Consider the following 144,179-nt stretch of genomic DNA (forward strand, 5'->3'; position numbering starts at 1 on the left):
CGTCGCAATTCGCCGCTTCTGCGCATGACATCATTTTGAGGGTCTGTGCATGCGGCGAAACCCGCAAGTAACGTGCTCCGTTACTTCTGGGTCACTGCGGAGCGCAACCCAAAAATATTCATCCTGAAGCATATTTAACCCGAGATAGGACTGTATTGTCTAAATTTACAGGGGTGCCCAAATTTTCCCAAAGAGGGCCAGATTTGACATGAGGGCGGGGCAAATTTGTTGAGCTGTTTTAGGATTTAACCCCAAGGTTGTTGAGCTCTTTTTAGGATTGAAGTTGTTGAGCATTTGGGGGGGGGGTTGCCCCAGTAAGTAAACCAGGTTACGCTCCCCGGCCACACGCTGGACATGTGTGGTCTAAAAAAAAATGTTGGGAAAATTTAAATTCTTTGGCAGGTGTGGATTGACAAAGTGTAGCACCCTGCTTGTGGTTAACGCTTAGCTGGAATGAAATATTCAACGCAGCAATAGAGAAATTAAAATAATTATTTATTTGTCAGACAAATAAATGAGAGGCACAGTGGTATATGGTTACCAAGCTCTGGCCTGGCCTCCTGCCATTATGGCCAGCCCTTATATTCCCTTAATCCAGCCCCCTTTGCTCCTCCTGTGGCTGCCTCTGTCCAATCAGCCTGGTTGAATTTCCTATTGGCTGATTGCTAGAACCAATCACAAAAAGATACACCCATATCCTCCTGTCCTTATATGGAACACAAAGAGCTATATATTGTTACATCTATAAATGACAAATAAGTAGTAATATATCTTACATGTGTCTCAACAAGGAATCTTAATTACCAGCTCACCTCTTGCCCTCCTTGCCCTATTGCCTTCTAAAACAAATGGTTAATCTTAAATTTTTATCTTAAACATATGTCAAGGATCTTGAGTTTCACATCAACATTGAAAGATCTCCTTCATTTGAAGGTTTCTAAACAAATGTCTGACAGCCATATATCAGGACAGCTTGGATGGCGTCTTCCTGTCTGGCAAGAGGGCTAGGCTGCTGGCTGACTTAATTCCAGGATAAAATACAACTCTTTACAACTATATGAAATAAGAATCTAGCATTTCTAAATCCTTTGCATAATTATATTTAAGACAATATATTTAATACACAACACAAGTAGCCTCTTAAAAGGAATAAGGCCTTTTCAAAGTAGAGAGAGAAAGAAAAAAAGAACTCAGTTTAAAACAGTTTCAGAAGAAGCCTCTTCAGTTTACATCCCCCCCTTCAGCAAGCTGCTTTTCCCATTATCTCTTTGCCCTCAAACTCTCTGTCAGCTTAAGAAAGAAACAGCTTTAAAAGACTTCCCAAAAATGCTCTCTTTCTGCCAGCTAGATGCTTCTCCATTGCTCTTTAACCTTAGAAAGAAGATCTGGCTCATTTTACTGGGAGGCACATTGGTATTATTTTTCTATTTACCAACTATTAATTATGTTTATCTCTGCCTTTTTTATCTTCTATAACATGTAGGGTCAGTGTCCTTACTCAGTCTGTAATTTCAGCTTTTACGACTTTGAGAATTGTCTTCTGCTATCAATCAAAAGGGGCCCCTTGTCTAGGAGGAAAAACATTGCCAGTGTTTTCTTAAGCAGCTAGCCTTCTTGCCTGGCATGAAACTTTTGAAAATCTAAGCTCTCTCTTTAATATACAAGTCCTGATCAAACATTAATAAAATGCAGGCTTATGCCTGATGCCTCAAAAGGACAGCAGGAAATATGACAAAACCAATGCATTTTGAGATCTAGGAGAGACGAGCAAAAGGGCGCCATCGGAAATGTGACGTAGGGGTGATTGGAAGTCACAATGAGATTTTTGGGTGTGGAACTCCACCATACTTTCCGTCTATATAAGCCACCCTCTATTTGGGGGGGCTCAAATTTAAGAAAATGAGCCATTCACCCACCCAATCACCCGTATAAGACCTCCCCCCCCATTTTTATTTCAAAGTAAAAATAGCAATTTTTTCATTTTCCTTTTAAAAAAATTATTTACAAACAAACACATAGACACAAAACAAAATTCGTATTACCCTACCACCCAAAATTTCAGACATTAAAACCACCCTTGTGGCTTCCCTCCACCGCCCCTCACCCTCCTATATAATATTTCACATTGCCATTTTTATTTCCCCCTATTTATTTATTTATTTATTTTTGATTTCATTTTACATGCTAGTTGCCGTACATTTTCAACACTATACATTACATATATGGATTCCCCACATCTAACCCTATACACAACTCAGCATTTACCCAAATACCCACGTGACTTCCTTCACTCACATTCACATTGCAATTTTTATCTAAATTTATATTTCTTAACTCTTTTAACTTACTATTTATTTTTATTATAAACCAGATTTACAAACATTAAACCAAACATATCAACATGTTAGTTTTTGAGCAGTACTTGAACACATAATCTTCAAACCATTTCCATTATATTTTTATTTTCCAGTTTGATTGGTACCTTATTACTGCACTTGACCTTGCCAGTTCTATAAATTCAATTAGTTTCTTTATCCAGTCATCCTTTGTGGGTATATATTTCCTGTTCCAGTTTTGTGCAAGGAGTAGCCTTGCTGCAGCTGTCGCGTATAAGAATAATATCTTCCCATCTTGTGGTATTTCTTTACCTCTTATACTCAGTAAATATGCCTCTGGTTTTCCCCTCTAAATTAATTCTGATCATCTTTTTTATTTCCTCATGAATTTTTTAACGTTTCTGTAGCCCCACCATAAACGTATCGGCGTGCCCTCTGCCTCCTCAGACTTCCAGCATAAATTCCAATTCTCCCCTTTTTCTTTTTGTGCCCCATCTCGGTTTGGGACGGCTTTTGCCAGTTGTTTTCCTTTTGTAAAAACTAAGATTCCCCTGCTGCCCCCCCCCAGTTGTTTTTTTTAAAAATAGATTTAGCAGAGACACAAAGCTTACCTTATGGGTGGAAGCGAGGTTGCTGTGGGCATCGGCAAACGCAGGATTTATCTGGATTGCTCTTGTGTAGCATTGCAGAGCTCCCTGGACGTCTTGCATTTCCTTCAAGGTGTTCCCCATGTTGGAATAGGCGTCTGCAAAAGTGGGACTGATTCTGACATGGAGGGGGAGAGAAAAAGTGCCATTTTGGTACAAAAATACTCTGAAGTTACGCTGGAAATGTAAGGGTCAAGAAGGCTCTTTCTATCCTATACGGTGGTCTTTAGGGCAGTTCATTAAAAAAACTTTTTTTAAAAATGCCTTCTCCAAAGCCTTCACAAAATAGGAAAACGTCCAAGAAAACAGCTATTTTCATGGAGGGTTGAGATATTAACTGATATGCACAAAATTTCAGATATAGCTATATAATCCCTAGTGTAGTAAGATAAGACCTTGGGAGCAGGCATCTTCAAAAAAGTGTTTTTTATGAACCACCCTAGTGGTCATGTGAGACAGTGAGACCTTGGTTCTCAAATGTTTTTTATACAGGTTTCTTTATACAGAAGGTTTTTTATACAGAAAGGTTCAGCATTGTGGCATCCTCTTCATACGGACAAGCAGCACTTTCCTTTTGGGAAATTCCATGCTCCTCAATTCTGGCAATTATTAATCACTCTCAATTCCACCCTAATAATTGCCACCTGCCCGGATTTTAACTTGTCTGAATTAATTTTTATTTGAATTACTTGATGTCTGCTTTTAGGCTCGTTGTGTTGTTTTTATGATGTTAGCTGCTCTGAGCCCAGCCTTGGCCGGCGAGGGTGGGATACAAACAAAAACAAATTATTATTATTATTATTATTACTACTACTCAAACGCTTTGGTTCCCAAATGCCGAAAACCCAGAAAAAGTGTTCCAGTTTCCAGGCGTTTTTCGGAAGCCAAACATCAAATTTGGCTGTCAGCTATTCTTTCTGGGGCGCCTGCACCAATCAAACAGACTTCGGGAACAGATTAAGTTTGGTGCTTTGGTTTTTGCAATTTATGTGGTGTTTTTGTTTCGGAGGCTTTTTTGGTTCATTTGTTTTTGCGACTGTGCGGATCCCAGTTTAGTTACTGATTGATTGATTGATTGATTGATTGTGTGATTGCAGAAACGGATAGAAGCCCCGGTCCCCATCCGAACAATGACTATCATCAGTGCAGGTGAGGAAAAAAATAATTTTCATTTTTATCATTTACAAGACTGTTGTATTTATTTTAGAGTACAGTACATGGATGACTGCTTTCATTTTAGGGATCAGTGGTCTCGTTAGATAGTAAAATTCATGTTAAATGGCTGTTTTAGGGATTGTTTTTCAAAGTCTGGTACGGATTAATCCGTTTTGCATGACTTTCTATGGGAAAGTGCACCTTGGTTTTGGAACACATTCAGTTTGAGAACCAAGGTACCACTGTATAATTAACTGGGGGGGGGGGAGAGAACATTTGTGTAAAAACCAGAAGCCTTTCTAATAGGTTTAACGGGTGAAGAAATACCAAGAGACCTAAAAAGACAGTGTATTCTATTTATGCCAGAATGTTCTTAGCCCGGATGTGGAAGGAAGAGAAGGTCCCAACAAAAGAAGAGTGGATTATCAAAATGACTGTGAAGATCAGACATCAAGATGATAGGAAATTTAAGCAAAGAAAAAAGTTAAAAGGACAAAATGGGGAAAATAATGAAGATGAAATGTGAAAAAGCATGGTGCAAAAACCTTAAGGATATAACCATCGTTAGTTCAAAGATGGCAAAATTAAGGGAGAATGAGATAGGCAGGAGAAGTAAATATTTAAAAAACCAGAAGAGGGAAGCTGGGGGAGATTGGGATTCATCTATGCTGTCTGCAAGAATGATGTTTGTGTTGAATATAAAATGCTAAAACTTAATAAAAACTATTTATATATATAAAAAAATTAAACAAGAATGGGAAAAATTTATTGAATACCTTAAAGATACATATTTAGAAATAATAATAATAATAATAATAATAATAATAATAATAATAATAATAATAATAATAATTGTATCCCGCCCTCCCTGGCCGAAACCGGTCTTAGGGCAGCTAACATCAAATATATAACATTAGTATAAAATCAAACAATAATTAAATTACCTCCTAAAAACAAATCGGGATCAAATTAAAATCGAATTAGATGGTTTTCCACAGGCAGGATTGATATAACATTGATGAAGCCAAAGTAGCAAATAAGGAAATGGAATAGAACGAATCATTGTAATTACATGCAAGAAAATATGGCAAAATATGGAAACGGGGGGTGGGGGGTGGGGGAGAGTCCAAGGGGTTTGTATAATCCCAGTATTGTATATATTGAAAATGTTTGGAGTGTATGGAAATAAAATGATAAAATAAAAAAACTGAATAATAATAATAATAATAATAATAATAATAATAATAATAATAATAATAATAATAATAATAAAATTATTTATATCCTGCCCTCCCCAGCCGAAGCCGGGCTCAGGGCGGCTAACAACAATCAAAATAGTCCAACATTTTAAAACATTCATTATAAAATTAATTAAATCAAATTAAAATCAAATTAATGGCAACCATCAAGCTGGCACTAATTGCACCCATGCAAGAGATGGGAGTTGCCCCCTCAATCCCATATCGCTCCGTCCCAGCCAGAGGACCTCTGTCTTCGAAGGATTTAACTTCAACCGGCTCCCACGTAACCATCCAGCCACAGCTTCCAGACATCTGGTCAGTGTATCTGGGGCCGAGTAAGGATGGCCATCCATCAACAGATAGAGTTGGGTGTCATCGGCATACTGATGGCAACCCAGCCAAAAACTCCGGACAAGCTGGGCGAGGGGGCGCATAAAGATGTTAAAAAGCATCGGGGAGAGTATCGCACTCTGAGGCACTCCACACACCAAGGAGTGGCGCGATGACAATTCCCCCCCCAAGCGCCACCCTCTGTCCCCGACCGGAGAGAAACGAGCGCAGCCATTGAAGGACTGTGCCCTGGATCCCCACGTCGGCAAGGCGGTGGTCCAGAAGTTCGTGATCGACCATGTCGAAGGCTGCTGACAGGTCTAGAAGAATCAGCAGCCCCGACCCGCCTCGATCCAGCTGCCTGCGGAGATCATCTGTTAGGGCGACCAGAGCCGTCTCGGTCCCATGACCAGCGCGGAAGCCGGACTGGAATGGATCGAGAGCAGATGTTTCATCCAGAAACCTACCAAGCTGTTCAGCAACCGCTCTCTCAATCACCTTACCCAGGAATGGAAGATTCGAAACCGGGCGGTAATTGGATAGATCTAAAGGATCTAATGATGTTTTCTTTAAGAGCAGACACACCACTGCCTCCTTCAGTTCCCCTGGGAATATCCCAGTGCCAAGGGACAAATTGATGATATCCCCCAGGGGGGCCCGCACCTCGTCTGGGCACGCTCTAATCAGCCAGGACGGGCACGGGTCAAGAGGACAGGTGGTGGGCTTTCCAGCTCGGAGGAGTCTGTCCACATCGGCTGGGGATATCCGGTCAAAGTGGTCCAATACTGGACCCGAGGACAGTCGAGGGGCCTCCAGTTCCTTTATTGTATCCAAATTGGCAGGGAGGTCATGGCGGAGCAACAGGACCTTCTCCGCAAAAAAGCTCGCAAATGCCTCGCAGCTGTGTGTCGAATTGTTATTTAAATTTGGCTGTCCTTCAAGGGACAAAAAATAAAATAAAAATAAAAATAAAAAATAAAAAAACCTAAAAGAAAAAGAGAAAGTGCTTTATCCACAAGAGGAGAGCTTTCCCACAGGCACCAGACCAGCGCATGAGGAGTAATAATAATTATTAACAACAGCAACAATAATTTATTATTTATACCCAGCCACTCTGGGCGGCTTCCAGCAAAAGATTAAAATACAGTAAGGAGGAGCTCTTTCAATCTATTTTCCCCATGGCTTTGGAAGCTCACCTGATGGCCTCCTTGTAGTGCATGAGGGCCTCCTGGAGCTTCCCCTGCTGTTGCAAAACACTGGCTAAATTTGAATGTGCAGCTGCAAACTCCGGGAAGACCTGCGGGGAAGAAGCTCACTCTTAGTTTCCCTGAGAAGCATTCTAAAGAGACGGAGGCTGCTCTTTGAGGCTCAAAGGTTGTGGGCGTGAAATAAATCCTCATTTGGATTGACTTGCAAAAATTAAGGAGGAGGAGGAACCTATGGACTGCCTTTTTAGCATGCATAGGAAATACTGTTGGGAGATCAGACTGTCAAATGACCAATGCCATATTTTAAAGAGCCCCTCTTTGATGCTCAAATGTGGCAGGGGCTGGCTGCAAAATAAATCACCGTTTGGAATGATTTGTGGTAATGATAATAATAATAATAATAATAATAATAATAATAATAATAATAATAATAATAATAATAATGGGCCTATGAACTGCCTTTTTCGTACGCATAGGAAATACTGTTAGAAAATAAGACTGTCAGGGGATCAAGCTCAGCCGACACAGAGAACAGCATGTGCCCAGCTTTTATTTCAATTTCTGTACCGTTCCTTAACACCTTGCATTGTTCTTCTGATGAAAAAGCAGATTTTTGGTCATTCCAGGAGGCCTAGGAATATAAAAAGGGGGACAGACCCTCTTCCTTCCAAAAGGGACTTATCGGACCATGCTTTGTCGAGCCTCAAAATGCTACTTCACTTTCACTTCTTCACCATTATTTCCGTTATTGATCAAGAAAAATTTGATCGGCGATTTTTAAAAAGACCCAGACTAGGAGTCCAGGGTACGCATGCCTAACCCTTATATCTCAATTTAATTGTTGTAATTCTCCACGCACGTACCTCAAGAGCTTTCCGGTAGAGGCGGACAGCCTCCTCGATATTCCCTTGTTCTCGCTTGATGTTCGCCAGGTTATTAAGAGAATCCGCGTGAGTCGGACATAAACGGAGAGCTGTATTGTAGCATTCCTCGGCTTCGGCAACCTTCGAAACACAAAACAGAGTTTTTACACGAATATTAGTATGTCTTTCACAGGAGCCCAAAAGGCTGCTCTGTGATGTGATGGCTGGATTGAGGTTTGATACGGCCCCTCAGCTCCTGACGGTAACTTGGTATTAGAGCGGTTCATAAAAAACTCTTTTTTTGAAAATGCCTGCTCCAAAGTTCTTCTCTTACCAACAGTAGAGATTATATAGCTATATCTGGAATGGCATGCATATCAGTTAATATCTTTTATATATATATGCCAGCTGTCCTTTGTCAACAACCAATTGTTGCTGTTTTTTATATTGAATATATGCTATATGGTAACTGTTGCACCTCATAGGTAACTCAAGCCTTCTGCACGTCACAAAAGATGTATTTTATCAAAGTCATTGTTGAACTGAAATACAATTAAGAAGTATATTAATAGTGAAATGCAATTAAGAAGAAGCATATTAACAGTAAAACCCCACAATTGTTGAGCCTTTTTTAAGGATTTGACCCCAGAGGTGCTGACCTTTTTTTAGGATTAAAGTTCTTGAGCTTTTTGGGGGGAAGTTTTGCCCTAGTAAATAAACCGCCACGAGGGCCGGATTAAATCGACCAGAGGGCCAGATTAGGCCCCTGAACTGGACTTTGGACATGCCTGGTCTAAAAGAACATTGGGAAAATTTAAATTCTTTGGCAGGATAGCAGGAAATATGACAAAACCAATGCATTTTGAGATCTAGGAGAGATGGGTGGAAGGCCCCCAAAGTGGACTTTGGACATGCTTGGTTTAGGGGAACATAAATACAAGAGCAGACTAATCCGATTCAAACTCTCTTTCCCGCACACTTACCGTCTTATGCAAGATGTATTTAAGGAAGACAGTAAGGGAAATGGTTTTGGTCATACTAAATCAAAATTAAGAGACAGAGTTGCTAGATAGTAAAAGAAAATCATTGCCAAAAACGTATAAGAATGGCATACAAAGGATGAAGAAGTTAAGTCGGTTATGATTAAATGGGCTCAAGATTTTGGTCATAACATTGAATTAGATAAGTGGGAAAGATTATGGGCAAAAACAATTTATTGAATGTACAGCACTAATTAAAAATTTAATGAAGGTGACGTATAGGTGGTATTTGACGCCGACTAAACTTGCTAAAATATATATAACTCAAGATAATGTAGCACCCTGCTTGTGGTTAACGCTTAGCTGGAATGAAATATTCAACGCAGCAATAGAGAAATTAAAATAATTATTTATTTGTCAGACAAATAAATGAGAGGCACAGTGGTATATGGTTACCAAGCTCTGGCCTGGCCTCCTGCCATTATGGCCAGCACTTATATTCCCTTAATCCAGCCCCCTTTGCTCCTCCTGTGGCTGCCTCTGTCCAATCAGCCTGGTTGGATTTCCTATTGGCTGATTGCTAGAACCAATCACAAAAAGATACACCCATATCCTCCTGTCCTTATATGGAACACAAAGAGCTATATATTGTTACATCTATAAATGACAAATAAGTAGTAATATATCTTACATGTGTCTCAACAAGGAATCTTAATTACCAGCTCACCTCTTGCCCTCCTTGCCCTATTGCCTTCTAAAACAAATGGTTAATCTTAAATTTTTATCTTAAACATATGTCAAGGATCTTGAGTTTCACATCAACATTGAAAGATCTCCTTCATTTGAAGGTTTCCAAACAAATGTCTGACAGCCAATATATCAGGACAGCTTGGATGGCGTCTTCCTGTCTAGCAAGAGGGCTGGGCTGGTGGCTGACTTAATTCCAGGATAAAATACAACTCTTTACAACTATATGAAATCTAGCATTTCTTAAATCCTTTGCATAATTACATCTATGCCAATACACTTAATACACAACACAGGTAGCCTCTTAAAAAGAATAAGGCCTTTGTAAAAAAAGGAACTCAGTTTAAAACAGTTTCAGAAGAAACCTCTTTAGTTTACATTCCCCCCTTTAGCCAGCTGCTTCAGCCAGCTGCTTTTCCCATTATCTCTTCCCAACATTTATTGCCCTTAAACTCTCTCAGTTTAAGAAAGAAACAGCTTTAAAAGACTTCCCAAAATTTCTGCCAGCTAGATGCTTCTCCATTTGGCCTTTAACCTTGGAAAGAAGATCTGGCTCATTTTACTGGGAGGCACATTGGCATTATTTTACTGTTTACTCATTCCTAATTATATTTATCTCTGCCTTTGTTATCTTCTGTAACATGTAGGGTCAGTGTCCTTACTCAGTCTGTAATTTCAGCTTTTACGACTTTGAGAATTGTTTTCTGCTATCAATCAAAAAGGGGCTCCTTGTCTAAGAGGAAAACACTGTCAAGGTTCTCTAAGCAGCAGGTCTTGTGCCTGGCATGAAACTTTTGAAAATCTAAGCCCTCTCTTTAATATACAAGCCCTGATCAAACATTAATAAAATGCAGGCTTATGCCTGATGCCTCAATAAGGCACGCTAGAAATGCAAGGAGAAGGAAGGGAATTTCGTCCATAGGTGGTGGATGTGCACTAAAGTCAAAGTCTACTGGGATATGATTTACAAAGAATTGAAAAAGATCTTTAAATATACTGTTATTAAAAAAACCAGAGGCTAATTTTTGAAAGTGATTTACAAATGCTAAAGTAAATTGTTTTAAGTAGAGTAAGAAGGTAAATAGGGCGATATATGTTCAGGTAGGCAGCTGTGGTGGTCTAACGCAGTTGAAATATATAAAAAATATATAAATTGTCCAGTAGCACATTGCAGACCAACTCAGTTTGGTCTTGGTAGAAGCTTTTGTATCTGAAGAAGTGGACCTGCATACAAAAAATTATACCAAGAAGAAGCCAAGTTTAGCAAGCCCTGTTTAGGGAAGCTTTTAATGTTTGACGGACTATTGTATTTTAATATTTTGTCGCCAAGAGTGGCTGGGGAAACCCAGCCAGATAGGCGGGGTATAAATTTTATTATTATTATTATTATTATTATTATTATTATTATTATTATTATTATTATTATTATTATCATCATCAGGTGCTACTGGACAATTTTTAAAGGGTGATATAGAAATGCTAAGAGGATCGTGACTGCTTAAGAAAGCCAGGGAGTGGGAGCGGGGGAGGGGGGAGGGGAGTCGACGCTTGGTATGAGCAAAGTTGTATGTGACGATATGACAAAGGAAAAAATAAAAGAGGACTTCTTCTAGGTTCTGTACCCCAAATCCCCCCCCCAAAGAGCCCAATTTCGAGGTCACCATCATCCGGAAGGCTTTTTTCAGCAAACCCTCTGACATACAGAAAGCAAAAGGGACCGGTTTCATTTTCTTTTTTTAATTTTTATTTTATTTATAGCATAGTCCACAACAACTCATACATACAAACAGACCCACCACCATTGACTAATTATCAAAATTAAACTCCTATCCCCTTACACAAAGAAAACATAACATAAAAATAAAAGACTTTATTCTGTTAAATGGCCGCCTTATTTACCTCTTGTATACTATTTCTTTTGTATGGGATTATTACAATTTTTCCTAATTATGACTTAAACCACAAAGTCTCCTGTAGAAATTAATTGAAACAAGTCCAAGTGTATATTTTGGGGCACTGTTTGGTAAAGTATTCTCTGCATTTTCCCCATTCCTTTTGGAATTCTTGTCTGGGTTGTGCCCTAATTGTCTCTGTTAATCTGGCCAATTCAGCATGGGGTAAAAGCCTAAGAAAAAGCTAAACAACTTCAATCCTAAAAAAAGTTCAACAATTTAAACCCTAAGAAAAGAGCTCAACAACTTCAATCCTTAAAAAAGTAAACAACTTTGGTCGGCCCTTATGGCCCTTCACTTCATCAAATCTGGCCCTCTTTGAAAAAAGTTTGGACACCACTGCCTAATAGGAAAGTTTCTGTATTTTTTTTTCACAGGCCCACCAGAAATGTATAAGTGTCCCTTCTTCTTTACTGCACCTCCAGCACAGTTTTTTTTGTTTTATACATTTTAGCTATTTTGGCAGGTGTTAAGTACCATCTATAAAACATCTTTTATAGAGATGTTCCCCCCACCCCAAGGCAAAAGGGACCAGTTTCTTACGCTGCCTTTCTCTTTCAGCGCGTTGGCCAGGTTGCAGTAGGCGTCAGGGAAGTGGGGCTGGAGCTCAATGGCCCTCTTGTAGGTATCGATTGCCAGATCGATCAGCCCCTGTTCGTAATACACACATGCCAGGTTGCCGTGGACAACAGCGTGGTTGGGACTCAGGCTCAGGGCCCGTAGGTAGGCTGCAACGGCTCTGAAATGAGATCAAGGACTGGTTCAGTTTCATTGTCACCAGGGTGGATAAAAATCTGTTTTTTAAAAAATAAAATGCTTTGGGAGGACGATTAAGAGGATCGAGGCGGGCCGGGACTGCTGATTCTTTTAGATTTGTTAGCGGCCTTCGACATGGTCGATCACAAACTTTTGGACCACCGCCTTGCCAACGTGGGGATTCAGGGCACAGTCAGACAATGGCTGTGCTCCTTTATCTCAGGTCGGGGACAGAGGGTGGCGCTAGGGAGGGAGTTGTCGCTGCGGCACTCCTTGTTGTGTGGAGTGCCGCAGGGCACAATCCTTTCCCAGATGCTTTTCAATATCTTTATGCGCCCCCTTGCCCAGATTGTCCGGAGTTTAGGGCTGAGTTGTCGTCAATATGCTGATGACACCCAACTTTATCTGTCAATGGACTCGGCCCCAGACACACTGACCAGATGCTTGGAAGCCGTGGCTGGGTGGCTGCGTGGGAGCCAGTTGAAGTTAAATCCTTCGAAGACAGAGGTCCTCTGGCTGGGTCAGGACAACATGGGGTTGGGGGGCCAACTCCCATCTCTTGTGGGGGCGCAATTAGTGCCAGAGCCTTCTGTCAAGAGCTTGGGTGTAACCTTCGATGCCTCTCTTTCCATGGAGGCACAGGTTGCAGCCACAGCAAAGGTGGCATTTTTCCACCTCCGCCGTATTAAGGAATTGGTTCCTTACCTTTCTCGCCCTGATCTGGCCAGTGATCCATGCGATGGTCACCTCCAGGCTTGATTATTTTAACTCGCTCTATGCTTAGACTCACTCTGACACCCTATATGGGATTTGGTATATAAATTTTCCCGTGGCTTTTTTGCTGGCCCATGTAGCACCAGCATGGATAGCTGGCTTGGGTGAATAGCTGATGTTTCCTCCCTTTGTAGTCTTGATGAGGCTGCATTTTAAGCTGTATTTTAATTAACTGGGGTTTTTTTCTATTCTATTTTATTGTAATTTATATTTGGTGTTAGCCGCCCTGAGCCCGGCCCTGGCCAGTGAGAGCGGGGTAGAAATAAATAAATAAATAAATAATTCGGGGAAGAATTATTTGTTTTAAGTTTTTCATGTGTGCGAAAACTCAGTCCAAGTTTTTCTTGGGGAAAAAATGTTTCAGCACATCAGTTAAGCAACATGGATACATATGCTACCATTTTACTGTTTTAGTGAAATAAATTGCTTAAATTGTTATGAAGGAAATGTTTCTTTTCTCCTTCCAATCAAGTACAGCAGAAAAGTTGTTCAAATAAAAAGTGTTCACTTATTAAGACTCACCATCATTTCGTCACAATCGGGCTGTATATAGCAGAACCAAATCATTTTGATATAACTGTAGAAAAGACTCTGAAGTTAGGATTCCAAAAAGGAAACCTGCCTCCGATTGTCAATATTAAGAGGATGCCAGCAAGGCTGAACCTTCCGGTAAAAGGGGGATTTAAATCAAGTCTTATGGATTTGGGATTTAAATCAATTTGCTTTAAATAAAATCAACCCTCTAGGCAACAATGGGAGTTAGGTTGGGTATGGGTGCAACCACTAAACTGAGAATATAAGACGTAATGTGATTATACGCAAAACCAATAAAAAACATTTATATAAAAAAGAGAATATAAGCTCTATGCCTATTTGCTTACCTGTCAAATATACGCGCCTCCTTCAAGACGTTCCCCAGATTAATGTAAGCATCCAGGAAGTTGGGGTCCAGGGTCACCGCCTGAAAATATTTAAGATAATAGATTTTTGTTACTAATACAGTCATACCTCAGGTTGAAGTAGCTGCGGGTTAAGCATTTTCGGGTTGTGCTCCGTGGCGACCTAGAAGTAACAGAGCACATTACTTCCGGGTTCTGCAGCTTGCGCACGTGCAGACACTCAAAATGATGCCACACGCATCTACGGAAGCAGCAAATTGTGACCCGAGCATGTTCGCTTCAGGATGCGAACAGGGCCCCGGAACGGATCCCGTTCGCATCCAGAGGTACCACTGTATAACAGCATGGTTACTTTTAAATAAGTGGGTCAACTTTGACCTAGGCTGCCTCCTACCTACCTTCCTACCTTATCGATCTACCGACTTTATCTTATTATCTATCTACTTGCCTACCTATCTTATCTATCTATCTATCTATCTATCTATCTATCTACCTACCCTATCTATCAAATCTATCTACCTACCTACCATCTAATCCAGGTGTGGCCCAACTTGGCCCTCCAACCCCCATCATCCCTACCTAACAGGACCAGTGGTCAGGGACAATGTGAGTTGTAGTCCCAAAACAGCTGGAGGGCCAGGTTTGGCCATGCCTGAATCTATCTACCTACTCAATCAATCAATCTAACTAATCTATCTATCCATCTACCAACCTTTCTTATATATGTATCTATCTAATCTACCTACCTAATCTATCTATCTAATCTAATCTAATCTAATCTAATCTAATCTAATCTAATCTAATCTAATCTAATCTAACTATCTATCATCTATCTAATCTATCTATGCAAGGAATATCAACTGTACGAGAAATGGTACCAACTAATGGTACTAACAGGACACCGGAGGCCCATTGCAGCTGAAAAAATGCCTCCAGTTTTAATATAAAAAAGAATGGGAAACGTTTATTGCATATTGACAAAAGCAGTGCACACAGGTTAATACATTAGCAGGATTAATTTTTTTAAAAAAACCCACCTGTCATGGTTAAATTTAAAGTAGAATCATAGAATCATACAGCTGGAATAGACCACAAGGGCCATCGAGTCCAACCCTCTGCCAAGCAGGAAACACCATCAGAGCACTCCTGACATATGGTTGTCAAGCCTCTGCTAACTGGGACTTTTCTCTTGCTTTTCTTTTGTGCAAATACCCCCTTCCCCCTGTACCTACCTACCTCTCGACCCTCCCAAGGCCTGCTACCTGAAAGCCATCGAGACCCAACCCAACTTTGCTGTGGCATGGAGTAACCTCGGCTGTGTGTTCAATGTGCAAGGGGAAATCTGGCTGGCGATTCATCACTTTGAGAAGGTAACTGTTACAGAGTTTCTGGGCTCTAGATGGGAAGGCCTGGAAAAATAATGATAATGATAACAATCCAATATAAGCCCCATTAATTGGGCTAGTAGCGTTCTCTCTTCTTCTGTTAAATAATGTTTTATTAATTTTTCATTAATCACAATCCATTAGAAGCCCCATTAATTGGGTTAGTAGCGTTCTCTCTTCTTCTTTTAAAGAATTTATTATTTTCATTCATAGCAATCTGATTTAAGCCCTATTAATTGGGCAAGTGGCATTCTCTTTGTAAATTATTTTTTCATTAATTTTTTCATTAATAACAATCCCATATGAGCCCCATTAATTGGGCTAGTGGCATTCTCTTTTTAAATTATTTTTTATTAATTTTTTCATTAATAACAATCAAATATAAGCCACATTAATTGGGCTAGTAGCATTCTCTCTTCTTTTAAATATTTTTTTATCATTTCTTTCATGAATAACCTGATCTAAGCCCCATTAATTGGGCAAGTAGCATTCTCTTTTGAAATATTTTTTTACTAATTTTTTTCATTCATAACAATCCAATTTAAGCCCCATTGGGCTAGTTGCATTCTTGCTGCCGTCGTTGCAGACATAAGAAGTCTTATACCTAGTGAGAAGGCTTCTGGCTTTTTTGACAAATGTATTTTCAAACATTTTCTTTAAACTCATCATATATTATTTCCCAGAAAGCCTTGACCAATGTCACATAATAACAGATGCATATTAGTATATCGCTGCTTCGCAAGATGTTGCAGGGCTGAATGAAGTGGTTTGTAATAACACTGTCAAAATTGGATGCAATTTTTAAATATATACAGTGGTACCTCGTTTTACATAGACTTCAGGTTATACACTCCGCTAACCCAGAAATCGTGCTTCAGGTTAAGAACTTTGCTTCAGGATGAGAACAGAAATCGTGCTCTGGCGGCTCAATGGTAGCAGGAGGCCCCATTAGCTAAAGTTCAGGTTAAGAACAATTTCAGGTTAGCAAAGAAGGAAAACTACCCAAGACTTTCTTTTCAATGACGAAAAACTGTAATCTAATTGATGTTTGGAGACTTAGACATCCACTGGAGAAACAGTTTACATTTTATTCGGAACCAAATCAGTCAATGTCAAGAATAGATCAAATTTGGGTCTCGAATGAACTAACTCCAAGAATTCGGCAAATTGAAATTCAGCCAAGAGTAATTTCAGACCACAGTCCAATAAAATTGGAAATTAAAGGTTATGAAGAAAGATCATTTAGATGGAGAATTAACGATTACCTCTTGGGTGATCAAAAAATCATACAAGAGGCGCAAAAGAAGTTGATGGAATATTTTATGGACAATGCCAATAAGTCAGGTAAATGGCTCGCGTGGCAAATTAAGAAAAGAAAGGAACAAAACATAATCAACAAAATTATTGTGGATGGAGAAGAGATTGAGAACCCGAAAGGCATTAGAAAAGGATTCTTGGACTTTTATAATCATTTGTACAGCAACAGAGAAAAGAACAATTTGAAGAGAATAGAAAGATATTTAAAAGAAAAAAAGGTGCAAAAGATCCCGACAGAAAAGAAAGACAGACTGAATGCCCCAATTGAGAATGAGGAAATAATAGAGGTCATAAAAGAATTGAAAAAAGGAAAGGCTCCAGGACCAGATGGATTTACAGCCAGTTATTACAAAGAATTGAGGCACACCCTGACGGTACCACTGAAAGAAGTTATGAATAATATTTTGAAGGAAAAAGATATTCTGGAAACTTGGAAAGAAGCCTTCATCATACTTATTCCCAAGCAAGATTCTGATTTAACACACGATCTCATTGTTAAACACAGACTATAAGATTTTTGCTGGAATATTAGCAAAAAGATTAAAAAAGGTATTGAGAGAATTTATTCACGATGATCAAGCAGGGTTTCTTCCAGGCAGGCAGATGAAACATAATGTGAGAAATATAATAAATGTTTTGTAATATCTGTCTGCTAGGAATGAGAAACAAGCTATACTAATGTTTGTAGATGCGGAGAAGGCATTTGATAATACAGTGGTGCCTCGCAAGACGAAATTAATTCATTCCGCAAGTTTTTTCTTCTTGCGAGTTTTTCGTCTTGCGAAGCACCGTTTCCCATAGGAATGCATTGAAAATCAATTAATGCGTTCCTATGGAAACCGCTTTCAAGGCTGGCGGTGCGGAGAAGGGCTTTTCTCCCCACCGCAAGCCTTCAGGACAGATACGGGAACAGAGGGGAAGGGGCGCAGCGCTTCTCCTCTGTTCCCGGGGCTTGCGGTGGGAGGAGGGTTTTTCCTCCCCACCGCCAACATTCAGAACAGCATTCTGAATGTTGGCGGTGGGAAGGAAAACCCTCCTCCCACCGCAAGTCTTCAGGACAGCCACCCGAAGGCTGGCGCGGGGAGAAGGTCTCTCCGCCCCACCGCCAGCCTTCGGAGAGCCTTCCGAAGCCTGGCGGCGGGAGGAGGTCTCTCCGCCCCACCGCCAGGCTTCAGAGCAGCCTTCCGAAGGCTGGCGGTGGGGCGGAGAGACCTCCTCCCGCCGCCAGGCTTCGGAGCAGCCTTCTGAAGGCTGGCGGTGGGGCGGAGAGACCTCCTCCCGCCGCCAGGCTTCGGAGCATCCTTCCGAAGCCTGGCGGCGGGAGGAGGTTTCTCCACCCCACCGCCAGGCTTCAGAGCAGCCTTCCAAAGGCTGGCGGCGGGAGGAGGTCTCCACACCACCGCCAGCCTTCGGAGGAGGTCCGAGGACAGTGGGGAAGACGCGCTGCGCTTCCCCGCTGTCCCGGAGATTTCCCTATGGGCTTTCGTCTTGCGAAGGAAGCCCATAGGGAAATTCGTTTTGCGAAGCGCCTCCAAAACGGAAAACCCTTTCGTCTAGCGGGTTTTCCGTCTTGCGAGGCATTCGTCTTGCGAGGCACCACTGTATATCATGGGAATTTGTGTTAAAAAATTTAGAATTTATGGAAGTGGGGAACGATTTCTATAATGGAATAAGGGCGATTTATACAGAGCAAAGAGCTAAATTGATTGTGAATAATGTAATAACAGAAGAAGTGAAGATATGGAAGGGTATAAGACAGGGTTGTCCTCTCTCGCCACTGTTATTCATAATGGTTCTGGAAGTCCTCTTGAGTGCAATTAGACGAAATGAATTAATAAAAGGGGTGACAGTAGGTCAAAACGAATATAAAGTTAAAGCCTTTGCTGATGACCTGGTAATAACGATAGAAGATCCTTTAAAGAGTTTAAATGTGGAGATGGAATTTGGCAAGGTGGCCGGGTTTATATTAAATGTGGGAACCAGTTGACGGAAACCAGCCGTCATTTTGGGGTGCAAGGCAAAGAAAAAACACACACAAAGGCAAATGTCTCCATGGACGGAGGGCAAAAAAGCTCCTTCCTCTCTCTCCTCCGATTTTATTATCCTTTGTTCTCTCCAGCCGCATGGCAGCATTCCAATGTCTCACGTTACCTCATCCGGTCAAGCTTTAACCCACCCACAAACCATATAGGGTTACAGTGCCCAGAGGGGGGAACCTAACTCCTTATAGGGTCAATACATTCTAATACATTGTAAGCTCAGAGTGCTGGTCACCGAGGTCAGCAAGGCACCAGGTGGCACTACAAGCCTTTTCCATGACTTCCTGGCTCCCACATGCCCTCTTTCTTTATTTATTTAATCAGAGTCATATATGTCAGTACCAATACGGTTATATCGAGCGCGATAGGCGACTCTTGTGAGACCGGAAGCGGGCCGCGGACTGGAGAACCATGCAGTACATACAGAAATTAAAGAAGGAATACATTGTATACAGCAACACAAAATAATGCAAATAACTACTATAATGATCACTAAAATCAATAAATGTCGAAGCCAACTTCCATCCGGAAGCCAAGAATATAACCATGCCCATGGATCAACGGAAGGAGGGGGGGCAAACGGATTGTGGGCTACCATGGTTTCCATATGGTCGATTGTCGCAGATATGCTGACATTATTATCAGGAATAAACATGCAACAGTGAGAATGAACAAGCGCACAAACTCCTCCTTTTGAAGCTAAAATCACATTCAAAGTATAACGATTCTGTAAAACCACTTCTCTCATTGCAGACACCTCCTGGTTGAGTTCCTTCAAAGCTTTTATGGTATCATTGAATAATCCTTCAGTCCAATTTGCTAGCCGATGGAGGTCCCTATAGTTCATTGCTGCACCCACCGAGGGCAGCAAGGCCCGAGAGACCTGGGTACCGATATATTGATTTATGGGTGAATTTACCTCCCGACGATTTCGTAGTCTAAGAGAAGATGGTAACTTATCAACCTTATACAACAACGGAACCACGAGACCCAATGTACATGTGCCTGTGAGGTTTCGAGGAATGGCTTTGTATGCTTTTTCGCCACAAAGCAACCATAACTCTCTTTGGAGTAAATAGCTGATATTACTACTCTGTTGGGACCAATTAAAGGCTTCAGTAAATAAGGAACTGATATGAAATTGCTCATCTGTGGCATTTGCTAAGCCAGGGATAGAAGAATTCAGACTCCAATTTGCATGGTAGGTTTCTTTCCTAGTTTTTAGCCATGCACTGGTATCGCTTCTAAAGCACTGAGATTGGTCACTGTATGTTCCTGTAAGAGAACAAGAGCTATTAAACATGAATTTCAATGTATATTGACAGTTTGGATATATGCCCCATGATTCTTTCCCCTCTTTAATTTGAAAACAAATGGGGGCAGGCTCATGGAGGGTCAATTGTACTGGAGGCCAAAAAGTTTGCTTAGGGGATATAATATCAGTAAATTGAAAAGATCCATTGACAGGCACGCCATGAAGCATTATGCCTGAATGACTGGCAAAGGGCGGCATGTGCATACATAACCAACATTTAGAAGCATGCAATAAACTGGTAAACTTAATCATATCTTGTACAAAAATATTATTCCTCCATATCTTATGATAATTTTCTCCCCTAAAAGTCTTATTCAACAATGTTGTTCTTATAGTTCGAGAGTGGCTGAGCCGTGGATACTGCCAGCCAGAGTAGGATTCAGGCGACAGCTGCTTGCCAGCCGATAAGGTGAAATATGGTGGCTGCAACTGGATTGTGTCGTCTGCTTCTCATCCTTGTATAATGATGCAGCAAAAGATGGCAAGGCAAATGGTTAGGAAGGCACTTCTGTAGTTGAAGGGACTCGCCATGGCCGCACGCATCGAGCTGGAACCCACAAAGGCTTGTCCTCGACGTCCACTGCCGCGTACCCTCGTCCCCACGTGATCAGCGGAACAGGTCCATGCCACGCGGGATCAGGCAAGCGTCGGTACACCACCAAGGGGCGGGGGAGTGCCTCCTCCTTCCTAAAATGCAATTCCGCGGGAGTATGGGTCCTATTATGTGGATATAAAAGATGGTTAAGTACAAAAAGAACTTGGTGAACAGCCGAAGGGATATCTGCCGTTGGTATGCTTCGGCCGCCAAGCTGTTTAAGCAATAGTGTTTTGAACGTCAGGTGTGCTCTTTCCACTATAGCTTGACCTGTGGAGTTAAAGGGTATGCCATGAGTTAATTTCACATTCCACAACATACAAAATTCCGAAAATGTTTTAGAAATATATGCTGGACCATTATCAGTTTTGATACGCGCAGGTTTACCCATGACTGAGAAACAGCGGATAGTGTGCTGAATGACATGCCGAGCTGTTTCCCCCCTCATGGGCGTAGCCCATATGAATCCAGAGTGGGTGTCCACCGTGAGGTGAACCTTGGAGAGTGGAGCCAACACAGGTGTGTGTGTGACATCCATCTGCCAACACGCCAATGCAGACGTGCCCCTAGGATTGACAGCATCAAAAGGAATGGCCAGCTGAGATTTAGAACAAGAAGCACATTGGGAAACTATATCCCTTGCTTGGGCCAAAGGAATAGAAAAATGTTTTGCCAATGCTTTCGCAGGAAGGTGAAAGGTGTTATGACCTAGTATAGGGTCAGAAAAGAGAGAAAAGGTAGAAATGTCCCTCAGAGCCACATCTGCTCTTGCATTGCCCTCTGCTAAATACCCTGGGTGTGATGTGTGGGAGCGAAGATGTGCAACATAATAAGATAACTCTCTGTGCTGAAGTAAGGCCTGCAGGCCAAGAAACAAGGAAAACAAGTCAGAATCCAAGGAAGGAGTTATATAAGATATTGGTAAACTAGCAAAAAGGCGATATACATACTGAGTATCCACAATAAGATTGAAAGGTTGAGTAGGAAAGGATTGAAAGGCAAGAATCACAGCTGCTAGCTCAGCTCACTGGGCAGAAGACTGTGGAGGGGTATATAAACATTTCCATTTTCCTCCCTCCTCCCATGTCACCACCCCCCTACTTCTTGTTCTATCCATGAAGAGGGTTAGTGCAGAGGGGAGAGGTGTGAGAGACAAGGGGGTAGCCAAACATAGGTGACCTGTGTCAGAAATGTCAAACGGTCATCCTTTGGAGGGTTAAAAATGATGACACCTATAAAATCAGCTAAAGCAATTTGCACGTGAACGTCCTTTGATAACAATGTCTGATGTGGATTCAATTACTGAATAAATGTTCTTCGGTGGGGTATGTGGTAGATGTAACCATTCTATAATGCAGATAGTCTTCTTCTTGTTCCGCCTGAGCATATAAAATTCCTGTTGGCAACGATGTAGCAAATACGGCCAGGTGCAGCCCGTGTGCAGCACCTCTAGGTGGCGCATGTGGAAAGGTTTCAATGCTTCACCCACAAAATGTTGACAAAGTGTAGGGGAGTTCCGCATGCCTTGAGGACAATCCACTGATAACGTTGCGAATCGTGATATACTGGCAATGTAAAAGCAAACTGTTCCTTGTCTGCTGGAGCCAGTGGGATGAAGATGGTTCAATGTGGCCGAAAGTCAATTGTTCAGAGATAAGCTGTTCAGAAACAGGATGGTGCCATTGCTGCGGATTTTTCTTTTGGTGGAGGCCACCGTTCTACCCACACTGAGGTATCGGTGATCCTGGTTTGCCACGCTGGAAACGTTGTATCGGTGGCTACAGGCTGGTTTTCATTGAGCGCTGCTGCTAGCAGATGAATCTTGTGGGTGGCTGTATCACCAGACTGACAAATGCGAAGCATGGCTGCTGTGTCTGTGGCAGGATTGTGTATTATCGGTCTTAACGCAACCTTACAATCCTCTTTGGCATATTCAAAGGCCAATCGTTTGATAATTATTTGTTTGGCTTCAGGATTTTCAATTTGTCTACTCACTGCTGTAATCAGCCTGTCCATAAAGGAAGAATATGATTCTCTTGCCTCTTGCCTGATTGAACCCCACCTTGATTGAATACTGGTGGGTTCTGGGATTTTTCTCATTGCTTGTTGAGCAGCAAGAGCAGTATCCCTCAATAAAATCTGCAGCAGTGTGGCTTGTACTGAAGCCTGAGCAAAGGGCCCACGGCCCATCATAGCATCCATCACATCTGCGAGGGTAATATTAGGATTATTCCCTCTTGCTTGTTGCAGTAAGGCAGGAGCATAACCACGACAGGCGATTTCCCATTCATGAGCAAATAATACACCAGCTGATGGAGGTAAAACTGTACGTGCCAAAAGCTTGATGTCATCTGGAACCAACAGCTGGGCTAATGTGGCTTCCAAAAGAGCCTGTGTGAATGGTGCTTGCAGTCCATTTGTCCTGACTGACAATTGGAGCTCTTTCAAGATTTTAAAGTCAAAAGGTTGGTGCTGGGCTTGAGTTCCTGCTGGAGCACCAGCAGGGGGCACAATAACAGGGAATGCCATGGTATCCTGAGATAAGGAACAGGCAAGGGCTGCACGTTGAAAGGGGGTAGCTGGTTCTGCTGCTGAAAGAGCAGGGTCATTTCCAGCCAGACCACGATATTTTTGCAGGATTGGGTCCTCTAGTGAGGAACTATAATCTGGAGGCTTGGGTTCTGGAGCTGCTGGCAGGGCAAGGATTGGAACAAACTCTAACACAGCAGACTGGATTAAAGAAGCTGGAGGTTGTGATGGCAATGCAGCCAGGGAGATATTTTTTGGTGATAAAGAGCCCATAGCGTAATGAACCTTGCACCATGCATTTAAAATCCGAGTACTGATGCTGGGGAGCTCATGAAAATGTTCACCAATCTTGTCCCAAAGTTTCAGTTCCCAAGTCCCATTTGCAATTACACCCAAGTCCCAGGGAGAATGTTCATCAATGGCCAGAATGAGCTGTATCAAATCACCCTCGGGAACTTCCAGTTTGTTGGAGGAGAGGAGAAATTTTAAGTCTTTTAAAAATTTCTGTTGGGGAGTAGTCAAAGAGCTGCCCATTTTTCAAAAATCAATATAATAGAAGGGATCGAACTCACCGGGATCTTTTTTAAAGATGTAGAGCGCTTTGCAATCCTTGCCGGACGTAGTGAGTCGATGATAACCACTGCTTGGATCAAAAATCCTCTCACAGTTTCTTTTAAAATCCTCTTAGTCTGCCTCAGACTGTTTGCTTCCAGTTGCTTCTTTTTTCCCTTTTTAAAACCTCAGCCGTATCCTTTCATTCTGCCTCAGAGAGGGCACCACTTGTGGGAACCAGTTGACGGACTATTGTATTTGGGGTGCAAGGCAAAGAAAAAACACACACAAAGGCAAATGTCTCCATGGACGGAGGGCAAAAAAGCTCCTTCCTCTCTCTCCTCCGATTTTATTATCCTTTGTTCTCTCCAGCCGCATGGCTGCATTCCAATGTCTCACGTTACCTCATCCGGTCAAGCTTTAACCCACCCACAAACCATATAGGGTTACAGTGCCCAGAGGGGGGAACCTAACTCCTTATAGGGTCAATACATTCTAATACATTGTAAGCTCAGAGTGCTGGTCACCGAGGTCAGCAAGGCACCAGGTGGCACTACAAGCCTTTTCCATGACTTCCTGGCTCCCACAATTAAATAAGAAAAAAACCAAAGTAATGATTAAGAATATGGACCAAAGTGCAATAGAAGTAATGCAACGAGAATCAGGGATTGAAGTGGCGAAGAAGGTAAAATATCTGGGAATATGGTTAACTCCAAGAAATATTGATTTATTTCAAAACAACTATATACCGGTGTGGAACAGAATCAAAAAAGTTTTGTAAGTTTGGGGAAGGATGAAACTTTCTTTTTGGGGTAGAATCTCAACGATCAAAATGAGTGTGCTTCCAAAGATGTTATTTTTGTTCCAAATGATTCCTATAATTAGGGGGACAACGACTTTCAAAGAGTGGCAAATTCAAGATATATCTGGCAGGGCAAAAAGCCAAGAATACAATGTAAGTTATTGACAGATGCAAAGGAAAGAGGAGGCTTTGCGCTGCCAGATTTGAAATTATATTATGAAGCGTCTTGTCTCTGCTGGTTAAGGGAATGGATAAAATTAAAAAACAATAAACTGTTAGAGTTAGAAGGATTTGATAATAGATTTGGGTGGCACGTGTATTTGTGGTTGGAGAAGAAGAAAAGTCACAAGGGTTTTGAGAATCACATTTTCAGGAGCTCCATAATAGAAATATGGGATAGGTATAAAAATATATTAGAACCCAAAGTTCCACACTGGTTGTCTCCATTAGAGGTTATGAGTGTAAAGAAAATCAATATGAGAGGGAATTGGATCACTTACGGAGAGCTAATAATTAAAGAAGGGGGGAAATGGAAAATGAAGCCATATGAACAAGTAAAAGAACATGTGTTTGATTGGTTGCATTATTTTCAGGTAAATGAAATGTTTAAAAAGGATTTAAAAGAGTGGATATACGGAAAAAGAATCGAAATTTCAAATAGAGATGATAAACAATGATTATAAGATATTGTCAAAAATGTATAAAATGTTGTTGGATTGGCAAACGATGGACGAGGAGGTAAAGTCGGTTATGATACATTGGGCCAGAGACTTTGGTTATAATATACAATTGGCTGACTGGGAAAAATATTATGAAAATGGAAAAAGGAAAATATTATGAAAATGGTATATAGATGGTACATAACACCGGTTAAGTTAGCAAAAATGTTCAAAACATGTAATAAGTGTTGGAAATGTAAAGAAAAAGAAGGATCTTTTTTCCATATGTGGTGGGAATGTAAGAAGGTAAAGGGTTTCTGGGAAATGATATATAATGAGTTGAAGAAGATGCTTAAATACACATTTGTAAGGAAACCAGAAGCCTTTTTGTTAGGAATAACTGGAAGAGAGATAAATAGAAAGGATTACAAACTTTTCCAATACGCAGTAACAGCGGCAAGAATATTAATGGCCCAAAAATGGAAACAAGAGGAGCTACCGACCCTTGAAGAGTGGAGAATGAAACTTATGGACTATGCAGAACTGGATAAACTGACTGGGAAGATTAGATATCAATGGGATCACAAGTTCATCGAGGACTCGGGAAAGTTTACAGATTATCGGAAAAGCATATGTGACGAACAGACAACGCTAGTGGGATTTAAAGAGGCTTTGTGAAAGTTAAAGATGTATTGTAAAAAAGAAATAGAACTGAAAGGATAATATTAAATGGCAATATAAATTTAGAGAATGCATAAAAATAGAAAATATGGATTGGTGGAAAAGCTTGTGGAAGTCCAAAAAGTTGAAATTTGTGAATACTGTTTGGGATGGCGAATTTGTAAATAGGAAAATTTAATAAAAATTATTATTATTATTTAAAAAAAGAACAATTTCAGGTTAAGAACAGACCTCCGGAACGAATTAAGTACTTAACCCAAGCTACCACTGTATAATATTTTTTTAGTTTTCACAAAAAACCAAATCATTAAATTAAATAATATTTTTTTAAAAAACAACTGTATACACAATCAATGTTAATCCCACATTATGGGATTATTTGACTTGCCTCCCCTGGTTCCTTTGTATTATCATCATTCATTATCATCACTGGAGAGCCAGTGTGGTGTAGTGGTTAAGAGCGGTAGACTCATAATCTGGGGAACCGGGTTCGCGTCTCCACTCCTCCACATGCAGCTGCTGGGTGACCTTGGGCCAGTCACACTTCTCTGACGTCTCTCAGCCCCACTCACCTCACAGAGTGTTTGTTGTGGGGAAGGAAGGGAAAGGAGAATGTTAGCCGCTTTGAGATTCCTTAAAGGGAGTGAAAGGCGGGATATCAAATCCAAACTCTTCTTCTTCTTCAATAAAATCATCATCACTAATTTAAGGTTATCAGATTTTTTTTCAATGAGTCCGGGGATACTTTTCAACTTAAATGGATTTTGTATGGGGACTGATTTGTAAATCCGGGGACTGTCCTTACTCCAGAGGAGGGCAACCAAAATGGTCAAAGGCCTGGAAACGATGCCTTATGAGGAACGGCTAAGGGAGCTGGGCATGTTTAGCCTGGAGAAGAGGAGGTTAAGGGGTGATATGATAGCCATGTTCAAATATAGAAAAGTATGTCACATAGAGGAGGGAGAAAGGTTGTTTTCTGCTGCTCCAGAGAAGCGGACACGGAGCAATGGATCCAAACTACAAGAAAGAAGATTCCACCTAAACATTAGGAAGAACTTCCTGACAGTAAGAGCTGTTTGACAGTGGAATTTGCTGCCAAGGAGTGTGGTGGAGTCTCCTACTTTGGAGGTCTTTAAGCAGAGGCTTGACAACCATATGTCAGGAGTGCTCTGATGGTGTTTCCTGCTTGGCAGGGGGTTGGACTCGATGGCCCTTGTGGTCTATTCCAGCTGTATGATTCTATGATTCTACTTTAAATTTAACCATGACAGGTGGGTTTTTTTAAAAAAATTAATCCTGCTAATGTATTAACCTGTGTGCACTGCTTTTGTCAATATGCAATAAACGTTTCCCATTCTTTTTTATATTAAAACTGGAGGCATTTTTTCAGCTGCAATGGGCCTCCGGTGTCCTGTTAGTACCATTAGTTGGTACCATTTCTCGTACAGTTGATATTCCTTGCATAGATAGATTAGATAGATGATAGATAGTTAGATTAGATTAGATTAGATTAGATAGATAGATTAGGTAGGTAGATTAGATAGATACATATATAAGAAAGGTTGGTAGATGGATAGATAGATTAGTTAGATTGATTGATTGAGTAGGTAGATAGATTCAGGCATGGCCAAACCTGGCCCTCCAGCTGTTTTGGGACTACAACTCACATTGTCCCTGACCACTGGTCCTGTTAGGTAGGGATGATGGGGGTTGGAGGGCCAAGTTGGGCCACACCTGGATTAGATGGTAGGTAGGTAGATAGATTTGATAGATAGGGTAGGTAGATAGATAGATAGATAAGATAGGTAGGCAAGTAGATAGATAATAAGATAAAGTCGGTAGATCGATAAGGTAGGAAGGTAGGTAGGAGGCAGCCTAGGTCAAAGTTGACCCACTTATTTAAAAGTAACCATGCTGTTATACAGTGGTACCTCTGGATGCGAACGGGATCCGTTCCGGGGCCCCGTTCGCATCCTGAAGCAAACATGCTCGGGTCACAATTTGCTGCTTCCGTAGATGCGTGTGGCATCATTTTGAGTGTCTGCACGTGCGCAAGCTGCAGAACCCGGAAGTAACGTGCTCTGTTACTTCTAGGTCGCCACGGAGCACAACCCGAAAATGCTTAACCCGCAGCTACTTCAACCTGAGGTATGACTGTATTAGTAACAAAAATCTATTATCTTAAATATTTTCAGGCGGTGACCCTGGACCCCAACTTCCTGGATGCTTACATTAATCTGGGGAACGTCTTGAAGGAGGCGCGTATATTTGACAGGTAAGCAAATAGGCATAGAGCTTATATTCTCTTTTTTATATAAATGTTTTTTATTGGTTTTGCGTATAATCACATTACGTCTTATATTCTCAGTTTAGTGGTTGCACCCATACCCAAACTAACTCCTATTGTTGCCTAGAGGGTTGATTTTATTTAAAGCAAATTGATTTAAATCCCAAATCCATAAGACTTGATTTAAATCCCCCTTTTACCGGAAGGTTCAGCCTTGCTGGCATCCTCTTAATATTGACAATCGGAGGCAGGTTTCCTTTTTGGAATCCTAACTTCAGAGTCTTTTCTACAGTTATATCAAAATGATTTGGTTCTGCGATATACAGCCCGATTGTGACGAAATGATGGTGAGTTTTAATAAGTGAACACTTTTTATTTGAACAACTTTTCTGCTGCACTTGATTGGAAGGAGAAAAGAAACATTTCCTTCATAACAATTTAAGCAATTTATTTCACTAAAACAGTAACATGGTAGCATATGTATCCATGTTGCTTAACTGATGTGCTGAAACATTTTTTCCCCAAGAAAAACTTGGACTGAGTTTTCGCACACATGAAAAACTTAAAACAAATAATTCTTCCCCGAATTATTTATTTATTTATTTATTTATTTATTTATTTCTACCCCGCTCTCACTGGCCAGGGCCGGGCTCAGGGCGGCTAACACCAAATATAAATTACAATAAAATAGAATAGAAAAAAACCCCAGTTAATTAAAATACAGCTTAAAATGCAGCCTCATCAAGACTACAAAGGGAGGAAACATCAGCTATTCACCCAAGCCAGCTATCCATGCTGGTGCTACATGGGCCAGCAAAAAAAGCCACGGGAAAATTTATATACCAAATCCCATATAGGGTGTCAGAGTGAGTCTAAGCATAGAGCGAGTTAAAATAATCAAGCCTGGAGGTGACTATCGCATGGATCACTGGCCAGATCAGGGCGAGAAAGGCAAGGAACCAATTCCTTAATACGGCGGAGGTGGAAAAATGCCACCTTTGCTGTGGCTGCAACCTGTGCCTCCATGGAAAGAGAGGCATCGAAGGTTACACCCAAGCTCTTGACAGAAGGCTCTGGCACTAATTGCGCCCCCACAAGAGATGGGAGTTGGCCCCCCAACCCCATGTTGTCCTGACCCAGCCAGAGGACCTCTGTCTTCGAAGGATTTAACTTCAACTGGCTCCCACGCAGCCACCCAGCCACGGCTTCCAAGCATCTGGTCAGTGTGTCTGGGGCCGAGTCCATTGACAGATAAAGTTGGGTGTCATCAGCATATTGACGACAACTCAGCCCTAAACTCCGGACAATCTGGGCAAGGGGGCGCATAAAGATATTGAAAAGCATCTGGGAAAGGATTGTGCCCTGCGGCACTCCACACAACAAGGAGTGCCGCAGCGACAACTCCCTCCCTAGCGCCACCCTCTGTCCCCGACCTGAGATAAAGGAGCACAGCCATTGTCTGACTGTGCCCTGAATCCCCACGTTGGCAAGGCGGTGGTCCAAAAGTTTGTGATCGACCATGTCGAAGGCCGCTAACAAATCTAAAAGAATCAGCAGTCCCGGCCCGCCTCGATCCTCTTAATCGTCCTCCCAAAGCATTTTATTTTTTAAAAAACAGATTTTTATCCACCCTGGTGACAATGAAACTGAACCAGTCCTTGATCTCATTTCAGAGCCGTTGCAGCCTACCTACGGGCCCTGAGCCTGAGTCCCAACCACGCTGTTGTCCACGGCAACCTGGCATGTGTGTATTACGAACAGGGGCTGATCGATCTGGCAATCGATACCTACAAGAGGGCCATTGAGCTCCAGCCCCACTTCCCTGACGCCTACTGCAACCTGGCCAACGCGCTGAAAGAGAAAGGCAGCGTAAGAAACTGGTCCCTTTTGCCTTGGGGTGGGGGGAACATCTCTATAAAAGATGTTTTATAGATGGTACTTAACACCTGCCAAAATAGCTAAAATGTATAAAACAAAAAAACTGTGCTGGAGGTGCAGTAAAGAAGAAGGGACACTTATACATTTCTGGTGGGCCTGTGAAAAAAAAATACAGAAACTTTCCTATTAGGCAGTGGTGTCCAAACTTTTTTCAAAGAGGGCCAGATTTGATGAAGTGAAGGGCCATAAGGGCCGACCAAAGTTGTTTACTTTTTTTAAGGACTGAAGTTGTTGAGCTCTTTTCTTAGGGTTTAAATTGTTGAACTTTTTTTAGGATTGAAGTTGTTTAGCTTTTTCTTAGGCTTTTACCCCATGCTGAATTGGCCAGATTAACAGAGACAATTAGGGCACAACCCAGACAAGAATTCCAAAAGGAATGGGGAAAATGCAGAGAATACTTTACCAAACAGTGCCCCAAAATATACACTTGGACTTGTTTCAATTAATTTCTACAGGAGACTTTGTGGTTTAAGTCATAATTAGGAAAAATTGTAATAATCCCATACAAAAGAAATAGTATACAAGAGGTAAATAAGGCGGCCATTTAACAGAATAAAGTCTTTTATTTTTATGTTATGTTTTCTTTGTGTAAGGGGATAGGAGTTTAATTTTGATAATTAGTCAATGGTGGTGGGTCTGTTTGTATGTATGAGTTGTTGTGGACTATGTTATAAATAAAATAAAAATTAAAAAAAGAAAATGAAACCGGTCCCTTTTGCTTTCTGTATGTCAGAGGGTTTGCTGAAAAAAGCCTTCCGGATGATGGTGACCTCGAAATTGGGCTCTTTGGGGGGGGGGATTTGGGGTACAGAACCTAGAAGAAGTCCTCTTTTATTTTTTCCTTTGTCATATCGTCACATACAACTTTGCTCATACCAAGCGTCGACTCCCCTCCCCCCTCCCCCGCTCCCACTCCCTGGCTTTCTTAAGCAGTCACGATCCTCTTAGCATTTCTATATCACCCTTTAAAAATTGTCCAGTAGCACCTGATGATGATGATAATAATAATAATAATAATAATAATAATAATAATAATAAAATTTATACCCCGCCTATCTGGCTGGGTTTCCCCAGCCACTCTTGGCGACAAAATATTAAAATACAATAGTCCGTCAAACATTAAAAGCTTCCCTAAACAGGGCTTGCTAAACTTGGCTTCTTCTTGGTATAATTTTTTGTATGCAGGTCCACTTCTTCAGATACAAAAGCTTCTACCAAGACCAAACTGAGTTGGTCTGCAATGTGCTACTGGACAATTTATATATTTTTTATATATTTCAACTGCGTTAGACCACCACAGCTGCCTACCTGAACATATATCGCCCTATTTACCTTCTTACTCTACTTAAAACAATTTACTTTAGCATTTGTAAATCACTTTCAAAAATTATCATGACAAAATATTTTAAATCAAACCAGCAAACATTCTCAGATGTTCTTTCACATCTTTTATAAATTTACTCCAGTCCTTTTCAAACAGTTTGTCGCGCCGATTTCGGATTTTCACTGCCAGCTTTGCTAGTTCTGCATATTCAATTGTTTTTGTCTGCCATTCTTCCAAAATTGGAAGTTCCTGCCGCTTGCATTTCTGGGCTAAAAATGTCCTTACAGCTATGGTAGCATACATAAGTCTACTTTTGGAATTTCTTCTCCCACAATACCCAATAGAATAGCCTCTGGTTTTTTTAATAACAGTATATTTAAAGATCTTTTTCAATTCTTTGTAAATCATATCCCAGTAGACTTTGACTTTAGTGCACATCCACCACCTATGGACGAAATTCCCTTCCTTCTCCTTGCATTTCTAGCGTGCCTTATCTTGAGTTATATATATTTTAGCAAGTTTAGTCGGCGTCAAATACCACCTATACGTCACCTTCATTAAATTTTTAATTAGTGCTGTACATTCAATAAATTGTTTTTGCCCATAATCTTTCCCACTTATCTAATTCAATGTTATGACCAAAATCTTGAGCCCATTTAATCATAACCGACTTAACTTCTTCATCCTTTGTATGCCATTCTTATACGTTTTTGGCAATGATTTTCTTTTACTATCTAGCAACTCTGTCTCTTAATTTTGATTTAGTATGACCAAAACCATTTCCCTTACTGTCTTCCTTAAATACATCTTGCATAAGACGGTAAGTGTGCGGGAAAGAGAGTTTGAATCGGATTAGTCTGCTCTTGTATTTATGTTCCCCTAAACCAAGCATGTCCAAAGTCCACTTTGGGGGCCTTCCACCCATCTCTCCTAGATCTCAAAATGCATTGGTTTTGTCATATTTCCTGCTATCCTGCCAAAGAATTTAAATTTTCCCAATGTTCTTTTAGACCAGGCATGTCCAAAGTCCAGTTCAGGGGCCTAATCTGGCCCTCTGGTCGATTTAATCCGGCCCTCGTGGCGGTTTATTTACTAGGGCAAAACTTCCCCCCAAAAAGCTCAAGAACTTTAATCCTAAAAAAAGGTCAGCACCTCTGGGGTCAAATCCTTAAAAAAGGCTCAACAATTGTGGGGTTTTACTGTTAATATGCTTCTTCTTAATTGCATTTCACTATTAATATACTTCTTAATTGTATTTCAGTTCAACAATGACTTTGATAAAATACATCTTTTGTGACGTGCAGAAGGCTTGAGTTACCTATGAGGTGCAACAGTTACCATATAGCATATATTCAATATAAAAAACAGCAACAATTGGTTGTTGACAAAGGACAGCTGGCATATATATATAAAAGATATTAACTGATATGCATGCCATTCCAGATATAGCTATATAATCTCTACTGTTGGTAAGAGAAGAACTTTGGAGCAGGCATTTTCAAAAAAAGAGTTTTTTATGAACCGCTCTAATACCAAGTTACCGTCAGGAGCTGAGGGGCCGTATCAAACCTCAATCCAGCCATCACATCACAGAGCAGCCTTTTGGGCTCCTGTGAAAGACATACTAATATTCGTGTAAAAACTCTGTTTTGTGTTTCGAAGGTTGCCGAAGCCGAGGAATGCTACAATACAGCTCTCCGTTTATGTCCGACTCACGCGGATTCTCTTAATAACCTGGCGAACATCAAGCGAGAACAAGGGAATATCGAGGAGGCTGTCCGCCTCTACCGGAAAGCTCTTGAGGTACGTGCGTGGAGAATTACAACAATTAAATTGACATATAAGGGTTAGGCATGCGTACCCTGGACTCCTAGTCTGGGTCTTTTTAAAAATCGCCGATCAAATTTTTCTTGATCAATAACGGAAATAATGGTGAAGAAGTGAAAGTGAAGTAGCATTTTGAGGCTCGACAAAGCATGGTCCGATAAGTCCCTTTTGGAAGGAAGAGGGTCTGTCCCCCTTTTTATATTCCTAGGCCTCCTGGAATGACCAAAAATCTGCTTTTTCATCAGAAGAACAATGCAAGGTGTTAAGGAACGGTACAGAAATTGAAATAAAAGCTGGGCACATGCTGTTCTCTGTCGGCTGAGCTTGATCCCCTGACAGTCTTATTTTCTAACAGTATTTCCTATGCGTACGAAAAAGGCAGTTCATAGGCCCATTATTATTATTATTATTATTATTATTATTATTATTATTATTATTATTATTATTATTATTATCATTACCACAAATCATTCCAAACGGTGATTTATTTTGCAGCCAGCCCCTGCCACATTTGAGCATCAAAGAGGGGCTCTTTAAAATATGGCATTGGTCATTTGACAGTCTGATCTCCCAACAGTATTTCCTATGCATGCTAAAAAGGCAGTCCATAGGTTCCTCCTCCTCCTTAATTTTTGCAAGTCAATCCAAATGAGGATTTATTTCACGCCCACAACCTTTGAGCCTCAAAGAGCAGCCTCCGTCTCTTTAGAATGCTTCTCAGGGAAACTAAGAGTGAGCTTCTTCCCCGCAGGTCTTCCCGGAGTTTGCAGCTGCGCATTCAAATTTAGCCAGTGTTTTGCAACAGCAGGGGAAGCTCCAGGAGGCCCTCATGCACTACAAGGAGGCCATCAGGTGAGCTTCCAAAGCCATGGGGAAAATAGATTGAAAGAGCTCCTCCTTACTGTATTTTAATCTTTTGCTGGAAGCCGCCCAGAGTGGCTGGGTATAAATAATAAATTATTGTTGCTGTTGTTAATAATTATTATTACTCCTCATGCGCTGGTCTGGTGCCTGTGGGAAAGCTCTCCTCTTGTGGATAAAGCACTTTCTCTTTTTCTTTTAGGTTTTTTTATTTTTTATTTTTATTTTTATTTTATTTTTTGTCCCTTGAAGGACAGCCAAATTTAAATAACAATTCGACACACAGCTGCGAGGCATTTGCGAGCTTTTTTGCGGAGAAGGTCCTGTTGCTCCGCCATGACCTCCCTGCCAATTTGGATACAATAAAGGAACTGGAGGCCCCTCGACTGTCCTCGGGTCCAGTATTGGACCACTTTGACCAGATATCCCCAGCCGATGTGGACAGACTCCTCCGAGCTGGAAAGCCCACCACTTGTCCTCTTGACCCGTGCCCGTCCTGGCTGATTAGAGCGTGCCCAGACGAGGTGCGGGCCCCCCTGGGGGATATCATCAATTTGTCCCTTGGCACTGGGATATTCCCAGGGGAACTGAAGGAGGCAGTGGTGTGTCTGCTCTTAAAGAAAACATCATTAGATCCTTTAGATCTATCCAATTACCGCCCGGTTTCGAATCTTCCATTCCTGGGTAAGGTGATTGAGAGAGCGGTTGCTGAACAGCTTGGTAGGTTTCTGGATGAAACATCTGCTCTCGATCCATTCCAGTCCGGCTTCCGCGCTGGTCATGGGACCGAGACGGCTCTGGTCGCCCTAACAGATGATCTCCGCAGGCAGCTGGATCGAGGCGGGTCGGGGCTGCTGATTCTTCTAGACCTGTCAGCAGCCTTCGACATGGTCGATCACGAACTTCTGGACCACCGCCTTGCCGACGTGGGGATCCAGGGCACAGTCCTTCAATGGCTGCGCTCGTTTCTCTCCGGTCGGGGACAGAGGGTGGCGCTTGGGGGGGGAATTGTCATCGCGCCACTCCTTGGTGTGTGGAGTGCCTCAGAGTGCGATACTCTCCCCCGATGCTTTTTAACATCTTTATGCGCCCCCTCGCCCAGCTTGTCCGGAGTTTTTGGCTGGGTTGCCATCAGTATGCCGATGACACCCAACTCTATCTGTTGATGGATGGCCATCCTTACTCGGCCCCAGATACACTGACCAGATGTCTGGAAGCTGTGGCTGGATGGTTACGTGGGAGCCGGTTGAAGTTAAATCCTTCGAAGACAGAGGTCCTCTGGCTGGGACGGAGCGATATGGGATTGAGGGGGCAACTCCCATCTCTTGCATGGGTGCAATTAGTGCCAGCTTGATGGTTGCCATTAATTTGATTTTAATTTGATTTAATTTAATTAATTTTATAATGAATGTTTTAAAATGTTGGACTATTTTGATTGTTGTTAGCCGCCCTGAGCCCGGCTTCGGCTGGGGAGGGCAGGATATAAATAATTTATTATTATTATTATTATTATTATTATTATTATTATTATTATTATTATTCAGTTTTTTTTATTTTATCATTTTATTTCCATACACTCCAAACATTTTCAATATATACAATACTGGGATTATACAAACCCCTTGGACTCTCCCCCACCCCCCACCCCCCGTTTCCATATTTTGCCATATTTTCTTGCATGTAATTACAATGATTCGTTCTATTCCATTTCCTTATTTGCTACTTTGGCTTCATCAATGTTATATCAATCCTGCCTGTGGAAAACCATCTAATTCGATTTTAATTTGATCCCGATTTGTTTTTAGGAGGTAATTTAATTATTGTTTGATTTTATACTAATGTTATATATTTGATGTTAGCTGCCCTAAGACCGGTTTCGGCCAGGGAGGGCGGGATACTATTATTATTATTATTATTATTATTATTATTATTATTATTATTATTATTATTATTATTATTATTATTATTATTTCTAAATATGTATCTTTAAGGTATTCAATAAATTTTTCCCAATCTTGTTTAATTTTTTTTATATATAAATAGTTTTTATTAAGTTTTAGCATTTTATATTCAACACAAACATCATTCTTGCAGACAGCATAGATGAATCCCAATCTCCCCCAGCTTCCCTCTTCTGGTTTTTTAAATATTTACTTCTCCTGCCTATCTCATTCTCCCTTAATTTTGCCATCTTTGAACTAACGATGGTTATATCCTTAAGGTTTTTGCACCATGCTTTTTCACATTTCATCTTCATTATTTTCCCCATTTTGTCCTTTTAACTTTTTTCTTTGCTTAAATTTCCTATCATCTTGATGTCTGATCTTCACAGTCATTTTGATAATCCACTCTTCTTTTGTTGGGACCTTCTCTTCCTTCCACATCCGGGCTAAGAACATTCTGGCATAAATAGAATACACTGTCTTTTTAGGTCTCTTGGTATTTCTTCACCCGTTAAACCTATTAGAAAGGCTTCTGGTTTTTACACAAATGTTCTCTCCCCCCCCCAGTTAATTATACAGTGGTACCTTGGTTCTCAAACTGAATGTGTTCCAAAACCAAGGTGCACTTTCCCATAGAAAGTCATGCAAAACGGATTAATCCGTACCAGACTTTGAAAAACAATCCCTAAAACAGCCATTTAACATGAATTTTACTATCTAACGAGACCACTGATCCCTAAAATGAAAGCAGTCATCCATGTACTGTACTCTAAAATAAATACAACAGTCTTGTAAATGATAAAAATGAAAATTATTTTTTTCCCTCACCTGCACTGATGATAGTCATTGTTCGGATGGGGACCGGGGCTTCTATCCGTTTCTGCAATCACACAATCAATCAATCAATCAATCAATCAGTAACTAAACTGGGATCCGCACAGTCGCAAAAACAAATGAACCAAAAAAGCCTCCGAAACAAAAACACCACATAAATTGCAAAAACCAAAGCACCAAACTTAATCTGTTCCCGAAGTCTGTTTGATTGGTGCAGGCGCCCCAGAAAGAATAGCTGACAGCCAAATTTGATGTTTGGCTTCCGAAAAACGCCTGGAAACTGGAACACTTTTTCTGGGTTTTCGGCATTTGGGAACCAAAGCGTTTGAGTAGTAGTAATAATAATAATAATAATAATTTGTTTTTGTTTGTATCCCACCCTCGCCGGCCAAGGCTGGGCTCAGAGCAGCTAACATCATAAAAACAACACAACGAGCCTAAAAGCAGACATCAAGTAATTCAAATAAAAATTAATTCAGACAAGTTAAAATCCGGGCAGGTGGCAATTATTAGGGTGGAATTGAGAGTGATTAATAATTGCCAGAATTGAGGAGCATGGAATTTCCCAAAAGGAAAGTGCTGCTTGTCCGTATGAAGAGGATGCCACAATGCTGAACCTTTCTGTATAAAAAACCTTCTGTATAAAGAAACCTGTATAAAAAACATTTGAGAACCAAGGTCTCACTGTCTCACATGACCACTAGGGTGGTTCATAAAAAAACACTTTTTTGAAGATGCCTGCTCCCAAGGTCTTATCTTACTACACTAGGGATTATATAGCTATATCTGAAATTTTGTGCATATCAGTTAATATCTCAACCCTCCATGAAAATAGCTGTTTTCTTGGACGTTTTCCTATTTTGTGAAGGCTTTGGAGAAGGCATTTTTAAAAAAAGTTTTTTTAATGAACTGCCCTAAAGACCACCGTATAGGATAGAAAGAGCCTTCTTGACCCTTACATTTCCAGCGTAACTTCAGAGTATTTTTGTACCAAAATGGCACTTTTTCTCTCCCCCTCCATGTCAGAATCAGTCCCACTTTTGCAGACGCCTATTCCAACATGGGGAACACCTTGAAGGAAATGCAAGACGTCCAGGGAGCTCTGCAATGCTACACAAGAGCAATCCAGATAAATCCTGCGTTTGCCGATGCCCACAGCAACCTCGCTTCCATCCATAAGGTAAGCTTTGTGTCTCTGCTAAATCTATTTAAAAAAAAAAAACTGGGGGGGGGGGGCAGCAGGGGAATCTTAGTTTTTACAAAAGGAAAACAACTGGCAAAAGCCGTCCCAAACCGAGATGGGGCACAAAAAGAAAAAGGGGAGAATTGGAATTTATGCTGGAAGTCTGAGGAGGCAGAGGGCACGCCGATACGTTTATGGTGGGGCTACAGAAACGTTAAAAAATTCATGAGGAAATAAAAAAGATGATCAGAATTAATTTAGAGGGGAAAACCAGAGGCATATTTACTGAGTATAAGAGGTAAAGAAATACCACAAGATGGGAAGATATTATTCTTATACGCGACAGCTGCAGCAAGGCTACTCCTTGCACAAAACTGGAACAGGAAATATATACCCACAAAGGATGACTGGATAAAGAAACTAATTGAATTTATAGAACTGGCAAGGTCAAGTGCAGTAATAAGGTACCAATCAAACTGGAAAATAAAAATATAATGGAAATGGTTTGAAGATTATGTGTTCAAGTACTGCTCAAAAACTAACATGTTGATATGTTTGGTTTAATGTTTGTAAATCTGGTTTATAATAAAAATAAATAGTAAGTTAAAAGAGTTAAGAAATATAAATTTAGATAAAAATTGCAATGTGAATGTGAGTGAAGGAAGTCACGTGGGTATTTGGGTAAATGCTGAGTTGTGTATAGGGTTAGATGTGGGGAATCCATATATGTAATGTATAGTGTTGAAAATGTACGGCAACTAGCATGTAAAATGAAATCAAAAATAAATAAATAAATAAATAGGGGGGAAATAAAAATGGCAATGTGAAATATTATATAGGAGGGTGAGGGGCGGTGGAGGGAAGCCACAAGGGTGGTTTTAATGTCTGAAATTTTGGGTGGTAGGGTAATACGAATTTTGTTTTGTGTCTATGTGTTTGTTTGTAAATAATTTTTTTAAAAGGAAAATGAAAAAATTGCTATTTTTACTTTGAAATAAAAATGGGGGGGGAGGTCTTATACGGGTGATTGGGTGGGTGAATGGCTCATTTTCTTAAATTTGAGCCCCCCCAAATAGAGGGTGGCTTATATAGACGGAAAGTATGGTGGAGTTCCACACCCAAAAATCTCATTGTGACTTCCAATCACCCCTACGTCACATTTCCGATGGCGCCCTTTTGCTCGTCTCTCCTAGATCTCAAAATGCATTGGTTTTGTCATATTTCCTGCTGTCCTTTGTCAATCCACACCTGCCAAAGAATTTAAATTTTCCCAACATTTTTTTTTAGACCACACATGTCCAGCGTGTGGCCGGGGAGCGTAACCTGGTTTACTTACTGGGGCAACCCCCCCCCCCAAATGCTCAACAACTTCAATCCTAAAAAGAGCTCAACAACCTTGGGGTTAAATCCTAAAACAGCTCAACAAATTTGCCCCGCCCTCATGTCAAATCTGGCCCTCTTTGGGAAAATTTGGGCACCCCTGTAAATTTAGACAATACAGTCCTATCTCGGGTTAAATATGCTTCAGGATGAATATTTTTGGGTTGCGCTCCGCAGTGACCCAGAAGTAACGGAGCACGTTACTTGCGGGTTTCGCCGCATGCACAGACCCTCAAAATGATGTCATGCGCAGAAGCGGCGAATTGCGACGTGCAGATGCGGGTTGCATTCACTTCAGGATGCGAACGGGGCTCCGGAACGGATCCCATTCACATCCAGAGGTACCACTGTACTCTGCAAGTGTCCTGTTCTCTATGAAATGTTTCTTCCAAAACCTCTCGTAATTCTGCCTGTATTATAATCTTGCTAATTCTGCGTATTTTAGCCTTTTTGCTAGCTACGCCAACTTAGTAGGGATGGGATTCTCCTTTCCATCCTTTGTCTGTTAAGATTCTCGCTGCGGCTATTGTAGACACTGTGACTTGCCATTGTTTTATAACCATTTATTGTAACATTTATTCTATGATCAATTACAATAATCATTCATTGTAATATTCATTTATTGTACGATTAATTACAATTTATTGTAATTGTTAAGAGTAGGTTTCTATTGAATTTTTACATGCTGATACACAATATTATTCTATAGCATGGGGAGGCAAACTACGGCCCCATGGCCTTCTCAATCTAGCCGGGAGTCGGCATGTTTTGACACGAGTATAATGTGTCCTTTTATTTAAAATGCACCTCTGGGTTATTTGTGGGACATAGGAATGCGTTCCTTTTTCCCCCTCCCCAAAATCTAGTCTGGCCCCCACAAGGTCTAAGGGACAGTGGACGGCCCCCTGCTGAAAAAGTTTGCCGACCCCTGTTCTATTCCAATGATTGTTGAATGTTACTTTATAAGTCTACCAGGTGTGGATCATCGTGCCTTCTGTCTGTTCTTCATCTTTGGTTTTGATGGTTGAGAAAAAAAGCTAGTGGCAATTGCTGAAATATCCCTCCCTTTCTAGGATTCCGGAAACATCCCAGAGGCAATTGCTTCGTATCGCACCGCCTTGAAACTGAAGCCGGATTTTCCTGACGCTTACTGCAACCTGGCGCACTGTTTGCAGGTGAGGCAGAGTTTTAAGGGCCAACACTCCCAGGGTTTCCGGCATTTGGGAACCGAGGCGTTTGAGTCCCAAGGTACCACGGTAATGGTAAAAGCGTCACCTAATTCAGGAATTGTCCAATGTCACTTTAGAGACCAACTCAGTTTGTTCTGTGTCTAAGCTTTCATGTGCAGGCAGACTTATTCAGATACACTGAAGTGGAAGTCCCCACACCCTGATATTTAGAGGGAGGGTGGGGCGGGGTATTTCTCTGAACGGTAGTAGGACTCAATCGGTATGGTCAACCTGTGGACGACTGTGTCTCATTACATATCCTAAAACTATTTCAGGTCATCTGTGTACCATCCCTTGTTTTTTCAGTCATTCACAGTTGCCAGCAGGTGGACCATACCCATTGACTCCTACTACCCTTCGGAGAAAAACCCCAACTCACCCTCCCACTATATATCAGGGTCTGGGGGCTTCTCCTTACTCTTATATAGCAGGGTCTGGGGACTTCTCCCTCTGTATATCAGGGTCTGGGGACTTCCGCTTCAGTGTATCTGAAGAAGTGTGCATGCACACAAAAGCTTATATCAGGCATCCCCAACCTGCGCCCCCCCCCGATGTTTTGGCCTACAACTCCCATGATCCCTAGCTAACAGGACCAGTGGTCGGGGATGATGGGAATTGTAGTCTAAAACATCTGGAGGGCCGAAGGCTTGGGGTGCCTGGCTTATACCAAGAACAAACTTTGTTGGTCTCTAAGGCACTACTGGACAATTTTTATATATATTTTGACTTCATCAGACCAATACGGCTACCTACCTGAATCTAGAACCCTGGTTTTCTTTGCCCCCTTTCAGATCGTCTGTGATTGGACCGATTATGACGAGAGAATGAAGAAGCTTGTCAGTATTGTGGCTGACCAGCTGGAGAAGAACCGGCTCCCTTCGGTGCACCCGCATCACAGCATGCTGTATCCACTGTCTCACGGCTTCCGAAAGGCTATTGCCGAGAGACATGGGAACCTTTGCCTGGACAAGGTGGGTCTATGCTGTGAAGAGGTGTGCGCCGCTCCGTTCCGTCAGAGTTTGAATGCTTTCATGTTGGCTTTGGATATATAATAATATATAATAATTTATTATTTCTACCCTGCCCATCTGTCTGGGTATCCTCAGCCACTCTGGGTGGCTGCCAACCAAATATTAAAAACACAAGACAGCATTAAATATTTAAAAACTTCCCTAAACAGGGCTGCCTTCAGATGTCTTTTAAAAGTGAGATAATTGCTTATTTCTTTGACATCTGATGGAAGGGCGTTCCACAGGGCGGCCGTCACCACGAGAAGGCCCTCTGCCTGCTTCCCTGTAACTTGGCTTCTTGCAGGGAGGGAAGCGCCAGAAGGCCCTCGGGAGAGGGACCCCGGTGTCCGGGGTGAAGATGCTCCTTCAGGTCTACTGGGCCGAGGCCATTGAGGGCTTTCAAGGTCAGCACCGACACTATGAATTGTGCTTGGAAACGTACTGGGAGCCAAAGCAGATCTCTTGGGACCGGTGGTATGTGGTCTCAGTCAGACTGGATTTAAATCCTTTATTTTACAGAAAGGTTTGATCTTGCTGGCATCCTCTTAATATTGACAACCAGAGGAAAGTTTCATCTGCTGGGCTGTTTAGGGCTTTCAAGGTCAGCACCAACACTTTGAATTGTGCCCGGAAACGTACTGGGAGTCAATGCAGGTCTTTCAAGACTGGTGTTATGTGGTCTCTGCAGCTGTTCACGGCCCCCAGTCTGGCTACCACATTCTGGATTAATTGCAGTAAGGTAGCCCCACATAGAGCGCATTGCAGTCGTCCAAGCTGGAGATAACAAGAGCATGCGCCACTCTGGCAAGAGAGTCCGTGGGCAGGGAGGGTCTTATCCTGCATCCCAGATAGAGCTGCCCTGGACACAGAACAGACCTGTGCCTCCATGGGTCCAAAATGACCCCCGGACTGTGCAGCTGGTCCTTCAGGGGCACAGTTGCCCCGTTCAGGACCAGGGAGTCCCCCCCACCCGCCCACACACCACAGAACTTCAGTCTTGTCAGGATTCAACCTCAACCAGTTAGCTGCCATCCATCCTCCAACCGCCTCGAGGCACCCACGCAGGAACTCCACCGCCTTTGCCGGCTCTGATTTGAAAGAGAGGTAGAGCTCTCTATCAGGCTTCCTCAACCTTGGCCCTCCTGATGCTTTTGGCCTACAGCTCCATGGTCCCTAGCTAGCAGGTCTAGTGGTCAGGGATGATGGGCACTGTAGTTTGAAAACAGCTGGAGGGCCAAGGTTTAGGAAGCCTGCTCTGTATTGGCGCCAATGGCTGTTAAGCGAAAAAATTCCAGGGTGAGTGACTCCTTGACAGCCTAGCTCACCGGGGCACTTGTCCCCCATGGGTCCATGCTGTCAGTAAAAGGAGGAAGTCCCAGCCCGGTAATTTGGAGCAAAACAGTGGTCAGTAGACCATGATTCTTACTGTTGCACCACAGGTCTGCCCAGGAGTAAGAACCCCGAGCATGGGGCAATGTCAACTTTTAAAACTTCCTTCTTCCCCCCAGAATACACTTCAAGCAGCATCGTTGATACATCATCACTACATCACTAGCACATCACAAATGAGGAGGGGTATACAAGGGTTATGCATTCACTATGAGGTCCCTTTATCAGACCCCTTAAATCTCCATCACTGAAAGAACAATAAAACTCTTGACACGTCCTTTCCCACTGGACTTGTCTGGAGATGGGCATTCAGAACACCTGCCTTGCTAAACTGCCTTGGCAGATGTCTATGGTTGCCCCCTTGGTCCCTCCCTCGGTGGGGTGCCGTGTATGTGCTCTCAGGCTTGGGGAATTCTGGCGGGATGCCCTGTTCCTGCTGCCTACATGACTTCCTGCTTCTTGGCTCATGGAGGGAGGTGGAGCCCAAATTCGTTCAAATGGCGGAATGAGGAGAGTCGGTTAAAGCATAGATTTTCTGCGTGTCTTTCTTGGGCTGTCAAGTCAAAGGTATGTATATTTGTAACATTGGAACAACTTCAAAGATGTGGCCTCATGTCCCCCACCCCCATGTCATTTCCGTAACCCGGCTTTCTTGAATCCCCTTGCTAGATCAACGTGCTCCACAAGCCGCCTTACGAGCACCCCAAGGACCTGAAAGGCAGTGAGGGCCGGCTCCGCGTTGGCTACCTGAGCTCTGACTTTGGGAACCACCCCACCTCCCATCTCATGCAGTGAATCCCAGGCATGCACAATTCGGACAAATTTGAGGTGAGGTGCACAAGAGGGCAGCTGTGTGAGTAGCTCAGGCGGCAGAGCGCTGAGACTCTGAATCTTGGGGTCATGGGTACGAGCCCCACGTTGGGCCAAACGAATGAATACAGCCTAGGACCGCCTCTCCACGGAGGATCTAACAGTCTGCAAATAAAAAAATGTTAGAGGTCCTGGGCTTCAGGGAGATTAGGCTGGCCTCGACCAGGGCCAGGGCCTTTTCAGCCTTGGCCCCGGCCTGGTGGAACTCTCTGCCACAAGAGATCAGGACCCTGTGGGATCTGACATCTTTCTGCAGGGCCTGTAAGATGGAGTTGTTCCGCCGGGCCTTTGGTTCAACCTGACTCCCCTTCTCTTTTTGTGTAAGGACTAGTATGAAAGAGGCCTCCCAGTGTTCTCACAGGCCCATATAAGAGTTGGGCCTGATGAGCGTTTACTGTTCCCAACCCTAATCCTGCGGAAAGCCATCTAATTGGATTTGAATTTGATCCTGGCTTGTTTTCAGGAGGTAATTTCATTATTGCTTGATTTTATACCAGTGTTACATATTTGGTGTTAGCCTCCCTGAGCCCGGTTTCGGACGGGGAGGGCAGGATACAAATAAAAGTTTATTATTATTATTATTATTATTATTATTATTATTATTATTATTATTATTATTATTATTATTATTATTATTATCATTATCATTATCCTCTTAATTTGCATCAGCCCTTGGTTGTAGCAATAAAACAACGAGATGATCTGCAAGGAATAGAAATGAAAAATCAATGATATCAAATACATTTGAGGGTTTTGAATCGAGAGTGGACCTTATTCTGACTGCCCCAGCTCAAAACCCGGCCGCCTTTGCCGTCACCTGCTCCTCTTGATCTGCCAAGAGAGGACTCTGGGGTAGTGGTTGGGCAACCCGGAACAGGCAATAAAGGAGGGGTAATCATCTCACGACAAACCTAGACAGCATCTTAAAAAGCAGAGACACCACCTTGCCAACAAGGTCAGTATAGTAAAAGCTATGTTTTCCCAGTAGTGATGTATGGAAGTGAGAGCTGGACCATAAAGAAGGCTGATCGCCGAAGAATTGATGCTTTTGAATTATGATGCTGGAGGAGACTCTTGAGAGTCCCATGGACTGCAAGAAGATCAAACCTATCCATTCTGAAGGAAATCAGCCCAGAGTGCTCACTGGAAGGACACATCCTGAAGCTGAGGCTCCAAGACTTTGGCCACCTCATGAGAAGAGAATCATAGAATCATAGAGTTGGAATAGACCACAAGGGCCATCGAGTCCAACCCCCTGCCAAGCAGGAAACACCATCAGAGCACTCCTGACATATGGTTGTCAAGCCTCTGCTTAAAGACCTCCAAAGTAGGAGACTCCACCACACTCCTTGGCAGCAAATTCCACTGTCAAACAGCTCTTACTGTCAGGAAGTTCTTCCTAATGTTTAGGTGGAATCTTCTTTCTTGTAGTTTGGATCCATTGCTCCGTGTCCGCTTCTCTGGAGCAGCAGAAAACAACCTTTCTCCCTCCTCTATGTGACATCCTTTTATATATTTGAACATGGCTATCATATCACCCCTTAACCTCCTCTTCTCCAGGCTAAACATGCCCAGCTCCCTTAGCCGTTCCTCATAAGGCATCGTTTCCAGGCCTTTGACCATTTTGGTTGCCCTCCTCTGGACACGTTCCAGTTTGTCAGTGTCCTTCTTGAATTGTGGTGCCCAGAACTGGACACAATACTCTAGGTGAGGTCTGACCAGAGCAGAATACAGTGGCACTATTACTTCCCTTGATCTAGATGCTATACTCCTATTGATGCAGCCCAGAATTGCATTGGCTTTTTTAGCTGCTGCGTCACACTGTTGGCTCATGTCAAGTTTATGGTCAACCAAGACTCCTAGATCCTTTTCACATGTACTGCTCTCAAGCCAGGTGTCCCCCATCTTGTTTTTGTGCCTCTCATTTTTTTTGCCCAAGTGTAATACTTTACATTTCTCCCTGTTAAAATTCATCTTGTTTGTTTTTGCCCAGTTCTCTAATCTGTCAAGGTCGTTTTGAAGTGTGATCCTGTCCTCTGGGGTGTTAGCCACCCCTCCCACTTTGGTGTCATCTGCAAATTTGATCAGGATGCCCTTGAATCCATCATCCAAGTCGTTGCTAAAGATGTTGAATAAGACCGGGCCCAAGACAGAACCCTGTGGCACCCCACTAGTCGCTCTTCTCCAGGATGAAGAGGAACCATTGATGAGAACCCTTTGGGTTCGGTCAGTCAGCCAGTTACAAATCCACTGAGTGGTAGCATAGTCAAGACCGCATTTTACCAGCTTCTTTACAAGAATATCATGGGGCACCTTGTCAAATGCCTTGCTGAAATCAAGGTAGGCTACATCCACTGCGTTCCCTTCATCTACCAGGCTTGTAATTCTGTCAAAAAAGGAGATCAGGTTAGTCTGACATGACTTATTTTTCAGAAATCCATGCTGACTATTGGTATCACAGCATTCCTTTCTAGGTGCTCACAGACTGTTTGCTTAATGATCTGCTCCAGAATCTTCCCTGGTATTGATGTCAGACTGACTGGGCGATAATTATTTGGGTCCTCTCTTTTCCCCTTTTTGAAAATGGGGACAACATTTGTACTATCTCCTTAGTTATTCTGGGCTGTGTTTCCTTTGCTGAATCATTTGCTCCAAATTCTTCAGGTCGGGCATTGTTTTCTTTATCGGAGAAGACTGAGGCAAAGAAGGCATTGAGGAGTTCAGCCCTTTCTGTGTCCCCTGTTTGCATTTCACCATCTTCTCCTCTGAGTGACCCCACTGTTTCTTTGTTCTTCCTTTTGCTACGAACATACCCATAAAAGCCTTTTTTGTTGCTTTTAACCTCTCTAGCCAGCCTGAGTTCATTCTGTGCTTTAGCTTTTCTGACTTTGTGTCTACACGTGCTGGCTATTTGTTTGAATTCCTCTTTGGTGGTTTCCCCCCTTTTCCAGTTTTTGTACACATCCTTTTTTAATCTTAACTCAGTTAAAAGTTCTTTAGATAGCCACCCTGGCTTCTTTAGGCACCTTCCATGTTTCCGTCTCATTGGTATTGCCTGACGTTGTGCTTTTACTATCTCCCTCTTAACAAACTCCCAGCCATCATGAACTCCCTTTCCTTTTAGTATTACTGTCCATGGGATCTCACCCAGCATTTCCTGGATTTCCTGGAAAAGACCCTGGTGTTGGGAAAGATGGAGGGCACAAGGAGAAGGGGACAACAGAGGACGAGATGGTGGGACAGTGTTCTCGAAGCTACCAGCATGAGTTGGACCAAACTGCGGGAGGCAGTGGAAGACAGAAGTGCCTGGCATGCTCTGGTCCAGGGGGTCACGAAGAGTTGGACACGACTAAACAACAACACAATCATCTTGGTGATGCAGATCAGGTGCTGGAGAGTCGAAATGGGACGGTGGGAAATTTCCTGATAGCAGTCAAGTTGTTCTGACACTTGAGATCATTTAGGCACTGACAGATTAGACCAGGCATCCCCAGCCGTCGGCCCTTCAGATGTTTTGGACTACAATTCCCATCATCCCTGACCACTGGTCCTGTGAGGTAGGGATCATGGGAGTTGTAGGACAAAAACATCTGGAGGGCCGCAGGTTGGGAATGCCTGGATTAGACTGTTTGCTTGACCAAAACCCAAAGTCAGTATCTGTTGTGGGGATAAGCCACAAGAGGGAAGCTCTTTGGCAAAGATTCCCACATTGCAGGGGGTAAGCCTAGATGAGCCTCGTGGCCCTTTCAAACTCCCTAGTTCTATGATTATATATTAGCAATTGCTTCATCATTGAGGAAAGCTGTGATGGTTCATGCGCTTCGTAAATTCTGGCCTTTTCCTGCGATGTTTGGGAAAGATGGGCTTTGTCTACTGTTTATCGGCCTGTGTTTTGCTGCGCCTCACGTGCTTCCTGCTCAAGTGACCCTCAAATGTATTTTATACAATGGACTTTTTATTTCCATTCTTGATTGATATTTATTACGGCCATTGGCCCGTCACACGACAGTTTCCCACCAACATATATATACTTAAACCTCCAAATTTAAAACAGCTAAAAACTTACAAGAACAGACAAGAACCAAAGCAAAATAAGCAAAAGACCCAACAACATACATTACAATAAATTTGCAACATAGACATCGTCTTCTGCTCATAAATTAATAAAAGACATCAGTGGTGATATCACCTAGTTACATCCTAAAACATATATCATGGTTTAAAAGGGTCATCCGAGCCGCACAGGAGTCCGTTTTTCTTCTTTAGGGATAGGACGCTGATCAAGAATCTGGCAACCGTGAGTGATCTTAGGGGATCTTCATCATTTAGTAGATATCTCAGTTTGGCTTCATTCCAATCATCGGCGATTCCCTTTAGATATGGATCAAGAAACTTGCTCCTGGCCGATGAGTGAGAAGCACAATCAAAGATTATGTGATGCAACGATTCCGGTGCCCCACAATTACAATCACATAAGAGCGATATCTGTCCATTGGAAAATCTATTTCTCAGCACGTTCGATGGGAAGGCGTTGAATCTTGCCTTTATAAAGGCATATCTATGAGTCGAAGAAGTTAAGGAATTCAAATAGTTTGGGAGCCTTAAGAGGGGTAATAAACCAAGGTTTTGAGGTGAGCAGGTACCATTGCCCAACACCATTTTCTGCTGCAAGTCCATCTCCTCTAGTTTACAGGTTACTGTTCTTTTAGCTGGAACTATGTCCTGCTCTAGTAATTTAGATGGGGAGATTCCCATTGCCGTAATTTTCAGTTGTAAATTTTTTACCCATGGGCTCTGGAAATCATCTCTCCACATACATTGTATCAAATACAAGTTTGGGAGATTGTGCCATAGAGATAACCAGTGACAGAGTATGTGCTTCCACAGGGCGTTTTCCAGGGATACAATATTAAGTTCCATGTGTAACGCTGTATTACTTACACAGTTGGGCAGTTTCAATATCCCTCTTAAAAACTGATTTTGAATAACCTGTAGGTGAGATAGGTTGACAAAAGTCCCCCAAGTTGAGATGGCATAAGCAATTGTCGGGATCACCTTGGCCTTGAACACTTTCAACGCCGATGGGATGTGGAGGGCTCCATCGGTGAAGAAGAATCGCAAGATCGCCAAGGAGATAGCTTTGGCTCTGTTTGTAACATAAGCTACATGGGCCTTCCATCTAAGGTTATGTTGTAACCAAACTCCCAAGTATTGGAATCTATAAACTGGTTCGATGACTCTCCCATCAATTCTCCAATTATGGAGTTTCCGGCTCTTTGAGAAAACTAGGATCTTAGATTTTCCATAATTAATTGTAAGGGAATTTGTGTTACAATATGATCCAAAAATTTTTAAGGCCCTCCTGAGACCTACTCTAGAAAAGGAGAGGATGACTGCGTCATCCGCATATAGTAACAGAGGGCAACGATAAAGTGCTAGGCGGGGTGCGTGAATCCTTTCTTGAGCCTCTGTTAGGGGAGTCCTCATGTCGCTTATGAATAAATTAAACAGGAATGGAGCCAATATACAGCCCTGTCGGACACCTCTGTTAATGGGAATTGAATTGGTGAGATCGCCCTCCGGAGTGAGTCTCACTCTGGCCACTGAGTTCTCATGGAGTTTAATTATTAGCCAGAGAAGCCTTCTGTCGATGCCCCAGCGGGTGAGTTTTTCCCAGAGGATGTTCCTGGGGATACTATCGTATGCTGCCTTTAGATCAATGAATGCCACACAGAGTTGGCCACCCTTTGGGGTGGAATATTTCCAGGCAAGATGCTGTAAAATTAGAATATGATTAATTGTTGACTGTTTTGGGCGAAATCCAGCTTGTTCGGGCCCAATTAATTTTTTCTCTTCGGCCCATTGGGTAAGTCTGTTCAACAGGAAGCGGGCATACAGTTTCCCCACTATTGAGAGCAGACTGATATTTCTATAATTTCCTGGGTCGTCTGGTGAGCCCTTTTTGTGGATTGGAACGATAATAGCGTCCTTCCATACTTCCGGGATCATTCCAGAGTTGTTAACGGCATCAAAAATGGTCGCCAGGACTTAAGCCCACCAGTCCGCATGGTATTTTATAGCTTCTGCCGGGATCAGGTCTGGCCCAGGCGCTTTCCCTGTTTTGAGTTTAACGATCAAATCATGGATGTCCTCCGGATCAGTGGGGGGCCAGAGGGGAAGCTGTTCTTGAAATTCATCTCTTGTGTTAGCAGTACAGTCAGTTGTGGCAAAATAATTTTTTAAGTATGATTCCCAAACCGGGGCAGGAATAATAGTTAAAGGGTATCTTTTAGTTCTTTTATTTACCAGGAGCCAAAATTGTCTGGAGTTCCGTAATGATGAGGCTTCTATGATTGCCCGCCATTGATTCACTTGCCATTCCTGTCTAGCTCCCTTTTGAATTTGCTTGTAGGCCGATTTTGCTTGGAAATATTCTTTTGGCAGGACCGTTGCTTTATATTCTTTGTAGATGTTACCAAGAAGTTGTCTAGCCTGTTTACAAGCACTATTGAACCACAATGCACCTATCTTCCTTTGTGTTCGATTTATTTTATGCGTCGGAACAGAGAAAAAGGACGATAGATCTTCTGACAGATTCAGGACACTGTTTGCAGAGGAGCTTATGTGTGTAAAATCACCCGGTACGTCTGGCGGGCAGTTCCCGTTTAGAATCACTAAGTTTAGACGTAGTACCAATTGGTAAAGAAGGGTTCCTGCTTCATTTACCCTTTTGTCTTTGGAAAGTCTTTGAGTATGGAGGGCGAGGTCATTAATGAATTCTGGAGTTATCCACCATTTGGCTTTGATTAAAGACTCCCAGTTTGTTGCAATGCGAGCATTGAAGTCCCCTGCTATAACATTGGGTATATTGGGGTATTTGGAGAGACAAAGAGTAAGATGTTCCTCCAAAATTCCCCATTTATTGTATAAGTCTGCAGTGTTGCCTCCAGGAGGAAGATAGACATTTGTTATAACAAGTTCAAAATTTTTCCCCGTAATCAGGGCTGTAATTGCAAAGGTGGAAGCATTTACAAGCGTGAGTTTTGCCTGTATTTTCAAGGAAATTGCTATAACTAATCCTCCACTAGGCCGGCCTCCTTTAGTAGATGGGCATGCCGGTAATGATGTAACATCAAAACCATTAATATCTACTCTCCCCTCTTCCCATGTTTCTTGTAAAAGAATTACTTGGTGTAAGTTTATTAGTTTTACAAGGTCCGGGTCAGATTTTTTCCCCTTCCAACCTGCTATGTTCCAGCTTAAAAAGGAGAACGGGGGGGGGGGGGAGATTTGACTGGGGTTTGGGTAGTCACAATGGAGAAGGGGGGAACGCTGATCTTGGGTTGTCAGATTTAAAGAAGTCAGTAATTTTCCTTTGACTAATAGTAGATGACTTCTCTCCTTTTGACGCAGGTGTGCCACTTGAGCTGTTTATAATTATGCTCTGCTCGATCGGTCCTATAGGGGTAGTGTCCTGGTTTGGTCTGATCTCCTCTCTGAAATCCCTTGTTTTATCAGAGAGCTTATCACCTAGGGGGCAGAGATTAGGTCGGTACAAGTTTTAGCTATTATTAGATTTTCCTTCCATGGGTATATCATCTTATTTATATGGCCCAAGGGGTCTTCTGTCCAGTCCGTATCGATAACAGATTGAACTTCTAGATCATCAGCTAGGGATTCTCCGTCCGATAATGATGACTCCAGGTCAGGCATTGAGGAATGTGTCGAAATTTTGTTTACATTTTGCTGTTCTTTAGTAGATATATCCATTCCGGTTGGTACAGGATGAGCTGGTTCCAAATTAACTAATGAAGGTGGCGGGACGATTGTCTGTATCGTTGCCTTGGATTTTATAGACCTATTTTGGGGCTGTGGGCTAAATTGGAGAAGGTCCACCGAGCCTTCAATGGCCCTGTTTGTTTGAATTTCTTTGTTTCCTATTTTACTTTTGGCCTGAAACATCTTCTCTCTTAATTTGTCTAATTTATTTATTATTTTTTCTTTTTCTTGTGATTGTAATTCATCAAATGAATTCATAAGGGCGCTTTCACCACTGGATATTCTGGAACTACCCAAATTCATTCCTAGTTGTGGGCTGCAGACGATCTCCTCCGTTCTCTGTGGGGAGAGCAAGATCTCTTTGGCGATTTTATAGAGCTTGTTTCTGAATCTAATGTCTCTTTCCCTTTTTCCACAAGTAGTGGATTTACTATGCTGTCCGCAAAAACCCTTGTGGGTATGATTTTTGTTTTTATGAATTTCCATTTTTCTCTTATTATTAATAAGGGTAATCTCAGCGAATGGAAGGCTAAAATAACTTTGTAAGGGCCATTTGATTGAGTTAGCGGAAGTAAAGCACGAAGATCGATATGAACTGTGCTTATTCTCAGGATTTTACTTAGGGCAATTTTAGCTCCTTCTAAGCTTGACCAGTCCCATATCTCTGACCTTATCGTTAGGCACACCTTCTTTGGTTGCAGTGTTAGATTTTGCTTACACATGAGATTGTTTAGTTTGTATTTTCTCATCCCCTTTGCCCCAGATTTTGGTGGGGCTATCCGTGGAGGTCCCCTCTGGTAGTTATTTTTGAGGGCAATTTTGGCATCCATATCCATCACTTTTTCAGTTAGCTTGGAAATTGAGCACGTCAGAAAGTCTATCTTTTTAAATATACAGTCCAGTGTCCTAATGACTAATTGTAAATGGGAGGACTCATTTCCCAGCTGGTTCTCTTTATCCTGGATCTTTTTTCCATCCACGTCGGACCCACCTTTAATGGGAGTGCTCGTTAGATTACAAGTGTGTAAGATGGTATTTTGGGGCTTGGGAATGGCTACATCCAAGTCACTTAGTGGAAGAAATCTATTGTGTGTAGTAACTGCTGCTTGAGGATTTGACTGGACTCTTCTTCCCTTAGCTTGTAGCTTGGGGCTAGGGAGAAGCAGTAATTCCTCTGCTTCTCTGAGGCGTTTCCTCTTGCCCATAGCCACAGTAGATATGAACTAAATAATATAAATAATACAGGAGAGAAGAAGGGAACTTCCTACCACAGTCAGTGATTTAGCTGTGCAGCTGAGTATTTAACTCCAGGGATTTCTCCACAGTTCGTTGAAGAGCTATAATAAGAGTAAAATTCCGATAGAGATTTACTCCTGTTGAGGGCTCTAGTAAATCTTCTCCAGCTCAGCCCTCTTCACGGTTAATTATACAAGTCAAGGGCTCTCAATTTAAATCTTTATCCGGTCCCCCGTCCCTCCCCTATTCGGTCTCTGGGGTAAGTGAAGGCAGGCTTTACTTAAAACAGAAGGGTCTCACCGCTTTGCGAACTTCCAGGCTTTTGTTTTGTTTAATTGGAACTTCCGTCTCCTTTCTTCTCACCTCTCTCTGCCGTAGACTTCTTCTTTGCCTCTCAAAGTGTAATTTCAGCAACCCGAAGCCTCACAGCCTCACAGCTTTCCACACTAGCTGGTAGGATGACGAAGTGCAGCTGGAGAAAGCGGCTCGGGAGGGAGGCTGGGTCCTCAAGCCCGTCGGGTTCAGCTGCTTGTCCAGGCACCTGAGGACTCCTATGGTCTCCTCTGGTCCTCCCCTGGCCTGGCTTCAAAACTTCGGCTTGGCTTCTTTCCCTTCCCCAAGTATTGAGACTCCGCTCAGACCCTGTCTCCAGGCTACAGCTACAGCAGCGGTGATCCAGTGCCCGGGAGTAATTTTAACCAACGCTTGCCTTCTAGTTCCTTGTGTAGCCGGTGATTCAGTGTCCTTCCAACAAGGGAGACAAATTGCTGTGTCACTTGTAGGTTTAAATGCCTTAGCTAGCAATTAAAACAGGTAAAAAGAAATTAATAAAACTGTTAAAAACTAATAAAAAACTGCACGACTAGCATGGAGCTTAGAGCAGGGCTGCCCTTGCCGGCGCCATCTTGGAAGCTCTCCCCCCACCTCTCGGGCGTGGAATTGGCATTTCTCCAGTTTGACCCACAGCTGATGCTCCTGCAGCCTTTTCAGCACTTTCTTGACATCTTTCAGATGCTGCTCCTCGTTCTCTGAGTAGATAAGTACGTCGTCCAGGAAGGCCACACAATTCTTGTACAGCAGGGACCCCAACACGTGGTTCATGAAAGCTTGAAATGTGCTGGAACCCGATTGTAATCCGAAGGGCATCACGAGGTACTCAAAGGCCCCCAGAGGGGTGAACATCGTGGTTTTCCATTCATCCCCCTCCCTCATCCTTATCAAATTGTACGCCCCTTGAAGGTCCAACTTGGTAAAAACCTTCCCTTTCCTTACCCTGGCCAAAATGTCATCAATTCTGGGCATAGGGAAGGTCACTGGTTCCGATACCCGGTTGACCGACCTATAATCTACGACCAAGCGGGGCTCCTTGGAGTCTCTTTTGTCCACAAAGAACACTGGACTGCCCCCCACCGCCCTTGATTCTCGTATAAAGCCCCTCTTCAGGTTCTTGTCAATGAACTTCCTCAACTCCTGCATCTCCCTGTCTGACATGGCGTACAGCTTACCCACTGGTAACTGAGCCCCTGGGAGTAGGTTGATCTGACAGTCAAAGGGCCTGTGAGGGGGTAGTCTATCCGCCTCTTTCTCACTGAAAACTTCTTCCAGGTCTGCATACTGAGGTGGTACTTATGGCAACGGAGAGGCCAAAGTTGCCATGAGTTCCAAGAAAAACAAACATGGAGTCCAGCACGCTTCCCTTTGCGCAGCTCTGCTGTCTGTCCGTGCTGATCCAAAAATCCTTCCTGCCTCTCCCTCTTGCCGGTAGCAGAGATAAACACAGCGGTGAAGCAATTGCAGTAATAAATTCAGACACAAAGGCGTTCCTTATCTTCTTAGCCTTTAATCATGAAGTTTAACAGCATAACTTCAAACCTGGTGAAAGCTCACCCATCTTGCGTCCTCTCTCCGCAAAAGCGAAACCAGACTGAAACTCTCAGAGTCAATCCACTCCCATAAGAGTTTCTAACCACGCCTCAGGTAAGAGACGTCACACAGAACTCCTTAACCCTGTGAGTTCTGAAACCAATAACAGTACTCTCACCTTTTCTCCCACCGCTATCCCTGCCACCCTGGCTACTGCCATCCTCGGGGCTTCCCCTTCGTGGCAGTGCTCTACGCAGTGAGCTGACCCAAAGGTGACTGTCCGCTGGTGCCACCCCACTACTGGATCATGCAGTGCCAGCCAGCTCATTCCCAGTATGATTGGTGGCCCTGCTAATGTGGCAACGTGAAAGGCAATTGTCTCAGTGTGTCTGGAGACCCTCGTTTTCATGGGAGGGGTCTAGTGGGTCACTCCCCCCAAGAGTTCTCTCCCATCAATGGTTGTTACTTGCAGGGGGTGTTCGAGAGGCACCACCTGGAGTTGGTGTTCTAGTGCAAAATCCCTGCTAAAGAAGTTGCAAGAGCTGCCAGAATCCAGCAATGCCTTCACCTTAATAGGGTGTCCGTTGGGGAGTTCTAACACCACCTCTATGGCTATTGCTGCCCGGGGGGGGGGGTCTGGTTTGGGCACCTTCACTGGTTGCTCGCCTGGCTGCTGTGCCCGCTCTCCTGCAGCCAAGCCTTGCCGTTTCCCTGCTCCTGCTCTCCCCCCGCGGCCCCCACCATTCCTTACCACGCTTTTCTCTGAGGGCAGACTCTGGCAAAATGTCCCGGCTGTAGGCAGAGAAAACACTTCCTGGTCGTTTTCCCCTCTTTCTTGCGAACCTCGCCGGAGTTTGAAACCCCGCGCACGCGCGCTCCTCCAATTTCCATTGGTTCCGCGGGCAGCACGGGCGGTGCAGGTGGCCCAGGCACGTCTGGAATGCGATTGTCATGCCAACGCTCCACTCTCCCTTCCCGCCTTTCCAGAGCGCGCGCCTCTTGGCGTACTCCCACAGCAAGCGCCATTTTAGTCAGCTGGTCCATCGATTGCGGGCGGGGCGAGCGGGAAAGTTCATCTTTTACCCAAGAGGCTAAGCCTTCCTCAAATAGCATTTGCACTGGTTCTGAACCCAGTTCCCACCCGAGTTTGTGGATTAGCATTGCAAATCGTGACCAGTACTCTCTCACTGATTGGTTCCCTTGTTTGCACCCCATCAGCTGCTGGCGTGTCACGCTTTGCTCCACATCACTTGAGAACATATGGTCCATGGCGCTAAAAAATTTCCTCAAGTTCTTTAAGGCGGCATTCTCCGATGCCATTAAGGGCCTAATCCATTCTCTGGCCCCGCCTTCCAGGTGCCCTATCACAAAAGCGACCCTCCCCCCATCGTCTGCAAAGTCCTCATACTGCAGGTCCAGCGCATATTGCACATCTGTCTTAAAAGCATTATAGTCTCTGGGGTTGCCTGAAAACTTCTGCACTAGTCCCGGTACCTTCCTTGTGATGGGGTTGGGCTTCCCCTGGGCATCCTGAGTCCGCCTTTCATCCAGCCGCGCCGCTACTATAGCCAGTTGCTGCTCCAACTCTCTGTTTCTCTCTTCGAGCGTTGGTTCCTTCCTGGCCCCCTCTCCGGCGCCTGCTCCTCCAGCTTGACTCATGACACTGCCTCTGCTGCTCTCCGCACAAGCAACAAGGGACTGACAGATTGCTGTAATGGGAATTGGGGTTGCTTGTGCGTAAACTGCAAACTGCTGCAAGCTAGTCGTATAGCTAAAACTTTCCCTGGTTTGACAGCCCTTGAAACGCGACTGTCTTAGTCACTGGCAGAATCCGTCAGTGGGTGTGACCTAAATTTCTTCCAACATAAAAGTTGCTTGACTCCAAGTCTCCTCCTAGATTCTCTGCGTGGAAGCCTTCTGCGCAGCGTGGGCGTGCCAAGCGGAGGTCCTGTGCTCTCTCCGCTGATTTCACTGGAAGCGTTATATGTCAGGGATGTGTATACCTGTGAAGAGATCCAAGATTTAGAACCTCAAAGCCAAAGTGAGAGCATTTGGGTCAAAATTAAGGGAGAGAAACATAACAGAGACCTCATTGTGGGAGTTTAGTATAGATCCCCAAGCCAAACGGAGGACATAGATGATGCCTTCCTGGAACAGATGGCCAAGCATGCAAAAGGAAGGGAGATAGTAGTAATGGGGGACTTCAGTTACCCGGATATTTGTTGGATTTCAAACCCGGCCAAGAGCATAAGGTCAAACAGATTCCTCACTGGCCTTGCAGACAACTTCATTGTCCAGAAAGTGGGAGAAGCAACAAGAGGAACAGCCATTTTAGATCTGGTCCTAACCAATGTTGATGACCTGGTTAGTGGGGTAGAAGTGGAAGGATCATTAGGCGCGAGTGATCATGCTCTTCTGAAGTTTACTATACAGCGGAAAGGAGCAGCCAAGCATACTAGGACTCAATTTCTTGACTTTAAGAAAGCCGACTTCATAAAACTTAGGGAAGTGCTGGGTGAGATCCCATGGACAGTAATACTAAAAGGAAAGGGAGTTCATGATGGCTGGGAGTTTGTTAAGAGGGAGATAGTAAAAGCACAACGTCAGGCAATACCAATGAGATGGAAACATGGAAGGTGACCTAAAGAAGCCAGGGTGGCTATCTAAAGAACTTTTAACTGAGTTAAGATTAAAAAAGGATGTATACAAAAAATGGAAAAGGGGGGGAACCACCAAAGAGGAATTCAAACAAATAGCCAGCACGTGTAGACACAAAGTCAGAAAAGCTAAAGCACAGAATGAACTCAGGCTTGCTAGAGAGGTTAAAAGCAACAAAAAAGGCTTTTATGGGTATGTTCGTAGCAAAAGGAAGAACAAAGAAACAGTGGGGTCACTCAGAGGAGAAGATGGTGACACAGAAAGGGCTGAACTCCTCAATGCCTTCTTTGCCTCAGTCTTCTCCGATAAAGAAAACAATGCCCGACCTGAAGAATTTGGAGCAAATGATTCAGCAAAGGAAACACAGCCCAGAATAACTAAGGAGATAGTACAAGAATACTTGGCTAGTTTAGATGTATTCAAGTCTCCAGGGCCAGATGAACTTCATCCAAGAGTATTAAAAGAACTGGCAGATGCGATCTCAGAACCACTGGCAGTCATCTTTGAGAATTCCTGGAGAACAGGCGAAGTCCCGGCAGACTGGTGGAGGGCAAATGTTGTCCCTATTTTCAAAAAGGGGAAACGAGAGGACCCAAATAATTACAGCCCAGTCAGTCTGACATCAATACCAGGGAAGATTATGGAGCAGATCATTAAGCAAACAGTCTGTGAGCACCTAGAAAGGAAAGCTGTGATCACCAATAGTCAGCATGGATTTCTGAAAAATAAGTCATGTCAGACTAACCTGATCTCGTTTTTTGACAGAATTACAAACCTGGTAGATGAAGGGAACGCAGTGGATGTAGCCTACCTTGATTTCAGCAAGGCATTTGACAAGGTGCCCCATGATATTCTTATAAAGAAGCTGGTAAAATGCGGTCTTGACTATGCTACCACTCAGTGGATTTTTAACTGGCTGACTGACCGAACCCAAAGGGTGCTCATCAATGCTTCCTCTTCATCCTGGAGAAGAGTGACTAGTGGGGTGTCACAGGGTTCTGTCTTGGGCCCGGTCTTATTCAACATCTTTATCAACAACTTGGATGATGGATTCAAGGGCATCCTGATCAAATTTGCAGATGACACCAAAGTGGGAGGGGTGGCTAACACCCCAGAGGACAGGATCACACTTCAAAACGACCTTGACAGATTAGAGAACTGGGCCAAAACAAACAAGATGAATTTTAACAGGGAGAAATGTAAAGTATTGCACTTGGGCAAAAAAAATGAGAGGCACAAAAACAAGATGGGGGACACCTGGCTTGAGAGCAGTACATGTGAAAAGGATCTAGGAGTCTTGGTTGACCATAAACTTGACATGAGCCAACAGTGTGACGCAGCAGCTAAAAAAGCCAATGCAATTCTGAGCCCCTGACATCCATCCCGCCCTCGAAGCCCCCCTTCCCCCCTTCCCCTCTTCTGGGGCGGGTTCCGGGTGCTCCAGTGCTGTGGGGGTGAGTGCGGGATACAGTTCCTTCCCCCTGGCGTGCAGCCGACCAGTTGGATCCGGCCAGCCCGTAATGGGCTCGCCGACGTCGATCTCCTCTGCTTCCATCTCTCTGCATTCGTGTTCGAACCCAAGGTCCTCCCCCAACACGTCCATGTCCGTCTCTCCCCCTGTTACCTCGGGTGATGCTGCGTGCCAGGGCCCCCTTAGCAGTTCCCTGCTCCACCCCACCTCCGGTTGAGTGTCGCACCAATAAGAGCGGTCCGTGGCAGACCCCAAGAGTGATCCCTCCGGGGAGCTTGTGTCTGGCGCCGTTTCCTCAGCAGATGAGAACCCCTGGAACGTGCTGGTTGAAAGTGTGGGTGTGAAAATCTGCCGGCATAGGTCTGTGCGGGAAGAGTGCATGGAACTCGTCTTTGAGGTAGTGCTCCTCCAAGGCATAGTCCGGCACCCACCTGTTGGCGCTGGCCGGGGTACCTTCCCTGGCGAGGAGATATTCAACTCCCTCTTTCCCCCATCTTGAGTCTAAAATCTCTGTGACCTCGTTGAGTGGCGCCGCCCTCGGTGACCCCTCCCCCGTTGGCGACTTTCTAAGTGGGCGAGGTGCGGTCCCTGGCGCGTGAAACCTGTGGGGTTCCTTGTAGGGTGTGAGGACTGACCTATGAAATACCGGGTGCATTCTGGAGCCCTCCGGGAGTGTCAACCGGAAGGCCACTGGGTTGATTTGTGCCTCGACTTGGTAAGGCCCTAACTGCTTGTGTTTGAGCTTCTTCTTAGCTAACGTTCTGGCCGGCACTGCCTGGGCCGCTAACCAAACCCAGTCCCCCACCTGGATGTCTTCCCCGACTCTCCTGTGCCTGTCTGCCTGCACTTTGTAGGCGTGTTTTGCTAGTTCCAATTTCCTTCGGAGTTGCTCGTGGACCTCCTGCAACTCTGCTGCCAAGTGCTCTGCTCCCCGTGGCTACCCCTCCCCCTTCGTCTCTAACCCCGGGAAGGTTCTGGGATGCCGCCCATTGTTGGCGAAGAACGGTGTCACCCCTGTAGACCCATGCTTCATGTTGTTGTAGGCAAACTCGGCCAGCGGTAGGTAGTCCACCCAGGTCGAGGGCTGTTGATTCGCGTAGCATCGCAGGTACTGCTGCATGATGGCGTTGACCCACTCCGCTTGTCCGTTGGTCTGGTGTCGTGCCGACGCTAAGTTGATCTTGACGTTCAGGATGCCCAGCAGCTTCTGCCAGAAGCTCGAGACGAATTGGCGACCCCGGTCAGACAGGATGGACCGTGGTAAGCCGTGAACTTTGAACACGTGGTCTATGAACAGTTTGGCAGTCTGTTCCACTGTGGCCACCTTCGCGCAAGGAATGAAGTGCGCCATCTTGGTGAACAGGTCTACGACCACGAGTACCGCCGTTTTGCCTCGCGAGCTGGGCAGATCTGTGACAAAGTCCAGGGCCACTTTCTCCCACGGTTCGAGCGGCGTCTGTCGCGGTTCCAGCAGTCCCGCCGGCTTCTTGTGCACTGGTTTGGCCCTTTGGCATGTGTCACACCTAGAGACGTAATCCGCGACTTCTCCCCTCATCTGGGGCCACCAAAAGTCTCTGGCCACCAATTCCGCCGTCTTGTCCTTGCCGAAGTGCCCAGCATTGGGCGCGTCGTGTAACTGCTGCAGGACTTTAGCTCGGAGGTCGTCCCCAGGCACGTAGAGAGCTCCTTTGCGGGTGAGCAGTCCGTTGCGTATCTGGAACTCGTCATCCTTCGCTGTGCCTCTTCGCACCTCCTCCATATTGGATTGTGCGAAGGCATCCGTCTGCAGTGCGCGACACACTGCGTCCAGGTCCACGGTGGCTGAAGCGCATGCCCACGCTTTCGGTGCGAAAATGTGTTTGGCTGCCACCAGTGCCGCTTCCTCAAGATACTGCGGTTTCCTGGATAGTGCATCTGCCATGACGTTGTTGTCTCCCGGGATGTATTCTATCCGGAAGTCGAAATCCGCAAAGAACTCCGCCCAGCGGATGTGTTTCTGGTTCAGGAACCGCGCCGTGCGCCAGTACTCCAGGTTCTTATGGTCCGTGCGGACCTGCACAGTGTGTCTGGCTCCGATGAGGAAGTGCCGCCACGCCTTGAAGGCTGCATGAATGGCCAGCAACTCCCTGTCCCAGATGGTGTAGTTCTGTTCCGACTTGCTGAGTTTCCTGGAGTAGAATGCGCAGGGCCTCCAGTTCCCTTGCGGATCTTGCTGCAACAGGACCGCCCCCACCGCTCTGTCTGATGCGTCAGTCTCAACCCTCATTGGTTTGCCGGGGTTTACGTGTAGCAGCTGTTCTTCGGACGCGAAGAGATGCTTGAGTCTCCGAAAAGACTGTTCCGCCTGGTCCGTCCAGGTGAACTTCTTCTTCTTGGAGCTGAGGTTGTCCGTGATAGCCGCCGTCTCCTTCGCGAACCCCTTGATGAACTTGCGGTAAAAGTTGGCGAAGCCGACGAACTTCTGGACCTCCTTCCGATTGCGCGGGCTCTTCCAGTCCAACACCGAGCGGACCTTGGCGCTGTCCATGGCGAGTCCCTTGTCGGACAGCTTGTAGCCCAGGAAATCCACCTCCGTCACGTCGAACTGGCACTTCTCCAGTTTGGCGTAAAGTCTGTGCTCCTGTAGTCTCTGCAGGACCTCCTTGACGTCTCCCTCGTGAGCCTCCTGCGATTCCGAGAAGATCAGGATGTCGTCTAGGAAGCATACGCATTTTTGTAGAGGAGGCCCGCTAACACGTGGTGCATGAAGGCTTGGAAACAATGGGAGCCATTTTGCAGACCAAACGGCATAACTCTATATTCATAGGTGCCTAAAGGCGTAAACATGGCCGTCTTCCACTCATCGCCCTCCCGCATGCGTATAAGGTTGTACGCCCCTCGTAGATCCAACTTGGTGAAGATCCGTCCCTTCCTCACCGTCGCAAGCAGGTCGTCGATCTTGGGCATGGGGAATGCTGTGGGCTTTGTCCTGGAATTTATGATCCTGGAATCAACTACGATTCTCCGTTGGGGCGTGTCTTTCTTCTTCACGAAAAACAGGGGACTGCCCCCCACTGCTTTGGATTCAAGTTGTGATCTATGAACTCCCTGAGTTCTTGCAGTTCGTCCTCAGACATGGAATATAGTTTTCCAGTCGGCAGTGTCGCCCCCGGTAGGAGGTCAATCGTGCAGTCGTAGGGCAGGTGGGGAGGCAGCTTGTCCGCTTCCTTCTCGCAGAAGACCTCCAAAATTGCCTTGTACTTGTTGGGCACCGCCTGCACCATGCCTAGGTGTAGCTGCTGTTCATCTTCCTGTCCCTCCTCTTCCTGGCCGGTTCGGATGCAGTGTTCTGCGCAGTAGGAGGAGCAGAAGGTCAATTGCCGCTGGTACCATGCTAATGCCGGGCTGTGCCTATCCAGCCAACTCATGCCCAACACTATGGGCGTGTCCGACAGGTGGGTGACATTGAAGCTGATGACTTCGCAGTGATTTCCAATTTGCAGTACCATAGGCGGCGTTTGCTGTACCACCTGTCCACCCAGTAGCTCCCTGCCATCGACCGTGACAACGTTTAGGGGCATCGTGGCTGGTAGGAGCGCTATGCGATGTCGCCTGATGAAGTCCACCCCCACAAAGTCTGCATTACTACCAGAGTCAATGGTAATAGGGACTTCCAGGGTGAATCCATTTGGCAGCTGGAGTGATGCGGTGAGTTGCACCACTGGTTTGGGTGGGAGGGGGTCTGTGGGCTGCAAAATCTCTGGGGACTGCTTCACTGACTCGCCTGGCTGGGCCCCAGTGCCTCTGCCTCCAGCCAGGCTTCGTCGTTTCCCTGCAGCTGTTCCCCCTGCTGAACTGCTCCTCTTACTGTTGCTGAGGCTGCAGTGTGCTTCTGGATCCTCTGGGGACACTCTTTGGCCATGTGCTGTGCACTGTCGCAGATGTAACACTTCCTGCTCCCTCTAGGAGCCTTCGTCTTGACTGCTCCTGGTGTTTGGGCTCTGGTCGCTGTCTGAGCCTTGGCACCACCGATCTCCATCGGCTCTTCTCCCTCCCCCAGTGGAGGCGTGGAGTGCGCGTGCCCTGTTTCTCTGGGTATGAAGGGAGGTGTTTTGGCCGGTGTGCGTGCCAGACGACCCTCATCCCTGCCCCAAGGGCGTTCTTCCAGGCGTACCCCTATCGTCAGCGCTCTCTGGACGACTTCTGTGGTAGTGGTAGGTCTCTCCCCCCTCGCCAGCTCATCTTTCACGGGTCCATTTAGCCCCTCCCAGAACAGATCCCTCACGGCATCAGAGTCCTTCTCCCAGCCCAGCACATTTACCAACGCAAAAAAGCGGGAGTGATATTGTCTCACCATGGCTTTGCCCTGCTGCAGCCCGTGTGTTTCCCTCCTGGCCACATCCACATCTACCGTTGATTTAAAACAAGCGTCCATAGCCTCGATAAATGCGTTTGAATCCTGGAGGGCGGGATCATTTTCGCGCCTGTCAGGGCTGCCTCAGGTCCCAGCTCACAAAGGACCAACGCCAGTCTCTCTTTATATACAGAAACGTTTATTGCAGTTCATTTTTCGTTTCACAGCCGAGGCGCGCAGCCCCACGTCCGTAACGCTAGACCGCTGAAGTCCCCTCTGAATCAGTCCCTCCCCTGCACCAGTTTAAGATGCTTGCTTTGCTCCACCTCCTCCTGTCTTTCCTTTTCCGCAGGGTCTTTCTGCCCGCTGGAGTTTCGCCCCTCCTGGATTCCTCTGACACTGAATCCCCAGATGGCTCTCCCTCCCTCCTGCGGGCTTTGGGACCTGGCTCCTCCCCCAGGCTCTCCATTTCCCCTCACGCTTGCACATTTGAACTTGGCGCGCGCGCCCAGCTTCCAACCTTTCTCCTGATCGTTACATCACTCCTCTCACTGCTCCCCTCCCCTTCCGGGAGGATATCTTGTTCTGACCTCCCCTCCGTTCCTGCCGACGGAGCTGCTTCCCCTGACACACTGGAACCTCCCCCCCTTCGCTACGCTCTGGAGGGGAAGCCGGTCCCGATCTCCAGCTGCTGCTTCGGGATTCCCTATTTGCTCCTTCCCCCTGATGAGTCCCCCCTGGGGCTCCTCTTGTCTTGGCTACAGGCGCCCCCTCCTGGGAATCCCCCGATTCGCTGGAAAGGCTCATGGAATCCCTCGGGCCACCGTCCTCCTCTTCCTCGCTGTCCTCGGACTCTTCCCAATAGTCCTCCCTCTCCTGCCTCCCATGTGCCTCTGCTCCTGAACCCCTGACATCCATCCCCCCTCGAAGCCCCCCCTTCCCCCCTCCCGCTGCTCGGGTGCTGGTTCCGGGTGCTCCATTGCCGTGGGGGGTAATGCTGGAAACAGTTCATTTCCCCCGGTCTGCCGCCCCCCAACTGGATCCGGCCAATCCTTGACGACCTCGTCTACGTCGATCTCCTCTGCTTCCAATTCAGTGTATGTGTGCTCGAACCCGGGCTCCTCCCCCAACACGTCCATGTCCGCCTCTCCCCCTGTTACCTCGGGCGATGCTGTTTGCCAAGGCCACCTTAGCCAGCTCCTGCTCCACCCCACTTCTGGCTGATCGTCCCACCAGTAAGAGCGGTCCGTGTCCACCCCCGAGCACGATCCCCCCCTTGGAGACTTCCAGTCGGCGCCAGCGTTTAATGGCTGTCCTTTCTCCGAGCTCCGGAGAAGGACTGCTCCGTGAGTTCGGGTCTGACCCGCTACGGCAAGCGGGGGACCCCTAAAATCACAGGCGCAGAAGCCTGTGAACAAGGAGACTCGGTGGGAACCAGAAGCGCCCCCCTTTACTGCGAAAGAGCCTTTTTAAAGGCTCCGGAATGGCATCGGGAGTGAGCATGGTGCTGAGAGTTGCAACCGAGCCCGCGGAGTGAAGCCGCGTTGCCATGAACGGAGAGCGCCGATTCCTTCCTGTAAATTGAAATTCGACTGAAAAACCCGTGAGTAGGACTGAAAGATTATTTGGGACTTTAAAACTAAAATTTAAAATTCAGCCGGAAACGGGAAAGGCAAAAAATAAGGAAGTCTGCCTTCCCCCAACTGCATGACAGACTAAGCAACGAAAACACAAAGCTGCATCTGAAGGAAAATAATCTTATGACTGCTTAACCTTGGCATTGGACATGATCTCCTCTCTAGCAGGCAGGGGCAGAGGGGAGAAAAAGTGACTTTATAACCTGCATGACTTTTTAAAAGAGAAAAGTTTTCCGCTGCCTTAATCCCCTGAGACGGACTGTCAAAATAAGATACCAGGAACTGTATTTAGAACTTGATACAACTTGTTACAAAGTTATACTGTGGAAGCTCTGCTTGTTACAGTGTTGGGACTTTGCTGCAACAACTCTTTGGATAGTGTGGACAGAGTAATTATATAGAAAAAGTGTTGCAGCACTTATATTGAGGAATCCTGGTCTCTTTGTTCTTTGTTTCCTTCACTTGGACATTTTGGTTTGCTCCCTCTAGAGGGTTGAGAAGTAACAGTTGCAGAGCAACGGATTAAGACAGTGGGATTTTCCATCAGGAAACTGCTCCTGTGAGAACGTCCTTGGGACATGAGCGGCCCAGCAGATGAGATAACTACCAGAGCTAAAGCAAAACAACAACAACAAAAGAAAAGAGGCTCAATATCAAGCCTAACACCGACAGGAGCAGCTGGGCAAGAAAAAGTGACAGCTGTTTCAATGGATTCAATGACACAGGCGTTACTCAAGTTAAATCAATCTTTAGAAGCTTTGACAAAGCAGAGTACAGAAAATTCACAAAAATTAACAGAATTAACAGCAAGGTTGGACTTGAATACGAAAAGTGTGACATCTAACACAGAATCTATAAATAAGCTGATTGAAGAAAACTCTGCAACACGTAAAATCGCAGAGGACGCCAGACATATTGCTGAAGAGACACAGGAAAAACTAGAACCAATCTCCAGAAAAGTGTATGAACATGATGCGACCTTGTCTTTGCTGGAATTACAGAGAAAGGAGAGAAACCTGAAATTAAGACTAGTTCCCGAAAGTGAAGGGGACAGCCTTGTGGAGTTCCTCACACAAGAGTTTTTTGACTTTTGGCAGGAAGAATTGCAGGAGGAAGAATTTAAGATAACAACAGCATTCAGATTGGGCAGGAGACAGAACAGAAAGACTCCGAGGGATTGCCTGATTACTTTTAGATCCAAGGAAGAAAGGGACAAAATATTAAAACTACATTACCAAAAGGCCTTGGAAATTGAAAACTCTCATATACAAATCTTCAAGGACATCCCTAAATATATTCTTGAGGTGAGAACCTTCTATAAAGATCTGGTCTACCTGCTGAAAAGGAACAACATACTTTTTAGGTGGGAGTTCCCACAAGGACTGTCCTTTAACTACAAGGGAAAGAAGGTGAAAATAAAAACAATTCAAGACAAAGAGAAGTTTTTGGAGAAAAACCACGAGGATTTGCAGAAGGGAACGGTAGACCCAATTCCAGAGGTAAAAGGGGCGGTAGATATCTTGAATCTATCGTTTGGACTTAAACCACCATCAGAGGAAGAGCAGCAACTTGGAGCGGTAGGAGGAGTAAATGACAAATAACAAGATGGCCCTGGAATTCCTTAGCTGGAATTGTAATGGGCTGAACATGCCCAGGAAAAGACGTCAAGTTTTTCATATTCTGAAAAGAGAAAAATTGGATTTGATTTGCTTACAAGAAACCCATGTGACAAGGGTACACAGGAAATTACTTATAAATAAAAGACTAGGACAAGAATTCATCTCATCGGATAAAGTTAAGAAAAGAGGAGTGGTGATTTATGCAAAAGAGAAATTGGCCCCAAGAATGATGTTTAAAGATGAACAAGGAAGATATTTGGCAATTGAAATACAAATACAAGGAGAAAAACTGTTAATTGTTGGAATTTATGCACCAAATGAAGGGAAGGCGGAATTTTTTAAGAAGCTGCATGGAACTCTGATGGACTATTTGGACTATAATGTAGTAATCATGGGAGATATGAATGGTGTGGTTTCTACAAATATGGACAAGGCACAAAGACAGACAATCTCTAAGGAAGGGAGACTTCCGAAGACCTTCTTTGAAATGACTGAAAATATGGACTTGATAGATATTTGGAGAACAAGGAACCCACTCGAAAGAGAGGGAACTTTCTTTTCTCAAGCAATGATGACCTGGACCAAAATCGATCAAATCTGGATTACTAGTGGGCTGGCTCCAAAGATCAAGAATATAGAAATCTGCCCCAAGACTTGCTCTGACCATAACGCCGTGAAGATGGAAATGAAATTTATAACAACTGGTCAATTTAGATGGAGGATGAATGACACCCTGTTTTGAGATGAGGAGATCCACAGAAAGGCCCAAAAAACCTTAAAGGACTATTTTGAATTAAACCTAAAAACTGATGTAGAAAAAAGAGTGATCTGGGACGCAAGTAAAGCTGTGATGCGAGGATTCCTAATCCAACAAAATTCAGTAAAAAAGAGAAAGCAAAATGAGAAGAAGGAAAAGATCCTGGAAAAGATAAAAGAAGGAGAGAAGAAATTGAGATCAAAACCAAAGTCCCAGGAGATTTTGAGAGAGATCAAGTTATACCAGACACAATATATGGAACTGATGAACCAAGAGATTGAATGGAAGATAAAGCAAATGAGACAAAAGACATTCGAATCTGCAGATAAATGTGGTAAGCTTCTGGCTTGGCAATTGAAGAAAAGACAGAAACTAAATACAGTTACAAACCTAGAAGTGGATGGAAAGAATATATCCAAACCCAATGAGATTAGAAACTGTTTTTTGAGCTACTTTAAAAAATTATATTCACAAGGACCGCAGAAGGAAGAGGATATAGATGAATTCCTTAAAAAATATGGACTACAAAAAATCTCTCATCAAAGCAAGGTGGATCTAAACCAGAGAATAACAGAACAAGAGATAGAGGGTGCCATTCAGAACATGCAACTGGGCAAATCTCCAGGACCAGATGGACTGACTTCCAGATACTATAAAGCTTTGAAGGAGTGGTTGGTACAACCGTTAAAGGAAGTCTGTAACGAGATTCTAGAGGGGGGAAAGGCGCCAGAATCGTGGAAAGAAGCTTATATTACACTCATACCAAAGACAGAGACTGAAAAGACTCAGCTTAAGAACTACCGCCCAATATCATTACTCAATGTGGATTACAAAATCTTTGCAGACATTTTGGCAAAAAGATTGAAAAGAGTGTTGATGGAGAAGATTCACAAGGACCAAGCAGGCTTTCTCCCAAAAAGGCACTTATCAGACAACGTGAGGAACATAATAGACATTTTGGAACTATTGGAGGTGAATATAAACACTAAAGCAGTGCTGATATTTGTGGATGCGGAGAAAGCCTTCGACAATATTTCTTGGAGTTTTATGAAAAAGAATCTTCATGGGATGGGGGTAGGCCAAGGATTTGAGAATGGTATGGGTGCGATATATTCTGAACAAAAAGCTAAGTTGATTGTAAATAATGTGATAACTGAAGAATTTAAGATAGAAAAAGGGACACGACAAGGGTGTCCAATTTCCCCATTGCTTTTTATATCAGTCCTGGAGGTTTTGCTAAATATGATTAGAGATGACCAGCAGGTTAAAGATGTACAGGTCGGAGCAAAACATTATAAGTTAAGAGCCTTTGCAGATGATTTGGTACTTACTTTACAAGAGCCAGATACTAGTACAAAGAGGGTGTTGGAGATAATTCAAGAATTTGGTCAGGTGGCCGGATTCAAACTGAACAAACAAAAGACTAAAGTTTTGGAGAAAAATTTAACAGGTATGGAGAGGGAGAAATTCCAGAATGAAACAGGTTTGACAGTGGTTAAGAAGGTGAAATACCTAGGGGTTCATCTGACATCTAAAAATCTGAATTTGTATAAAGACAATTATGAAAAATGTTGGTCAGAAATCAAAAAAGATCTAGAAATATGGTCAAATTTGAAACTGTCAATGTTAGGCCGAATTGCAGTTATTAAGATGAATGTATTGCCTAGAATGTTATTCTTGTTTCAAACTTTGCAGGTTCTTGACAAGATGGACTGTTTCAAGAGGTGGCAGAAAGACATTTCAAAATTTGTCTGGCAGGGCAAAAAGCCCAGAATAAAATTTAAAATATTGACAGATTGTCAGGGGTTCAGGAGCAGAGGCAAGGGCAAGGGAGGAAACAGAGAGCGAGGGGGAGGAGGCAGAAGAAAAGATGAGTGATGACGACGACCCGAGATCTCCGAGTCTTTCCAGTGAATCAGAAGATTCACAGAAAGGAGCACCAGTGGCCAGGGCAAGGGGGGAGACTAGGGGGACACCCCAGGGAGATAGAGCCAGAGGGGACTCAGAGGAGAGCAGTTGGAAATCGGGACCAGCGTCACCGCCAGAGAGCAGGGAAGAGGAAGGGAGCCAGGGATCAAACGCTGGCAGCTCACAACAGGGGGGAGGGCATGAGTCAGGAGTGGCCACACCTCCATCGGGGAGCGAAGAGACGGTTAGACGGAAGGTGGAAGGTTGGGCGCGCGCGCCAAGTTCAAATGCACAGGAAGGTGGCGCAGTAGGCAGCCCGGAGAGGGAGCCAGGTCCTAAAGCCCGGCGCAAGGAGATAGGAGGGTCCGGGGGGTCCGCGTCAGAGGAATCCCGGAAGGAAGAGACCGCGGGGGGCAGAGGGACCCAGAGAAGAACAGTCAGGCGGAAAAGGTGGAGCAGGGATAGGATATTAAATTGGTGCACAAGGGGCGGAGATTCAGACGAAGCTTCGCCGATCTAAGCATAAGACGTAGAGTTGCACGCAGCAGCTTGAGAATGGAAACTGTAACTCAATAAAGACTTTTAATTAATGATCGCTGGCTAGCGTGATCCTCTGTGAGCTAGGATCTGGGAGCAACCCTGACAGTAAGCTTCGTCTCCTTAAATTGTGGGCATCCACGGCCTCGCGGAGAGGAGAGAAAGTGGGTGCCTACTAACGAGCTCACGAACAGCAGACAATATGACGGCCGAACAGCAAATAGCAGAACTCAGAGAAGCAGTATCACGACTGAATGCCGAGGCTCTGGCATCCAGGAAGAGAGAGGAGGACGCAGCTGCCGCCTACAGGGATCTCCAGGTCAGGTTGGAAGTGCTTACGAAGCAAGGGCAACAGACACCCAAACCGGAGGGGATTGGGTTGGGGAGACGCACAGGCGGTCTGGTCTCTCACTTTGATGGGAATTTGCAACAGTACCCCAACTTTAGAGCAGATGTAATGTGTGCACAAAGACTTTAGAGATGAAGAAGAAAAGGTGGGGTTCATCATGTCACATTTGCATGGAGATGCTAAAGCATGGCTGCGCAATTTGTGGAGAGATAAGGATCCTGCGCTCCAAAATGCGGATGCCTTTATTAAAGCGATGGATGGGTGTTTTTTATCAAGCATTGACGTGGATCTTGCCCGGAAGGAGGTGCATGGACTAAGGCAAGGGAGAGCCAGCGTAAGGCAGTACCATGCCCGCTTTTTCGCTTTGGTCAGTGCCCTGGAATGGGACAGAGATTCGGCCCCTGTAAGAGACCTGTTTTGGGAGGGATTGCACAGTTCGGTTAAAGATGAAATTGCGAGGGGGGAGAGACCCCGGACCACGCAGGAGATCGTTCAGAGGGCGCTGGCGGTGGGGGTGCGGCTGGAAGAACGTCCGTGGAGCAGGGACGAAGGGCGTGGAGGGCGCGAACCAGCCAGGGGCTCCTCCTTCCTTCCCAGAGAAGCAGCGCGTGCGCAATCCACGCCTCCGCCCGGAGGAGGGGCGGAACCTATGGAGGTGGGAGGTGCAAGGGCTCAGTCAGCAGCCAGAGCCCTAGCACCGACAGCAGTGAAAGCGAAGCCTCCTAGAGGGAACAGGAAGTGTTACATCTGTGAGGAGCCAGGGCATATGGCGAAAGAGTGTCCCTGGAGGCTCCACAAGCACACTGCAGCCTCAGCAATGGTAACTGCAGCAACGCAGCAAGGAGAACCACAGCAGGGAAACGACGCAGTCTGGCTGGAGGAAGAGGCACTGGGGCCCAGCCAGACGTGTCAGTGAAGCAGTCCCCAGAGATTTTACAGCCCATGGACCCCCTCCCGCCCAAACCAGTAGTAAGACTCACCGCATCTCTCCAGCTGCCCAATGGGATCACCCTAGACGTGCCAATCACCATCGACTCGGGAAGCAATGCGGACTTTATAGGGCAGGACTTTGTCGACAGGCACGCTATACAGTTACTGCCTGCCACGCTGCCCCTGCAGGTTGTCACGGTGGATGGCAGGGAGCTGCTGGGGGGGCAAGTGGTGAAGCAAATGCCACCAATGGTGATGCGACTTGGGAATCACAGGGAAGTCATCAGCTTCAACGTCACTCAACTGTCGGACACGCCCATTGTATTGGGCATGAGTTGGCTGGACAAGCACAGCCCGACGCTGGCTTGGTACCAGAGGCAGCTGACCTTCGGCTCTTCCTTTTGCGCTGAACACTGCATCGTGCCCCGGCAGGACGGGGAGGAGGAGGAGTCACAGCTGCAGCTAGGCACGCTGCAAGCGGTTCCCCACAAGTACGCAGAATTTTTGGAGGTGTTCTGCGAGAAGGAGGCAGACAGGCTACCCCCCCACAGACCATATGACTGCAAAATTGACCTGCTGGGGGGCGGCGCTGCCCAAAGGGAAGCTGTATTCCATGTCTGAGGACGAACTGCAGGACCTCAAGGAGTTCATAGATCATAATTTGGAGCGCGGTTTCATCCGAGAGTCCAAGGCAGCGGGGGGCAGTCCGGTATTCTTTGTTAAGAAGCGAGACACGCCCCAAAAAAGACTCGTAGTGGACTACCGCATTTTGAACAGTGTGACCAAGCCATCGGACTTCCCCATGCCCCGAATCGACGACCTCCTCGCAAAGGTACGCAAGGGCAGCGTGTTCACCAAGTTGGACCTGCGAGGGGCGTACAACCTCATTCGCATGCGGGAAGGAGATGAGTGGAAGACAGCCATGTTCACGCCCCTGGGCACCTACGAATATAGAGTTATGCCTTTTGGATTGCAAAATGGCTCCCACGTTTTTCAAGCTTTCATGCATCACGTGTTGGCGGGGCTCCTCTACAAGACGTGCGTCTGTTTCTTGGATGATATCCTGATCTTTTCGGAATCGCAGCAGGAGCATGACGGACACGTCAGGGAAGTGCTGAGCAGGCTACAGCAACATAGGCTTTATGCCAAGCTAGAGAAGTGCCAATTCGACGTAACGGAGGTGGATTTCCTGGGCTACAAGTTGTCTGACAAGGGACTCGCCATGGACAGCGCCAAGGTTCGAGCGGTGTTGGATTGGAAAAGCCCACGCAACCGGAAGGAGGTCCAACGGTTTGTCGGCTTCGCGAACTTCTATCGCAAGTTTATCAAAGGCTTTGCTATGCAGACAGCGGCCATCACGGACACGCTCAGCTCCAAGAAAAAGAAGTTCATCTGGACAGCGCAGGCAGAGCAGTCATTTCAGGCACTCAAGCGTCTCTTCGCGTCGGAAGAACAGCTGCTTCATGTCAACCCCAGCAGGCCAATGAGGGTTGAAACAGACGCCTCAGACAGAGCCGTCGGAGCAGTCCTGCTGCAGAAGGACCCGCAGGGGGTTTGGAGGCCAGGAGCGTTTTACTCCAGGAAGCTCAGCAAGTCCGAACAGAACTACACCATATGGGACAGGGAGTTGCTGGCCATTCATGCAGCATTCAAAGCATGGAGGCACTTCCTGATCGGAGCCAAGCACACGGTGCAGGTCTGCACAGACCACAAGAATCTGGAGCACTGCCGCACGGCACAGTTCCTGAACCAGAGGCAAATACGTTGGGCTGAGTTCTTTGCGAACTTCGACTTCCGAATAGAGTATGTCCCGGGGGACACCAACATCATGGCGGATGCTCTCTCCCGTAAGCCACAGTATCTGGAGGAGGCGACGCCAGCGGCCGCCATGCACATCTTCGCACCGACAGTGTGGGCGTGCGCTGCGGCGACAGTTGACCTGGAGGCGGTGCGACGAGCGTTGCAGGATGACTCCTTCGCGCAAGCAAAAATGGCAGAGGTGCACAGGGGCACGGCGGCGACCGACGAGTTCCAACTGCGAGATGGATTGCTCCTCCATAAAGGGGCCATCTACGTGCCGGGAGACGAACTTCGCGCCAAGGTACTGCAGCAGCTGCACGACGCGCCCACGGCCGGGCACTTTGGCAAGGAGAAGACGGTGGAATTAGTCGCCAGAGACTTCTGGTGGCCCGGAATGAGAGGGGAAGTCGCGGACTACGTGGCGAGGTGTGACACCTGCCAGAGGGCCAAACCAGTACACAGACCGCCGGCCGGACTGCTGGAACCGCTGCAAACTCCGTGCGAACCATGGGAGAGAGTGGCCCTGGACTTTGTCACGGATCTGCCCAGCTCGAGGGGCAAGACGGCTGTGCTGGTGGTGGTCGACTTGTTCTCCAAGATGGCACATTTCATTCCGTGTGCGAAGGTGGCCACGGCGGAACAAACCGCCAAACTGTTCATAGACCACGTGTTCAAGGTTCACGGTCTGCCGCGGTCTATTCTGTCCGACCGAGGGCGACAGTTCATCTCGAACTTCTGGCAAAAGCTGATGGGCTTCCTGAACGTCAAGATCAACCTGGCGTCGGCGAGACACCCGCAGACCAACGGGCAAGCGGAGCGGGCCAATGCCGTCATGCAGCAGTACCTGAGATGTTATGCGAATCAACAGCCTGCGACATGGGTGGATTACCTGCCTCTCGCCGAGTTCGCCTACAACAACACGAAGCACGTGTCCACGGGGGTCACGCCGTTCTTCGCCAACAACGGGAGGCACCCCAGAACCTTCCCGGGACTAGAAAGAATGGTGGAGGGGGAGCCGCAGACAGCAGATGCGTTCGCGTCGGAGTTGCAGGAGGTCCACGATCAGCTGCGGCGGCACCTGGAGCTGGCCAAACACGCATACAAGGTGCAGGCGGACAAACACAGAAGGGTTGGCGAAGAGATCCATGTCGGGGACTGGGTCTGGTTAGCAGCCCACGCAGTGCCGACCAGGTCGTTGGCCAAGAAGAAACTAGGGCATAAGCAACTGGGGCCCTACCAAGTCGAAGAGCAGGTCAACCCGGTGGCTTTCAGGCTGGCGCTTCCGGAGGGTTCCAGAATGCATCCGGTGTTCCACAGATCGGTGCTCACTCCCTACAAGGCACCGCACAGGTTTCAGGAACCCGGAACGGCGCCGAGTCCGCTCAGAGAAAGAACCGGGCACGCGGGAGTGGCACAGGAGGAGCGCATCAACGAAGTCACGGAGATTTTGGACTCCAGGTGGGGGGAAGAGGGAGTAGAATACCTTCTCGCCAAGGAGGGCACCCCGGCCAGTGCGAACAGCTGGGTGCCGGGCTACGCCTTGGACGAACCTCTGCTCAAGGACGAGTTTCATGCCCTCTTCCCACATAGACCAATGCCAGCAGACCTTTTCGACGACTGGCTTTTCACTCCCACACTTTCTGCAAGCACGTTCCGGGGGTTCGACTCGGACGAGGACCCGATACGAGATGCCCGTTCTCCGGAGGGGTCACCCTCGGGATCTGCCTCGGAACCCTCGTATTGGTGGGACGATAGACCAGAGGAGCAGTGGCGCAAGAGGTGGCTGGAAGGTCCCGGACGAGCAACGCCGCCAGGAGGCAGTGAGGGAGAGACGGACATGGACGTTTTCGGGGACAACCTTGGTTTCGAGCACGGCGGCACAGAGATGGACGCGGAGGTGACCGTCGTCGACGAGAGCAGGGAGGAAGAACCGGGAGACTTCAAATGGAGGCCCACCACGGGAAGCGAACGGTATCCGACGTTCGTCCCTCTGCCGCAGCAGCACCCAGCTCCCGCACCGGAAGGAGGGGAGGGGGGAACGGGGGGCTTCGAGGGGGGGATGGATGTCAGGGGTTCAGGAGCAGAGGCAAGGGCAAGGGAGGAAACAGAGAGCGAGGGGGAGGAGGCAGAAGAAAAGATGAGTGATGACGACAACCCGAGATCTCCGAGTCTTTCCAGTGAATCAGAAGATTCACAGAAAGGAGCACCAGTGGCCAGGGCAAGGGGGGAGACTAGGGGGACACCCCAGGGAGATAGAGCCAGAGGGGACTCAGAGGAGAGCAGTTGGAAATCGGGACCAGCGTCACCGCCAGAGAGCAGGGAAGAGGAAGGGAGCCAGGGATCAAACGCTGGCAGCTCACAACAGGGGGGAGGGCATGAGTCAGGAGTGGCCACACCTCCATCGGGGAGCGAAGAGACGGTTAGACGGAAGGTGGAAGGTTGGGCGCGCGCGCCAAGTTCAAATGCACAGGAAGGTGGCGCAGTAGGCAGCCCGGAGAGGGAGCCAGGTCCTAAAGCCCGGCGCAAGGAGATAGGAGGGTCCGGGGGGTCCGCGTCAGAGGAATCCCGGAAGGAAGAGACCCCGGGGGGCAGAGGGACCCAGAGAAGAACAGTCAGGCAGAAAAGGTGGAGCAGGGATAGGATATTAAATTGGTGCACAAGGGGCGGAGATTCAGACGAAGCTTCGCCGATCTAAGCATAAGACGTAGAGTTGCACGCAGCAGCTTGAGAATGGAAACTGTAACTCAATAAAGACTTTTAATTAATGATCGCTGGCTAGCGTGATCCTCTGTGAGCTAGGATCTGGGAGCAACCCTGACACAGATGTAAAAGAAAGAGGGGGATTTGCCCTGCCGGATTTAAAATTGTATTATGAAGCAGCAGCGTTTTGCTGGCTGAAAGAGTGGATGCTCCTCGAGAATACAGATATCTTGGATTTAGAAGGTTTCAATAATGCATTTGGTTGGCATGCATACTTATGGTATGTTAAAATTAAAGTGCATAGTGCCTTTAAAAACCAGATTGTCAGAAAAGCATTATATAATGTCTGGATAAGATATAAAGACTTGCTGGAAAACAAACCCCCTAGATGGTTGTCACCCTTGGAGGCTAAGGCATTGAAAAAGCTCAATATGGAGGCCGAATGGCCAAAGTATTGGGAAATCTTGGAACAAGACGGAGATAAATTGAAGTTACAGAGTCATGAGAAATTGAAACCCAAAGTACGAGATTGGCTCCTTAATATCAAATAATGGAGGTGTACAAACAAGATAGGAAAATTGGCTTCCAGGTGGAGAAATCAAAATTAGAAACTGAATTGTTAGAACCCAATACTAAGAACTTATCAAGAATGTATAATTTGCTGCTGAAATGGAATACACAAGATGAAACAGTTAAATCAGCTATGATTAAGTGGGCACAGGACATTGGCCATAATATTATGTTTGCTGACTGGGAATGGTTGTGGAACACCGGGATAAAATTTACGGCATGTAATGCTTTAAAGGAAAATATTATGAAAATGATCTATAGGTGGTACATGACCCCAGTCAAGCTAGCAAAAATCTACCATTTGCCTGATAACAAGTGTTGGATATGTAAAGAAACTGAAGGTACTTTCTACCACCTTTGGTGGACATGCCCGAAGATTAAGGCTTTCTGGGAAATGATATATAATGAAATGAAAAAGGTACTTAAATGTACTTTCCCTAAGAAACCAGAGGCCTTTCTCTTGGGCATTGTCGGCCAATTGGTGTCAAAGAAAGATAGAACTTTCTTTATGTATGCTACAACAGCAGCAAGAATACTTATCGCAAAGTATTGGAAGACACAAGATCTACCCACCCTGGAAGAATGGCAGATGAAAGTGATGGACTACATGACATTGGCTGAGATGACTGGCAGAATCCGTGACCAGGGAAAGGAGACGGCGGAAGAAGAATGGAAGAAATTTAAAATCTATCTTAAGGACTATTATAAACTTGATGAATGTTAGAATGTCGAGGTTTTGAGAAAGAAAGGGTTACAGTGATATAAGATTAGACTGAAGGAAAGATTAAGAGGACAGAGGCTTGAGATAAATAATTAGAAGTTGCTAAAAATTTTGGACATCGGGATGCAGAAAGGGGAGGTATGGGGGAGTCTGAGAAACAAGGTTTATGAAAAAAAGATTATGAAACTATACGTGTTTGTATGTCTTTTTATATGTTTGTATTGTTTTTTAAAAGATTGTAAAACCAATAAAAAAATATATAATAAAAAAAGGGGGAAGCAGCTCCGTCGGCAGGAACGGAGGGGAGGTCAGAACAAGCTATCCTCCCGGAAGGGGAGGGGAGCAGTGAGAGGAGTGATGTAACGATCAGGAGAAAGGTTGGAAGCTGGGCGCGCGCGCCAAGTTCAAATGTGCAAGCGCGCGGGGAAACGGAGAGCCCGGGGGAGGAGCCAGGTCCCAAAGCCCGCAGGAGAGCCATCTGTGGATTCAGCGTCAGAGGAATCCAGGAGGGGTGAAACTCCAGCGGGCAGAAAGACCCTGCGAAAAGGAAAGACAGGAGGAGGTGGAGCAAAGCAAGCATCTTAAACTGGTGCAGGGGAGGGACAGATTCAGAGGGGACTTCAGCGGTCTAGCGTTACGGACGTGGGGCTGCGTGCCTCGGCTGTGAAACGAAAAATGAACTGCAATAAAATTTCTGTATATAAAGAGAGACTGGCGTTGGTCCTTTGTGAGCTGGGACCTGAGGCAGCCCTGACAGTAAGTCCCCTCTCTGTACGCAAAAAATTTTTTTTTGCAAGCTCACGAAGGTTGGCAGAGATGACTGCGGAGGAGCAACTAACAGAACTGCGAAACGCAGTAGCGGAGCTTTCCACGGCAGTACTGATCTCCAAAAAGACAGGAGAGGAAGCAGAAGCGCGATGCCAGGATCTGCAAGCCAGGTGGGAGCGTGCATGCAAAGAAGGGTTCCCGGGGCCCAGGTCAGAGGGAATTGGACTCGGCTGGCAGGGGGGCAGTTTAGTAGCCCACTTCGATGGGAACCTGAAGCATTATCCCAGTTTCAGAGCTGACGTCGTATATGCGCTGCATTTGCTTCGGAAGGATTTTAGAGATGAGGAGGAGAGAGTAGGCTTCATTGTATCCCACTTGCATGGGGAAGCTAAAGCCTGGCTACGCAATTTATGGCGCGAAGATGGTCCTGCCCGCAGGGATTCTGACGCATTTATCGCGGCCATGGACGCTTGTTTCCAATCTACCGTGGACATTGATGTGGCAAGGCGCGAGATGCATGGATTGAGGCAAGGCAAGGCTACAGTACGACAGTACCATTCCCGCTTTTTTTGCATTGCTGAATGTGCTGGGCTGGGAAAAGGACTCCGTGGCAGTGAGAGATTTGTTCTGGGAGGGACTCAATGGCTCCGTAAAGGATGAGTTGGCAAGGGGGGACAGACCTCAAACCCTCGCAGACGTCGTGCAGAGAGCGCTCACGATAGGAGTGCGCCACGAAGAACGCCCTTGGCACAGTGATGAGGGTCGCCAGGTGCGTGCACCGGCTAGAGCGTCTCCTTTTCTTCCCAGGGACCTGGGACGTACGCATCCCTCGCCTCCGCTGAGGGAGGGGGAGGAACCGATGGAGCTTGGTGGTGCCAAGGCTCAGACAGCAGCCGGAGCCCCAGCGCCCGGAGCAGTCAAGACTAAGCCTCCTAGAGGGAGCAGGAAGTGCTACATCTGTGACAGTGCGCAACACATGGCCAAAGAGTGCCCCCAGAGGCTCCAGAAGCACACTGCAGCCTTAGCAACAGTAACAGAGGCAGCTCACCACGGAGAGCAGTTTCAGGGAAATGACAGTGCCTGGCTGGAAGCAGAGATGCTGGGGCTCAGCCAGGCAAGTCAGTAAAGCAGTCCCCAGCGATTTTGCAGCCTACAGACCCCCTACCACCCAAGCCAGTGGTGCAACTCACTGCAACTCTCCAGTTACCTAATGGACTCACCCTGGAAGTCCCTGTTAGCATTGACTCCGGTAGCAACGCAGACTTCATGGGGGTGCAGTTCATCAAGGAACATCGCATAGCGCTTCTACCAGCCACGCTGCCCTTAAACGTTGTCACAGTCGATGGCAGGAAGCTGCTGGGCGGGCAGGTGGTACAACAGACACCACCCATGGTGATGCAGATTGGGAATCACCGCGAGGTCATCAGTTTCAACGTCACCCGCCTGTCAGACACGCCTATAGTGTTGGGCATGAGTTGGCTGGATAGACACAGCCCGTCATTAGCGTGGTACCAGCGACAACTCACCTTTGGTTCATCCTACTGCGCACAGCACTGCATCCAGCCCGGCCAGGAAGCGGAGGGCCAGGAGGAAGGGCAGCAGCTGCACCTGGGCATGGTGCAGTCGGTGCCCCACAAGTACAGGGGTTTTTTGGAGGTCTTCTGCGAAAAGGAAGCTGACCAGTTGCCCCCCCCCACTGGCCCTACGACTGCGCAATTGACCTCTTGCCAGGAGCGACGCTGCCGACTGCGAAGCTGTATTCCATGTCCGAGGACGAGATGCAGGAGCTCAGGGAGTTCATAGAGCACAATTTGAAGCGGGGATTCATCCAAGAATCCAAGGCAGTGGGGGGCAGTCCTGTGTTTTTCGTGAAGAAGAAGGACACGCCCCCAAAAAGGCTCATTGTAGACTTTAGGGCCATAAACTCGATGACAAAGCCCAAGGCATTTCCCATGCCTAAGATTGACGACTTGCTCGCGACGGTGCGAAAGGGGAAGATCTTCACCAAGCTGGATCTGCGCGGCGCGTACAATCTCATACGCATGAGGGAGGGTGATGAGTGGAAGACGGCCATGTTTACGCCGTTGGGCACCTATGAATACAAAGTTATGCCGTTTGGCCTCCAAAATGGCTCCCACTGTTTCCAAGCATTCATGCACCATGTGCTAGCGGGACTCCTTTACAAGAAGTGCGTATGCTTCCTCGACGACATCCTGATCTTCTCGGAATCGCCGGAGGCTCACGAGAGTGACGTAAAGGAGGTCCTGCAGAGGCTAAGGGAGCACAGACTCTACGCCAAACTGGAGAAGTGCCAGTTCGACGTGACGGAGGTGGATTTTCTGGGCTACAGGCTGTCCGACAAGGGACTCGCCATGGACAGCGCCAAGGTCCGCGCGGTGTTGGACTGGAAGAGCCCACACAATCGGAAGGAAGTCCAGAGGTTCGTCGGCTTCGCCAACTTTTACCGCAAGTTCATCAAAGGTTTCGCGAAAGAGACGGCGGCTATCACGGACACCCTCAGTTCCAAGAAGAAAAAGTTCATTTGGACGGACCAGGCGGAGCAGTCCTTTCGGAGACTTAAGAGCCTCTTCGTGTCCGAAGAACAGCTGCTACACGTGAATCCCAGCAGGCCCATGCGGGTTGAGACTGTCGCATCGGACATAGCGGTGGGGGCGGTCCTCTTGCAGCAAGATCCGCAAGGGAACTGGAGGCCCTGCGCGTTCTACTCCAGAAAGCTCAGCAAGTCGGAGCAGAACTACACCATCTGGGACAGGGTGTTGCTGGCCATTCATGCAGCATTCAAGGCATGGAGGCACTTCCTCATCGGAGCCAGACACACTGTGCAGGTCCGCACGGACCATAAGAACCTAGAGTATTGGCGCACGGCGAAGCTCCAGAGCCAGAGGCACATATGCTGGGCGGAGTTCTTTGCGGATTTCGACTTCAGGATAGAGTACATCCCAGGAGACAACAATGTCATAGCAGATGCGCTCTCCAGGAAACCCCAGTATCTCGAGGAAGCGGCACCAGTGGCGGCCAAGCACATTTTCGCACCGCAGGCATGGGCATGTGCTTCAGCCGCCGTGGACCTGGACGCGGTGCGTCGCGCGCTGCAGACGGATCCGTTCGCGCAATCCAAGATGGAGGAACTGCGGAGGGGCACAGCAAAGGACGGCGATTTCCAGATACGCGACGGCCTGCTAACCCGCAAAGGTGCTCTCTACGTGCCGGGGGACGATCTCCGCGCGAAGGTCCTGCAGCAGTTGCACGACGCACCCAGCGCGGGTCACTTCGGCAAGGAGAAGACGGCGGACTTAGTAGCCAGGGACTTTTGGTGGCCCCAGATGCGAGGAGAGGTCGCGGATTACGTCGCCAGGTGTGACACTTGCCAGAGATCCAAACCAGTGCACAAGAAGCCAGCGGGACTACTGGAACCGCTGGAGACGCCACTACAGCCGTGGGAGAGGGTGGCGCTGGACTTTGTTACTGATCTACCCAGTTCGCGAGGCAAGACGGCGGTACTTGTGGTTGTAGACCTGTTCACCAAGATGGCGCATTTCATTCCTTGCGCGAAGGTGGCCACAGCGGAACAGACCGCCAAGCTGTTCATAGACCACGTGTTCAGGGTTCACGGCTTGCCACGGTCCATCCTGTCCGACCGGGGCCGCCAATTCATTTCCAGTTTCTGGCAGAAGTTCCTGGGTATCCTGAACGTCAAGATCAACTTAGCGTCGGCGAGGCATCCGCAGACCAACGGCCAAGCGGAGAGGGTCAACGCCATCATGCAGCAGTACCTGCGATGTTACGCCAATCAACAGCCTGCGACTTGGGTGGACTACCTACCGCTGGCCGAGTTTGCCTACAACAACACGAAGCACGCGTCAACGGGGGTGACACCGTTCTGCGCCAACAATGGGCGACATCCCAGAACCTTCCCGGGGTTGGAGACGACGGCGCAGGGGGAGCCGCAGGGAGCTGAGCACTTAGCAGCAGAATTGCAGGAGGTCCACGAGGAACTCCGACGGCACTTGGAGCTAGCTAAACACGCCTACAAGGTGCAGGCAGACAGGCACAGGAGGGCAGGGGAAGACATCCAGGTGGGGGACTGGGTATGGTTAGCGGCCCAGGCAGTGCCGGCCAAGTCGTTAGCTAAGAAGAAGCTAGGACACAAACAGCTAGGGCCATACCAAGTTGAGGCCAGGATCAATCCTGTAGCTTTTTGGTTGACTCTCCCAGAAGGTTCCAGAATGCACCCGGTCTTTCATAGGTCGGTGCTCACACCCTACAAGGCCCCACACAGGTTTCAGGAGCCAGGGACAGCACCAGACCCACGCAGAAAGTCACCAGAGGGGGGGAAGTCACTGAGGGCCACGACATTCAACGAGGTCACGGAGATTCTGGACTCGAGATGGGGGGAGGAGGGAGTAGAATATCTCCTCGCCAGGGAGGGCACCCCGGCCAGCGCCAACAGTTGGGTGCCGGATTATGCTCTGGAGGAACCGCTTCTCAAAGACGAGTTCCATGCACTCTTCCCACACAGGCCCATGCCAGCGGATTATTTTGACAGCTGGCTTTTTACGCCCACACTTTCCGCCAGCACGTTCCAGGGGTTCTCCTCCGCAGAGGAGACGACGCCGGAATCGAGCCCTCCAAGGGGATTGTGCTCTTTTTTTATATATATATAATTTTTTTATTGGTTTTACAGCATTTTTTAAACAATACAAACAAATAAAAGGACAAACAAACATGTATAATTTCCTAACCTTTTTTTCATTACCCTCATTTCTCAGACTCCCCCATTCTGCATCCCAATTTCCAAGATTATTTCAGCAGCTTCTAAATAATTTTATCAAATATGTGTCCTCATAGTCTTTTCTTCAACTTATTCTTATGTCACTGTAATCCCTTTTTCTTTCTCAACACCTCGACATTTTAGCATTCATCAATTTTATAATAGTTCTTAAGATAAATTTTAAATTTCTTCCAATCCTCTTCCGCCGTCTCTTTCCTCTGATCACGGATTCTGCCAGTCATCTCAGCCAATGTCATATAGTCCATCACTTTCACCTGCCATTCTTCCAAGGTGGGTAGATCTTGTGTCTTCCAATACTTTGCGATAAGTATTCTTGCTGCTGTTGTAGCATACATAAAGAAAATTCTATCTTTCTTTAACACCAATTGGCCGACAATGCCCAAGAGAAAGGCCTCTGGTTTCTTAGGGAATGTACATTTAAGTACTTTTTTCATTTCATTATATATCATTTCCCAGAAGGCCTTGATCTTTGGGCACGTCCACCAAAGGTGGTAGAAAGTACCTTCAGTTTCTTTACATATCCAACACTTGTTATCAGGCAAATGGTAGATTTTTGCTAGCTTGACTGGGGTCATGTACCACCTATAGATCATTTTCATAATATTTTCCTTTAAAGCATTACATGCCGTAAATTTTATCCCGGTGTTCCACAACCATTCCCAGTCAGCAAACATAATATTATGGCCAATGTCCTGTGCCCACTTAATCATAGCTGATTTAACTGTTTCATCTTGTGTATTCCATTTCAGCAGCAAATTATACATTCTTGATAAGTTCTTAGTATTGGGTTCTAACAATTCAGTTTCTAATTTTGATTTCTCCACCTGGAAGCCAATTTTCCTATCTTGTTTGTACACCTCCATTATTTGATATTAAGGAGCCAATCTCGTACTTTGGGTTTCAATTTCTCATGACTCTGTAACTTCAATTTATCTCCGTCTTGTTCCAAGATTTCCCAATACTTTGGCCATTCGGCCTCCATATTGAGCTTTTTCAATGCCTTAGCCTCCAAGGGTGACAACCATCTAGGGGTTTTGTTTTCCAGCAAGTCTTTATATCTTATCCAGACATTATATAATGCTTTTCTGACAATCTGGTTTTTAAAGGCCCTATGCACTTTAATTTTATCATACCATAAGTATGCATGCCAACCAAATGCATTATTGAAACCTTCTAAATCCAAGATATCTGTATTCTCGAGGAGCATCCACTCTTTCAGCCAGCAAAACGCTGCTGCTTCATAATACAATTTTAAATCCGGCAGGGCAAATCCCCCTCTTTCTTTTACATCTGTCAATATTTTAAATTTTATTCTGGGCTTTTTGCCCTGCCAGACAAATTTTGAAATGTCTTTCTGCCACCTCTTGAAACAGTCCATCTTGTCAAGAACCTGCAAAGTTTGAAACAAGAATAACATTCTAGGCAATACATTCATCTTAATAACTGCAATTCGGCCTAACATTGACAGTTTCAAATTTGACCATATTTCTAGATCTTTTTTGATTTCTGACCAACATTTTTCATAATTGTCTTTATACAAATTCAGATTTTTAGATGTCAGATGAACCCCTAGGTATTTCACCTTCTTAACCACTGTCAAACCTGTTTCATTCTGGAATTTCTCCCTCTCCATACCTGTTAAATTTTTCTCCAAAACTTTAGTCTTTTGTTTGTTCAGTTTGAATCCGGCCACCTGACCAAATTCTTGAATTATCTCCAACACCCTCTTTGTACTAGTATCTGGCTCTTGTAAAGTAAGTACCAAATCATCTGCAAAGGCTCTTAACTTATAATGTTTTGCTCCGACCTGTACATCTTTAACCTGCTGGTCATCTCTAATCATATTTAGCAAAACCTCCAGGACCTGTTCTATTTCCAGAGGGGGGAAGCTGCTTGTCAACGTGGAGGGCAAGGACAATCTCTTTGTTCTGGAAACACCTCTGGAGGGTGGTGGGAATGCAGGAAAAGCAAAGGCGCAGTGTGCTAGTGTTCCCAGCCATGATTCATGTGTTCACATATGGCACAAGAGAATGTCTCATGCTTGTTTGGAAGATGTTAAGAGGCTGCCAGGCTGCACCAAAGGTTGTAAAATCACACCATGTGAGGGATCCCTAGAGTGCAGGGCATGCAACAAGGTTCAAAGGGGCAGGTTTCCCGGGGTAAAGAGGGTAACCACAAAACCTTTTGAGTTGGTTCACACAGACCTTACAGGACCCATGAAGTGTGAGAGTCTGGGTGGGGCCAGGTTTCTGCTAACGCTGGCAGATGATTTTTCTCAGAATTTATGGTGTTTCTCTCTCAGGTCGCAGAGGGAGGCAGCGCAACTGATCCAGGATTGGGTTGCGGAGGTGGAACTGAGGTTCTCCACCAAGGTGCAAGGGTTCAGGAGCGACCGTGGGTCACAGTTCACTGGGTCTGCTCTGAAGGAGTTTTTCAAGGAAAAGGGAATTCGTCACCAGGTGACGGGTGCAAAGTCTCCTCAAGAGAGAGGCGTGGCAGAGCACAGGAGTGAAACACTGGCTGAAGCTGTCAGGGTTTTACTGTGTGACTCTGGGCTGCCTCAGAGCTTTTGGAGTGAGGCTTGGACGTTTGCCAGTTTTGTTTTTAACAGGTCCTACAATCACGATGTAGGTGACACACCGTATTGTCTGTTGCACAAGCAAAAGCCACAGGTGCATTTCTTCCGTTCGTTCGGTTCTAAGGCTTCAGTGCCAATACCAACAGCGCAACGGAAGGAGGGTGGTCCTAGGTGCCAGGACATTTTCTTTATTTAATTTAATTTTCTTTATGTATGCTACAACAGCAGCAAGAATACTTATCGCAAAGTATTGGAAGACACAAGATCTACCCACCTTGGAAGAATGGCAGGTGAAAGTGATGGACTATATGACATTGGCTGAGATGACTGGCAGAATCCGTGATCAGAGGAAAGAGACGGCGGAAGAGGATTGGAAGAAATTTAAAATTTATCTTAAGAACTATTATAAAATTGATGAATGCTAAAATGTCGAGGTGTTGAGAAAGAAAAAGGGATTACAGTGACATAAGAATAAGTTGAAGAAAAGACTATGAGGACACATATTTGATAAAATTATTTAGAAGCTGCTGAAATAATCTTGGAAATTGGGATGCAGAATGGGGGAGTCTGAGAAATGAGGGTAATGAAAAAAAGGTTAGGAAATTATACATGTTTGTTTGTCCTTTTATTTGTTTGTATTGTTTAAAAAATGCTGTAAAACCAATAAAAAATTTATATATATATAAAAAAAGAGCACAATCCCCTTGGAGGGCTCGATTCCGGCGTCGTCTCCTCTGCGGAGGAGAACCCCTGGAACGTGCTGGCGGAAAGTGTGGGCGTAAAAAGCCAGCTGTCAAAATAATCCGCTGGCATGGGCCTGTGTGGGAAGAGTGCATGGAACTCGTCTTTGAGAAGCGGTTCCTCCAGAGCATAATCCGGCACCCAACTGTTGGCGCTGGCCGGGGTGCCCTCCCTGGCGAGGAGATATTCTACTCCCTCCTCCCCCCATCTCGAGTCCAGAATCTCCGTGACCTCGTTGAATGTCGTGGCCCTCAGTGACTTCCCCCCCTCTGGTGACTTTCTGCGTGGGTCTGGTGCTGTCCCTGGCTCCTGAAACCTGTGTGGGGCCTTGTAGGGTGTGAGCACCGACCTATGAAAGACCGGGTGCATTCTGGAACCTTCTGGGAGAGTCAACCAAAAAGCTACAGGATTGATCCTGGCCTCAACTTGGTATGGCCCTAGCTGTTTGTGTCCTAGCTTCTTCTTAGCTAACGACTTGGCCGGCACTGCCTGGGCCGCTAACCATACCCAGTCCCCCACCTGGATGTCTTCCCCTGCCCTCCTGTGCCTGTCTGCCTGCACCTTGTAGGCGTGTTTAGCTAGCTCCAAGTGCCGTCGGAGTTCCTCGTGGACCTCCTGCAATTCTGCTGCTAAGTGCTCAGCTCCCTGCGGCTCCCCCTGCGCCGTCGTCTCCAACCCCGGGAAGGTTCTGGGATGTCGCCCATTGTTGGCGCAGAACGGTGTCACCCCCGTTGACGCGTGCTTCGTGTTGTTGTAGGCAAACTCGGCCAGCGGTAGGTAGTCCACCCAAGTCGCAGGCTGTTGATTGGCGTAACATCGCAGGTACTGCTGCATGATGGCGTTGACCCTCTCCGCTTGGCCGTTGGTCTGCGGATGCCTCGCCGACGCTAAGTTGATCTTGACGTTCAGGATACCCAGGAACTTCTGCCAGAAACTGGAAATGAATTGGCGGCCCCGGTCGGACAGGATGGACCGTGGCAAGCCGTGAACCCTGAACACGTGGTCTATGAACAGCTTGGCGGTCTGTTCCGCTGTGGCCACCTTCGCGCAAGGAATGAAATGCGCCATCTTGGTGAACAGGTCTACAACCACAAGTACCGCCGTCTTGCCTCGCGAACTGGGTAGATCAGTAACAAAGTCCAGCGCCACCCTCTCCCACGGCTGTAGTGGCGTCTCCAGCGGTTCCAGTAGTCCCGCTGGCTTCTTGTGCACTGGTTTGGATCTCTGGCAAGTGTCACACCTGGCGACGTAATCCGCGACCTCTCCTCGCATCTGGGGCCACCAAAAGTCCCTGGCTACTAAGTCCGCCGTCTTCTCCTTGCCGAAGTGACCCGCGCTGGGTGCGTCGTGCAACTGCTGCAGGACCTTCGCGCGGAGATCGTCCCCCGGCACGTAGAGAGCACCTTTGCGGGTTAGCAGGCCGTCGCGTATCTGGAAATCGCCGTCCTTTGCTGTGCCCCTCCGCAGTTCCTCCATCTTGGATTGCGCGAACGGATCCGTCTGCAGCGCGCGACGCACCGCGTCCAGGTCCACGGCGGCTGAAGCACATGCCCATGCCTGCGGTGCGAAAATGTGCTTGGCCGCCACTGGTGCCGCTTCCTCGAGATACTGGGGTTTCCTGGAGAGCGCATCTGCTATGACATTGTTGTCTCCTGGGATGTACTCTATCCTGAAGTCGAAATCCGCAAAGAACTCCGCCCAGCATATGTGCCTCTGGCTCTGGAGCTTCGCCGTGCGCCAATACTCTAGGTTCTTATGGTCCGTGCGGACCTGCACAGTGTGTCTGGCTCCGATGAGGAAGTGCCTCCATGCCTTGAATGCTGCATGAATGGCCAGCAACACCCTGTCCCAGATGGTGTAGTTCTGCTCCGACTTGCTGAGCTTTCTGGAGTAGAACGCGCAGGGCCTCCAGTTCCCTTGCGGATCTTGCTGCAAGAGGACCGCCCCCACCGCTCTGTCCGATGCGACAGTCTCAACCCGCATGGGCCTGCTGGGATTCACGTGTAGCAGCTGTTCTTCGGACACGAAGAGGCTCTTAAGTCTCCGAAAGGACTGCTCCGCCTGGTCCGTCCAAATGAACTTTTTCTTCTTGGAACTGAGGGTGTCCGTGATAGCCGCCGTCTCTTTCGCGAAACCTTTGATGAACTTGCGGTAAAAGTTGGCGAAGCCGACGAACCTCTGGACTTCCTTCCGATTGTGTGGGCTCTTCCAGTCCAACACCGCGCGGACCTTGGCGCTGTCCATGGCGAGTCCCTTGTCGGACAGCCTGTAGCCCAGAAAATCCACCTCCGTCACGTCGAACTGGCACTTCTCCAGTTTGGCGTAGAGTCTGTGCTCCCTTAGCCTCTGCAGGACCTCCTTTACGTCACTCTCGTGAGCCTCCGGCGATTCCGAGAAGATCAGGATGTCGTCGAGGAAGCATACGCACTTCTTGTAAAGGAGTCCCGCTAGCACATGGTGCATGAATGCTTGGAAACAGTGGGAGCCATTTTGGAGGCCAAACGGCATAACTTTGTATTCATAGGTGCCCAACGGCGTAAACATGGCCGTCTTCCACTCATCACCCTCCCTCATGCGTATGAGATTGTACGCGCCGCGCAGATCCAGCTTGGTGAAGATCTTCCCCTTTCGCACCGTCGCGAGCAAGTCGTCAATCTTAGGCATGGGAAATGCCTTGGGCTTTGTCATCGAGTTTATGGCCCTAAAGTCTACAATGAGCCTTTTTGGGGGCGTGTCCTTCTTCTTCACGAAAAACACAGGACTGCCCCCCACTGCCTTGGATTCTTGGATGAATCCCCGCTTCAAATTGTGCTCTATGAACTCCCTGAGCTCCTGCATCTCGTCCTCGGACATGGAATACAGCTTCGCAGTCGGCAGCGTCGCTCCTGGCAAGAGGTCAATTGCGCAGTCGTAGGGCCAGTGGGGGGGGCAACTGGTCAGCTTCCTTTTCGCAGAAGACCTCCAAAAAACCCCTGTACTTGTGGGGCACCGACTGCACCATGCCCAGGTGCAGCTGCTGCCCTTCCTCCTGGCCCTCCGCTTCCTGGCCGGGCTGGATGCAGTGCTGTGCGCAGTAGGATGAACCAAAGGTGAGTTGTCGCTGGTACCACGCTAATGACGGGCTGTGTCTATCCAGCCAACTCATGCCCAACACTATAGGCGTGTCTGACAGGCGGGTGACGTTGAAACTGATGACCTCGCGGTGATTCCCAATCTGCATCACCATGGGTGGTGTCTGTTGTACCACCTGCCCGCCCAGCAGCTTCCTGCCATCGACTGTGACAACGTTTAAGGGCAGCGTGGCTGGTAGAAGCGCTATGCGATGTTCCTTGATGAACTGCACCCCCATGAAGTCTGCGTTGCTACCGGAGTCAATGCTAACAGGGACTTCCAGGGTGAGTCCATTAGGTAACTGGAGAGTTGCAGTGAGTTGCACCACTGGCTTGGGTGGTAGGGGGTCTGTAGGCTGCAAAATCGCTGGGGACTGCTTTACTGACTTGCCTGGCTGAGCCCCAGCATCTCTGCTTCCAGCCAGGCACTGTCATTTCCCTGAAACTGCTCTCCGTGGTGAGCTGCCTCTGTTACTGTTGCTAAGGCTGCAGTGTGCTTCTGGAGCCTCTGGGGGCACTCTTTGGCCATGTGTTGCGCACTGTCACAGATGTAGCACTTCCTGCTCCCTCTAGGAGGCTTAGTCTTGACTGCTCCGGGCGCTGGGGCTCCGGCTGCTGTCTGAGCCTTGGCACCACCAAGCTCCATCGGTTCCTCCCCCTCCCTCAGCGGAGGCGAGGGATGCGTACGTCCCAGGTCCCTGGGAAGAAAAGGAGACGCTCTAGCCGGTGCACGCACCTGGCGACCCTCATCACTGTGCCAAGGGCGTTCTTCGTGGCGCACTCCTATCGTGAGCGCTCTCTGCACGACGTCTGCGAGGGTTTGAGGTCTGTCCCCCCTTGCCAACTCATCCTTTACGGAGCCATTGAGTCCCTCCCAGAACAAATCTCTCACTGCCACGGAGTCCTTTTCCCAGCCCAGCACATTCAGCAATGCAAAAAAGCGGGAATGGTACTGTCGTACTGTAGCCTTGCCTTGCCTCAATCCATGCATCTCACGCCTTGCCACATCAATGTCCACGGTAGATTGGAAACAAGCGTCCATGGCCGCGATAAATGCGTCAGAATCCCTGCGGGCAGGACCATCTTCGCGCCATAAATTGCGTAGCCAGGCTTTAGCTTCCCCATGCAAGTGGGATACAATGAAGCCTACTCTCTCCTCCTCATCTCTAAAATCCTTCCGAAGCAAATGCAGCGCATATACGACGTCAGCTCTGAAACTGGGATAATGCTTCAGGTTCCCATCGAAGTGGGCTACTAAACTGCCCCCCTGCCAGCCGAGTCCAATTCCCTCTGACCTGGGCCCCGGGAACCCTTCTTTGCATGCACGCTCCCACCTGGCTTGCAGATCCTGGCATCGCGCTTCTGCTTCCTCTCCTGTCTTTTTGGAGATCAGTACTGCCGTGGAAAGCTCCGCTACTGCGTTTCGCAGTTCTGTTAGTTGCTCCTCCGCAGTCATCTCTGCCAACCTTCGTGAGCTTGCAAAAAAAAAATTTTTGCGTACAGAGAGGGGACTTACTGTCAGGGCTGCCTCAGGTCCCAGCTCACAAAGGACCAACGCCAGTCTCTCTTTATATACAGAAATTTTATTGCAGTTCATTTTTCGTTTCACAGCCGAGGCACGCAACTCCACGTCCGTAACGCTAGACCGCTGAAGTCCCCTCTGAATCTGTCCCTCCCCTGCACCAGTTTAAGATGCTTGCTTTGCTCCACCTCCTCCTGTCTTTCCTTTTCGCAGGGTCTTTCTGCCCGCTGGAGTTTCACCCCTCCTGGATTCCTCTGACGCTGAATCCACAGATGGCTCTCCTGCGGGCTTTGGGACCTGGCTCCTCCCCCGGGCTCTCCGTTTCCCCGCGCACTTGCACATTTGAACTTGGCGCGCGCGCCCAGCTTCCAACCTTTCTCCTGATCGTTACATCACTCCTCTCACTGCTCCCCTCCCCTTCCGGGAGGATAGCTTGTTCTGACCTCCCCTCCGTTCCTGCCGACGGAGCTGCTTCCCCCTTTTTTTTATTATATTTTTTTTTATTGGTTTTACAATTTTTTAAAAAACAATACAAACATATAAAAAGACATACAAACACGTATAGTTTCATAATCTTTTTTTCATAAACCTTGTTTCTCAGACTCCCCCATACCTCCCCTTTCTGCATCCCGATGTCCAAAATTTTTAGCAACTTCTAATTATTTCTCTCAAGCCTCTGTCCTCTTAATCTTTCCTTCAGTCTAATCTTATATCACTGTAACCCTTTCTTTCTCAAAACCTCGACATTCTAACATTCATCAAGTTTATAGTAGTCCTTAAGATAGATTTTAAATTTCTTCCATTCTTCTTCCGCCGTCTCCTTTCCCTGGTCACGGATTCTGCCAGTCATCTCAGCCAATGTCATGTAGTCCATCACTTTCATCTGCCATTCTTCCAGGGTGGGTAGATCTTGTGTCTTCCAATACTTTGCGATAAGTATTCTTGCTGCTGTTGTAGCATACATAAAGAAAGTTCTATCTTTCTTTGACACCAATTGGCCGACAATGCCCAAGAGAAAGGCCTCTGGTTTCTTAGGGAAAGTACATTTAAGTACCTTTTTCATTTCATTATATATCATTTCCCAGAAAGCCTTAATCTTCGGGCATGTCCACCAAAGGTGATAGAAAGTACCTTCAGTTTCTTTACATTTCCAACACTTGTTATCAGGCAAATGGTAGATTTTTGCTAGCTTGACTGGGGTCATGTACCACCTATAGATCATTTTCATAATGTTTTCCTTTAAGGCATTACATGCCGTAAATTTAATACCGGTGTTCCACAACCATTCCCAGTCAGCAAACATAATGTTATGACCAATGTCCTGTGCCCACTTAATCATAGCTGATTTAACTGTTTCATCTTGTGTATTCCATTTCAGCAGCAAATTATGCATTCTTGACAAATTCTTGGTATTGGGTTCTAACAGTTCAGTCTCTAATTTTGATTTTTCCACCTGGAAGCCAATTTTCCTGTCCTGTTTGTAAACCTCCATTATTTGGTAATATTGGAGCCAATCTCGTACTTTAGGTTTCAATTTCTCATGACTTTGTAATTTCAATTTATCTCCATCCTGTTCCAAAATTTCCCAATACTTTGGCCATCCGACCTCCATATTAAGTTTCTTCAGTGCCTTAGCCTCCAAGGGTGACAACCATCTAGGGGTTTTGTTTTCCAACAAATCTTTATATCTTATCCAAACATTAAACAACGCTTTTCTGACAATGTGATTTTTAAAGGCCTTATGCACTTTGATTTTATCATACCATAGATATGCATGCCAACCAAATGTATTATTAAAGCCTTCTAAATCCAAGATATCTGTATTCTCGAGGAGCATCCACTCTTTCAGCCAGCAAAACGCTGCTGCTTCATAGTACATGTCAGGGAACTGCCATCGGAGGAACAGGTGGGGAAAGGGCTCACGGAGGCTGGGAGGGACTCAACAGTTGAAGCAGGGACCAGCAGGGGGAGAGATGGGTCTCTGGAGGAGAGTCTCACAAAGGCTGAGAGAGACGCAGCAGCTAAAGCAGGAACTAGCAGGGAAAAGGGAGGATCTCTGAGGGAAAGCGAGCAAGAGGGAGGGCTCAGGGACACGTCCAGCGAGAACAGTGGGGAGGTGTCAGAAGCTCCCATAGGGAGACCTATTCCTCGCCGGAAGCTGTCACGCCGCGAATCCCGAAGACGTGTTTCCGTTAAGGAGCTTTTATGCTGGAAGCGCTTCCGAAAACAACCACTGTCGGAATCTGCAAGTGACTAGAGCAGACATGTCTGAGGAGCTCTGTCACACACAGAGGTTTGTGGAGTTGCACAAACTCTGAGGGACTACGATTTTACGCACAAGCAGCTAATCATCCCATCACAGCATTCCGACAGTCTTTGTAAGCTGTTTGTGCAGGAGAAGGCATCATGAGTGACCCAGCCGGAACCGGAGAAGCAGGAGTTGGAGCGGGTCCAAGCTTGGAAGAAAGGTACCGAGCGTTGGAAATCCAACTGGCGCTGCAGACGGCGAGGCTTGAGGAGAGAAGGGCTCAGGATGCAGACAAGAAGGGGAGAGCCACCCAGTTCACCAGAAAGGTACCAGGATTGGTGCAGAAGTTTGGGGGGGACCCCAAGGACTACCATGCCTTTAGAACAGAGATGCAATATGCCCTCAATGTGCAGTTTGATGAATTCCCTGATGAGGAATCGCGAGTGGCTTTCGTGATTGGGCATCTTGAAAGGGGGGCGAGGGACTGGGTTAGACCCCTGATGGCAACGCATAATGACGTCCTAAAGGACACCATGAAGTTCTTTCGTGCAATGGATCTCATGTTTTCCAGCGATATTGAGCAGGGAGTGGTGCGCAGACAGCTAATGGCTTGCAAGCAGGGAAGCCGATCTGTCCGTGAGTACTGGACTGAGTTCACCATGCTGGTTCACAGATTGGGGTGGGACTTATCGGCGGCACCCATTCAAATGCTATTTGAAGAAGGCCTTGCTTCGGCTGTGAAAGACGAACTTTCCCGGGGTCCTAGGGCGGATTCTATGGATCAGCTGACTAAATCTGCGCTGACCATAGGAGTGCGCCAGGAGGCGAGAGCTTTGGAGAGGCGGGAAGGGAAGGGGGAACGTTGGAAGGAGTTCCGCATTCCAGACATTCCAGAGACAACTTTCCCGCCGGCAGAGCCGATGGAAATCGGAACAGCGCGCGCGCACGCAGTTTCAAAGCCCAGTGAGGGGAGAAAGAAGGAGGGAAAAGGCGCCCGGAAATGCTATCTCTGCCAACAGCCAGGTCACTTTGCCAGAGTCTGCCCCTAGAGGAAGGAATAGCAAGGGATGATGGGAGCTGTTGAGGGAAGAGAGGAGGAAAAACCGGAGCAGGTAAAAGCCAATGCCTGGTTGCCACAGTCGGGGCACAGCAGCCAGGCCAAAGAGCAGTGAAAGTGCCCATGCCAGAAGCTCCTCAACCTGCCCTAGTGATAGAAGTGTCGCTAGAGCTGCAAAATGGACACCCCCTAAAGATAAAGGCGCTGTTGGACTCAGGCAGCTCCTGCAATTTCATGAGCAAAGAGTTTGCAGCTGAACACCAAATACAGACTATCCCTTTAAGCAACCCCCTGCAGGTGACCACGATCGATGGCAGGGAGTTGTTGGGAGGAGAAGTCAGCTTGCAGACCGTCCCAATGATAATGAAGGTGGCAAGGCACACAGAACTGATAGCGTTTAATGTGGCCACCTTGGGAGGAGCTCCTATTATTTTGGGGATGAGCTGGCTAGCGTTACATGATCCGCTGGTGGGCTGGCATCAGAGAGTGGTTTCCTTTGGTTCAGCACATTGCTTAGAACACTGCAAAGGGGGAAAGGGTTCAGCAGGGGCCCAAGCCACCCTAGCAGGGACGGAAGTAATGGAGAAAGTGAAGGTACCACCACAATACGCAGATCTCAGCGACGTGTTCAGCGAGAAGGAAGCTGACCAACTACCCCCGCATAGACCCTTTGATTGTCAAATCAATTTACTCCCTGGGGCACAGCTTCCTGTAAGCAAGTTGTATGCCATGTCAGACAGAGAAATGCAGGAGCTAAGAGAGTTCATTGACAAGAACCTGAAGAGAGGCTTCATCAGAGAGTCCAAAGCAGTGGGAGGTAGCCCAGTGTTTTTTGTGGATAAAAAACACACGGACAAGCCGAGACTGGTGTGTGACTTCAGGGCGTTAAACGCAGTGTCAGAACCCGTGGCTTTCCCTATGCCCAGGATTGACGACATTTTGACCAGGGTGCGGAAGGGAAAGATTTTTACAAAGCTGGACCTAAGGGGGGCGTACAACCTGATACGTATAAGGAAAGGGGATGAATGGAAAACCACCATGTTCACCCCTTTGGGGGCATTTGAATATCTCGTTATGCCATTTGGCTTACAAGCAGGCTCGGCGTGCTTCCAATCGTTTATGAACCACGTACTGGGGCCTTTGCTTTACAAGAATTGTGTGGCCTTCCTAGATGACGTGTTGGTGTATTCTGAGAATGAGGAGCAGCATGTGAGAGACGTCAGAGAAGTGTTGAGCAGGCTGCAAGCCAGCCGGCTGTGGGTGAAACTGGAGAAGTGTCAGTTTCATACCAAGGAGGTGGAATTCCTGGGGTACCGCCTGTCAGACAAGGGATTGGCCATGGATCCCGGCAAGGTCCAGGCAGTGCTGGAATGGAAAGCACCCAAAACCAAGAAGGATGTGCAGAGGTTCCTAGGGTTTGGGAACTTTTATCGTAAGTTCATCCGAAACTTTGCACACCTGACGGCGCCCATTACGGACTGTCTCAGCAGTAAGAAGAAATTTGTTTGGACTGAGGAGGCGGAGCGAGCTTTTGAGGAACTGAAAAGGGCCTTCGCCTCTGAAGGACAACTTCTGCATGTGGATTTACAAAAAAAGATGAGAGTCGAAACAGACGCATCAGACAGAGCCATAGGGGCGGTGCTTCTTCTGCAGCCAGTGAAGGAGGAGTCAGAGTGGAGACTGTGTGCCTTTTTTTCGCGAAAGCTGAACAAATCCGAGAGGAACTACACGGTGTACGACCGAGAACTTCTTGCTATTCATGAGGCTTTCCGGAGATGGAGGCATCTGCTAATTGGCGCACAACATAAGGTGCAAGTGTGCACTGACCACAAGAACCTAGAGTATTGGAGAACGGCACGAGTGCTCAACCAACGGCAGTTGAGATGGGCCCAGGAGTTCTCCAAATTTAACTTTGAGATTTGTTACGTGCCAGGCCCAGAGAACGTTAGGGCGGACGCTCTCTCACGCAAACCTGAATATTTGGAGGGGGAGAGAGCACCCGAAGAAAGACATGTCATTCCAGAGGACCGCTGGGTGTGTGGGGCGGCATTGGTGGGGCAAAGGGAACTGGTAGAGGAAACGGTGCATGATGAATACACCCAGGAGAAACTCAGGGGTCTCAGGAGGGAGGGAGATAAACCCGGGGGTTTTGAGGAGAGAAACGGGGCGTTGTATTACAAGGGAGCGTTATATATACCTGAAGGTGATTTGAGGGAGAAGGTACTCAAGCAACTGCACGATAGCCCCACAGCAGGGCATTTTGGGCAACACAAAACCATGTGGCTGGTTACCAGGGAATTTTGGTGCGGGAGTATGTGAGAGGGTGTGACCAATGCCAGCGAGCCAAGGGGGAGAGGCGGGCACCGGCAGGGTTATTAGAACCGCTACCCACACCTGAAAGACCATGGGAAGCAGTGGCAATAGATTTCATGACTGATCTGCCAAAGTCCAGAGGGAAAACAGCCATCATGGTTGTGGTAGACCTGTTAACCAAAATGGCCCACTTTATAGCATGCTCACATGCTGTCACGGCAGAAGAAACCGCTAAATTGTTTGTAGAAAATGTGTTTAGGTTGCATGGCGCCCCCTTGAGGGTGGTTTCAGACCGAGGGAAACAATTTACTTCCAGGTTCTGGAGGAAGCTCATGAGCTTACTGCATGTAGAGGTAAATTTCTCGACTGCCCGGCATCCTGAAACCAACGGGCAGGCGGAAAGAGCCAATGGCATCCTCCAGCAATATTTGAGGTGTTATGTCAATGACAGAGAGAATGATTGGGTGGAGAAGCTGGCGTTGGCGGAATTTGCCTACAACAATGCGGAGAACGTGTCCACGAGGATGAGCCCCTTTTTGGCTAATTACGGGTGCCATCCCCGGGCTTTCCCAGGGGGGGAAGGGGAGAACTGGTGCGTTCCAGCTGCCGAACAGTTCGTAGAAGAAATGGAAGCGATCCATCGCCAGCTCCAACTTAACTTAGACAGGGCCAAGGAGGAATATAAGAGGCAGGCAGACAAAAACAGAAGAGAAGGTGAAACAATTAGGGTGGGGGATCAGGTGTGGCTGTCAACCCAAGGGTTACCATTCAAAGGAGGTTGTAAGAAGTTAAGACCCAAAAGACTGGGCCCATCTGAAGTCATGCAACAGGTCAACCCAGTGGCTTTCAGACTCCGGTTACCGAACCACATGAAGCTGCACCCAGTTTTCCACAGGTCGTTGCTGTCACCGTATAAAGGGGACAGAGAAGGGAGGGTCACTCGGGGACCAGCAATGGAGGAAAGGGAACACAGCTACCATGTAGCGGAGATCCTCGATTCCAGGTGGAAGGGAGATCAAGTAGAGTATTTGGTAACGTGGGAAGGGGAACCGGAGTCGGAAAACTATGGCAACCGATAAGCCAAAGTTGCCATGAGTGCCAAGAAAAACAAACATGGAGTCCAGCGCGCTTCCCTTGCGCAGCTTGCAGACTGTTTGTGCCGATCCAAAAGTCCTCTGGCTCCCTGGCTGTCAGCAGAGCGATCGCAGCAGATAGAAGCAATTGCAGCGTGTGGGTGAATAATTCAGAACAGACACAAAGCGTTCCTTATCTTCTCTAGCCTTTAATCAAGTAGAATAACATCGTAAATTAAACCTGGCGAAAGCTCGCCCATTCTCCCTTTCGCGTAGCGTCCCAAAAGCAGACTGAAACACTCGGCGTCAAACCACTCCCCGTATGTGTTTCTAACCACGCCTCAGGGAAGAGACGTCACACAGAACTCTTTAACCCTGTGAGTTCTGAAACCAATAACACCCCCTCTTGTCTCGAACCCTGAGGGAAACTGTGAACCCCTGTTTACAGACCTCTTTGAGTTCAACTCACCTCCCACTGCCTTTTGCCTCCCACTGGCATTTATCCCAGGCAATTGTTGAATCCCTTCCACACTCCCAGAATCACACTGTGCAAAACCAACCCACGCACTGGTGACCTGAAACCTCTCCGGTGGAACCCCCTTTGTGGTCCGAGTGGACCGCCGGAGCACAACTTCGGGCGCTCCTCCTGACCCACTGGGGTCAGCAAATGTGTCTCCAGCAAGCTCAGAAGACTCCCCCTCTGACTTGCTGCGTCTTCGGGCTTTCTGCACTTGGCTAACAGGAGATGAAGGCTCGCTCTTGGGTTCTCTCTTAACCTGTGGAGAAACCCACCCCTGTGCTTGACCATCAACAGCAACCTGGTCTTCAGCAACAGGCTCCGCCTCTGCCTCTCCTTCCTCCCTTTCTTCCTCCCTTTCCTCCCCCTCAGAATCGGACAAGCATTCTGAGAGAAAATCAGAACCATACCCAGGCTGTGACCAACCACCCTGCTCAAAGAACTCAGCATGCTTGCTGACCAGCAGCTTGGTCTGATCACCCTCTGCGTATGCAAACTTCCACCCATTTGTTGCAGGATCATACCCACAGAAGATCATGTCCTGGCACCTAGGACCACCCTCCTTCCGTTGCGCTGTTGGTATTGGCACTGAAGCCTTAGAACCGAACGAACGGAAGAAATGCACCTGTGGCTTTTGCTTGTGCAACAGACAATACGGTGTGTCACCTACATCGTGATTGTAGGACCTGTTAAAAACAAAACTGGCAAACGTCCAAGCCTCACTCCAAAAGCTCTGAGGCAGCCCAGAGTCACACAGTAAAACCCTGACAGCTTCAGCCAGTGTTTCACTCCTGTGCTCTGCCACGCCTCTCTCTTGAGGAGACTTTGCACCCGTCACCTGGTGACGAATTCCCTTTTCCTTGAAAAACTCCTTCAGAGAAGACCCAGTGAACTGTGACCCACGGTCGCTCCTGAACCCTTGCACCTTGGTGGAGAACCTCAGTTCCACCTCCGCAACCCAATCCTGGATCAGTTGCGCTGCCTCCCTCTGCGACCTGAGAGAGAAACACCATAAATTCTGAGAAAAATAATCTGCCAGCGTTAGCAGAAACCTGGCCCCACCCAGACTCTCACACTTCATGGGTCCTGTAAGGTCTGTGTGAACCAACTCAAAAGGTTTTGTGGTTACCCTCTTTACCCCGGGAAACCTGCCCCTTTGAACCTTGTTGCATGCCCTGCACTCTAGGGATCCCTCACATGGTGTGATTTTACAACCTTTGGTGCAGCCTGGCAGCCTCTTAACATCTTACAAACAAGCATGAGACATTCTCTTGTGCCATATGTGAACACATGAATCATGGCTGGGAACACTAGCACACTGCGCCTTTGCTTTTCCTGCATTCCCACCACCCTCCAGAGGTGTTTCCAGAACAAAGAGATTGTCCTTGCCCTCCACGTTGACAAGCAGCTTCCCCCCTCTGGAAATAGAACAGGTGTTATTTTCAAAACAAATTTTGTACCCTTCTTTTACAAGAGCTGGCACAGATAACAGACAACAATGCACTCCCGGCACAACGTAGATCTCCAGCTGTGCCTGCAAAAAAGGAACATACACGTCAACAATGTCAGAAACTTGCTTTTGGGAACCGTTTGCAAACTGCACAATTTTCCCATCTAAAACAGCCCTGCAGTCCCGCAGCCCCCCAGTAGGTGTCTCTCCAATTAGGTGATGACTCGATCCACTGTCGATTATAAACTTCACAGCTGTGTCCCTGCTGGAATTGTTTTTCAAAGTTGCCAGAGAAGCCGTGAGATGATAACAGTCTCCCTTCTCTGAGTCACGTCCTTCCTTCGCGTTCCCACGCTGGCCTCCTCTCCGAGACTGGTTCCCATGGGAAGCGACCTTGGAGACATCCTGCCTGGTCTCTCTGCTTCTCTGCGGACAAGCCCGTTTTAGGTGGCTGTTCGATCCACAGACATAACATCGACGAGTGGAAAAAGCCTGAACACAGCTCTCATCTGGCTTGCCCCCCCCCACCTCTGCAACCGGTGGAGCTGCCTGCGCCAGACCTGCCCTCTCGGACACGCCTCTCCTGTTCGTCCGAAAGACGCCCTGTCACGTACGATAGAGTCAAATCCTGTGGACTCATGGATTCCATAGACAGACACAAATTGTCATAGCTTTTGTCCAGAGAGCTGAGCAAAATATAAACCTTCAGTTCCTCTGAGAAGTTGACTTGCAACAGCCGCAACTCATTGAAAACAGATAGCATCTCAGTAACATGCTGTCTGATGTTCCCACCGGGACGCAGCTTCATCTCAAACAAGCGTCTGGTGGTGTGGATCTTTGCACCAGCCGTGGTTCTGTGGTGCACCCTCTCAAGGGCTTGGTAGGCCTCCTGGGCAGTTTCAAGCCCTTCAACCAGAGGAAGTTGGGAGCCCTCCAAACTGAGCACTATAGCTCCCAGGGCTTTCTGGTTCTTCCTCTGCGACGCGTGAGCAGCTGCTATGTCCGCCGCTGCTGCTCCTGCTGCAGGTGGTGGTAGAGGGGGTCCCTGGGTCGCCTCCCACAACCCCTTGGCTACCAGCCAGGCCTTTAGCTTCCGGCTCCATTCGGCCCAATTTTGTCCGTTTAATTTTTCGAAGGGAACTGAGAATGATTCACGATCGTCTGCCATCTCCTCCCCCGGGGGCTAAGCTTACTCACGTCTCGGCAGTAGCTTCCTCCGCCTCCCGGCACCGGCAGATCGCTTCTCCCCAGCGAGCTCCTTCCAGCCTCAGAGAAACAGCTCCAGAGCTCCAGCTGGCCCCAGCAACTTTTCAGCTAGCTTGCTGGCCTCCCCACACGTGGGACGTTCCTGCAATGCTTCAAAGCGTTGGCAAGCACCCATAACCTATGGCAACCGATAAGCCAAAGTTGCCATGAGTGCCAAGAAAAACAAACATGGAGTCCAGCGCGCTTCCCTTGCGCGGCTTGCAGACTGTTTGTGCCGATCCAAAAGTCCTCTGGCTCCCTGGCTGTCAGCAGAGCGATCACAGCAGATAGAAGCAATTGCAGCGTGTGGGTGAATAATTCAGAACAGACACAAAGCGTTCCTTATCTTCTCTAGCCTTTAATCAAGTAGAATAACATCGTAAATTAAACCTGGCGAAAGCTCGCCCATTCTCCCTTTCGCGTAGCGTCCCAAAAGCAGACTGAAACACTCGGCGTCAAACCACTCCCCGTATGTGTTTGTAACCACGCCTCAGGGAAGAGACGTCACACAGAACTCTTTAACCCTGTGAGTTCTGAAACCAATAACAAAAACACCTGGGTCATGGCAGAGGATGTCAAGGACGAGGTTTTAATAGAAACTTTTCATCAGAGGTTCCCACGTAAACCTCAGCCAGTGGCGAGGTTCCGGAGGGAATACTTTGCCACCACAGATGAGGAAGAGGAGTTGGAGGGGTTCACAGATTCTGAGGAGGAGGAGGATTCAGCGAGCCGGAACAGCGACCGATGGAGGGAAATGTTCGAGACGTCTGAAGATGAAGAGGATTCTTTTCGGGGTTTTACCTCCTCACCGCCCAGAGGAGAGGGAACGGGCGGGGGTGAAGGGGGTCCTGGAGGGGAGGTGGATGTCAGGGAACTGCCATCGGAGGAACAGGTGGGGAAAGGGCTCACGGAGGCTGGGAGGGACTCAACAGTTGAAGCAGGGACCAGCAGATGGGTCTCTGGAGGAGAGTCTCACAAAGGCTGAGAGAGACGCAGCAGCTAAAGCAGGAACTAGCAGGGAAAGGGGAGGATCTCTGAGGGAAAGCGAGCAAGAGGGAGGGCTCAGGGACACGTCCAGCGAGAACAGTGGGGAGGTGTCAGAAGCTCCCATAGGGAGACCTATTCCTCGCCGGAAGCTGTCACGCCGCAAGTCCCGAAGACGTGTTTCCGTTAAGGAGCTTTTATGCTGGAAGCGCTTCCGAAAACAACCACTGTCGGAATCTGCAAGTGACTAGAGCAGACATGTCTGAGGAGCTCTGTCACACACAGAGGTTTGTGGAGTTGCACAAACTCTGAGGGACTACGATTTTACGCACAAGCAGCTCATCATCCCATCACAGTACAGTTTTAAGTCCGGCAGGGCAAATCCCCCTCTTTCTTTTGCATCTGTAAGTATTTTAAATTTTATTCTGGGCTTTTTGCCCTGCCAGACAAATCTCGCAATGTCTTTCTGCCACCTCTTGAAACAGTCCATCTTGTCAAGAATCTGCAAAGTTTGAAACAAAAATAGCATTCTAGGCAATACATTCATCTTAATAACTGCAATTCGGCCTAACATTGACAATTTTAGATTTGACCATATTTCTAGATCTTCTTTAATTTCTGACCAACATTTTTCATAGTTGTCCTTATACAAGTTCAAATTTTTAGATGTCAAATGAACCCCTAGGTATGTCACCTTCTTAACCACTGTCAAACCTGTCTCTTCTTGAAATTTCTCCTTCTCCATGACTGTCAAATTTTTTTCTAAGACTTTAGTTTTTTGTTTGTTCAGTTTAAGTCCAGCTACCTGGCCAAATTGTTGAATTATCTCCAACACTCTTTTCGTACTAGTGTTTGGCTCTTGTAAGGTCAATACTAAGTCATCTGCGAATGCCCTTAACTTGTAATGTTTAGCTCCGACCTGTACACCTTTAACCTGCTGGTCATTTCTAATCATATTCAGCAACACCTCCAGAACAGAAATGAAAAGCAATGGAGAAATTGGGCACCCCTGTCGTGTTCCTTTTTCTATCTTAAGTTCCTCCGTTATCACATTATTTACAATCAGCTTAGCTTTTTGTTCAGAATATATTGCACCCATACCATTCTCAAAACCTTGGCCTACCCCCATCCCATGAAGATTCTTTTTCATAAAACTCCAAGAAATATTGTCAAAGGCTTTCTCCGCGTCCACAAAAATCAGCACTGCTTTAGTGTTTATGTTCACCTCTAGCAATTCCAGAATGTCTATTATATTCCTTACATTGTCCGATAAGTGCCTTTTTGGGAGAAAGCCTGCTTGGTCCTTATGAATCTTCTCCATCAACACTCTTTTAAGTCTTTTTGCCAAAATGTCTGCAAAAATTTTATTCCACATTAAGTAACGATATTGGGCGGTAGTTCTTACGTTGAGTCTTTTCAGTCTCTGTCTTTGGTATGAGTGAAATATACGCTTCTTTCCACGATTCTGGTGTCTTTTCCCCCTCTGAAATCTCGTTGCAGACTTCCTTTAACGGTTGAACCAACCACTCCTTCAAAGATTTATAGTATCTGGAAGTCAGTCCATCTGGCCCTGGAGACTTGCCCAATTGCATGTCTTGAATGGCAGCCTCTATCTCTTGTTCTGTTATTCTCTGGTTTAAATCCACCTTGCTTTGATGAGAGATTTTTTGTAATCCATATTTTTTAAGGAATTTATCTATATCCTCTTCATTTTGTGGTCCTTGAGAATAAAGTTTTTTGAAATAACTCAGAAAACAGTTTCTAATCTCATTGGGTTTAGATATGTTCTTTCCATCCACTTCTAGGCTTGTAACTGTATTTAGTTTCTGCCTTTTCTTCAATTGCCATGCCAGAAGTTTGCCACATTTATCTGCCGATTCGAATGTTTTTTGTTTCATTTGCTTTATCTTCCATTCAATCTCTTGATTCATCAATTCCATATATTGTGTTTGATATAACTTAATCTCTCTCAAAATCTCCTGGGACTTTGGTTTTGATCTTAATTTTTTCTCTCCTTCTTTTATCTTTTCCAAAATCTTTTCCTTCTTCTCATTCTGCTTTCTCTTTTTTATTGAATTTTGTTGAATCAAGAATCCTCGCACCACAGCTTTACTTGCGTCCCAGATCACTCCTTTTTCCACATCGGCCTTTAGATTTATTTCAAAATAGTCCTTTAAAGTTTTTTGGGCCTTCATGTGGATCTCCTTATCTCGAAACAGGGTGTCATTCATCCTCCATCTAAATTGACCAGTTGTTGTAAGTTTCATTTCCATCTTCACGGCGTTATGGTCGGAGCAAGTTTTTGGGCAGATTTCAACCCTCCTAATCTTTGGAGCCATCCCACTAGTGATCCAAATTTGATCAATTCTGGTCCAGGTCATCATTGCTTGAGAGAAAAAAGTTCCCTCTCTCTCAAGAGGGTTCCTTGTTCTCCATATGTCTATTAGGTCCATATTTTCCGTCATTTCAAAGAAGGTCTTCGGAAGTCTCCCTTCCTTGGAGATTGTCAGTCTTTGTGCCTTGTCCATATTTGTAGAAACTACACCGTTCATGTCTCCCATAATTATCATATTGTAATCCAAATAGTCCATCAGAGTTTCATGAAGTTTCTTGAAGAATTCCGCCTTGCCTTCATTTGGTGCATAAATTCCAACTATTAAGAATTTTTCTCCTTGTACTTGTATTTCAACTGCCAGATATCTTCCTTGTTCATCTTTAAACATCATTTTTGGAACCCATTTCTCTTTTACATAGATCACGACTCCTCTTTTCTTAACTTTATCCGATGAAATGAATTCTTGTCCTAATCTTTTATTTATGAGTAGTTTCCTGTGTGCTCTGGTTACATGGGTTTCTTGTAAACAAATCAAGTCCAATTGTTCTCTTTTCAAAATATGAAACACTTGACGTCTCTTCAAAGGCATGTTCAGCCCATTACAAGTCCAGCTAAGGAATTGCAGAGCCGTCTTGTTATTTTTCTGTTACTCCTCCAACCGCTCCAAGTTGTTGCTCTTCCTCTGATGGTGATGGGTTAAGTCCAAACGATAGGTTCAGAATGTGTAGTGCTCTCCTTTGTTCTGCAATTGGATCCACAGTTCCCTTCTGTAAGTCCTCTTGGTTTCTTTCCAAGAATCTCTCTTTGTCTTGTATTGTCTTTATTTTCACCTTCTTTCCCTTATAGTCAAAAGACAGTCCTTGTGGGAACTCCCACCTGAAAGGGATGATGTTCTTCTTCAGCAGGTAAACCAAATCCTTATAGAATGTTCTCAACTCCAAGATATGTTTAGGGATGTCTTTAAAAATCTGTATGGATGAATTTTCAATTTGCAAGGCCTTTTGGTAGTGTAATTTTAATATTTTATCTCTTTCTTCCTTAGATCTAAGGGTAATCAAACAGTCCCTCGGGGTCTTTCTGTTCTGTCTTCTGCCCAGTCTAAATGCTGTTGTAATCTTAAATTCTTCCTCCTCCAAGTCTTCCCAGAAACCAGCAAACTCTTGTGTTAAAAACTCCACCAGGTTGTCTCCTTCGCTCTCGGGAATCAGTCTTAATTTCAGATTTCTTTCCTTTCTCTGTAATTCCCACAAAGCCAGAGTTACATCATGTTCATGAACCTTTTTAGCAATCGGTTCTAAGTTCTCTTGAGTCTCTCCAGCAATAGTTCTAGCTTCCTCTGCAATTTTACGTGTTGCAGAATTTTCTTGAACCAGCCTGTTTATAGATTCTGTATTCAAGTCCAATCTTGCTGTTAGTTCTGTTAATTTCTGTGTATTTTCTGTACTCTGCTTTGTCAAGGTCTCCAAAGATTGATTTATCTTGAGTAACGCTTGTGTCACTGACTCCATAGAGGCAGCTGTCACTTTTTCTTGTCCTGTTATTCCTGTAGGAGTTACGCCTGTAATTGAGCCTCTTTTCTTTTGTTGCTGTTGCTGGTGTTGTTGCTGGTGGAGCTGCTGTTGCTGGTGGAGCTGCTTCCCCTGACACACTGGAACCTCCCCCCCCCTCCGCTATGCTCTGGAGGGGAAGCCGGTCCCGATCTCCTGCTGCTGCTTCGGGATTCCCTATTTGCTCCTTCCCCCTGATGAGTCCCCCCTGGGGCTCCTCTTGTCTTGGCTACAGGCGCCCCCTCCTGGGAATCCCCCGATTCGCTGGAAAGGCTCATGGAATCCCTCGGGCCACCGTCCTCCTCTTCCTCGCTGTCCTCGGACTCTTCCCAATAGTCCTCCCTCTCCTGCCTCCCATGTGCCTCTGCTCCTGAACCCCTGACAGCGCCATAAATTGCGCAGCCACGATTTAGCTTCCCCATGCAGATGAGTTATTATGAAGCCTACTTTCTCCTCCTCATCTCTAAAGTCTCCCCTTCGCTCTCCATCTCCTCTCTCCCCTGTACCTCTGCTCCTGAGCCCCTGACAATTATATTTCATTTCCCAGAAAGCCTTAACCCTTGGGCACGTCCACCATAGGTGAAAGAATTTTCCTTCAGTTTCTTTACAATTCCAACACTTATTGTCTGGCAAATGATATATTTTTGCAAGCTTGATTAGGGTCATGTACCACCTGTAAATCATTTTCATAATATTTTCTTTCAGGGCATTACATGCCGTAAATTTCACACCAGTGGTCCTCAAATTGGTGTTTTTGGGGTTAGAATGCACATTCACCCCAAAATCGCAGAAATGTTTGTTACCAGCCCAAATCAACCATAGGTAAACATATGGTAACATGTCAATAGAAAAAGGACGAATAAGCTTTGATTGCTCTTTCGGTGTTCATTCACCCACAAATAGCAAAGCGGTGTGTAATGGTTGGGAGTTACTCGTGCGTAATCCTGCTGTTTGAGCATCGGGTTGCCTGGTTAAACCCTCCGGACTACGCAGCCCATGGTAGCGTGGCTGCTCTTAGTCACTTGTAGAATCTGACTGTGCGCGTTTCTTAAAGCGTTGCCAACATAAGAGTTGTTTGACGCCCAATCGTTTCCGCCTCTCACTGCGCGGGAGTCTCCTGCGCAGGGTGGGCGTGGGCAGCGGGGTGCTTGGGCTCTCCTCACTAACTTCCAACGAAGAGTCCTGGAGCCCCTGCACCTCCCTGTCCCGTTGCTCTCCTGGATCCCTGGTGTTACACTCATTCTCTTCCCCTTCTTCCCGGCTAAGTCTCCCTCTAGCGCTTGGACCTTCCCCTGCAGAATCAGAGACCCTCTCCTTCTCCCGTGCCTCTGATGGCAGTTCCCTGACATCCACCTCCCTCCCAGGGCCCCCTTCACTCCCCCTCCGACCCGGGGGCTCTGTTGCAGCCTCTTCTCTGGTCGGCGAGCCAAGGAAACCCCTGAAAGAGCTGTCCTCCTCATCTGTGGGTGTGAACACCTCTTCCCACCTGCTAAGGTTCCCACCCAAGGAATGACTCTCCCAATCCGATTCTTCTTCGGATTCTGAAAACCCTTCGAAACTCTCTTCCTCCTCCGTCGTGCCGAACTGTTCTTCCCAGAATCGCTCTAAGGGCTTGGGTTTATCTGGGAACCGTCGGTGGAACACTTCCACCATATGCTCGTCGCCAACTGCCTCTGCCGGCACCCACGTGTTTTCCGACCAGGGCTCTCCTTCCCACGCCACCAAGTACTGCACCTGCCGCCCTCGCCACCTTGAATCCACTATCTCTGCGGCCGAGCTCTGGTGTTCCCTCTCTTCTACCTGTGGTTGTGGCAAGACTTCTACCTCCCGCCCCTCTAATTCCTGCCCCTCTCTGTGCGGTGAGAGCAAGGACCTGTGGAACACGGGATGTATTTTCATGTTGTTGGGCAACCTGAGCTTGAACGCCACTGGGTTTATCTGTTGTATAACTTCAAACGGGCCCAGTCTTCTGGGCTGCAACTTTTTGCACCCTCCCTTAAAGGGTAACCCTTGAGTGGACAACCACACGCGATCCCCCACCCTAATGGTTTCCCCTTCCCTCCGGTGTTTATCTGCTTGCTTCTTGTAACTGGCTTTAGCCCTTTCTAGGTTCATCTTGAGCTGTTGATGTAACGCTTCCATTTCTTCCACAAACTGTTCAGCAGCAGGTACACTCCAGCTCTGTTCCTCATTGCCTGGGAACGCCCTGGGATGACCCCCATAATTGGCCAAGAAGGGGCTCATACTGGTGGACACATGTTCAGCATTATTGTACGCAAATTCTGCTAGCGCTAGTTTCTCTACCCAATCATTCTGCCTTTCGCTAACGAAGCAGCGTAAGTATTGCTGGAGTACACTGTTTGCCCTTTCCGCCTGCCCATTGGTTTCTGGGTGTCTCGCTGTCGAGAAGCTTACCTCGACTTGCAGTAGGCTCATGAGCTTCCTCCAGAACCGGGAAGTAAATTGTTTTCTGCGGTCAGATAAAACCCTCAAGGGGGCGCCATGCAGCCTAAAAATGTGTTCTACAAACAACCGTGCCGTTTCTTCCGCCGTCACCGCATGGGAGCAGGCGATAAAGTGGCACATTTTGGTTAGCAAGTCTACTACTACCATCACTGCTGTTTTTCCCCTTGATTTGGGCAAATCCGTCATGAAATCAATTGACACCACCTCCCAGGGTTTGTTTGGCGTGGGTAAGGGTTCCAGCAAACCTGCTGGCATCGTGCGTTCCCCTTTGGCCCTCTGGCAGCGGTCACACCCTCTTACATATTCACGTACACCTTCCCTCACCCGTGGCCACCAAAATTGTCGGGTCACCAGCATCATGGTTTTGTGTTGCCCAAAATGTCCCGCTGTGGGGGTGTCATGTAGTTGTTTGAGTACCCTTCTTCTTAGAGCCTCCCCCGGTACGTACATCACCCCCCTGTAGTACAACACCCCTTCCTTCTCCTCAAACCCCTCTGGTGCTCCCCTCCCCTCTTGGAGTTCCCTGATTTTAGTCCGGGCGAATTCATCGTCCCTAGTGAGTCCTGCCAGTTCTCTCGTGCCCACTAGAGTACCCCCACACACCCATCGGTCCTCAGGTATGACGTGGCGGGTCTCCGGCGGCCCTTCTCCTTCGAAGTACTCTGGTTTCCGCGAAAGAGCGTTTGCTCTCACGTTTTGCTGGCCGGGCACATACTGGATTTCGAAAGAAAACTTGGAAAACTCCTGCGCCCAGCGAATCTGTCTCTGGTTGAGCACCTGTGCTGTCCGCCAATATTCCAAGTTCTTGTGATCTGTGCAGACCTGGATCTTATGCTGCGCCCCTATCAGCAGATGGCGCCACCGACGAAAGGCGGCGTAAATTGCTAGCAGTTCTCGGTCGTACACAGTGTAGTTTTGTTCCGACTTGCTCAGCTCCCTCGAGAAGAAGGCGCACGGTTTCCATTCTTGCTGGCTCAGTCCTGGCTGCAACAGAACCGCCCCGATGGCTCTTTCTGACGCGTCCGTCTCCAACCTCATAGGTTTCTCCAAATCCACATGTAGTAATTGTTCCTCCAACGCGAATGCCTTCTTCAATCTTTCAAAGGATTGCTGGGCTTCCTCCGTCCACACAAACTTTCTCTTACTACTGAGACAGTCCGTGATTGGGGCCGTCAAGTGTGCGAAGTTCTTGATGAACGTCCAGTAGAAATTGCCAAAACCTAGGAATCTCTGCACATCCTTTCGTGTCTTTGGGGTCTTCCACTCCAATACTGCTTGCACCTTGCTTGGGTCCATCGCTAAGCCTTTGTCAGATAGCATGTACCCCAGGAACTCCACCTCTCGGGCATGAAACTGACATTTCTCTAGCTTGACCCACAACTGGTGTTTCTGCAAATGTTGTAGCACTTCCCTGACATCTCTCACATGTTGCTCCTCATTTTCCGAATAAATCAAGACGTCGTCCAGGAATGCTACACAGTTCTTGTAAAGCAGAGACCCCAACACGTGGTGCATGAACGCTTGAAAACAGGCGGAGCCTGACTGTAATCCGAAAGGCATAACGAGATATTCAAAGGCCCCCAGGGGTGTGAACATGGTGGTCTTCCATTCATCCCCCTCTCTCATCCGGATTAAGTTGTAAGCCCCCCTCAGATCTAGCTTGGTGAAATTCTTTCCCTTCCTCACTCTTGTCAGAATGTCATCGATTCTGGGCATCAGGAAAGTCACAGGTTCTGACACCAAATTTACCCCCCTGAAGTCCACGACCAGCCTCGGTTTATCAGTGTCCTTTTTGTCCACAAAAAATACTGGACTGCCCCCCACTGCTTTTGACTCTCTTATAAACCCTCTCTTTAGGTTCTTGTCGATAAAGTCCCGTAACTCCTTCATCACTATGGGGGTGGGTTTCCCCTGAGCATCCAGCGACCGTCGTTCTTCCAGCCTCGCTGTCAGGATGGCTATGTGCTCTTCCAAATCGTGGTTTCTCTCCTCCAGCGATTGGCTTCCAGCTGCCCCTCCCCTGGCTCCAGCTCCTCCGGTCTTACTCATGATGCCCCCTTCTGCTTGTTGCGCACGAGCAACTTTCAGGGTGAGTCAGAATGCTGTAATGGTTGGGAGTTACTCGTGCGTAATCCTGCTCCGTTTGAGCATCGGATTGCCTGGTTAAACCCTCCGGACTATGCAGCCCATGGTAGCGTGGCTGCTCTTAGTCACTTGTAGAATCTGACTGTGGGCGTTTCTTAAAGCGTTGCCAACATAAGATTTGTTTGACGCCCAATCGTTTCCGCCTCTCACTGCGCAGGAGTTTCCTGCGCAGGGTGGGCGTGGGCAGCGGGGTGCTTGGGCTCTCCTCGCTAACTTCCAACGAAGAGTCCTGGAGCCCCTGCAGCTCCCTGTCCCGTTGCTCTCCTGGATCCCTGGTGTTACACTCATTCTCTTCCCCTTCTTCCCGGCTAAGTCTCCCTCTAGTGCTAGGACCTTCCCCTGCAGAATCCGAGACCCTCTCCTTCTCCCGTGCCTCTGATGGCAGTTCCCTGACACGGTGTAATAAGCCTAAACAAAGCCAAACAAGTTGTTTTGGTTTCCAACTACATAGAGAGAAGAATCTTGGATTTCACTTACTTCAAGTCGTGTTCTTTGCTGTTAATGCACATTGACACAGAAATCGCAAAGTGTGTGTAATGAGACCAAAATAACACAACACCATCTTTTCGCTTCCATATGCGTAGAAAGAAGACGAATAGGCTTTGATTGGGCTTTTTTCAATTCGCATGGTGTTATTTGGGTGTGCGCCAGCATCACCCCAAACGAAAGCAAAAAAGTTTTTTTGGGTTCCATCTACATAAAAAGAAGATGATAAAGCTCTGATTGGGCTCATTTCAAATTGGTGTTTTGCGGGTTAGAATGCACATTCACCCAAAAATCGCAGAAATGTTTGTTACCAGCTCAAATCTGCTGGGAAAAAGCACCAATGATAAAGCCAGCTGCAGGTGGCTGGAATGCAATACAGGATGTTGTTGTTTCAAACTGTACTGTTGGGAAAAAGGGGGAGTCTATTCTCTGTACTGAGCACCGGATGTTAGCTCAGAGTGTCATCTGACCTGTGCTAGAAGCACAGGGGAGGAGTTATGACTCTTCTGATGGAGTCTGAAGGGTGCAGTCACGTTTCTTTGTACTGCTGAATGACAGGAATAAAAGACATGTAAATAGGACTCCTGTCTGTCTCATTTCCCCTCCCTGGGGGGGAAAGCAAGGAGAGAGAAGCAGAGGGTGTGTTCTCCTCACATCTAACGAGGAGAATCACCGGTTTACGACCTAGCCTGCCGGGAGTAGCAGATGGAAGGTAAACAAGTATCTCGCTCAGTTTGCCCGTGAAGGCCAGTTTACCTCTGACTGTGAGCTGAGATACTGACATATGGCAGCTTTCGGTGGTTGCGATTCATCGAACATCTGCATGAGAGGCTGGTGGATTGTCCTCCTCTGCTCCAAGGGAGAAAATAGCGTCTGAGAGCAGCCAGAAGCTGAACAGACGGCTGGACCCAGAGGAAAGTGTTTTCCAAGCAACGGAGCTCAAGGTATGCTGCATTTCGGGCTAAAAGTTAGAGATAAGCTTTCAAGTATGCACAGTTGCTAAGCGACGCTCGTCAGAGACGTGGAAATTTACTGGCTGCGCAGATGGCTCTGAGAGAGGGCCTGGGAAGCGAAAGTTTTGTTTTGACTATGTCTTCGATGCTGTGCAAGGTCTGAGAAACAGCTTGCAGCTTGCCTGGAAAGGCAGTAAACAAGTCCAGCAGAGGCTATTGGAGTTTTAGCAAGGCTGGAAAGTGAGACAGAGGCTTGGCTTCAAGATGGATGCCAAGAAGGGGGGAGCCCTGCCTTATTCATCTCCCCTGACCAGTGGCAGTTATTCATCATGGTCTGGAAAGACGACTACCCCAGAAGGGGTGAGCAAGGATGATGCTGGCCAAGTTCCTAAGAGCTCATCGAAAACTGAGGAGAGCTTTGACGCTAGATGGGGGAGCGAAGGAACTGTTCCAGCTGCACTGGAAGTGAAGGACAGGGGGAGGGAAGAACAGAGTTCAAATCTCCCCGCTGCTGAAGCTACTGAGGAGCGAGTTGTAGCATTGAGCGCTGTCCAATGTTACAATTGTGGACAGACTGGGCATCTACAGCGAAACTGTAGGAAGCCGCGCCAGTCAAGAGGAGCGAAGAGCAGCTCTACGAAGCCTGAGGCGTCAGGCAAAAGCCGTACCAAGTGCCAGGTGAAACCTGCAAAGGCTATGATGGTGAAAGGAACCACGCCAGATGTTGGGAATGCGTTCATAATCGACACTGGCTGTACAAAACACATGTGCCCGCACAGAGAACTGTTTTCAACGTTGAAGAAGCAAAGCTTCACTGTGAAACAGGCCAACGGTCAGGAGCTGAAAGCGACCGGGATTGGGACTGTGTATCTTGAGAGTCTGAACTTGACTATAAACAATGTTTACCTGGTTCCAGAACTGAGATTTAATCTGCTGAGTGTGTCGCAGATTGCAAAGAAAGGACTGAAACTGTCCTATGATGCTAAAAGCTGCAAGATCTACAAAGATGGAGAACTGTTTCTTACTGCCAGAGAGAAGGATGGACTGTATTTGTTGACTTTTGATCAAAGTGATTACATGAAATGTAATTCTTCTGGTTCTAACGAAATCTCTCTTGCAGGTGTGACCAGTGTGAGCACCAGGAAGGTGACCAAGAAGGTCGACAGAGCATTTCAGCGGGTGTATGCTGATGTGATTGGTCCTCTAGAACCATCTAGAGGCGGTGCAAAATATTACCTTGTGTGTGTGGATTGTTTTACTAATTATTCTTGGGTTTTTGTGATGGAAAAACCGCAAGAGACCTTAGAAAGGTTTCAGGAGTTTTGTGACAAGGTTAAAAATATGCATGATGCTAACATTGATTGTCTCTTCACAGATGAGAAACAAGTTTTTCTGTTACAGAAGTTTCAGAAGTTCCTGGATGGAAAAGGGATAGACCACAAAGTTGCTGTTTCAACCGAAGCATGGAACAGGGGGGTCTGTGTGAGGGTGAACAAAGAATTGCAAAAGGGGATGCATGCGCAATTGCTGAGTTCACATTTGCCACATGAATATTGGGCCGAGTCGCTAGCGTCCTATGTTCACATGTGGGTGAGAAAGGTCTCAACAGAGTTGGGATGTTCTCCTTTTGAGAAGCTGTTCCATAGAAAACCTTCTGTTGACTATTTTAAGGTTTTCGGGTCTCATGTGAGAACAGAAGCTCCAGGTGGAGTAAAGAATGCCAGAGGCATTTTTGTGGGTAATGAAAAGGGTCTCTACAGAGTAATTTTGTCTGAATGTGGTCAGGTGATTCTCACAAAGTTTCTTGAGAGTGCTCCAGTACAAGAGCGGGTAGTTGTACACACATTTCCCACAGGTGACAATTCAGATGATGATTTTTCTGATTACACAGATTACAGTGGTACTGATGATGACAGTGATAGCTCAGAGAGTTCAGTTGTAACAGTCATTGAGAGAAAATCTCACACAATGGATAGACCTTCACAGGTGAAGGAGGAACCACTGTTTGCCATTGCTACTGGTTCTCAACAAAGTCCAGAGGTTGAACCAGTGAGCACAGAGGATCAGAACCTCATACGCAGGTCTGAGAGAGTCACAAAGGGTGTACCATCAAAGAGGTACTCAAAAGAGTTTGCTAACTTAGCTGTTGCATGTGTTGCTATTGTTAACAACTCAAAGCAGGTTAAAGCAGTGTCTAAGTCAGAGACAAAGACACAACAGAGAGTAGCTAACCAAGGTAATGCAGAAGCACTCATTCCTTGGAAGCCAGACAACCAGAGAGGTACACTGGTGAAACCAGTGGTGGGGAGTTCCAAGGGTGGAACTGAAACAACAGGGGACTGTTATATGTATAACAACTGTTTGTTTTCTAATCTGGATCATGTTTTGCCTATTGATGCTTTTGGGGGAGGATGTTGGGAAAAAGCACCAAGGCAAAAGCCAGCTGCAGGTGGCTGGAATGCAAAACAGGATGTTGTTGTTTCAAACTGTACTGTTGGGGAAAAGGGGGAGTCTATTCTCTGTACTGAGCACCGGATGTTAGCTCAGAGTGTCATCTGACCTGTGCTGGAAGCACAGGGGAGGAGTTATGACTCTTCTGATGGAGTCTGAAGGGTGCAGTCACGTTTCTTTGTACTGCTGAATGACAGGAATAAAAGATATGTAAATAGGACTCCTGTCTGTCTCATTTCCCCTCCCTGGGGGGGGGGGAAGCAAGGAGAGAGAAGCAGAGGGTGTGTTCTCCTCACATCTAACGAGGAGAATCGCCGGTTTACGACCTAGCCTGCCGGGAGTAGCAGACGGAAGGTAAACAAGTATCTCGCTCAGTTTGCCCGTGAAGGCAGTTTACCTCTGACTGTGAGCTGAGATACTGACAAAATCAAGCATACGTAAACATATGGTAACATCTCAATAGAAAAAGGACGAATAAGCTTCGTTTGCTCTTTCGGTGTTCATTCACCCAGAAATAGCAAAGCGAAGTGTAATAAGCCTAAACAAAGCCAAACAGGTTGTTTTGGTTTCCAACTACATAGAAAGAAGAATCTTGGATTGCGCTTACTTCATGTCGTGTTCTTTGCTGTTAATGCACATTGACACAGAAATCGCAAAGTGTGTGTAATGAGACCAAAATAACACAACACCATTTTTTCGCTTCCATATGCGTAGAAAGAAGACGAATAAGCTTTGATTGGGCTTTTTTCAATTCGCATGGTGTTATTTGGGTATGCGCCAGAATCACCCCAAACGAAAGGAAAAAGGTGTTTTGGGTTCCATTTACATAAAAAGAAGATGATAAAGCTCTGATTGGGCTTATTTCAAATTGGTGTTTTTGGGGTTAGAATGCACATTCAACCAAATATCGCAGATGACCTGTTTGTTATAAGCCCAAATCAAGCATAGGTGTTTTGGTTCCATCTCAATAGAAAAAGGACGAATAAGCTTCGATTGCTCTTTCGGTGTTCATTCACCCACAGCCAAGCGGTGTAATAAGCCTAAGCAAAGCCAAACTGGTTGTTTTGGTTTCCAACTACATAGAAAGAAGAATTTTGGATTGCGCTTACTTCATGTCGTGTTCTTTGCTGTTAATGCACATTGACACAGAAATCGCAAAGTGTGTGCAATGAGACCAAAATAACACAACATCATCTTTTTGCTTCCATATGCGTAGAAAGAAGACGAATGCTTTGATTGGGCTTTTTTCAATTCGCATGGTGTTATTTGGTTGTGCACCAGAATTACCCGCAACCAAAGCAAAAATGCCTTTTGTTTCCATCTACATAAAAAGGAGATGATAAAGCTCTGATTGGGCTTATTTCAAATTGGTGTTTTGGGGGTTAGAATGCACATTCACCCAAAAATCGCAGAAATGTTTGTTACCAGCCCAAATCAAGCATAGGTGTTTTGGTTCCCTCTCAATAGAAAAAGGACGAATAAGCTTCGTTTGCTCTTTCGGTGTTGTCAGGGAACTGCCATCAGAGGCACGGGAGAAGGAGAGGGTCTCGGATTCTGCAGGGGAAGGTCCTAGCACTAGAGGGAGACTTAGCCGGGAAGAAGGGGAAGAGAATGAGTGTAACACCAGGGATCCAGGAGAGCAACAGGACAGGGAGGTGCAGGGGCTCCAAGACTCTTCATTGGAAGTTAGCGAGGAGAGCCCAAGCACCCCGCTGCCCACGCCCACCCTGCGCAGGAGACTCCCGCGCAGTGAGAGGCGGAAACGATTGGGCGTCAAACAACTCTTATGTCTGCAACGCTTTAAGAAACGCCCACAGTCAGATTCTACAAGTGACTAAGTGCAGCCACGCTAATATGGGCTGCGTAGCCCGGAGGGTTTAACCAGGCAATCCGATGCTCAAACGGAGCAGGATTACGCACGAGTAACTCCCAACCATTACAGGTGTTCATTCACCCAGAAATAGCAAAGCGAAGTGTAGTAAGCCTAAAGAAAGCCAAACAGGTTGTTTGGGTTTCCAACTACATAGAAAGAAGAATCTTGGATTGCGCTTACTTCATTTCATGTTCTTTGCTGTTAATGCACATTGACACAGAAATTGCAAAGTGTGTGTAATGAGACCAAAATAACACAGCACCATTTTTCGCTTCCATATGCGTAGAAAGAAGACGAATAAGCTTTGATTGGGCTTTTTTCAATTCGCATGGTGTTATTTGGGTGTGCACCAGAATCACCCCAAACGAAAGCAAAAAGGTTTTTTGGGTTCCATCTACATAAAAAGAAGATGATAAAGCTCTGATTGGGCTTATTTCAAATTGGTGTTTTTGTTGGTTTCTGCTCTCTTCACTGTGCAGCGAAGTGCTTGTCACAAGACAATGTTTACATTCCACAGTCAGAGTACTGTCGGGTTTTCCCACGGGAATGGGAAACTGGATGTGACGTACACTGGTTTCCTGTTTTTCACTGACTCTCTCGGTGTTCTTCATTCCGAGGAGAAGGACGGTTGCTTCTCTGCTCCCGCAGAGGCAAGATGCATGTTTGTAATTTCTCTACATTGAACTGAAAATAAAGCAACATTAAGCATGTGGCACGTACTGCTCATCATTCCGTTGTGCACAGGACTCTGCAATTACAACATTTTTGGTTCCGGGCCCAGAAAGACGCAATCAAACTGAAGAATGGAGACTCCAGAAGTCGAGTCGGAATGCCGGCAGAGGAACAGACAAACGGATCGGCGTTCTCTGCTCTGCGCGTCAAGTTTGATTGATGGAGGTATGTGCTCATGCTCTGGGCAGCCTGCCAGCTTCTAGTTTATGGTTTTATGGCTGGATTTTGAACTTTTGAAGCCGTTTTTGCCGCGATACAGGCAAAGGCACTAAGTCACAGGCTCACAGGCTTGGTGGCTGGGAAAGCGAAAGTACTTTTCACAAGTGCTTTTGGAAGCAGCTGTACTGTGACGCAGCTTGATTAAAGTAGCAATGATGGCTAATGCAAAGCTGGCTGATGCTTTTGGGATTCCTAAGCTCAATAAGAAAAATTATACGGACTGGGTACTTTATGCAGAGGCTGTTCTGCGGAAGGAAGGTCTGTTTAATGTTATTACAGACAACCCCCCAGCTCCAATTACAGATGAATGGGCTACAAAGGATTCCAAAGCAAGGGGAACGCTTACGTTGATAGTATCCCCAGAAGAGCTCTGTCTGTTGCGTGGAAAGACCACAGCCAGAGAAATTTGGGACACTTTAAGAGAAGCTCACTTGAGGACAGAGGCTGGTTCCTCAATGTACTACTATGCCAAGCTGCATGGTATGGCTCTTGCTGAAGGTGGAGATGTGAGTACACACCTGATGGAGATGCAAAATCTGAGACATGAGTTGCAACAGAGAGGACTCAACTTTCCAGAGGCTGTGTATTCCTTTATGATACTACATTCTTTGGGTCCAAGTTGGGAGTCCGTTGCCACTCAGATTGCTGTTCAGCCAACTGCTCAGCTCACAGTAGCCTATGTTACTGCCGTGATCCAGAATGAAGCAGATCGCCGGGGTGCTAGCTGCATGGGTATGGGGAAGTCTTCACAGACGTCATCCCAGAGTGCAGTGGAACCACCAGAGGGCGCCAAAGCTTTGAAGGCAGTGAAATGCTACTCGTGTGGACGTCTAGGCCATATGAAGAGGGAATGCAAATATCCCAGGGCCAAGACAGAGCAGCGCAGCGGAAGTTCATCGCGTGGAAAAGGCCAAAGGAAAGGCAAAGGTCCGGTGTCCAGGACAACGCAGCACAAGGCAATGGTCTCACGCTTCACTCCAAAGGTTGCAAAGGTCCAGAAGACGTCTAGATCTTTCTTCGTTGTTGATTCAGCAGCTACCCACCACCTGTTCAACAATAAGCGACTGTTCGTGTCTTTTACACCGCAGGAAGGTGCGATTCACCAGGCGGATGACCACACGATCCCCAGTCAAGGCTACGGAACTGTTGTACTTCACAGTTTGGACTTATCGATACAGGATGTACTGTATGTTCCAGATGCCACACACAATCTTCTAAGTGTGATGCAGCTGAATGAACGGAACATTGACGTTTCCTTCAAGAACAAGAAATGCACCATCACAAAGAAAGACGATTATGTATTGCATGCTGAAAATGTTGATCGTTTCTTTGTATTGTATTATGATGATGTTGTGCAGAATGATACTTGTTGCATTGCAGGTTCTAACAAAAGTTTGCATGCAGGATGTATTCATGATTTTCACCGAAAATTTGGTCATTTGCATTTTGAGGCAGTATCTAAAATGCCTGCCTTGGTTGAAGGTATGACGATTAAACCCTGCAGGTACCACATGAAGTGCAAGGCATGCGCAGCAAACAAGGTGAAAATGGCTGCGAAAGGTAAGGTGTCTAGTAGGCAAGCTACAGAACCATACCAGGTTGTTCATGCTGATTTAGTTGGTCCACTATCGCCCTCTTTGGGTGGAAATAGGTTCTTCATGGTTCTCATTGATGCATTTTCCAGGTATATTTATGTGTACAATCTCAAGCAGAAATCAGAGGCTTTTCAAAGGTTTAAGGAATTCTGTGCTTGGTTGGAAAATGTGCATGGTAAGAAGATAAAAACTCTTTTCACTGATCGCGGGGGAGAATTCACTTCTCAGTAGTTTGAAGCTTTTCTGACTGAGAAAGGAATTCAACACGATTTGTCCAGTCCTCGCTCGCCATGGCAGAATGGACTTTGCGAAAGGGCAAATCAGACATTGCTTCAAGGGTTAAAAACCTTGCTGCATGATGCCAATCTTCCAGAGAGTTATTGGGCCGAATCTCTCTCGTGTTTTGTTTACAGTTACAATCGCAGATTATCTTCAGCGATTGGTTGTACCCCCTATGAGAAAATGTTTGGCAAGAAACCATACATCAAACACATGAAAATTTTTGGTTCTGACATGTGGGTTCACTCACCACAAGGCTCCAAATTAGGCAAGCGTGGTTTGCATGGTATCTTTCTAGGTTATCAGAAAGGTTCTTACAGAATAATGATGACTGACTCTAAGACAATTAAGCTCACAAGAAGTGTTGAGTACAATGCCAAGTGGGGGGAGAATGTGGGAATTTTTCAATGTTATCCTGATGACAGTGATGAGACTGAGGATAAGCAACAGCAAAAGCAGCGACAGCAACCCACACCCACTGATGAAGGTTCTGATTCTGAGTCTGAATCTGAATCGGATACTTCAGAGGATTTCAAGAGTGCGAAAGCCTCTATGCGACCCTCTGAAAGCTCTGATCAGGAATTGGAAGAACCATTGTTCACAATAGGCCACTTTTCTCCTAAGAAGGAAGAGGAAAGTGTTGAAGACCAAAGGCTAATTCGCAGGTCACAAAGAGCCACAAAAGGCAGACCTCCAAAGAGATTTGCTGATGAATTTGCTAAGACAGCAGTAGCAGCTGTTAAAAGCTCCAAGAAGGTATTTGAACCTTCAAGTTTCCAAGAAATCCAGGATTTGGATTCTAAGGAAGCTGAGCCATGGTTAAATGCCATGAAGGCTGAGCTTGATTCCTTAGAAAGGAACAAAACATGGGAGCTAGTTCCAGTAGTTCCAGGAATGAAACTGCTTGGAAGCAAATGGGTCTTCAAAGCGAAGACTGATCAAAATGGCAAGATAGTCAGACACAAAGCCAGATTGGTAGCCAGAGGTTTTGCACAGGTACCAGGTGAAGACTATCACGAGACCTACTCACCCACTGTGAGATATGAGAGCATTAGGCTTATGCTCAAGCTAGCTGCAGAGGAGAATCTACACATTAGTCACCACAATGTGAATACAGCGTTTTTGTACGGATCTCTAGGTGAATCACTTTATATGCTTCCACCTGATGGCGTACAGGTAAAACAGGGATTTGTTTGTGCTCTAAAGAAGTCCCTTTATGGTCTCAAACAAAGTGCACGGTGTTGGCACACAAAACTCACTGAAGCATTGTTTTCTCTAGGTTTTCAGCAAGGGAAAGCTGATCCATGTGTATTTGTCAAAGAGGAGGGGCAAAAGAAGCTGTATTGTTTGTTTTATGTTGATGATATTTTATTCTTTTGGAAAGATGTCACAATGTACAATAACGCCCTAGCTCAGCTCAAAGAGCACTTTGACATGAAAGATCTCGGTGAGGTAAACAACTACCTATCTCTGGAAATAGAAAGAGATCAAAGTGGTAACATTCTAGTACACCAGTCATGAAAAATTGCTGATGTGTTAAGCAAACTGAACCTGATGGATGCTAACCCTGTAGACACACCCATGACAACAGGTTATCAGGTAGAAGACACTGAAGAAGCATTTTCTGACACTACACTGTACAGAAGTGTGCTAGGCAAGCTAAACTTCATTGCCAGATGTTCAAGACCTGACATTGCTGTTAGCTGTAATTTGCTAAGCAGACAAGTTAACAATCCTACTGTTAAGGATTGGAAAGCTCTGAAACGCATAGCACGCTATTTAAAAGGCACTATGCATTACAGACTGAGATTTAACAATCAGAAGTCTGGTGGTCTTGAGATTTTTGCAGATGCAAGTTTTGGAAGTGACACTGCAGACAGGAAAAGTACGTCTGGAGTTTGCTACATGTACAATCAGGGTCTATTTGATTGGTCTTGCAAGAAGCAAACAACAATTAGCTTTTTTTATAATCATATTTATTAAAATTTCCAATTTATAACAGAATAGAAAAAATAGAAAGAATAGAGAAAAGAAAGAAAAAGAAAGACCAATTTTAAACCCTTATTTTCATAACCTTCTTTCTGGGACTCCCTCCTTCCCCCCCCCCGACTGTATTCCCCTTTCCCTATGTTAGTTCCACAAGTTCTCATTCCCAATTTAAACCTAATATGTTGTACCTATTAACCAATTTAAATTACAATCTTGACTTCACTCCTCATCTTTAACAAAATAGAACAAAGATTTTCCCCCCAAGATCTACCCCATTTCCTTCCACGAATTCCCCCCTTTTTTACAAAACATGTCAAATCAAAATACCAAAGTTATATAGAAAGATAAAAGATAGAAGATAGAAGAAAATTCCAAAAGTTGGTTACATAGCCTTTGGATTCTAGAATTCCCCCTCCCTTCCCCAGTTTAGATTCCCCATGTCCATCAGTCTATATGTTGTCGGCCTGGAGGTCTCAAGTCCACAGCCAAATTTTTCTCAATCCATCTTGCCGGTTTTCTTTAAATTTGCTTGTTTTGATAATGTTTAATTTCAAAAATCCAGTCTAATAGAGGCCTTTAATTTCCCTTGGTCATTGTTGCTCCTCCCATTGTTCTTTCCGTGGCGTAGTTAGTCCTTAGCTCTTTTATTTCTTACTTTCTCAGGTTTCTGTCTTGTTCAGCTGCAAAACCATTCTTATTCTGAAATCTAGTATCTCCACAGAGGTTTGTTATTCAGGAACAAAAACTTACGTCCAGTTCCTTCCTTGCTTCAATAGAAAGATTCTATTGTGTTGTCACCTCTGTAGACAAAACAATATTTCAGTTTTGCTACTTTCCCAGGAGCTGAGACCAGTACACATCTCAGAGTAGTTTTCCACATACGCCACTTGTAATGTCCCAAAGCCCCTCTAGGGGGGTTGCAGTAACTTTGTGTCCTCTAATCCAAAAGTCAAGTTGTTGTTTCTTTTCCCCCCGACATTTTGTATCCATGTTTATATCCAATTGTATCAAAATTAACCAGCAAAATACTTGTAACGAAGTCCTCTTTGTATTCTCAGGATTTGACAGCTACTTTGACAGCTGTCAAACTCTCTATCTCTCTCCGCCAGGTTCTCCGAATCGCCCCGGTTCCCAGGGGGGGTTGCCTTTTCCCTCTCACCCTCGATTTTTTCTCCTCCAGCACAATTCTTGTAGTATCCCATCGTGGAATTTGTATTTTTTGTCAGCAATAAACTTCTGAATTGATCTTGGTTTCTCAGTCCTTGTTTTAGCATGTTTACAATCAAGGAGGGGACTGACTTCCTTTTTAGATCCCCCCCGCTCGTGCCGAATCCGAAAAAAAAATCTTTTTTTTTCTCCTTTTATACCCGGTTACCCAATTACTCACGGGTTGTTGTTAAATGTCCGAATTTCAAATGGAAGAAGCCAGCGCTCTCCGACGAATGGCATGCGGCTGCACTCGGCAGGGGAAGCGATAGACTCACAGTACCACGCCGCTCCCCGGCACCCGATCCGTAGCCTTTAAAAAGGCTCCTTCACGAGTCGGGAGGGCGCTGACGGTACCAGCCGAGTCCCCATGTCCACGGGCTCCGTGCCCGTGGTTTTTAAGGGTCCCCGCGTCGCCGGCGCGGTAGGACCCAGCCCCTGCCGAGCAGACTCCCTCCGGAGCTCGGAGGGAGTCCGCCATTCGGCGATGGCGCCAACCCGGAAGTCAGCAAACAACAATTAGCTTAAGTACTTGTGAAGCTGAACTGAATGCACTGTCTTATTCACTTAAGGATTGTGAATGGTTGTTACAATTGTGCAAAGACATGAAAATTCCTGTCAAATGTCCAATCCAGGTTTACCAGGACAACAAAGCATGTTTGGCTTTGCTGAATTCAGAAGGTTGTAAGCAAAGCACGAAGCACTTGCAATTGAAGGTGCAACATGCTAGGGAACATATTCAGAAGGGACTCGTAACGGTGTCCTATATGCCAGGTAATGAAATTCCTGCTGATGTATTGTCCAAGATTGTATCAAGGGATCAACACTGTACCTATGTACAGAAGTTGGGTTTGTACTGATGTTGTACGAACACGCTGCCCAGTGATGTTCACAGAAAGGGGGAGGATGTTGGTTTCTGCTCTCTTCACTGTGCAGCGAAGTGCTTGTCACAAGACAATGTTTACATTCCACAGTCAGAGTACTGTCGGGTTTTCCCACGGGAATGGGAAACTGGATGTGACGTACACTGGTTTCCTGTTTTTCACTGACTCTCTCGGTGTTCTTCATTCCGAGGAGAAGGACGGTTGCTTCTCTGCTCCCGCAGAGGCAAGATGCATGTTTGTAATTTCTCTACATTGAACTGAAAATAAAGCAACATTAAGCATGTGGCACGTACTGCTCATCATTCCGTTGTGCACAGGACTCTGCAATTACAACAGTTTTTGGGGTTAGAATGCACATTCAACCAAAAATCGCAAAAATGTTTGTTACCAGCCCAAATCAAGCCCAGGTGTTTTGGTTCCCTCTCAATAGAAAAAGGACGAATAAGTTTTGATTGCTCTTTCGGTGTTCATTCACCCACAAATAGCAAAGCGAAGTGCAATAAGCCTAAACAAAGCCAAACAGGTTGTTTTGGTTTCCAACTACATAGAAAGAAGAATCTTGGATTGCGCTTACTTCATGTCGTGTTCTTTGCTGTTAATGCACATTGACACAGAAATCACAAAGTGTGTGCAATGAGACCAAAATAACACAACACCATCTTTTCGCTTCCATATGCGTAGAAAGAAGACGAATAAGCTTTGTGTCACGGGAAATGGGGTTGCTTGTGTGTAAACCTGCAGCTGTTCCAAACTGCTTAGAAGTTGGTGGTGTCTTTCCCTGACTGAGCAGCCTGGGTGCTGCTGCTGCTCAGTCGCTGGACGTATCCGTGAGTGGGTGTTTCCTAAATTTCCTCCAACATAAAAGCTCCTTGACAGACACCCTTCGCCTCGCCTCTCTGCGCGTAACCCTTCTGCGCAGAGTGGGCGTGCCCAGAGGTGCCCCTCCACTCTCTTCACTACCTTCAGTGCCAGCATCTCGGAGCCTCTCCTCCGAGATGCTTCCTCCCTCTTCCTTCTTCCTGGTGTCACCGGGACATTCTTCCCCAGATGACCTTCTCTCTCTACCCTTACTCGTTCTTTCTTCCGCAGAATCGGGAAGCACCGCCTCTCCCCTCTGCTCCGATGTCAGTTCCCTGACATCCACCTCCCTCCCAGGGCCCTCCCCTCCCCCCGTCCTTCCCTCTGATGGTGACGCAGGAAACCCGCGGAAAGAACTGTCCTCTCCATCTGACGATTCAAACACCCCTCTCCATTTGCTGCTGTCTCTCCCCTCTTCCCAATCGGATTCTTCTTCTGGCCAACCCCCTACCTCCTCTTCGGAGGTGGGAAAACCCTCAAACTCTTCCTCCTCATCGGTGGTGCCAAATTGCTCCCTCCAAAATCTCTCTGGTGGTTTGGGCTTTCTCGGGTACCTGCTATGAAACTCCTCCTGCAGGTACTCATCCCTCATTTCTTCTGCTGGGACCCATGCGTTTTCCTCATCTGGCTCCCCCTCCCATGCCACCAAATACTCCCCCCTCCCCCCTTTCCACCTGGAATCGAGAATCTCAGCTGAATGTCCACTGAGTTCCCTTTCCTCCATCTGTGGATGCAAGGGTGCTTCATTTTGCTGACCCAGACACTCCCTCCCTTCCCTGAAAGGTGAAAGTAAGGACCTGTGAAACACAGGGTGCAGTTTCATGTGAGATGGCAATTTGAGCCTAAAGGTCACCGGATTAACTTGCTGAACTACTTGGAATGGTCCCAGCCTCTTTGGCTTCTTGCATCTCCTTTGAACGGTAACCCTTTGGTGGACAACCACACCTGGTCCCCCACTCCTATGTTTTCCCCCTCCCTGCGGTGCCGGTCTGCCTGCCGCTTATACACTTCTTTGGCTCTCTCCAGGTTTAACTTAAGCTGTTGGTGTAAAGCCTGCATCTCTTCCACAAACTCCTCCGCTGCGGGAACACTCCAACTTCCCTCCCCTTCCCCTGGGAAAGCCCTGGGGTGGCACCCGTAATTTGCCATAAACGGACTCATCCCTGTAGACACATGTTCTGCGTTATTGTATGCAAACTCAGCCAACGCTAATTTGTCCACCCAATCATTCTCCCTCTCGTTGACGTAGCAGCGTAGATATTGTTGCAGCACGCTGTTCGCTCTCTCTGCCTGTCCATTGGTCTCCGGATGCCTGGCCGTTGAGAACACCACCTCCACGTCCAGCAGACTCATAAGCTTTCTCCAGAATCGGGACGTGAATTGCTGGCCTCTGTCGGATAAAATCCTCAAGGGGGCGCCATGCAACCTGAAAACATGCTCTACAAACAACTTGGCCGTTTCTTCTGCAGTCACCGCATGCGAGCACGCAATAAAATGGCACATTTTTGTCATCAAATCAACTACCACCATAACTGCCGTTTTCCCCCTGGCTTTGGGTAGATCAGTCATAAAGTCAATTGATACCACCTCCCATGGTCTCTCTGGTGTAGGTAAGGGTTCCAGTAACCCCGCAGGTGCCGACCTCTCCCCCTTCGCTCTCTGGCAAACCTGGCACCCTCGTACATACTGCTTCACATCCTCTCTCACCCGTGGCCACCAAAACTGCCTGGTGACTAGTAACATAGTTTTATGTTGTCCAAAATGTCCTGCCGTGGGGTTGTCATGCATCTGTTTGAGTATTCTGTTTCTCAATTCCCCCTCAGGTATGTACAAGACCCCTCTATAGTACAATGCTCCGTCCTTAACTTCAACCCCCCCCCCGAGTTTCCCCAGTGATATCAATTTCTCGCATTTTGGTTTGTGCATATTGATCATCCCTCGTCAACCCGGCTAGCTCTTGCCTCCCGACGAACACTCCCCCACACACCCATTTGTCCTCGGGAATGACATGTCATGCTTCTGGTCCTCCCTCCCCTTCCTCGTATTCAGGCTTGCGAGAGAGGGCATCTGCTCTGACATTTTCCTTCCCGGGCACGTACCTAATTTCAAAATTAAACTTGGAAAACTCTTGAGCCCCCCGCACCTGTCGTTGGTTGAGCACTCTTGCCGTTCTCCAATATTCCAGGTTCTTGTGGTCAGTACACACCTGGACCTTGTGCTGTGCGCCTATGAGAAAATGTCGCCACCGTCGAAAAGCCTCGTGAATTGCCAGCAGTTCTCGATCGTACACTGTGTAGTTTTGCTCCGACTTGTTAAGCTTCCTGGAAAAGAAGGCACACGGTTTCCACTCCCCATTTGCCTGCTGAAGCAATATCCCCCCTACAGCTCTGTCTGATGCGTCCGTCTCTAGCCTTATCGGCTTCCGCAGATCCACGTGCAGGAGGTGCTCTTCCGACGCAAACGCCTTCTTGAGCTTTTCAAAGGAACTTTGGGCCTCCTCCGTCCATACGAACTTCTTCTTGCTGCTGAGACAATCTGTTATGGGTGCTGTTAAATGAGCGAAGTTCTGGATAAACTTCCGGTAAAAATTTGCAAACCCCAAAAACCTCTGTACATCCTTCCGGTTCTTGGGAGGCTTCCATTCTAGCACGGCCTGCACCTTGCCTGGGTCCATGGCCAGACCCTTCGCTGACAACCTGTAGCCCAGGAACTCCACCTCTCGTGCATAGAATTGGCATTTCTCCAGTTTGACCCACAGCTGATGCTCCTGCAGCCTTTTCAGCACTTCTCTGACGTCTTTCACATGCTGCTCCTCATTCTCTGAGTAGATGAGTACGTCGTCCAGAAAAGCCACACAATTCTTGTACAGCAGGGACCCCAGCACGTGGTGCATGAAAGCTTGAAAGGTGCTCGATCCCGATTGTAATCCGAAGGGCATAACTAAGTACTCAAAGGCTCCCAGAGGGGTGAACATGGTGGTTTTCCATTCATCCCCCTCCTTCATCCTTATCAAGTTGTACGCCCCCCGAAGGTCCACTCACGGATTCTTCCCCAGATGACCTTCTCTCTCTACCCTTACTCGTTCCTTCTTCTGCAGAATCGGGAAGCACCGCCTCTCCCCTCTGCTCCGATGTCAGTTCCCTGACACTTTGATTGGGCTTTTTTCAATTCGCATGGTGTTATTTGGGTGTGCGCCAGAATCACCCCAAACGAAAGCAAAAAGGTGTTTTGGGTTCCATCTACATAAAAAGAAGATGATAAAGCTCTGATTGGGCTTATTTCAAATTGGTATTTTTGGGGTTAGAATGCACATTCAACCCAAAATCGCAGAAATGTTTGTTACCAGCCCAAATCAAGCCCAGGTGTTTTGGTTCCCTCTCAATAGAAAAAGGACGAATAAGTTTCGATTGCTCTTTCGGTGTTCCTTCACTCACAAATAGCAAAGCGGTGTAATAAGCCTAAACAAAGCCAAACAGGTTGTTTTGGTTTCCAACTACATAGAAAGAAGAATCTTGGATTGCGCTTACTTCATGTCGTGTTCTTTGCTTTTAATGCACATTGACACAGAAATCGCAAAGTGTGTGTAATGAGACCAAAATAACACAACACCTTCTTTTCGCTTCCATATGCGTAGAAAGAAGACGAATGCTTTGATTGGGCTTTTTTCAATTCGCATGGTGTTATTTGGGTGTGCGCCAGAATCACCCCAAACGAAAGCAAAAAGGTGTTTTGGGTTCCATCTACATAAAAAGAAGATGATAAAGCTCTGATTGGGCTTATTTCAAATTGGTGTTTTTGGGGTTAGAATGCACATTCAACCAAAAATCGCAGATGACATGTTTGTTATAAGCCCAAATCAAGCATAGGTGTTTTGGTTCCATCTCAATAGAAAAAGGACGAATAAGCTTCGATTGCTCTTTCGGTGTTCATTCACCCACAAATAGCAAAGCGAAGTGTAATAAGCCTAAAGAAAGCCAAACAGGTTATTTTGGTTTCCAACTACATAGAAAGAAGAATCTTGGATTGCGTGGCAAGTCCCCTCCCCCTTGTGAAATAAAGACACAGGACACAATATTTAAGGTTAATGCAGTGTTTCCCAACAACTGTTCCGCGGCACACTAGTGTGCCGCGAGATGTCGCCTGGTGTGCCGTGGGAAAAATTAAAAAATTCGAAAGATTTTTTTTTTAAGTCAAATTTTCGATTGGGGCGCCCTCACTAGATGACCCCTGGGGTTCCCTCCCTCCCTCCCGCTCTGCGCCTCCCTCCTCCTCCTCCTCCTCCTCCGGGGAGGCCCTTCCTGGCTCTCGGCCAAGGCTTGGCGGCTGCCACTCACTCACTCGCTCGCCCACCCGTCCCTCCATCCCTGCACCCGGCCTCTCCCCCTCCGTCCCCGGCGCGGGGGCTGCCGGGATCCGTAGTCCCCTCGCCCTTGGGCTCCGCGCCCGCGCGGGGTGCACAAACTACGTTTCCCAGCGTGGCCTGGCGGGCCGGGCGTTTTGTTTGAAGCGCACTTCTCCCGGCCATGGAATGAGCGCGGCGGCGGCCGGGCGGGCAGGGGCTCTTCCGCGTGGACCCCGCGCAGCCTGCCTGCGCCCCCGCGGAGATCGGGCGGCAGGATGGAGCCTGGGGATCCCCGCGGAGGCGGAGCGGCGGAGGCGGAGGCTGCCCCCCAGGTAGGGCTGCGTCGGGGGGGTGTTATTTTTGCAATGCTGCATCCGCGCCGGAGGGGACGCATCGGACCGCGGGGAGACCCCTTGGTGTGCGTGCAAGGCAATGCATGTGTGCAGGCGTTGAATGGAGTGCAGTACAATGCAATGGCAACGCGGCGCCCTGCATGCATGCATGCAACTTCCACCGGCGCTCCGGACTTGGCAGGTGAGGGGGGTCCCCAGTGGGCGGCAGAGAGAGCCAGGAGGGCGAAGGGGAGCCGGGGGGAGCAGCGCTGCTCCCCGAGCCGAGCCCGGGGAGAAACTTCGGCGTCGTTGCGCCGGGTGTTGGAAGCGGAGGCTGGCGGGGGCCCCTCACCTGCAAAACCTGGTCGCCTCTCATATATTTCGTGCATTGCATTCATCGCCCGCTTTCTCCTCCAAGGAGCTCCCGGGGGCGCGCGTGGTTCTCCCCGTGTTATCCTCGCAACAACAGCCCTGCGAGGTGGGTCAGGCGAGTGGCCCAAGGGAGCACCCAGGGATTGTCCTGGCCAGGTGGGGTGATTTGAACCCTGCTCTCTGCCCGGTCTTCGTCCTCATTTAGCCCCCACATGTGCATGACTGTGCATGACTGAGGTTTTTCCCCCTCGTCTTGGCTATGGTGTGAGTCTGTGCTGTTAATTAATGGGGTTCTGCCTTCGGAGAAGATGAGCCAGCCCTCAAGGAGGTGATTATGTAATTTGCTAGCAATTCATGTCCCTCCCGGCGTGACGCTGCGCGCTGACGTCACGGGGCTGTAATGGTGGTGTGCCTCGAGATTTTTTTCATGAAACAAGTGTGCCTTTGCCCAAAAAAGGTTGGGAAACACTGGGTTAATGAGCATAAAAAAGGCCACAACTTTATTGATTACAGAATTGAAAGGTATTGGCCTTAGGCATTGGCTCCTATCGACTACCCGGCATGGAGACCGGGAAGGGTTAACCACCAGCCGTGGGAGTCCTGTTGAAGTACACCAACTAAGATCCCACGGGTGTCACTGCTCGGGGGCGTGCCGGAGGCCCTTACCTTCCTAGGTTTCGGACAAGGCAACGCCCCCCGGAGTCCTCTACCGGACTACCCATTTTCATTGGGGGAAGGTGATGGCGCTTCCTTCCCCCCTCATTTGCATAACAATTACCCCTGCCAATGCCTAACCGCCAATACCGAGAAGTTGTGACGTTTGCTACGAGGTAGGCGAAAAAACCGAAAGGCTGGAAGTGCGCCAAGTTGGAAAAATTCCTACCAGGCCCCTTGCGGCGACCAACCGAAGTCCATAGCAAGGTCATATCTAGCTAAGCCTAAAGGGTGGTTGGGATGGGATAACCGGTGAGCTGGAACGGGGCAAAGAGGGCGGTCCCCGGACGTGCCTGGCCTTAAATGGGCTAGGCCCCACCGCCCCGGCCCCACCAATTGGCGGGCAGGGTTGCCGGCATGCCCGGGGATTCCCCTGTTCTCGCGGGGGCAAAAGGCCAGCCCCCGCGAGTGGAGTGTGTGGGAGGGGTTAGCCCGCAACCCCCTCTCCTCTCTAGCTCGGAAATGGCTTTGCGTGGCAAGTCCCCTCCCCCATGTGAAATAAAGACACGGGACACATTATTTAAGGTTAATGGGCATAAAAAGGCCACAACTGTATTGATTACAGAATTGGAAGGTATTGGCCTTAGGCATTGGCTCCTATCGACTAACCGGCATGGAGACCGGGAAGGGTTGTCCACAAGCCGTGGGAGTCCTGTTGAAGTACGCCAACTAGGATCCCACGGGTGTCACCGCTCGGGGGCGTGCCGGAGGCCCTTACCTCCCTAGGTTTCGGACAAGGCAACGCCCCCCCGGAGTCCTCTACCGGAATACCCATTTTCATTGGGGGAAGGTGATGGCGCTTCCTTCCCCCCTCATTTGCATAACAATTACCCCTGCCAATGCCTAACCGCCAATCGAGCAAAGCTCGCCGCCAATACCTTCAAGCCTGTAACCAATCCGTAATCCCTGCTATGATGTCCCCCAACCAAATATCATTTCCAGCATCTGACAGATGCACGCCATCCCGTCTGTAGAGGGCCTTGTTGCTGTACTGGATGCCTGGGTGCCTAATGACGCACCCGTCCAGAGCCACCACTCTACGTTCCACAGCCCGTTCCAAGACCTTTCTTGCCTTGTTGATTCCAACCGGGCTCACACAATCCCTCCACGTCCTCCTCTCAAGCAGCGAGGACCACAAGATCGTAATGTTTGGCTAAGTCGCCATCAGATCAGCAAAATCATCAAAAATGTTTCATCTCAAGTCAATAGCTTTGCGATACGCTAAGTCGTTTCCCCCCAACTGGACAACCAGGGCATCAGGTGGGCCCTCCGAGGCAGCTCTCGCCATCACGGCTGGCTTGAATTCGCTCCAGCGCATCCCTCTATGCGCTATCCACGCCAGCTCTACATTTGCAGGCAAGCTCAGATTTATACCCAAACCGGTGTTCATGGCACGATTCTTGGCCCAATGCACGATGCTGTGGCCCACCAGCCAAATGCGCACCCTCTTGTATTCTGAAAAGCAAACAGGCAGAAAACCACGGTCAGGAAACCCCACAGCTAGTCATAAATTCTTTCTCACATAAGCTCTGTATGCATTAGATCTCCACCGCCCCAAGTCCTTTATCCTGTCTGCTGAGAGCCCAAGGTGCACTGCAGTGGTTGCTGCCCCTATCCGAAAGGAGTGAGCCGCAAATTCGGCCGCGGACAGACCGCAAGCTGACAATGCCAAGCGCATCACCCGCGTAAACTGATGCCTGGCCAAGAGCGATCCATCCGCGTGAATAAATAGGGGGCCGGGGCTACTGGGTCTTAAGTAGAGGAAACGCCTCGTATCCCTCACCGGGCAGGGACCACTAGCCTGTGCAGCTGGTAGCCGAAGGAGGGCCCCTCTGCCCTGTTGGTCCGTCTTAGAGCTCCGTACTTGAACCATCAGGTCAGTCTCTGATAGGGTCAGATCACTTAACAGGATGCCCCTCTGGCCGTGGGCAACCCCTCCCTCGCAGACTACCTCACCTATGCGCAGGGCGCCAAAGAAGGCTACGGAATAAGCGGCAGAGAATAGGCGCGCTCCATATTTTGACCAGCATATTTCTCGTAATTTTTTGTGTATCTGAGTCAAAATATCATACGTTATGGGCCTCCTCTTGTCAGAGCTGGGGGGCTGTAGCTGGCGCCAGCCCTCTAAGGTCTTACGCACGATAAATTGTGCGCACGGGTCGATGGCGAAAAAGGCTTTACAAAAATAGGAAATCCCCGCGGACTGAATATTGAGAGTCTTTGGTGCCCTGCCCAGCTCCTTCAGATGGGTTAAGTAGTGGAGGACCTCCCTTGTTGAGGGAATGGAATTCTGCTTTGCGCTGGGTATACTGCTGCGGAACTTTAAAAAGTCAGCCCAAGCCTTCTTGTATGATCTCATTGTGGAAGGGGCAACTGCACCGAATACTCCCTTCATCATTTCCTGCTCCCAAGGCTCCAGAGATGCTCCGGGAAAGGCATTGATGATTGTTCCGCTTCCGGCGCTAATGAGCGAAAGCGCTCCATCTGAAAACGAGACAGAGCATCCATGATGTCATTATTAATGCCAGGTACGAATTTGGCTGAAAAATATATATTCTGCTCCAAACACAGGAGGACGAAGGACCGTAACAAGTTACCCACCCTGGTGGAGCGCGCGGACTGCTCAGAAAGAACCGCTACCACTGCCTGGTTATCTGTGTTGAAACAAACCCTATGGTTGCGGAACTGCTCCGACCAAAGATGTACTGCCACCACGATAGGGAAAAATTCCAAGAATGTAAGGTCCCGAGTAATGGGCTGGCCCTGCCAGTCTGCAGGCCACTTTTTGGCACACCACTGGCCCCTGAAGTAAACCCCGAAACCCAAGGAACCTGCTGCATCTGACTGAACTTGGAAATCAGCGTTGAGCGCCATGGAGTCTTGCCACAAGGATATACCGTTGTACTTGTCGAGGAACTGTAACCAAACTCCCAGATCTGCCTTAACTTCTTTGGAGAGGCGCACCCTATGCTGTGGTGCCCTGAGACCAGTGGCCAATCTGGCCAGGCGGCCACAAAAGGGGCGGCCCGGCGCCACTACCCTACAGGCGAAATTTAGGTGGCCTAGCAGGGACTGAACTTGCCTTAAGGTAACCTTCCTCAGGGGTAGCAGCTGCTGTATCAGTGCTTTAAGAGCGATCAATTTATTCTCGGGCAGTCTAGAGGTCTGGGCCACGGTATCTAACTCGATGCCCAAGTAGACAATAGAGGTGGCTGGACCCTCCGTCTTTTCGGCGGCTAGCGGCACCCCTAGCTCACCAGCTAAAGCCGTGAAGGCCTCCAAGAGGGCGGAGCATCGCTGCCTGTTATCTGCCACCAAAATAAAATCATCAAGACAATGCGACACGCCCAACGACCCTGTCCTGAAGCGTAGGGCCCAGTCCAAAAACGTACTAAACGACTCAAAGGCTGAGCAAGCCACGGAACAACCCATCGGCATTGCTTTGTCAATGAAATACGCTCCGTCAAATCTAAAGCCCAACCAACGGAAATCAGCCGGGTGGACGGGAAGGAGGCGGAATGCCGACTCGATGATGCATTTGGCTAGAAGTGCCCCCTGCCCAAATCGCCGAATCATTTTCACTGCTTGGTCAAAGGAGGCGTATTTTACTGTACAAAGCTCCTGGGGGATCGCATCATTGACAGAGCCTCCCCTTGGGTAGGAAAGGTTGTGTATCATGCGGAATTCCCCTGGGGTCTTCTTTAGTACAATGCCCAGAGGGGATAGGTGAAGTCCTTCAAAGGGGGGTTCGGCAAAGGGGCCTGCCACCCTCCCTGCCTTGATTTCCTTCTCTATCTTTTTTCTAACTATCTCTGGTCTTTCCTTAACAGACTTTTGATTTTGTGGGTTCCCGGTGTTGGGGGGGAAGCCACGGGGATTCTGAACCCCTTGGAGAACCCCTCCCAAAGGTATTGTGCAGCTGTTCGATCGGGATACTGGTCCAGTAAGGTTTTGAGGGGCTGAAGTTTGATGGGGGAGGAGGCTAAACCCAGGTGCAAGTTACTGGCGGTTACCAGGCCCCTGGCGGGTGGATCCGGGGGCACCCCTGTTATTGTTGTGGAAGAACCCCCGCCCCCCGAAAGGGCTACTGTTTGTTCTTGAAGCAGGCAGAGGCGGGGTGGTTACCCCAGCACCGCTCACATTCATGCAGATACTTACAGGAGGGTCGCGAGCATACACCCCTGTTGTACTCCCAGCACTGACGGCGCCGCTTCACCTCTGTCTTACCCGCCTTGGATGAGTCCTGATTTTTCTTTTCGATGTAGGGATTGACGTCCTCACCCCAGTAATTAGGATCCGTTAGATCCCAGCGGGTGGAAGGCAGGAGAGAAGCGTTTCTACGGAAATTCTCATTGTACGTTAAAGCGGCATTTTCTCCCGCGAGAGCATGTGCCCTCCTCACGTGAGCCAGATAAGCAACCAAATCCATGGAGCGCCGAGGATAAGCTGCACACACAACTCCCATGAAAACCTGGTACCCATCCAACCAATTCTCAAAGGTGCGCTCTGCCCTAGGCGTCCTGTACCTCCGCTTACCATAGGACCGCCTCTTTTCCCCTTTTAGAATCATAGACTCATAGAATCATAGAATCATAGAGTTGGAAGAGACCACAAGGGCCATCGAGTCCAACCCCCTGCCAAGCAGGAAACACCATCAGAGCACTCCTGACATATGGTTGTCAAGCCTCTGCTTAAAGACCTCCAAAGAAGGAGACTCCACCACACTCCTTGGCAGCAAATTCCACTGTCGAACAGCTCTTACTGTCAGGAAGTTCTTCCTAATGTTTAGGTGGAATCTTCTTTCTTGTAGTTTGCATCCATTGCTCCGTGTCCGCTTCTCTGGAGCAGCAGAAAACAACCTTTCTCCCTCCTCTATGTGACATCCTTTTATATATTTGAACATGGCTATCATATCACCCCTTAACCTCCTCTTCTCCAGGCTAAACATGCCCAGCTCCCTTAGCTGTTCCTCATAAGGCATCGTTTCCAGGCCTTTGACCATTTTGGTTGCCCTCCTCTGGACACGTTCCAGTTTGTCAGTGTCCTTCTTGAATTGTGGTGCCCAGAACTGGACACAGTACTCTAGGTGAGGTCTGACCAGAGCAGAATACAGTGGCACTATTACTTCCCTTGATCTAGATGCTATACTCCTATTGATGCAGCCCAGAATTGCATTGGCTTTTTTAGCTGCCGCGTCACACTGTTGGCTCATGTCAAGTTTATGGTCAACCAAGACTCCTAGATCCTTTTCACATGTACTGCTCTCAAGCCAGGTGTCACCCATCTTGTATTTGTGCCTGTTGTATTTCTGTTGTATTTCTCCCTGTTAAAATTCATCTTGTTTGTTTTTGCCCAGTTCTCTAATCTGTCAAGGTCGTTTTGAAGTATGATCCTGTCCTCTGGGGTGTTAGCCACCCCTCCCAGTTTGGTGTCATCTGCAAATTTGATCAGGATGCCCTTGAGTCCATCATCCAAGTCGTTGATAAAGATGTTGAATAAGACCGGTCCCAAGACAGAACCCTGTGGCACCCCACTAGTCACTCTTCTCCAGGATGAAGAGGAACCATTGATGAGCACCCTTTGGGTTTGGTCAGTCAGCCAGTTACAAATCCACTGAGTGGTAGCATAGTCAAGACCGCATTTTACCAGTTTCTTTACAAGAATATCATGGGGCACCTTGTCAAATGCCTTGCTGAAATCAAGGTAGGCTACATCCACTGCGTTCCCTTCATCTACCAGGCTTGTAATTCTGTCAAAAAATGAGATCAGGTTAGTCTGACATGACTTATTTTTCAGAAATCCATGCTGACTATTGGTGATCACAGCATTCTTTTCTAGGTGCTCACAGACTGTTTGCTTAATGATCTGCTCCAGAATCTTCCCTGGTATTGATGTCAGACTGACTGGGCGGTAATTATTTGGGTCCTCTCTTTTCCCCTTTTTGAAAATAGGGACAACATTTGCCCTCCTCCAGTCTGCCGGGACTTCGCCTGTTCTCCAGGAATTCTCAAAGATGACTGCCAGTGGTTCTGAGATCGCATCTGCCAGTTCTTTTAATACTCTTGGATGCAGTTCATCTGGCCCTGGAGACTTGAATACATCTAAACTAGCCAAGTATTCTTGTACTATCTCCTTAGTTATTCTGGGCTGTGTTTCCTTTGCTGAATCATTTGCTCCAAATTCTTCAGGTCGGGCATTGTTTTCTTTATCGGAGAAGACTGAGGCAAAGAAGGCATTGAGGAGTTCAGCCCTTTCTGTGTCCCCTGTTTGCATTTCACCATCTTCTCCTCTGAGTGACCCCACTGTTTCTTTGTTCTTCCTTTTGCTACGAACATACCCATAAAAGCCTTTGTTCTTGCTTTTAACCTCTCTAGCAAGCCTGAGTTCATTCTGTGCTTTAGCTTTTCTGACTTTGTGTCTACACGTGCTGGCTATTTGTTTGAATTCCTCTTTGGTGGTTTCCCCCCTTTTCCATTTTTTGTACACATCCTTTTTTAATCTTAACTCAGTTAAAAGTCCTTTAGATAGCCACCCTGGCTTCTTTAAGCACCTTCCATGTTTCTGTCTCATTGGTATTGCCTGACGTTGTGCTTTTACTATCTCCCTCTTAACAAACTCCCAGCCATCATGAACTCCCTTTCCTTTTAGTATTACTGTCCATGGGATCTCACCCAGCACTTCCCTAAGTTTTATGAAGTCGGCTTTCTTAAAGTCAAGAAATTGAGTCCTAGTATGCTTGGCTGCTCCTTTCCGCTGTATAGTAAACTTCAGAAGAGCATGATCACTCGCGCCTAATGATCCTTCCACTTCTACCCCACTAACCAGGTCATCAACATTGGTTAGGACCAGATCTAAAATGGCTGTTCCTCTTGTTGCTTCTCCCACTTTCTGGACAATGAAGTTGTCTGCAAGGCCAGTGAGGAATCTGTTTGACCTTATGCTCTTGGCTGAGTTTGACATCCAACAAATATCCGGGTAATTGAAGTCCCCCATTACTACTATCTCCCTTCCTTTTGCATGCTTGGCCATCTGTTCCAGGAAGGCATCATCTATGTCCTCCGTTTGGCTTGGGGATCTATAGTAAACTCCCACAATGAGATCTCTGTTATTCTTCTCTCCCTTAATTTTGACCCAAATGCTCTCACTTTGGCTTTGAGGTTCTAAATCTTGGATCTCTTCACAGGTATACACATCCCTGACATATAACGCCACTCCTCCTCCTTTCTTGTTTGGTCTGTTTCTCTGAAATAGATTGTATCCCCCCATTTTTACATTCCAATCGTGGGACTTATCCCACCAGGTTTCAGTGATGCCTATTATGTCATATTTAGTTTGCTGTACCAAGAGCTCAAGCTCATCTTGCTTATTTCCCATGCTTTGCGCATTAGTGTACAGACATTGAAGTCCATTAATCATTCCCCCGTGTCTCTTATTTAAGGATTTTTTCCTCCCACCACTAGGTCTGCGTGCTGTTTGCTCCATTTGGTCTATGACATTTGGATGATCATCTTCATCAATTGATAGACTCCTACCTTCAGGAGCACTGTCTCCCTCCCCCACATTAGTTAGTTTTCCTGTCAATTTGGTTGGAGGGAGAAGGGTAAACATGTCCACGTAATCCCCATTGAGGATCTTATTCCTCTTCTTCTGGGACAAATGGTTCCCCAATATAAAATCAGTGGATTGATTGGTAGCAACTTTTACATCCTCCACCAATGCCCCATCCTTCCATGCCAGTACACCATTGAAGGTCTTACGATGGGAATTGGCCCTCCTTTCATGCGCCCAAAGTGGGATTATCTTCCCCCAAGCCCCAGTAGCTATCCATGGGGCCCTCGCTATCCGAATCAGAGGATGGCGTACCTGACTCATCCTCGGTCTCTGACTGCTTACTTCTCTTCTTCTTAGAGGACGTGTGCTTCCTCTTGGACTTCCTCTTCCCACCTTGGACCTCAACGTTGGCTGGGGTCGCACTTGCCGCTGGCTGAGGGGTGGGAGGTTCAATGTGCTCATCCTCCAGGGCGGAACCCGCGCTGTCCTCGGTAGAGCTGTGCTGGGGCTGCTGTTCCTGAAACACACTAGGAATGTCTACAATTTGTGAGACGGCGTTACCGCTGGCACCCTTGGCGGGGGCCTTCCTCTTGCCGGGACCCTTAGCCGGCGCCCTTCCTTTGCCTATGCTTTGGTTTGTTTTCTTAGCCATGGCTGCCTGTGCACGGGTATTTGGGCGACCTGTATTCGCCGTTTCTGACTGGTTGCTGCCCCCTGCAATGACGGGGATGTCCTGTTGAACTTGGTAGCTAGAAGGAGTGTCGGGTATCACCTCCTGTGACAGTTCCGGGGCTGGAAGCGCCAAAGCCCCCCTAGGCCTACACTGTCTGTAAAATGTTTCAAACGCCATGAAAAATTGGGCGAAGGCTTGAGGGTCGCAAGGCATGGCCGGCACTTGAGCGCCCCCATTGCCTGCGGGGGGTGCCAGCTGATTGGCGGAAGTGGATGCCTGCTGGTCTCCACCGGAAGCCATTTCAAACTGAATCGTGAACTGGAACCACTAAGTTATTCGCCTAGCAATTTAAAATTGCCTACCTAGGAGGTCCGTGTACCCCCTTACCCGTTCAGTATCACCTGCGCTGACTTAAATGCAATCGCAATCCACTGTCCATGATCAGCAACACGGCCAAGAATTACCTAGCTCAGTATTGTCAACGCTGTCTAGCTTGCACTTGATTATGGGATTGCTAATTGCACCCAGTTCAGTATTATCAACACTGGCCTAGCTATTAACTAACCTTGAAGAGGTTGGCTAAACCTAGTTCAGTATTAACCACGCTGTCTCAGTCAGTATTAACCACACTGACTTAGGTCTAACCTAATTTCAGTAAGGCTCGGTGTGCCCTAATTTGGTCTATATGAAAATAATGGCTATATAATTAGCTCTAAAATGAACACAGTGTTATTTGAATTTAACCTCTCACTACGCAATAAACAAAACAGGGCAGCCTTTCCTCAAAAGGCGGGAGCCAGAATCACCAAACCCATTTCAATGGGCAATACTCAAAACAATGCAATCCAGTTACACAGGTAGGAACCAAAGAAAATAATTGTTTATTTCTCTATTTATTATTTATCTATAACAACTATGAATTGACTATACTAAATTATGAAACTTAATGCCTAGGCAGAGCCCGCGAGCAGAATGAGATAATTTGAATTCACCCTTTACTAAACCCCATAAATCGCCTCTGCGTTAAATTAGAATATTATTTAAAGGGGTAAAGAGATGAGATCACTTGTCAATTAAACTGCCCAATAAAGCACTTCAATTAAATTTTGTCTGATCGAAGGCAGGCACTTAATAGATCTGTTAATTAATTATATTTTCATTTATACGTGACCTTCAATTAAATTTGTTTTATCCAGGGCTTTAGTTTAAATAGATCTGTTGATTAATTAGATTTCCGGATTAAAGTGCCTTGGAGCGCCAGGCACCTTGCATAAATCACCCTAATGCCTGTGAAGACGCTGCTAAAAGTTGCCGGCACGCCCGGGGATTCCCCTGTTCTCGCGGGGGCAAAAGGCAAGCACCTGCGAGTGGAGTGTGTGGGAGGGGTTAGCCCGCAACCCCCTCTCCTCTCTAGCTCGGAAATGGCTTTGCGCTTACTTCATGTCGTGTTCTTTGCTGTTAATGCACATTGACACAGAAATCGCAAAGTGTGTGTGTCAGAGCTGCTCGAGGTCCCAGCTCACAAAGGACCAACACCAGTCCGTTGTTATATACAAAAGTCTTTATTGAAGTTCAGTTTCATCTTCACAACCGTAGCGCGCAGCTCTACGTCTGAAACTCTAGACCATCGAAGCTCCGTCTGAATCTCCTCCCCCCAGACACCAGTTTAAGACTCTAGCCTTGCTCCACCTCTTCCTTTGCTCTTTCCTCCTCTGGCTCCGCCTGTCAGCTGGGGTCTCGCCCTTCCTAGACTCATCTGACGCTGAGTCCCCTGAGTCTTCCCCCTGCCTCCGGCGGGCTTTAGGACCTGCCTCCCAATCCGGGTTTTCTGCTGTCCCCCGCGCCTGTACATTCGAACTTGGCGCGCGCGCACAGCCGGCAACCTTCCTCCTGACCGTTACACTGCTCCTGTCACTGCTTCCCCCTTCTGGGAGGCTAGCTGGACCTGACCTCCCCTCCGTTCCCCCACTCTCCGATAGAGGCACGGTCAGCCCTGACTCATCTTCTATCCCTGCTGGAGGAGACGCTGGTCCTGACACCTGGGACTCTTCCCCCCCACTACACTCTGGTGGGGAAGCTGGTCCTGATCTCCCGCTGCTGCTTTGGGAGTCCCCGCTGGCCCCTTGTTTCTGGTGTGTTCCCCCTGGGACCCCCCCTTGCCCTGACCATCGGCGCCTCCTTCTGGGAATCTTCTGATTCGCTGGAGAAGCTCATGGAATCTCTCGGGTCGCTGTCATACTCCCCTACGCTGCCCTCAGATTCTTCCCCTTCGCTCTCCATTTCCTCTCTCCCCTGTACCTCTGTTCCTGAGCCCCTGACATCCATCCCCCCCTCGAAGCCCCCCTTCCCCCCTCCTCCCCTTCGGGTGCGGGTTCCGGGTGCTCCAGTGCTGTGGGGGTGAGTGCGGGATACCGTTCCTTCCCCCTGGTGTGTAGCCGGCCAGCTGGATCTGGCCAGCCCGTAATGGGCTCGTCGACGTCGATCTCCTCTGCTTCCATCTCTCTGCATTCGTGTTCGAACCCAAGGTCCTCCCCCAACACGTCCATGTCCGTCTCTCCCCCTGTTACCTCGGGTGATGCTGCGTGCCAGGGCCCCCTTAGCAGTTCCCTGCTCCACCCCACCTCCGGTTGATTGTCCCACCAATAAGAGCGGTCCGTGGCAGACCCCGAGAGTCATCCCTCCGGGGAGCTTGTGTCTGGCGCCGTTTCCTCAGCTGATGAGAACCCCTGGAACGTGCTGGCTGAAAGTGTGGGTGTGAAAAGCCAGTCGTCGAAATAATCTGCCGGCATAGGTCTGTGTGGGAAGAGTGCATGGAAGTCGTCTTTGAGGTAGTGCTCCTCCAAGGCATAGTCCGGTACCCACCTGTTGGCGCTGGCCGGGGTACCTTCCCTGGCGAGGAGATATTCAACTCCCTCTTCCCCCCATCTCGAGTCTAAAATCTCCGTGACCTCGTTGAGTGGCGCCGCCCTCGTGGACTCCTCCCCCGTTGGTGATTTTCTGAGTGGATGTGGTGCGGTCCCTGGCGCCTGAAACCTGTGGGGTTCTTTGTAGGGTGTGAGCACTGACCTATGAAATACCGGGTGCATTCTGGAGCCCTCCGGGAGTGTTAACCGGAAGGCCACTGGGTTGATTTGTGCCTCGACTTGGTAAGGCCCTAGCTGCTTGTGTCTGAGCTACTTCTTAGCTAACGTTCTGGCCGGCACTGCCTGGGCCGCTAACCAGACCCAGTCCCCCACCTGGATGTCTTCCCCGACTCTCCTGTGCCTGTCTGCCTGCATTTTGTAGGCGTGTTTTGCTAGTTCCAAGTGCCTTCGGAGTTGGTCGTGGACCTCCTGCAACTCTGCTGCCAAGTGCTCTGCACCCCGTGGCTCCCCCTCCCCCTTCGTCTCTAACCCCGGGAAGGTTCTGGGATGCCGCCCATTGTTGGCGAAGAACGGTGTCACACCTGTAGACCCGTGCTTCGTGTTGTTGTAGGCAAACTCGGCCAGCGGTAGGTAGTCCACCCAGGTCGAGGGCTGTTGATTCGCGTAGCATCGCAGGTACTGCTGCACGATGGCGTTGACCCTCTCCGCCTGCCCGTTGGTCTGCGGGTGTCGTGCCGACACTAAGTTGATCTTGACGTTCAGGATGCCCAGCAGCTTCTGCCAGAAGCTCGAGACGAATTGGCGACCCCGGTCGGACAGGATGGACCGTGGTAAGCCGTGAACTTTGAACTCGTGGTCTATGAACAGTTTGGCAGTCTGTTTCGCTGTGGCCACCTTTGGGCAAGGAATGAAGTGCGCCATCTTGGTGACCGGCAGTACGTCTTCAGACATGGAATACAGTTTTCCAGTCGGCAGCGTCGCCCCCGGTAGGAGGACAATCGCGCAGTCGTAGGGCCGGTGGGGAGGCAGCTTGTCCGCTTCCTTCTCGCAGAAGACCTCCAAAAACGCCTTGTACTTGTTGGGTACCGCCTGCACCATGCCTAGGTGTAGCTGTGGTTCATCCCCTTGTCCCTCCTCTTCCTGGCTGGTTCGGATGCAGTGTGCTGCGCAGTAGGAGGAGCAGAAGGTTAATTTCCGCTGGTACCATGCTAATGCCGGGCTGTGTCTATCCAGCCAACTCATGCCCAACACTATGGGCGTGTCCGACAGGTGGGTGACATTGAAGCTGATGACTTCGCGGTGATTTCCAATTTGCATTACCAGAGGCGGTGTTTGCTGCACCACCTGTCCACCCAGCAGCTTCCTGCCATCGACCGTGACGACGTTTAGGGGCATCGTGGCTGGTAGGAGCGCTATGCAATGTAGCCTGATGAAGTCCACTCCTATAAAGTCTGCATTACTACCAGAGTCAGTGGTAATAGGGACTTCCAGGGTGATTCCATTTGGCAGCTGGAGTGATGCGGTGAGTTGCACCACTGGTTTGGGTGGGAGGGGGTCTGTGGGCTGCAAAATCTCTGGGGACTGCTTCACTGACTCGCCTGGCTGGGTCTCAGTGCCTCTGCCTCCAGCCAGGCTTCGTCGTTTCCCTGCAGCTGTTCCCCCTGCTGAACTGCTCCCCGTACTGTTGCTGAGGCTGCAGTGTGCTTCTGGATCCTCTGGGGACACTCTTTGGTCATGTGCAGTGCACTGTTGCAGATATAACACTTCCGGCTCCCTCTAGGAGCCTTCGTCTTGACTGCTCCCGGTGTTTGGGCTCTGGTCGCTGGCATCACCTATCTCCATCAGCTCTTCTCCCCCCCCCCCAGTGGAGGCGTGGATTGCGCGCGCCCTGGCTCTCTGGGAAGGAAGGGAGTTGTTTGGCTGGCGTGCGTGCCATCCGTCCGTCATCCCTGCTCCAAGGGCGTTCTTCCAGGCGCACCCCTATCACCAGCGCCCTCTGGACGACTTCTGTGGTATTGGTAGGTCTCTCTCCCCTCGCCAGCTCATCTTTCACGGCTCCATTTAGCCCCTCCCAGAACAGATCCCTCACGTCAGCTGAGTCCTTCTCCCAGCCCAGCACATTTACTAACGCAAAAAAGCGGGAGTGATATTGTCTCACCGTGGCTTTGCCCTGCGTCAGCCCGTGCATTTCCCTCCTGGCCACATCCACATCTACCGTTGATTTAAGACAAGCGTCCATAGCTTTGATAAATGCATTTGAATCCTGGAGGGCGGGATCATTTTCACGCCATAAATTGCACAGCCACGATTTAGCTTCCCCATGCAGATGAGTGATTATGAACCCTACTTTTTCCTCCTCATCTCTAAAGTCTTTCCGAAGCAAATTGAGCATGAAAACTATGTCTGCCCTGAAGTTAGGATACTGCTGCAGGTCCCCGTCGAAGTGGGCTACGATGCTGCCCCCCCTCTTCCCGAGGCCAACTCCCTCCGGCTTGGGTCCTGGCAGCCCCTCTTTGCCCAAACGTTCCCACCTGTCACTGCTTCCCCCTTCTGGGAGGCTAGCTGGACCTGACCTCCCCTCCGTTCCCCCACTCTCCGATAGAGGCATGGTCAGCCCTGACTCATCTTCTCTCCCTGCTGGGGGAGACGCTGGTCCTGACACCTGGGACTCTTCCCCCCACTACGCTCTGGTGGGGAAGCTGGTCCTGATCTCCCGCTGCTGCTTTGGGAGTCCCCGCTGGCCCCTTGTTTCTGGTGTGTTCCCCCTGGGACCCCCCTTGCCCTGACCATCGGCGCCTCCTTCTGGGAATCTTCTGATTCGCTGGAGAAGCTCATGGAATCTGACTGACCGAACCCAAAGAGTGCTCATCAATGGTTCCTCTTCATCCTGGAGAAGAGTGACTAGTGGGGTACCACAGGGTTCTGTCTTGGGCCCGGTCTTATTCAACATTTTTATCAACGACTTGGATTATGGACTCAAGGGCATCCTGATCAAATTTGCAGATGACACCAAACTGGGAGGGGTGGCTAACACCCCAGAGGACAGGATCACACTTCAAAATGACCTTGACAGATTAGAGAACTGGGCCAAAACAAACAAGATGAATTTTAACAGGGAGAAATGTAAAGTATTGCACTTGGGCAAAAAAAATGAGAGGCACAAATACAAGATGGGTGACACCTGGCTTGAGAGCAGTACATGTGAAAAGGATCTAGGAGTCTTGGTTGACCACAAACTTGACATGAGCCAACAGTGTGACGCGGCAGCTAAAAAAGCCAATGCAATTCTGGGCTGCATCAATAGGAGTATAGCATCTATTTTTTTAAAAAAAATAATAATAAATTTTTATTGGTTTTACAAGATTTTTTAAAGAACAAACAAACATATAAAAAGACAAACATACACGCATAATTTCATAACATATTTTCATAAACCTCTTTTCTTGGACTTCCCCATACCCCCTCTTTCTGCATCCCAATGTCCGTAATCTCATAGCAACTCCCAATTGTTACTTTCCAACCTCTGTCATCTTAGTCCTCTTTGTATTCTAACCTTATATCCCTGTACCCCTTTGTTTCTGGAAACCACAACATTTTAGCATTCATTAAGTTTATAGTAGTCCTTAAGGTAACTTTTAAATTTTCTCCATTCTTCTTCCACTGTCTCTTTTCGTTGGTCACGGATTCTGCCTGTCATCTCAGCCAATGTCATGTAGTCCATCACTTTCATCTGCCATTCTTCCAGAGTGGGTAGATCTTGTGTTTTCCAGTACTTCGCGATAAGTATTCTTGCTGCTGTGGTAGCATACATAAAGAAAGTTCTATCCCTCTTTGACACCAATTGGCCGACAATGCCCAGGAGAAAGGCCTCTGGTTTTTTGGGAAAAGTACATTTAAGTACCTTTTTCATTTCATTATAGATCATTTCCCAGAAAGCCTTAATCCTCGTGCATGTCCACCAAAGGTGGTAGAAGGTACCTTCAGTCTCTTTACATTTCCAACATTTGTTATCGGGCAAATGATAAATTTTTGCCAGTTTGACTGGGGTCATGTACCACCTGTATACCATTTTCATAATGTTTTCCTTTAAGGCATTACATGCCGTAAATTTGATACCGGTGTTCCATAACCATTCCCAGTCATCTGACATGATGTTGTGACCGACATCCTGTGCCCACTTAATCATAGC

General features: G+C 47.1%; 1 protein-coding gene and 1 long non-coding RNA gene across 2 annotated transcripts; one reads left to right on the plus strand and one right to left on the minus strand.

Annotated features, from left to right (window-relative positions):
- Positions 1-6,912: 6,912 nt before the first annotated feature.
- Positions 6,913-13,952, minus strand: LOC308577920. The gene is made up of 4 exons (XR_014003775.1): positions 13,871-13,952; positions 12,003-12,198; positions 7,781-7,921; positions 6,913-7,006 (listed from the first exon to the last, which is right to left on the minus strand). It is a non-coding gene; the product is annotated as an uncharacterized lncRNA (long non-coding RNA).
- A 1,168-nt stretch (positions 13,953-15,120) lies between these two features.
- On the plus strand, positions 15,121-98,490 carry LOC308578059 (uncharacterized protein; the record flags this gene model as incomplete). Its single annotated transcript, XM_081178342.1, has 9 exons — positions 15,121-15,258; positions 27,958-28,037; positions 29,723-29,918; positions 32,974-33,114; positions 33,890-33,990; positions 37,803-37,956; positions 40,413-40,514; positions 41,360-41,539; positions 98,485-98,490. Coding segments are annotated over 9 exons (1,098 nt in total), but the record flags the coding sequence as incomplete, so codon positions are not given.
- Positions 98,491-144,179: the final 45,689 nt, after the last annotated feature.

The sequence above is a fragment of the Podarcis bocagei genome, assembly GCF_964188305.1.
Source record: "Podarcis bocagei genome assembly, chromosome: W".
NCBI lineage: Eukaryota > Metazoa > Chordata > Lepidosauria > Squamata > Lacertidae > Podarcis > Podarcis bocagei.